At 31.1% G+C, this 143,825-nt stretch overlaps 14 protein-coding genes across 21 annotated transcripts in view; 7 read left to right on the top strand and 7 right to left on the bottom strand.

Moving 5' to 3' along the window:
* Nucleotides 1–228: 228 nt before the first annotated feature.
* On the bottom strand, nucleotides 229–32,152 carry LOC139095511 (longitudinals lacking protein-like). 3 transcript variants are annotated; one of them, XM_070646884.1, is made up of 9 exons: nucleotides 32,077–32,152; nucleotides 31,621–31,902; nucleotides 24,960–25,259; nucleotides 24,603–24,875; nucleotides 24,373–24,532; nucleotides 23,919–24,281; nucleotides 23,780–23,851; nucleotides 379–1,178; nucleotides 229–288 (listed from the first exon to the last, which is right to left on the bottom strand). In XM_070646884.1, exons 3-9 carry the CDS (start codon nucleotides 25,131–25,133, stop codon nucleotides 244–246), a joined length of 1,887 nt encoding a protein of 628 aa, XP_070502985.1. In that variant the 5' UTR covers nucleotides 25,134–25,259; nucleotides 31,621–31,902; nucleotides 32,077–32,152; the 3' UTR covers nucleotides 229–243. The 3 variants fall into 3 exon arrangements, with proteins under 3 accessions (XP_070502985.1, XP_070502982.1, XP_070502984.1); XM_070646881.1 differs by lacking the exons at nucleotides 229–288; nucleotides 379–1,178; nucleotides 32,077–32,152 and adding exons at nucleotides 9,319–9,954; nucleotides 10,141–10,922; nucleotides 11,537–11,722 and having other exon boundaries at nucleotides 31,621–31,885; XM_070646883.1 differs by lacking the exons at nucleotides 229–288; nucleotides 379–1,178; nucleotides 32,077–32,152 and adding exons at nucleotides 9,322–9,954; nucleotides 10,141–10,922 and having other exon boundaries at nucleotides 31,621–31,877.
* LOC139095542 (longitudinals lacking protein, isoforms J/P/Q/S/Z-like) lies at nucleotides 6,335–8,616 on the bottom strand. Its single transcript, XM_070646926.1, has 4 exons — nucleotides 8,602–8,616; nucleotides 7,886–8,088; nucleotides 7,699–7,809; nucleotides 6,335–7,623 (listed from the first exon to the last, which is right to left on the bottom strand). The coding sequence occupies exons 2-4, from the start codon at nucleotides 8,069–8,071 to the stop codon at nucleotides 7,405–7,407; spliced, it is 516 nt and encodes a 171-aa protein (XP_070503027.1). The 5' UTR covers nucleotides 8,072–8,088; nucleotides 8,602–8,616; the 3' UTR covers nucleotides 6,335–7,404.
* Nucleotides 32,153–32,285: 133 nt separating the features above from the next.
* MED7 (mediator complex subunit 7) lies at nucleotides 32,286–33,060 on the top strand. The gene is made up of 2 exons (XM_070646928.1): nucleotides 32,286–32,764; nucleotides 32,821–33,060. Exons 1-2 carry the CDS (start codon nucleotides 32,301–32,303, stop codon nucleotides 33,014–33,016), a joined length of 660 nt encoding a protein of 219 aa, XP_070503029.1. The 5' UTR covers nucleotides 32,286–32,300; the 3' UTR covers nucleotides 33,017–33,060.
* A 313-nt stretch (nucleotides 33,061–33,373) lies between these two features.
* On the top strand, nucleotides 33,374–47,806 carry Vps13B (vacuolar protein sorting 13B). 2 transcript variants are annotated; one of them, XM_070646850.1, is made up of 10 exons: nucleotides 33,374–33,534; nucleotides 33,632–36,929; nucleotides 37,041–37,076; nucleotides 37,285–37,892; nucleotides 37,951–41,394; nucleotides 44,194–44,415; nucleotides 44,475–46,227; nucleotides 46,315–46,883; nucleotides 46,938–47,339; nucleotides 47,402–47,806. In XM_070646850.1, exons 1-10 carry the CDS (start codon nucleotides 33,436–33,438, stop codon nucleotides 47,678–47,680), a joined length of 10,710 nt encoding a protein of 3,569 aa, XP_070502951.1. In that variant the 5' UTR covers nucleotides 33,374–33,435; the 3' UTR covers nucleotides 47,681–47,806. The 2 variants fall into 2 exon arrangements, with proteins under 2 accessions (XP_070502951.1, XP_070502952.1); XM_070646851.1 differs by lacking the exon at nucleotides 37,041–37,076.
* LOC139095535 (mitochondrial inner membrane protease ATP23 homolog) lies at nucleotides 47,767–48,907 on the bottom strand. The gene is made up of 3 exons (XM_070646920.1): nucleotides 48,747–48,907; nucleotides 48,073–48,609; nucleotides 47,767–48,016 (listed from the first exon to the last, which is right to left on the bottom strand). Exons 1-3 carry the CDS (start codon nucleotides 48,846–48,848, stop codon nucleotides 47,867–47,869), a joined length of 789 nt encoding a protein of 262 aa, XP_070503021.1. The 5' UTR covers nucleotides 48,849–48,907; the 3' UTR covers nucleotides 47,767–47,866.
* A 49-nt stretch (nucleotides 48,908–48,956) lies between these two features.
* On the top strand, nucleotides 48,957–55,253 carry Nup98-96 (nuclear pore complex protein Nup98-96). The gene is made up of 5 exons (XM_070646855.1): nucleotides 48,957–49,395; nucleotides 49,454–50,756; nucleotides 50,823–52,261; nucleotides 52,489–54,563; nucleotides 54,690–55,253. Exons 1-5 carry the CDS (start codon nucleotides 49,176–49,178, stop codon nucleotides 55,008–55,010), a joined length of 5,358 nt encoding a protein of 1,785 aa, XP_070502956.1. The 5' UTR covers nucleotides 48,957–49,175; the 3' UTR covers nucleotides 55,011–55,253.
* Nucleotides 55,254–55,881: 628 nt separating this feature from the next.
* On the top strand, nucleotides 55,882–59,030 carry LOC139095528 (alpha-tocopherol transfer protein-like). Its single transcript, XM_070646912.1, has 5 exons — nucleotides 55,882–55,987; nucleotides 57,704–58,041; nucleotides 58,107–58,365; nucleotides 58,427–58,634; nucleotides 58,767–59,030. The coding sequence occupies exons 1-5, from the start codon at nucleotides 55,979–55,981 to the stop codon at nucleotides 58,973–58,975; spliced, it is 1,023 nt and encodes a 340-aa protein (XP_070503013.1). The 5' UTR covers nucleotides 55,882–55,978; the 3' UTR covers nucleotides 58,976–59,030.
* Nucleotides 59,031–59,201: 171 nt separating this feature from the next.
* Chro (chromodomain-containing protein chromator) lies at nucleotides 59,202–62,635 on the bottom strand. Its single transcript, XM_070646873.1, has 7 exons — nucleotides 62,500–62,635; nucleotides 62,308–62,363; nucleotides 62,109–62,239; nucleotides 61,863–62,042; nucleotides 61,572–61,804; nucleotides 59,732–61,509; nucleotides 59,202–59,505 (listed from the first exon to the last, which is right to left on the bottom strand). Exons 2-7 carry the CDS (start codon nucleotides 62,360–62,362, stop codon nucleotides 59,408–59,410), a joined length of 2,475 nt encoding a protein of 824 aa, XP_070502974.1. The 5' UTR covers nucleotide 62,363; nucleotides 62,500–62,635; the 3' UTR covers nucleotides 59,202–59,407.
* An 88-nt stretch (nucleotides 62,636–62,723) lies between these two features.
* Yif1 (Yip1d-interacting factor 1) lies at nucleotides 62,724–64,216 on the bottom strand. The gene is made up of 4 exons (XM_070646909.1): nucleotides 64,068–64,216; nucleotides 63,382–63,975; nucleotides 63,056–63,318; nucleotides 62,724–62,996 (listed from the first exon to the last, which is right to left on the bottom strand). Exons 1-4 carry the CDS (start codon nucleotides 64,093–64,095, stop codon nucleotides 62,802–62,804), a joined length of 1,080 nt encoding a protein of 359 aa, XP_070503010.1. The 5' UTR covers nucleotides 64,096–64,216; the 3' UTR covers nucleotides 62,724–62,801.
* A 262-nt stretch (nucleotides 64,217–64,478) lies between these two features.
* On the top strand, nucleotides 64,479–66,586 carry LOC139095523 (protein abrupt-like). 2 transcript variants are annotated; one of them, XM_070646900.1, is made up of 5 exons: nucleotides 64,479–64,655; nucleotides 64,990–65,657; nucleotides 65,719–65,787; nucleotides 65,869–66,004; nucleotides 66,077–66,586. In XM_070646900.1, exons 1-5 carry the CDS (start codon nucleotides 64,600–64,602, stop codon nucleotides 66,342–66,344), a joined length of 1,197 nt encoding a protein of 398 aa, XP_070503001.1. In that variant the 5' UTR covers nucleotides 64,479–64,599; the 3' UTR covers nucleotides 66,345–66,586. The 2 variants fall into 2 exon arrangements, with proteins under 2 accessions (XP_070503001.1, XP_070503002.1); XM_070646901.1 differs by having other exon boundaries at nucleotides 65,869–66,001.
* Nucleotides 66,587–67,401: 815 nt separating this feature from the next.
* On the top strand, nucleotides 67,402–84,616 carry LOC139095544 (uncharacterized). Its single transcript, XM_070646929.1, has 24 exons — nucleotides 67,402–67,603; nucleotides 68,380–68,831; nucleotides 69,853–70,088; nucleotides 70,158–70,300; nucleotides 71,330–71,399; nucleotides 72,962–73,006; nucleotides 73,085–73,117; nucleotides 73,203–73,223; nucleotides 73,317–73,379; nucleotides 74,147–74,201; nucleotides 74,288–74,313; nucleotides 75,360–75,413; nucleotides 75,488–75,568; nucleotides 75,630–75,794; nucleotides 75,878–75,991; nucleotides 77,293–77,473; nucleotides 78,400–78,515; nucleotides 78,627–78,762; nucleotides 79,782–79,894; nucleotides 80,498–80,721; nucleotides 81,974–82,070; nucleotides 82,245–82,450; nucleotides 82,611–82,619; nucleotides 83,164–84,616. Exons 2-24 carry the CDS (start codon nucleotides 68,551–68,553, stop codon nucleotides 83,482–83,484), a joined length of 2,790 nt encoding a protein of 929 aa, XP_070503030.1. The 5' UTR covers nucleotides 67,402–67,603; nucleotides 68,380–68,550; the 3' UTR covers nucleotides 83,485–84,616.
* Nucleotides 83,567–85,528, bottom strand: LOC139095533 (leucine-rich repeat-containing protein 15-like). Of its 2 annotated transcripts, none has more exons than XM_070646918.1 (2): nucleotides 84,302–85,528; nucleotides 83,567–83,905 (listed from the first exon to the last, which is right to left on the bottom strand). In XM_070646918.1, exon 1 carries the CDS (start codon nucleotides 85,478–85,480, stop codon nucleotides 84,635–84,637), a length of 846 nt encoding a protein of 281 aa, XP_070503019.1. In that variant the 5' UTR covers nucleotides 85,481–85,528; the 3' UTR covers nucleotides 83,567–83,905; nucleotides 84,302–84,634. The 2 variants fall into 2 exon arrangements, with proteins under 2 accessions (XP_070503019.1, XP_070503018.1); XM_070646917.1 differs by having other exon boundaries at nucleotides 83,988–85,528.
* Nucleotides 85,529–130,687: 45,159 nt separating this feature from the next.
* On the top strand, nucleotides 130,688–139,241 carry rib (BTB/POZ domain-containing protein ribbon). Of its 3 annotated transcripts, none has more exons than XM_070646876.1 (4): nucleotides 130,688–130,775; nucleotides 135,454–136,811; nucleotides 136,879–137,207; nucleotides 137,276–139,241. In XM_070646876.1, the coding sequence occupies exons 2-4, from the start codon at nucleotides 135,603–135,605 to the stop codon at nucleotides 138,129–138,131; spliced, it is 2,394 nt and encodes a 797-aa protein (XP_070502977.1). In that variant the 5' UTR covers nucleotides 130,688–130,775; nucleotides 135,454–135,602; the 3' UTR covers nucleotides 138,132–139,241. The 3 variants fall into 3 exon arrangements, with proteins under 3 accessions (XP_070502977.1, XP_070502975.1, XP_070502976.1); XM_070646874.1 differs by lacking the exon at nucleotides 130,688–130,775 and adding an exon at nucleotides 132,202–132,989; XM_070646875.1 differs by lacking the exon at nucleotides 130,688–130,775 and adding an exon at nucleotides 133,679–135,374.
* Nucleotides 139,242–143,114: 3,873 nt separating this feature from the next.
* Nucleotides 143,115–143,825, bottom strand: part of LOC139095537 (metallo-beta-lactamase domain-containing protein 1) — a 1,105-nt gene continuing 394 nt past the window's right edge. The window contains exon 2 of the mRNA XM_070646922.1: nucleotides 143,115–143,752. Coding sequence (XP_070503023.1) covers nucleotides 143,228–143,752 — 525 coding nt within the window. The 3' untranslated portion in view covers nucleotides 143,115–143,227. The remainder of the gene's footprint in view (nucleotides 143,753–143,825) is intronic.

A 143,825-nucleotide genomic window follows, 5' to 3' on the forward strand; every position in this document is an offset into this window, starting at 1 on the left:
ATTAATTTTGTTAGTAAATCCAAAAAATCATTTAAAATCTTTAGATGTTTTCATCATTTCCTTGAACACCAAGCAAACATTCATCACTTGTTTGCAGTTCAGCTGGCGATGATGGCTTACAAAACTTTGAATTTAAATGACGTTTTAGATTTGAATGAATGTGTGTTTTATAGCCACAATTTCGTACGCAATGATACTTTGGTGGTACGCCTGTATAAGAAATAAAAAAGAGAAAAATTGTAACTAGGTAAAGAGAATATTAAAAGATTTTTTAATCCTACCGCATTCCTACATGGATGAAAAAGAAGCAGAAATAGAGAAAAAAGAGAAATAAATTAATGAATTTTGCAATTAAGCATGAGATCAAGTCATACATACATTTTTAATGTGCTGTTTAAGACTATTTCTCCATTTATAATTGCGTCCGCATGTTTTACAATACCACGGTTTGTCTTCATTGTCCTGATAAATTATATTCTCTTGCTTAAGGCTTTCAAGAAGTTCTTTTGTTGGCACAATTTTAGAGCTATTTCCAGTCGAATGTCTACGAGTATTTACTACATTTTGAGATATTTTCTTAATTATTAATTTACTGTCAGGAGATGTCGATAATGTTTGCAGATTGATAGTTTTTGTTGGACTTTGAATTTGAGTTAATTGTGGGAGATTTGTAGGCTTAGGTTGTATCGGAATTATTTTTTTCACAGCAACAGCTATGAGTTTTGGTTTTGTTTTATGAATTTGAGTCAATGGCGGTAATTGCATTATATGCTGCGTTACAACTGGCGGTTTTGGTTGAATTTGTTTAAATTTACGTCGTACAGGAGTTTTAGTATTTTCCTTTGTCGGATACATTGTTATTTTAGCGGTCGACTTTGCTGTATGCCACACAGGAATATCACGGACCTCATAATCTTCATCAAATTTCTCTTGCTTTATTTCAGTTAGTGGAGGCAATTCAATATCATCATCAATGCCATTATTTCCTGTCGAAACGGAACTATGCACTGAAGTATAGTCGATCCATGATTCCTGTTGCTGTTGTTGTGGCGTTTTAGCTTCCGGCAAAGTCGGTAATGCAATTTTAAAGTTATGTTGTGAATATTCACTGTTATTTTCAGGGAAATAAAAGTATTTGTCTAAATTAATTGTCGTGTTAGTATCGCAAGCACCATCACCTACGAAAAGAATTAAAAGGTTTTGTATACATTGATTAATCTTGTTAGTGACCACAAATTTTTACTCTAAAATCAAACTTTTTTTTTTTATTCTTTAGCTAAGTAAACAAAAAATTATGAAGGAAATAAAAAAAAACATCATCAAAAATAAAAATCAATAATTAGCAACAGCAAAAAGTTAATTAAATTAAGGAAGTAAAAAAATTATAAAGAATTATTGAGGAAGACTTGCGAAAATAGACAATTATTATCGTGGGTATATTAGCATTAGTCGGTTAGTTTGTGATTATTTTCTTTATTTCTAAACGATTAATATTGTTTAATTATTGTTAGTGCCATTAAATTTGGATTTTTTTTTATTAATTCTAAAAAAAAGTTTTTTTTTTATTAGTTCCTCTAACTATTCTGTACTTCACTATATCACGTCTGGAGACAATGTCGTCGGTGATGACATTTTCTTCAGTGCCTAAAAATACAAGAAAATAATTTCAATTAGTATGGTGAAGAAAACATGATTTAAAGTACAAACGTCTAAATACCTGTGAAATAGAAAAATAAGTAAAAAAGAGATTTAATGACAGGAACGACTTGACTAAATCAAATTATTAGGTCAGATAGTTTAATTTAGCTAAATCGTTCCAAATTTTTTTGTGTTTATGATTTCTTTACAAATGAACGATTTAATTTAAAATTATTACAAAATAACAAAATTTTTTACTTTATTGATTATTTTTTTTTTTTTGTAATATAAAAGATTTCTTGAAATATCATGTTTGTTGTTGCTTTTATCTCATTTCAACCTAGACACAATCAGTTACTAATTTTAAACAGTTTTACATGAATAAGGAATTTTACAGTTTTGTGAATGTATATCTCGTATATATTCTTTAATCTAGCTCAAAATGTCTTTTTTCAAGTTTTTTTTTATTTATTTATTTGTATTTTTTTTTTTTGCTTTTTATAAATGAAGGAAATAAATGCTTAACTAATAATTAGAAAGTATGAGTATTTTTCAAGTAGTTGTAAACTAATGTGCAATGTTTTGCGCTGTTGATTCCATGTTTTTTTTTTTAATTATTTGATCCCTTAATCCAATTACAAGGTTTATATCATTTTTTTTTTCAAATTCATCAGTAAAATATCAACATGAAAGGACTTTCCCATCACCCACATGGATTGTAATCAACCAAAATCTTAATTTCTATTGCTTTAATGGAAACTTCAAACTTTTTTCTGTTAATTTAAATTGAAATAAAAAAACAGGATTCACTTCTTACTTTCGGTCTGTTTTCAATGTCTTTTAATTAATTAAATCTACTTATAGTTTAAAAATAAACAAGAGATGTTTCACATGATTGAAGGATTTTTTATTTCTTTTGGGTTGATTCTTTGAAATGAGGATTGGAGGAATTTTTTGAAATTTAAAGAGATTTATGTTTGTGAAAAGTCAATTCCAATTTAATTAACTGTATAGATTTTAGCTGTTATTTAAATTTAAAATGAGAAAACTAAAGTTTTCAATTCAAATTTTAAAATTGGATTTCAAATTGAAATTCAAAGATTACTAAGAAGATTTTGAATCTGAGGATTAAAAGGAATGTTTAAATTTGAAATGTTATTTTTTGAGCTTTTTTCAGAAATTCTTCGGTTTTAATTAATTAATCTATTGTAAATTATGGGTGGTTTAGTGATGTATTCCTTAAGAATTTAAGAAATCTTTCTGAGTTATTGGTAAAATTTGAGAATTTTGAAATTTAAATTTTTAAGTTCTAAACTTAATTTTTTGAACTAAAAGTGCTCAATTACAGTTTCAAAGCTCAAACTCATTCTTATCAAGAATCAACCCCAAATAGGTATTTCAGATGGAAAGAAATCGAGTATTTTTTTTTAATTAGAATGTAACAAAGTCAAAGTGCAAAAATTTGTACTTTTATGCCAAAAATTTTTTCAATTTTTTTTTTCTTATAGAACGATCAAAAATTTAGAGCATATTATGGAATGTTGATTTTGTTTCTTGGATTTTTTGTTATCTTTTTTGGAAGACGAGAAAGAGGCAAAAAAAAATATTTTTCATGTGAAACTTAATAATTTTCTTTTCTATACACAATATTTAATAAAAAACTAAAGGCACAATATGTTTTTTTTTTCTTGTTTTGTCTTTTTTAAAATGAAATGATTTAATCGTGAAATGAAAATTTTCATTGAGGTATTTGTTGATAAAATGTTTTTTTAAAAATAAGAAAAGATGTTTCAAATCAATTTTTCAATTCATTTTTTCAATGCGGTAACAATTTCTCTTTTAAAAGCTTTTCTTTTTTTTACTCTAACTTGCGAAAATGCATTCAATTCACTGAGAAATCAATGTGTTCTTTTCTTAATACTCATTTCGTGTGAGCGCTGAGGATAGATTTAGAAAAAATTACAGGGAAATTTCCTTCTTTTTTTTCTGGTTCGCTTAAATCGTGTGTGAATCTGTTTTATGTGATTTCAGATGAGGTAGCTTCTATCATTTCTTAAACATAAAATTCTTCAAAAAATTTCTTTAGTAAAATGCTTTAATGCTTTCTAAAAAATTTATCCTTTCTTGTCTTTTTTTGTTATTTAAAAAAAATGTCTTTTTTATCTGTTTTTCAATCACTTTTGACTATTTTTTAATGTTAAATAGTTTTTTTTCATCAATTTTTTTTTGTGTAAGAAATTATTCGTCAACAAAATACTTAGTTACTAATTACGTTCATCATTTTACTTCTATTTTGCCATACGCATAATGAGTAAATTAAATATATATGTAAAAAATATAAAAAAAATTATTAAAAATATGATTCTTTAAAAGATTTTCTTGAAATGTAAATCTGGAATGATTCTTCATTTTCTTTTTTTCTTTTCATTATTTTCAAAATATATAAAAAAAAACATAAAGTAAATTTAAAAAAAAAACAAACATTTCTTCCATCCTTTTCTAATTTATAATGTGGAAGTATATGACACCTTTGCCGATTTGGCTTTCTTTTTTTTTCATTAATAATATATTTATAATCAAAACGATATATAATATGTGAATCAGGATCACTAAAATGGCATGGCTATTTTTAAAATTTTGAACTTTAATTCTAGGATTTGAATTTAAATTGAAATTAAATCTAATACCGAGTTTAAAGGTTTACCCGAGTGGACGAGTAAGATACGTTAGAACTAGCCATCAACTAGTCTTGCCGTTAACTAATTATAACGTAATTTTGTCCACTCGGGTTAGAGTTATTCAAAGTATTAAACCAAATATAGGAATTGAATTCTTAGAGATAAAATCTAAAATCAACATTGAATTTTGAAACCAAATTTAATTCCAAAATTCAAACTTTGAAACCAAATCCAGTTCCAAAATTCAAATTTTAAAACCAAATTCAGTTCCAAAATTCCAATTTCAAAACCAAATTCAGTTCCAAAATTCAAATAAAATCTCTTTATAAATTCAACTAATACCAAGATTAAATCTTGAGATTAGTCTAATCCCAGGATTAAAAAATTCAAAATCTCAAAAAGAACCCCAATTTAGCGATCCTGATTCTTAAAAATTTCGAAAGTTACAAAACAAAAAAACTTTATTTTTTTGATTCAATTCAATGGAAAGATGAAAGCTTCTTTTATATAAATTTAATAGTTGGAAAATGCTAACTCTTGACGCACAGTTAAATAAATAAAAATGATTTTCTATAGGATTTACAATAGAAGTAAGGAAAATTGAAAAGAAATGCTTATTTTCACACACATATCAGGGGATAAAGATTTTTTTTTTTTTTTCATTTCGTTAGAGCTTTTTTATCACATTTTTTTTTCTTTCATAATTAGCTTTTCAATCAGGAATTTGAGTTGTCGTAAAATTAAAAAAAATTCGATATAACATTTTCTCTTCTCATTTCAGTAATCATGTCCTAAATTGTTGCATTAAAGTCATTACATCCAGATGCTTGAACAATCTGATTTAGTGCTTCCTCTAATGCAATAATTTTACCATCACCGCTAACTTTAAAGAATTTCTCTTTATGCATACGTTCCATATGACGACCGATATGCATTTTCTGTTTTGCTCTATAGACACAATATGGACATTGAAATTGGGGTTCTTTACCGCATTCCCATTTTTGATGATTTCTCAATGAGGATTTTAATTTATACATACGACCACAATCCGGACATGCGAATCCACCTTCTTGCTGAGCATTTGATCCATTTCCACTATTATTTGATGAGTTATTTGCATTAGCACCGTTACTTGATGTATCACTTGGTGAACATATAACATCAGGTCGTGTTGGTTCCGTTTTCATTGTGCTCACACATAAATCACGTGGAAATACTAATGGATGTGCACCTTCACGTAATGTCGTAACTAATGGCATTGCTAATCTTTCGTTCCATTGTTCCCATGTAAGACCGGCAATTTTTGTGATACATAAACCTCCACCCTCGGCTGCTGGAATAAATGTTTATTTTTTTTTTCGGGTACGTCGATGGAAATTTTTGTGTTTGAGGGGGGTAACATAAATGAAAATAAAAGAAAAATAAACAAAATCATAAGTAACATAATTCAAATAAATCATAAAAAATATCTTAAATGTAGCAAACGAATAAGGATTAATAATAAGTAAGTTCACTTCTTTTGTACAAGCAAATCTGTTTTTTGATTCTTGGAATTTATCAAGCAAATAAATTTCATCACCACAATGCACCTTTGAATTGTTTTTTGGAAATGAAAATTGAGGACTTTAAGCTTCATTTTTCATTTTTCAGCCAATTTCACTGACATTATCTTCAAAATATATTGTAAGGACCATCACATATTCTAATTCTATTGTCTAACATAAATCTATAGATAATTTAAAGTTAAATGTCAATTGTGAAATCGGCTATAACAGGTTTGCTGTTTGTTATTTGTTAGGGATGTAGCTGGTTAAGTTATTGGACATTCAAATATTCAAAGCTTAACTAGATACATTCCTAATTGTTTTTTGTTAGTAATTCGAACTTAATATTATAAATAATAGTAATAATAAATAAATAAATAAATTGGATAGATATTGCAAGACCATAAACATTCTTACAATATTCTTAATAGATTTTTTACTACAATATTTACAAATAAAAAATCAAACACAAAATAAAAGAAATAAAGAGTTTGGAATTGTTATTTATTTTGTTTTTGTATTGTATATCAGCAGCAATTATCACTGGATGTCTTTTAGTGTAACACGATTGGTTTGTTTCTTCATTTTCTTTTTTTTATTATTAAAAACGATGATGAGTAAAGCTAACATGGTTTTTGTTCGTGGTATAACTTTTGTAATTTACAATATTCTTTCACTTTTTTATCTCACAAATCTCTCTCGCTATCGCAATGGAAAGTATAACTAAATTTTTAATATAAACCCCACATACCTGTACCAATATTTGAACTGTTTTTTTATATACCATAAATGACTATGAACCCAAAAAAGGGGGAATTTGACAAATAAAATGTATTTGGAATCATCGTACGTTAACGATACAAAAGAATTTTATGAAAAATATAAGTATCTATATATATATATTTATATCCCTATTATATTTTTAATTTAGGCACTCTTCATGCAGTTCATGTCCACAATACTCTTATAGAATATTTGACATGACTGCATATTTAACATTTACAATGCAAGACTAAACATGATTGCATTACTAAGGTTACAGGGTAGGTATCCAGGGAGGAGTTAATTCCTTAAAAACAGAGCCTAGTCACAATCCTCAATAGCTCTGCATCCCAAAAATAAAATATTGAACACAACCCCTCACTTAAAAATATTGTCCCAGAAACCCCCTGCACTAAGGTATATAAAGTATCTTTGTCCTAAATACATTTATCAGATATGACACTCATAAACACTATTTGCACATATTATTCATATAGATATCGTCACTAATTTTTTTAAACATTTTACATCACATGGTTGATGTCAACATAAAATTTTTGTCTTCTTGACTTTTCTCTTGTATATATCTATAATTCTACTCACAGATTATTTAGGTAAATTTTTCATTAAATTTAGATTGGAAATGTTTGACATTTGTACGACTAATTTGACTTATAAAATCCTAAATCAATTCAACTTTTCGTTTTACTTTTTTGTTTGCGGCTGTTATTTTTACTATTATTAAAGTTAAAATTTAAGACTTGCCAAATTGTATGAAAATTTCAATCACTTTTAAATGACATTATATTAGTTTTGTTGGAATCATTATTATCATTTGAATTTAAATTTAATATGTTATTAGCAGATGGAGAGATTAATGAATGTGTTTGAGTGAAAGAGGGATGAATTATTAGTTCTCTATTGTTGTTGCTGCTGCTAACAGCTGTAATTGAAACGCCATCTGATCCATGATAATCGATTGGCTGTTTCTTCTTTTGACTCTGTAAATAATAAATTGAATTTTTAACGTGAATATTAGTTATTAATTAATATCCATTTCGCACTCAATCATTTACATTGCATATTTCCATTTGATGACGAATTTTTTGATGGGAAGTCAAGTTATGTCGATATTTTGTCTTGAATTCACATTTATCGCAATGAAATTGAGGAGCGACTCCACATTCCTGAATATAACACAACAACAAAGAGAATTTTTTTTAAATAGTCACACGACATTTTTAAGGCTTTTCATTAAAGTACCTTCTTTTCGTGCCTTCTCCAACTATATTTTGTCTTGTAAAATTTACCACATTTTCTACATTTGTAGAAATTTGTTTTGGCTTTCTCGTCAAGACTTGGATATGAATATGAAAGGGATTGACGTGTTGCTGATCCTTGTTGTTGTTGTTGCTGCTGCTGTTGTTGTTGCATTAATTGAAGCATCATCAAGCGTGTTAATTGTTCTGAAAGACAAACAAAAGGACCAATTAATATGCGGAAATCAGACATAATTATTTCATAAAACTTAATTAATTACAGAGAGATAATCATAAAATTTTTCATGAAAAAAGCATTTGAAATGATAAAAAGTAAAAATTATTAGAAGTTGCTATTAAAAGCAAATGAAACCATATGGATGTGAAATTAATGTTATAACATAAAAAACACTTTGTTGAAGGTATAATATGTGATTATGTGCTATTTTATAGGATAGAGAATTATGAACTGTAAAAATTTGAGTAAAATCAATCATTTTTGGTCAAATATATAAAAAAATATTTTCTCATCTATTATTTTTTTGTTTTGTTTTTTTTTTTGATTCAACATTTGTTAATTTTTTTGTGCATAGCTTTTTTCAATATTGTAATATATTTTTTTTTGAAAGCTTCAATTCAGGAAGTGTATAAATTTTGATATTTATCACTATGCTTTTTGATTATGAAGCAAACTATTTTCAAGCATTCATATGAGCTTACTGTTATTTATCAAATCTATGAGAGAAAAAAAGGAAAGAAAAAAGTTATTAATGCATTAATTTAGGAATTGAAATATGTTCTAACTCACCTAGATGTGCATCTTAAAATCTTGTCCATTCCCATCCATCACATGATGTGGAGCTAAAATGAATAAGAACTACTTTAATATTATGTCACAATGTGTCTTAATTTCTAATTATTTAAAGTAACTCAAAAAATTTAATTTTTTTTTATCAATTTATTCAAATTCTATTTTTTAAATTTTTTTTCTCCATAATATCTTAAGATTTTGTTGTAGAATTTTTTTTTTCATTTTTTTCTCTCGTTCATTATAAAACTAAACATGAAATCTTATTATACTCTAAGTCTATAATGCTATTAAAATGAAAATTTTTTTGTTTTTCAATAAAGATGTTTAAAATTATTAATGTAAATTTTTTAAATGAATTTTGAATAAAGTTTCAATTAATGACAAACAATTTTTTTTTTTACTTTGGCCGAAGCTTAAATTACTTAGATGAAAAAAATAGGACATGAGAATATAGTCCATGCAAAATAATGAAAATAAGTTTTCATTCTTGTGTTTATAAAAAAACCAATTAAAATCTGGTTCTTATTAATCATCTTGTTATTAATCTCTAAATTTTCTTTCATAAAGTATTTTTTCTTTATACGTGAAGGATTAAGAATATCTTAAAATCTTTCATCATCTACAATCAAACGAGAATGAAAAGTGTAAGAAACTAAATAATTAATACAATATCGTATATGAAAAAAAAATTATAATCCTACAAATGCAAATGTTTTTTTGTTTCTTAAGCTTTTTTTTTCATCATTTTTTGTAATTTCCTGATACATTTTCTTCTTTTTTTTATCTCTTTTACGTACTTATATTCTTTTCTCAATCAGAAGCTGTTCACTTTAAAATATGATATTTTTTTTTTAAAATAAATTTGTAAGAAGACACATAAAGTTAATGTTAAAAAAAATTAAAGATGAAATTATCAATTAAACACACTCAAAAAGAGAAAGAAGAAAAAAAAAATGTTTGATTATACTTATGAAAAAAATTATCATTAATTGTTATTTTGTATGAAAAAAGAGCGTTTCTAAATTTTTGGCTTTAAAATAATGAAAAAAAAAAAAATCGTCGGGTTTTTGTTGTTGTTGGAAGAAAAATTTCAAAGCACAAAAATTTCCTTCTTAACGTGTATCATTAAGTGACTTCTTCGATCGTCTGGTTTCTAATGGTGGTCGATCTTGATGATGCTTGCGTATGTGAACGCCCAAATTTCCGCGTTGTTTTGCTTTGTAGTTGCAATATGGACATTGATGACTTGCTTCTTTTCCGCCCTGTTTAACCAAAAGTAAGTTCATTAGCAATTTAGTATTGAGATTTCGTGTCCTAACTACCAGGATTTTAGTCATAATCCAAATATTTAATTTTAATCCATGGGATTTAAGGAATTTTAATCAGATTTAACAAGTTCTTAAGTTTTAAAAATTAGAAAAATTAAAATTAAGCATTAAAAAACTCACACATTCGACATTCTCATGACGACGTAAAGTGGATTTCCATCGATATCGTTTACCACAATGTCTACATTCATATTGACGTCCTGCTTCTTCACCATCGCTTGCCATTGAATTGTCACTTGCAGTTGCATAATATTTCTTAATCTTTATACTTCCGGAAGCATCACCACCATTTTCTGTATCCTCTGATTTGTATGTGTCACTAAAGTGAATTTGAACATCTTCAGGCAATTCTATGTCGTCAATACCGTATTCTAAATCGTCAATAATCTCATTAGGAAAGTCATTACTTTGATTGCTTGTATTTGCTGCTGCTGATACTTCATATTCAGTTATTTGTTGATTACCACTTGTCGGTACAGCCTGAATAACAAATTGTTGAGTGTTTGAAGCTGGTATAATGATTGGCTTCGCAACAGGCTCAGCTGGCTTGACGGTTGTCACACTAATGTATTCTATTTTCTTTCCATCCGATAAAACTTGAGTGCGAACGGGATGAACAAGTGGCTGAGTTACTGGTTGTTGCTGAATAATTGGTTGTGATTGAGTTTGATTGTATTGTGTTGTCGATTGAATAATTATTGGATTCTTATGACGAGAGTATTTAATTCGCGGATGATTAGGCTTGACAATTTTCTTCTCAGTTTCTATTGGTGCTACAGGTGCAATTGTAGTTATAGTTTGTTGTTGAGATGATTCTGGCACTTTTTGAACAATTGATACATTTGCAGACTTTTCAATCTTTGATGTTACTTTAATTTGTGGACGTTTTACAGGAACCAATTCTAAATAATATCATCAAAAATAAAAAACGAAATGTTAATGACTACAATAAAAGAAATTACATGCACAACAAAATGATTATAGATTATGATTCATGACGCAAACAAATGTTTTTAGACTAGAAATAATTTTTTTTTGGCAAACATATTTCTTTCAATAATAAGCACAATGATATAAAGTTAAAAAAAAGGGTTAATAATTATAAATCAAGGCAAATTTTAAACAAAATGCAACGCAAATATCTACTACTCTCCAAACGTAAAATACTCATAAAATTTTGACTTCTTTTGGACTATTTCTGTGTTTTTTTTTTGACATAACTGATACAAAAGAAAAGTAAGATGGATATGTCATCTTGTTCCAATATAATAAACAAAAAATATATAAAAATATAACATATAAAGGAAAAAGTGAATTTGATGAAACACACAAAAATAAGAGCTTTTTTTATGTGCAATCATCGTCAATTTTCAACTATGTGGTGTTGGTGGTGTCGATTTTTTTTTTTTTTTATTATTATTATTGACTTTAAAACATGAACTTTTTTTGTGTGTGATAATGAATATGAATGGTATATAGTTTTTTTTTATCTGTTTTTTTAGGTATTTATCTTTACCGCATTCTTTCAAAACGATCTTCTCTGTTGGCTGTTTTTTCACGGGCAGCAAAAGGTACTTGTTGTTTTCAGCTTTTGTTATTTGGAAATTTTCACTTTCAAGTAAACAATCATTCATGTCATGATTTTGCTGTTGATCCTTTGATTGATCCTTTAATTTGAATCGAAATGCTTGCGATTTATTGCCTGCAAGGGATTAAAAAATAATAAGTCAATAAAATTAATTTCGTTTATATCTAAAGCATACTTCACTTAATTATCTAATTTTTGGTTTTTTTATAAGGAATAGTAATATGTATATGTATATTTCTCAAAATAATAGGAAAGATAAAAGATTCTTTTTTTGGATAGCATAATGATTAGTACAATAAATAGTAAAGGAAGGAAATAAAAAAATTATAGATACGTGTAGTAAATAAAAAGGATTAATATTTACACCAAAAAAATTTAATTCCAATTTTTAAAAAAGAAAAATAATAATAGTAAAATTATTCACATATTATAAATACCTATTAATCTTTTTCATATTTCTATCGTTTATAACTTAAGCCTAAAGTAATCAATTTCGCACAGCGAAATCCCAAAAGCAACGCATTATGTAAATTTTATTTTGAAAAAAATTATGCATACATATTATAAGTTAAGCTATTTATTATAAAATTAATAAATAAATATGGGTTTTTTCGGTACGATCAACTTTGAGGAATTTTGTTGGGAATTTGACAATTGACTAGATTAGTACAGACTTCGAAAAGCTCGAAATCGGCTCTAGTCGGCTATTCCATACAAATTCTGGATTGACTATGAGCTCAGGTCTGTTCTTCACTATTCAAACACTAATATTGCTGACAGTTAAGTTAATTTTTTTGAAACCAGAGCTTGAAGTCGACTCGGATTTTGGATTGAAAATTCGACTCGACTCCATACAATCGAGTAGACTTGGAGTTCTGTTGCAGTTGACATATAATCACATTCATTATAATTTCTAGAGCTTGAAGTCGTTTTGAACTTGACATGGAGTCAAGGAGACTTTTCTATACTTGTTAGGAGTCGAGTTGACTCAAATCGACTTTTCCATACAAATTCAAAGTTGACTTCGAGTTCTGGACAATTATGCACTTTTTAAAAACAAGTCTTGCATCTGACATAAAATCTCATACATCCTAACTTAAAATAGACTCATATTGCAGTCTTGCACACAATAAACAGTTTCCAAAAACTCGTCAAAGCTTGTCGTACGATGAATTTTAATTCCGACTATTTTAATCACACTTCATTTCAAATGTTTCTTCATTCCATTCTACATTTTTTTTTATATAATATCCATGAATCAGTGACTTGTGATCTTTATAAAAACAGCATCTATTCTTGATATGTTGATTTCGACATTTTCACAATTTTTGTGTGTTTTTACGTCAAACAGAGCCTCGTGAAATCTGTAATGTTAAAAAAGATTAGTTAGAATGAATATTTCTAAAAGAATCGGACATGACATTTTGATAAAAAATATTAATAAAAATTAACCTTTCATGGATATATCATAATTCACGCTAATCTGCAAGGAAAGAGCTTTAAAAATAATTTTTTTTTTCTTCATTTATTTTTTTTTATGAAAAATTTTTTTTCTTTCAATTATTTTTTGTTCCTTTTATTTGTGTGATAACGAAAATAATCATTTTGATAACATTTTAATTTCATTTTTTTTTTGTATGTTTCGTTATTACTTTTTTTTATCATCAACATTTTTCCTAACATGACTTTATATTAATTCTTTTTTTTTTTTTTTTGTTTCAAAGACTAGTCTAATTCATTTCATTTTTTTTGAGATTAAATGACAGAGAAAGGAGAAAGAGAGAAAGAAAATTAAAAATTAAAATAGATTTAACAGTTTGTCTAGTATCCAACAAATGAACTCTGATTGCTTGAATGTTTACGATTGATGTGAAACTTTAAGGATTCTTTTCTTGTATACGATTTCGCACAAAAATTACAATTAAATAATTTTTCTCTTCCACATTCCTGTTAAAAATCAAAAGAGGGGTGGGTCTTATGACAATTTTAATTATTTTATATATATTAAATTAATTTACCAAATTTAAATGTCGTGTTAATGATGAAAGTAATTTATATGTACGTCCACATCCATTTATGCAAGGATAAACTTTCATTGAATTTGGTGAATTGTCTGATTCTAATTCATTAATACCAGTTCGATGCTGAATTTTCTGATTTTCATATTTAACAAGAACACTTTTGGTCATTGCATGATTACCTTTAAATAAAATAAAAATTCCAATATTCAATCATGAAATAATGAACATTTTTTTCTTAATTTTGTGTTTGTTTGTTTTTTTGTTTCCATTTCCTTTTAAAAATTCAGCCCTTTCTCTCAAAAATTCTTCATTATCATGATAAATTATAATACTTTTAACTTTTTTTGTCATATTTCTTGTGTTTTACTTCTTTTATCATCAAATAAATATGTTTAATGCATGTAGTAAGTATAAATTGAACTTCAATGTTCACAAATGAGATCAAATGAAGCTTTTAAGGTTTTCATACAATATTAAACAGAATTGTCTGATTAGAGATTCCATTCTTCTTCACTTTAAAGGCTTCTTACTGCGTTTTTTTTGGCATTAAATATTAATGAAACATTTTACTGTATGAATCTTGTTGTGCTTTCGCAAGATCATTGATAGCTCTTTTTAGAGCTTTTAAAATTCAATAAAATTTTACGATAAGAACTGAGAATGGGTCTGATTTAGGATGCAAATGTGCTACTGGATACCAATTTGTTTGTATGTTATTTGACAAAACTTTAAAAAATTTTAAGAAGAAAAAAATACTAAAAAAGGAACAAAATTTTATCCGCAGGATTGATTTTGAAAAGCAGAAAATTAAATTAAAATATGAAAATATTCAAATTACCAAAGTTCAAAGAAACAAATTAAATTTAAATCCGACAGATTTAATTTAAATCGTGCGATTTAACTTAAGTCGAGAAAACTCAATCCATAGAATAACGCAGAGCTTGAAGCTGACTCGGATCTTGTATGAATCATATCAAATTCTAGTCAACTCCAATCTCTGGAATAACGCCTAAAAGTGTACCATAATAAGAACATTGACCTAAATTAACAATTTCCAGACCTTTAATCCCAACATTCTCACAAAAAAAAGGCATCAAATGACCAAAACAAAATTGATTTGAGCAAGCTTTTTGACCTCATTTATGAACCTTGAGGAAATTAAAGTTTTTATACATTTTTTCTCCTTCATTCTCTTCATCATTCAATTGTACAAATGATGATATTTTTTTTTCTATAATTAAGATTCATTTTTTGTTTTTTTTTTCTAATACACATTTTCATTTTTCAGTTTCTAATTCATTGTGATACAAAGAGAATAGCGGTAAATATATTTGAGAAGGAAAAAGAAACTAAAAAAGAGAAAACAAAATAAATAAAAAAAAATTTGTATCTAAAGTATATTTTGTAATTATATTTTTTTACTACTCTATTCATCATCATTCTATCATCATCGTCATCATCATTTAATCTAAATTCTCAATAATTTTTTTTTTTTATATTTTTTGTTTATTAAAATCACAATTTGTATTAATTACTTTTTCCCTCGGAAAGCTTTGAGCTAATTCCATTTAATTTTAATAATTTTTAGTTTTTCTTCGTCTATATAAAATATTTTTTTTTTCCTGTTTTATTCCTCATTTTTTTTTCATGTCTAACAAGAACTATAGATTAATATTTGTATTTTTTTTTTGTAATTTCTCATTTTCAATAAAATTATTAATTCATTAAGTTTTTCAACAATAAAGTCAACACAAGTCAACATCTAATTGATTTGTGCTTTTAAGCGTTTCTCAAAAAAAGTATTTTGTGCATACGAGTGATTCTAGATGCCTTTTAAGATGGGATCCTTGTGAGAAACCTTTTCCGCACATAAGGCATCGAAAATTCTTTTTACCACCACACTCATATCTTATTATTTTTGGTTTATAGATGGGAGGATTTAACAGAGAAAATGATAAGTACATTTAACAAATTATTTTTTGGCATTAAGTCATACACAATGAGGTATGTAGGTAGACACAATTATATTTATATTTTTTTTTTGATATGGAAATAAGAAATAGAAATAGAAAGAAAAGAAAGAAAGAAAAAGAGACAAAAGATTATATAAAAATATGATTAGCATAAAAAGGAGTCGTTCACAAATGACGTCCATAATGGAAATTTCCCCGTTCTATTAATCTATAGTAGTGACAGGCAACCATTGTTGTGACATGGCACAGACCTCAAAGTCGACTCGACTTCATCCAAAGTTTGAGTCGACTTTGAACTCTGACGACACAGATTGACCTAAGACAGTGATATGCAACCTTTGTTGTGACCACATCCAGATCTCGACGTCGATTCTGATTTTGTATGGAAATGTCGGCTCGACTTGATACAAAGTTCAAGCTTCAAACTCTGTTGCACACGGCATGTGGATTCATGACACATAGATCACTAGTGTGTCGCAACACAGATCACACTAGTGTGTCGCACACTAGTGTGTGCCACAACACAGGTTGCTCACATTAGTATGTCACAACACAGGTTTCTCACACTAGTGTGCCACAACACAAGTTGCTCAACATCACCACTGATCTATGAACTGTCACAACATTCTTATTCATAAACATTGAACGTCGTTTAGTGAACAACCCCCAAAATCTTGACTCAGGATTAATGTTTTTTTGTTTTTAAGCACATCTATTCTATTCTAGTTTCTGTTTTTTTGTTTCATAAAAATTCACCTTATGTGCCGTTGTAACGAGCTAGCATCTTTATAATGCTTTGAACAGTTTGATCGAGGGCACTCATATCTTCCATCAATATTAATAAATTTGGTAAGGTCAGAGAACTTTATATTGTGCCAAATGTCTTTATCATATGAGTAACCATCACAACACGAAAAAAAATCTGTAAAATATAAAGATAGGAGAACAGAGAGAAAAAAAACTTCACATTATGTGTGTGTATGTGAAATAGACTAGAAACAGCACAACATTCTAATATATTTTTTTTGTTTTTTTTTGGGCAATAAAATTGTTTTGACAAAAAAAAAGACGTTAATATCATATCTCTCTTTCTATTGAAGTGCAATTAATGTAATTAATTCATTTAAAAAATCGTATTTTTGTAAGTATGGTTTTTTTGTTCGTTTAGAGAAAAAAGTATGAAAAACTAAAAAAAAATTGATATTTTGCAATTAAAAGTAAAAAAAAAAAATGTTCGCTAAAATATAACAAAATTAAAAACATAGCACATTACTACTCAGCATAAAAGGATTGTTTTTAATGATAGTAATGACGGAATGGATGATGATGTTTATGATGATGAAAATGAGCACAAAAAAATAAGAATTTTTTTTGTTCCTTAAACAACATTTATAAAAATACTAATTACAATTTTTGTTTTTTAATTTATGTATAATGCATACATTGTGTATTAAAGTGATTTTTTAAATTGATGCAATGCAGAAATATGTTGCATTAACGAATCACGTCGTTTACTCAAGTGATTGCAGTAAGGACATTTAAATGACATTCGATTTGGATTTTCGGAACACTAAAGAAAAGAACAAAAATTAAGAAAAAAAAAAGTATAAGTAAATCAATCGCAAAAAATACAATTTTAAAAGTAAATTGTATATTGTTTTTTTTTTCATGTGTATTAACCTCATAACGAACGTGTCGCTTTAAACATGATAACTTGCTATATCGACGCAAACATAAAGCACAAACAAAATTCTTTTCTTTTGATTCGTTACAATCTAAAAATAAACAGAACATGGAAAAAAGTTGTATGTCAGAAAAAAGTTATTCCTTAATCTTCGTAAAAAAAAAATTTGAATTTTTTGTTGGATTCTTGCTTTTGTCAGCAAGAAGTTTTTGTTAAGTTACATTGAGATATATAAAAAGATTTTACATGTTGCAAAAACGTTTAGAGATGTAAAAAAAAAACAAAAATTATAATAATAGATAAATTAAGTTAAGAAAGCATTTGGTTTTAAGAAGAAACATATAGCATGTATTATTATTAATTTATCACGTGCGATCATCATATTCTCATTTATAAGTCACATACATTGACTTTTTCTTATTTCTCTTAATGTCCCAATTATTTCAATCATTAGAGCTTTTGCGAGATAATTAATTTAACTTATTGTAGGATGTATTTATATCACATTTTGAAAAAATTGGAATTTTAGGTTCGATGATAGAGGATAGAAATCAGATTCATTAATCGTAATAAGACTTTTTTTCTAGCAAAAACTGCAAATGAAATCTGTTGATAGAATAATTAATTTTGTTAATGCTACGCCACATTCAATGGATGTTTTCTTTTTTTGTGTGTGGAAATTAGCGAGTTTCAAAGACTGATGAAGTAAGGTTGTTTATGTTAAACATTTATGGTCTGTTACTCTTGAGTGAAATATCCTCGATCGAAAAGTAAATTGAATTTCTTGAATGACTAAGCAATGAAGTCAGGAATTAAATTTAAAAATTGAAAATTTCAACAAGATTAAATTTAAATAAATCCAACTGGATTTAATTTAATCCAGTGAGATTTAATTCGAATTTTGAGCTTTTTAGAACTTTTGGAGCAAAAAACCATTTAACCCAAAAGAAACAGACCTTTTAACATTACTGATAACATATAAGCTTAGACGTTTTTCTATATAAGACTCAGAAAGATATAATTAAAAGCTCTCTAAACAGAACCGCTGTTAAATTAGTAAAAGAGCTTTCAAATCATTGCATTTTTCGTTACTTCCACACAAAGCCATGCACACAATAATATAAATATAGTTAATTGAGATAAAAGAACTGATTAACATTGATATTATGTTATAAAAATAAGTTAACAGTTATGAGTTAAAAAAAACGTCTATGCCAATGTTATGACCAATTATTGACCGATGACCTTTGATTGATGGACTTAAATCTTTTAAATTCAAAGATTAAACAAAGAAACCGAATAAAATATCAATTTTAAAGGTGCACAAATATTTATTAGTATATATTTTTTTGGAAAAATATTTACATTCATATGTGAGGCTACAAAAGAAAGGAAATTAATGTTAATGTTAAAAAAAATTAGTAAAATTAATTAAATTAATAAAAGTAAAAAACTTAAGTCTAATTTTTGGTAAATGATCAAATTTGACTCCACAAATGAAAAGAAATACATATAAATAAATTAAGTTAAAATGGTCATAGTATGATGGATATGAATAATGAAAAAAGAAAAATAAATTAATTATCGTATAAAAAAAATCATATCTTAGAGACCAAGTGAGACTAAAAGGATAAGAGACAATTAAAACAAATCAATTTTAAAAAAAGTATGAATTTAAGAAAAAAAAAATTAAGAAGTTAATTAGAGACATTGTTGAGGGAATAATTTACAAATAAATTCTTTAAGTTTTGGAACGTTTGTTGTAATCCTAATTGTGCCATAGATACGTCCGTGTCATTTAACGGTGAATACTCCTGTCCAGACAATGGCGAAGGATAATTATTATCCTGTTTCATCATTAACGCTTCGACGGAGAATTTGTCGAAATTATTCATTAGTAAATTAGTCATTGTTAATTCTTTACTTTCTGAAGGTTCCTTTTTAACTGTCACTTTAGCATGTGCCGATTTAACCGTTGGCGGTGTTGGAGGTACAATTATTCCATGCTTTGAGCTCAAATGCCGTACAAGGTGATATTTTCGACGAAATTTCGATGGGCACATTTCACAGTGAAAGCGCGGAGGTATATTGACACATTCATCTTCATCGAAAAAGGAAAAATATATGTCGATATCAAATAAAAATGTTTTTATATCCAAATTCTCTAACTAAACACACTATATGGACAAAAATTTTTACTTTTTTTTTGTGGCTGTATCTCTTTAATTCATGTTACATCTCTTAATGGACATTTCATATTGTTGGCAATTAAAAAGGTTGAAAGATTAACGATTTGGGTAAGTGATAAATTTGATAGGCTGACCAATTAAGTACTAGACTGTGTTAGAGATCTAATCTTAATTTATAGATGATGTGTAATGAAATGTCCTTTGTGATTGAAATCAATTGTGGCTAAACTCAAGTATTGCATTTAAAACAGACCATTCGGTACCTTACATACTCAAATGTCCTCTAATCTCATGAAAAATCTATCTAGTCAGCCTCATTATTATTATTGCCAATTTACAGCATTTAAGTAAAAAATTTCTATCTCTTATAGATAAACTTTCGAAATCTAATCATTCGAATTACTCTGCTCACCTCTCATGTGCCTTTGTAAATGTCTACGACGCAAATAACTTTTACCACATACTGGACATGGAAAACGTTCTGTCGATGTGTTTTCGTCTTGCTTAATTTTTGCAAAAATTTCCGGTACACAGGTTAAATTTTCTTCGTTAGCTTTATGTTTTTTTTTATATCAATTTTAGCGAGGAGTTAATGTTTGTGTGTGTGTGTTTGGTTTTTTTTGTTAAGCATATTGTGAAGAGGTTAATGTGATTGCGCGAAGGTTAATTTGTAAACAAAACATATGAAAGAAAAAGAAAAATAAACATAATGTGAAAAATAACAGAATTGAAAAATAAATGAAAAATAAAATCACAAAATTAAGAAAAAAAAAATTACTTAAAAAAATATAACATTCAGAACTCAAATTTGCTACTTTTTGGAACTCAGAATTGAACTTAAAAAAAAAAATCTTCTACCAATATATGAAAAATTGTTCAAACTAAAAAAAGCGTGCATTAAAAGGATTTAAATGTGATTTTTAAGAGAAAGGATAAACATCGATTCTCTACCGAGCGACACAAGTAAAGAAGATTCTGCCATGGGAGCTATTAAGGCTCTGGTAAATCTCTTTTATTAATACCAAATGGAAGCTACCTCCGTTTGGGATCCATATGGCTAAAATAAATGGAAGCTGCCTCCGTATGGTGTCCTTATGGCTATCAAACTTAGGCGACTTCGATTTGCTGACTACGTTTAATGTCCATACGACTGCCAAACTTAAGCGACTTACATTTGATGTCCATATGGCTGCCAAATTTAGACTGCTTCCATTTGGTGCTAGTAAGAGGTATAGCAGAGCCTTTATAGTTCCATGACGGATCCTTCTTAATTTGCGTCGTTAACAACCTCAATAAAAGGTATTTTTCGTTTTCTTTCAAATATTAATAAAGCTTCATTAATGTGTGTGTAGTATGTATTTTTTTGCGTATTTAGGTTTCAGAGAAGAATGAAAACATGATTAAGCCAATAGAGCTTGATGATTCACAATAATTATGTGTATAATTTCCAAGACTATAAAAAATCGTCGACAGAATTGCAAAAAGATGCAATCACAGTAGTATATATAAAAGATGATCATTAAAACATCATAATAGGTAAGTATGAAAGAGTTCATTGCAACAAAGAATTGCAGAAAAAATATCTTACATTAAAAGGACATTGACCTTCACCTACGTACATGAAAATGTCTGTATTATATTTTTTCAATGTTTTTCAATCAATTTACATACATGAAAAAAAAGAATAAAGTTTGCATTGTGCGTTCCAGATTATTATTTTGTTGGTAAGGTAGGTAAGACACAGAGAATGACTATCATGGACGCAAACCCGAAAAAAATGAAAATTTTTTAGTTCTCTCTTTGCTCACAGTGTGTCGCTACATGCGGCTTAACGTAAACGAGACGGTGGCAATGTCACATTACAAATAAAAATACAACTTGAGCACTTTTAATACACTCACAAATTTCTGTTCCTTATTTTTTTTGTTCGTACACACCATTAAATTTCACTATACATTCTCCTTTATGCTAAAATTTTTCCTCTTCTTTTTTTTTCTTTTTTTTTGTGTTTCATTTTTCTCAATTTCTGTTTTAAGTCTTATTTTTCTTGGTTATACACCACTACTGTAATTCTCTTTTTTCATCTTCTCATATGTGTATGTATAGTTATACTATATTTAAAATTTGTACTTTTTTTTCCACGTTGGCCCTCTAAAATATCTCATATTATTATTCTTATTTTTTTTTCTTCTCTTTTTGAAATCATGTTTCACAATTACGCGTATTTCTTTTCATTATCACTTACACTTATTTTTAAAAAAATTACTACTTGATTATATATACTTTTTTTTTCATTCGCAGAGCTGAAAAAGGAAAAACTCTTAAATTTATATTCGAGATTTTTTTTTTGGTTTTTTGTTGAAAAATTTTAAACTTAAAAATATTGTAAATTTAACTTATTGTTCTAAAAATTTTGTTCTACTACATCCGATACAGAACGTAGTAGCTTTACATTACCTTATTATTTACCATTCTATAACTCATGTTTCTCTGTGATTGCTACCATGTGAATTACCTCATTACATATTCATTTTCATAAATATGTAACTACAAATTTACCATTCTAAATACCAAGAATTATACCATTCACATTGGTAGTCGTCACATTGATGATGATGGAAACTTTTTTTGACTTCTTCTTTTTTTTTAATTCAACACTTTAACAATAATAAAAAAACACTGATTTTGACTGATTTTTTTATGTATTCAATGATACATGTTATGTTGTTTTAAAAATGAAAATGTGATTATTAATTTTAATAATTTTTGTTGTCAAGAATGAAGGCCAACGTGTGCAAATATAACGTGGACTTTCTCACCCATTTCTAAGCATGGTTTTTCCTTCTTCTTATAAAAACAAGTTATTTTTTTTTAAATTTGGAGAAATTTTAAGCTATTATACACATCTTTTTCATGTACAAGCCGTTGCTGCTTTCATATATCGATTCCATTTCACAATAAGGAAAGGTTTTATTATGTATGAAAATAAAAAAAAAAGTTTCTTCAAAATGTGTCACTTTTCTTTCATAGCAAATTAATTTTTTTTTTTGCTTTGCTTACTTGCTTGCTTCTTTTTACGTACATAGCACAATATTTATATTAATGTGAATTTATGTACAAAATGCGAATGTTTTTGAACTCATTCACTTTTTAAATAGGTATTCATATATATAAATATAGTAAATATATTTCTTCGTTAATACAAGACGATGATGTTGAAAAAAGGAATTATTATGTTTTTAAAAAATATAAAAATTTTCTTTTTCCGCAAGTCATATTTAAAATTTTTTTTTTTTGTTGGGCTTATAGGAATTTTATAATATATGTTTTTCAACAAAAAAGATTTAAAAATATGGGCAAAAAAATATAAATTTTTTAAAAAGTATAAAATTTGAAGAAATAATAAAAAAAAAAAATCAACAGAAACCAAATCAAAAATGATAAAAATGCAAAAAGTATAAAATAGATACGCACTCAGAAAATCAAAAAAATTTATCTCATTTCTGAATCAAAAAAAATTTAGTTAATTACTTCTAAAAACAAAACTAAAGGTCAAAAACTACAAAAATATTAAAAATAAAATAATTTTCACAGATATTCTGTGTGCGTAATTATCACGATTTTTTGAAATATGAAATATGATTGTTATATCATCGATCAATAATAAATAAAATATTAATAATGCTTTTTATGCTACACAATCACCAAATGTTTTTTTTTTTTTGCAATATTAAACTAAACTAATATATGAAAAAAAAGGTTTCAAATGTTAAAATTAATTCATTGTCAAACATAAAAGTTTTGTCAAATGTTAATAAAAAAAAAACCATTCCAAATCAAAGTCTAACAGAAGCCTTAATGCAATACAGTTGATTTGAGTTTTTATCCCTAAACTATATATACACATTAATGCAGAATCCAATCAACATTCTCTAACTATTCAACTTATTGCAATAAGATTTCTGGCGCTTTGGCCATTTATTTTGCGAGAACAATGTATATTCATAAATTAGAACCTCAAATACCTCTATAAAAATGTTAATAAAAACGTGTGACTTGAATGTAAATTTATAATGAAATGTATACAAGTATATAAAGTACTAAAACTTATGCGTAGATTATGTTAAGATATATACTTTAGAAAAATGATATTGCTTTTGGAAAGTCAATCATTTAAGTAAAAAATAAATAAATAAAAATAAATATATGTACATGATATTATTGGAGTGTAATAAAGTAGAAAAATAAACTACACACTGTCCTCGCAGAAATAAATGTACCGATAAATGAAAAATTAGGCTTACCTTGTGCGTCTCTATGTTGTCCGCTTCCCTCCTGACTCTCCTGATTTCTTCCGTCCATTTGCCAGTGATATCCTATGTTAGACACAAAATAAAATTCTTAGTAAACTTGAACCTGGATATGACTTGTTTAAGAATGTACCTTGACTAGAGCCTTCGCCGCCATGACTGGGTCCTGCTTGGTCTAAATCTTCCATCATATCATCATCCATTGTCAAATCCTCAACATTTTCATCATCCTCATCATCATCATCGTATTCATTTTTAGGTTCAATCATTAACTCCGTATCCTGCTTATTATTGTCCGAATCATCCGTTGTTTGTTTTAAACGCTTTGTATTATGTGCATTATCTTCATCATGCTCCTGATTATTTCCGTCTTGTTCAGTCTTTTTATTGTTGGTAACGGACAAATTGTTTGTAGGTGCAGAGGTAGCGGAGGTTGATAATTGTTGTTGCTGATTATTAGAATGTGATGAGGAATTTGAGTGCTGGTCATGATTATCTATTAATTAGAGACATAAATCATCAGTTCAAGAAGTTCATTAAAAAAAGAAAATAAAATAATCATTTGATTATGGATGAATGACGCATACCTAATAAATTATTTGTTTCAGCCAAGCTCTTACGACGTTGATTTACTTTTTTGCGCTTACGTGTTGATGGTGAAACTGAACCTTCTCGAGAGCCTGACACTTCTGCATCAAAATCTGTTCTCAAAAGCGGTCTTTTGTTTTCTATGGTTAAGCCTGAAGCCTATTGTAATCAATTAAAAAATGATAATTAGTTAAATGTCAGTGGAACAATTTCGTGTCGATTTTATTACCTTTGGTGGTACAGGTATATGTTGTTTCACATCACTTTTATGTGCTTGAGATGGTGTATTAGTGGAATTATTATTTCCTCCTCCTCCTCCTCGGCTATCAGAGAGACCTTTGATTTGTAAAGATTCGGCTGCCTTAAGTAAAGCTGCCAACTGATCTTGAGAAATATTCACTTCTCCTCGATACATGTAATCCATCATGGCACGCAATTCTTGAAATTTAACATCCTTAAGGATGAAAATTGGATGCTTATCATACTGTTGTGATAATAAAGCCTGTAGTTGCAAAAAAATATAGAAAAAAAAATTGTCATAGAATAAAAACAAAACCTTCATAAATTGTATCAATGCACGACTTACAGCAAAATATGGACTACAGGCTGATAAGACGACTTTATGTGCTTTTAAAAATTTTCCTTCTGCTGCTAGTGTGCAGTCAACGAGTGTTCCATTTTCTAATAATGTATCAAACACTGATATTAGCGTACTCTGATGATTATTCCATCGGAGACAAAATTGTTGATCATCATCCATGGTTGATGATCTTTTATGGTCTTATTTTCTTTTGTATTGTATTCAATTAAACGGAAAAATTTTTTTTTTGTTGTTTTTCTGTGATAATTCAGCGTACTTTTATCTTCCTCACTTCTCAAGTTGATTCTGAAATTAAAAATACAGCAAACATAAAAGAATTATTAATTAATATGCAATACAATTATACACACTAAGTCTACTCCCATTTACTTTATGAAAAGAGTGAACAAAAAAAAAAAAAATACACAATAATTCGATTATAATCAAGTTTAAATTTATGCATAATGAATATGCTTTAATAATAATAATAAATATATGAAGAAAAAAAAAAATAACACACAAGAGTTAAATGCGCATTGTAGATGTGTGGATGATCACTTGCACAGTGCATTGTCTGCTAGTCATTATAAGATTGCGTCAAGGTCGATCAAAGAAAAATAATGGACATATTGTTAGCGTTGTCTTGAAAATCTGCATGCAAAAAATATATGTTGAATGTATTACTGGCAAGCTACCAAGAAATTTAATACGTCATATTACTGTGTTTAATTTTATATAAACTACATATGCATGAGGAGTTGCATAGTGTAACGACTACGACGACGACGACGACAAAAAAACTTAAATTTAGATACAATTGACGGCCGATAGTAAGTATAATAAGGAGAAATGGGAGATGATGATGAGTTTTCAAACATTTTTAATGAAGCATTTTATAAACAGCAGCAACAAATACACCGTAAATACTTTATTTTTACGCGCTACATTCGCGCAAATGGCAATGTAATCAATTTATAGAATTTATAATAAAAAAAAAGGTTCATAAGAAAATAAAAAAATCGCATATGCAAATCGCACAATCGAGTGCGCTGCTCAATACTTAAAATTGATTTGTTATACATTAATTTTCACACTTGAATATAATTTTAGATGCTTGTATGCTACGCGCGCAAAATTTGTTCGCTTATAACAATTTCTAGGATGAAGCTTTTGAAGGTGCAGTATGGCTTTTTTTTATTTTATTTATTTTTATCATCACATAAAATAAAAAAAAAAAATTAAATATCCAATAAACTTTAAAACGGAAAGAAAATTCAATCAATATGCACATAAATGAATTATACTTTACTCGGACATTGCCTGTGTAAAAAAATAAACGACATTTGCCATTAAGCCTGCCTTGTTGTGTTCAAGTACATGGAATTTTTCCATTTTTCACGACATTTTATGGAAACAATTTGTTTAAATTTTATTGCAACAACTGCATGTAGTATGTGACGTGTTGTATATTTTTTTTACTTCCAAGCTCCTTTCGTTCAACTCTCTTGATAATTATTAAGTTTTTTTTTAATATTTAGCCAACATAGCAGCAACAGTGAAAAATAAGAAGTATAATCTGTTTTTTGTTCCTATCCACCCACCTACACAATATGTATTAAAAACTCCAAATATGATTCTTGATCGTCGAACACACAAAAAAGACATGAACAAAACCAAAAACCCGAAACTTGTCTTATTCATTCTTATTTTTTTTTTTCGCGTTCCTTTACAAAACAAGTGTCTTTCATATGACTATGACTGTATTACATACACACGTCCAATCTCATAAATGAAATAAGATATTTCGATTTTTTTTTTTTGGGGATTTTAAATGGGAATCAATTTCGCAAATATGTGTAATGGTGTGTGCCGAGCGCCGATTTTTATTTCATTATGTGTATAAGTTTTTATATTATTTTGAATTGAATTGAAATAAAGTTTTTTGTGATGCCAGAGCTTTAATTAAGTTCATCGTGCTTAATAGTATTTATGTTAATCAACAAGCAATTTTAATTCGTTATTTTTTTTTTCTTTCCTTCACTCACGTCTGTTGTTTTTGTATTGTTAATTTGCACATTTTTCATTGCGTTGAGCAGAAGTGAGTATATCAGCTGTACAGTGAAATCCTGCCTACACACAGGCGATATTTAAAAATCATCATCATCATTTTTTATTAAAAGTTTCATGTGAGAATAAAAGAAAATATACGAAAACGTATAAAAAACCATAAAAATGCTCTCTGGCTTCACTTCATATACATGATGGCAATTTTTCTCTCAGTTTTAATACATTTTTTTTTTTGTTGTTTAAAGTGAAGGTTAAAACGAACAAAGTGTTTTTATGGTCAGGCTCAGTGATGATGATTATTATTTTTTATTATTGCTTATTGCATGTAGAGAAAAATCTTTATTGTATTTATAATATTTCGTACTTAAGTGGCAACAAAAAAAAAAAAATATGATTTTTCTGCCGAAAACTCTTTTCATCATCATACGCGCAACGTTGCTAATTTTTTGTTGTTGTTGTCGTTCCTATATATATATATTTTTTTTTTTATCAACATGACATTTCTTTTCACTATTTTGTGACGGGATCCATAGAAGAAATAACATTTACTCTCCGTCTCTTTTTCACATTTGAAGTTTCAAATTTTATTTTCCGAAGAAAGAAAGAAAAGAATGTAAATTTTTTTATTACTCTCTCAAGATCAGCATTTTTCACTTTGCACATTCAATTTTTTTTTTTTTTTTGGGCTTGGCACATTATATAGAGGAGATCGTATGAACTTTAATCACATAATAAAACCTAACAATTTATGAGACTATTAATGGTGAAATTTATGAAATTACAAGAATGCTTATATCTAAAAATAGCATTTAAAAAAAAAAGTTGTAATTTAATAAAAGGAGAATGCACAGAGAAGTTTTCATGTGGGATTTGACATTTAAAAAAGATTAAATAAATATCAACGGTCAGTTGAGATTCGAATAGTGTTATTTAGTACTAAAATGTTTCTAGGAAATTTTGAATTCTACAAAATCGTTATTTTGATTTTAAAAGATTAAATAAATTTTATGTTGAAAAATTAATTTAGTTTCTAGGAAAATTCAAATCTTACAAAAACGTTAAATTCTTAATTTGACATTTCAAGATTAAATAGATATTAACGATCAATTTAAATCCTATAAAATCACTATGTTCATTATAAGACATATTCAAATGTCATTTGATCATAAAGTTAACATTTTAGAACACATTAAGCATAAGAACCGAAAAAGGAAATACTAACAAAAAATTCTCAATGTCACTGCCACACAGCTCATTTTTTCGACAGCGTCCATGTAAAGTAGGAAAATGACATTCTCGAAAATATCAAAATGAAATAAGTTTCATCGCTATATATGATCATCAATTCAGTATAACATAGAATGAATAAATGTTACAGGTATAGGAGCTTACTTAACATACAACTTGTTTTTTTTTTTTGTTATGTGTAGGTAGTGAAAAGAGAAAAATTGTTCATTTACGAATCATATTTTAATCGCAAACAGTCGAAAAAAAAAATATTTTTTTTTTATTTGAAAGGAAGATGTGAAAAGCAAAGAGAAAAATTGTATGTATTGTGTATGGGTTACTTCAATTCAGTTTCGCTTCGGGGAACTTTAAGCATGTATGTGTAGCAGATTTTGAATTTTCAGAAAGAAACGACGCTTTTTTAAAGACTTTTTTTTTTCTTTTCTTTATTTTCATTTCATAAGCCTTCGACTTCTCTCAATTCTCGAAAATGCTTTCATTTTGTGCATCTTTAAGGATATGTATCAATTTTTTTTGAGAATTTGCATGCTTTTTTCGATGTATTTTTAAGTCAATGATGTATGGCAATTATAGAGGACATTTAATAAAGCTTCAATAATAATGCTCATAATTATCTAAGTCTGTATATTAATTTTTTACGACTCTTTACATTTTAAATGACCTACAATGTAGTGATGCTTATAATTTTTTTTTTTTGCTTTCAGCAATGTCGAAAAATCGTTTGAAGCCACTTGCAAAAACAGTTGATTTTTATATATATTTTTTGTGTGGAAAATCGGGTTTTAAATAGAAACAGCAATAAGCGAGAATGGGACAAATAGCTTTTCCCAAATATCATTTATGTTCAGTTTTTTGTATGCTACAATGTGTAATAACAACATTCTTCTTTTTTTTTTGTAAAATATCATAGAGCTACACACACACATCAATAATGATTATTTTAAGAAATGATGAGGTTTCGCATACTGAATAAGTACTTAAATACTCTTTTTTTGCTGCTTAATTCTTCCGTTTGATACTTCAACGGTTTTAGGACTCACTGAGTTATATTTGGGACCCCTTGTTGTAATAAAATATCGACAAAAAAAAGGAAAATTTAATATCGAAGGGGAAGCCTTTTGTGCTCACACACAAGCCTCATTTGACAAATGTCTAGAATTTAATAATAAAAAAAGGGGGAAAAACTCAAATGAATTGTATTTTTTGGAAATCCATACAGACATCGAGAGAAGCATAGCACTCCGGCAACTGCAATGGGATTCTGAATTGAAGATTAATTTATGTTAAAGAGGGAGGATATTATATATAGAAATAAAAATATAGGAATAGACACACGCACACCAGAACAAAAAAAAAACTATGCTTTTATATTCTATCCCTCATATTCATCATCGTCATCTCCCCATCATGTGCTGTGTGTTTTTTTTTTTTTTTTTTGAAAAATCTTTATACCCAGTTTTCATGTTCTTTGTTATGCTTTTCTTTCTCATCACTTTTTGTGCCGCTTTTTCGTTTATTCAACTAATATATGCATTTGGCTTTGTATTCGGCAGATGTTTTCATAAAAAAAAAGCATACTCCTATTTACAACTTTAAGAGCGAACAACTGGAACGTTCACAAATATTAAAAGAATAAAGAAGAAGTTAGTTTTCGAATGATTGGAGTTTCCTTTTTTTGTGAAGTTTGTTGTACACTTTCTATACACATTTTTTTTTTTTGTTTTTTGGATGGATGGATGGAAGGCAACCGAAGTTGTTGGATATACATGTTACAAAGGAAAAGAATTTATGTATGTGTTAGTGGATATTTCAGCTTCCTTTTTATATTTCCCATACACAAAATTTTCAATATCTGTAAATGAGTTTTACGAACAGACGAAACGAACGAGGCATAGAGATCGTCGTGTTTAATGTAGAAAATTTCCATCGGGGGATATTTTTTGATCAGAACTGTACACCTTTTCATATTTCCTTCCTTTAAATGCTTCGATCTCGATTACAAAAAGGAGAGTAGGAACAGAAAAAAAAAATCTTAAATATTTTACATTTTCGCTCATAAAAAAACTTGTTCGTTTTCAATGCATAGACATTGCATCTACGAATGTAATAATAAATTAACTTATGCACTTAGCAGTGAACTTGAACATTTTTCCGTACTCTTGGCTACTAGCATTATTATTATTATTAATTCAAAGTCAATGTTATTAAACATGTTTTTTATACAGCAACTATGTACGTACGTAAGGCTGTATTATATAGAAGGAATTCGTTTTTTGTGCAATAAATAAAAACAATGTACACATTTTTCATATTTCTAGTCAGTCTCCAATCATCATTGTCGTCGTAGGCCTTATTATATTTCGCAATGTTATATATACATATTATGTTCTTAGGTTTCAATTCTATTCTCATTTCCTCCTTCTTACAAATTTTTTGTATTTTTTTTGTTTGCCTGCATTTTCATCACGAAACGACTGTGCATGTTGTAAATAGTCGTACGAGCATAAATCCGCCAACATAAATTAATCATCATTTTTTATTGCTAATTGAAAGCATTATTTAAATCTTATGACAATTTTTACGTGCTTACGAGGCACTTTTCATGACGGTTGGTTGTATGTAAAAAAAATTTTATGTGCCTCTCTAACACGCGCGTTACTACCTTATGTATACTTATTATTTATTATGTCCGCTGCGTGTGTATTGGAAAATGGTGAGATCATATTTTTCTTAGAATGCTTTTTTCTTCTCTTTCCCTGTGCTTGCTGTGTTTGATCATCTTAGTAATATTATGAAGCAGGCAAGGCAAAAGGCAAGTAAGCAAGAAAAGAAAAGAAAAAAAAATAAATTCTCGCATATTCTTATTTTTATTTTTCTTTTCTACATTCATTTTTCATTCGTTGCTGCTTGTATTATTTGAGACGATAAGATTTTTTATGTCGAACGAAAAAAAAAAATTTTCCGACCGAAGCATAATATTGCTCGTAGGGATTTTTGTGTGTGAAAGTGAGTGGTTTATGTCAATACACGGTGGAAAAATGTCCAAATGTAGTAGTAGTAAAAATCGCCATTTGCTTTTTTCATTCGGACAATCGGGAAAAATTATTTTTCAAAATATCACTATATTAAATTAACTTAGTCAAGGTCCATACTATTATAATTATAATCCATCAACTATATACTTTATGCTTCAATATTTTTTATCGTATAATTTTCATTACTTTTCACGCAAAAAAACATTTTCATAATGACGCCCAACGAGGATAATTTTTATGTCGGGTTTTTGTTCACTCTTTTAGTTACATCACAATTTTTTTAATATCATTAACAATAACTTTAACTTATTACTCACCGTATTTAGCACAGTCTTCATTTAATATCACAAAACTAATACTTAATTTTCCGTAGTTTAAATTTATTTTTTCAAAATGGCGTCTTTTTATTCTGCGAGCACAAATTTTCACGTCTTAATTCTTTAAATGATTTTGCTGAACTGACTAAATATGCAGGCACGAACACTAACAACACTTTTAGTCTATATCATATATCCACACCGTCAGTTCCTGGACGTAAACAAACTTTCTCACTTATGTTTTTATGCTCTAATCTACCTGCTTTTTATTCTTATTATGATCTGTAATTAAAGTTGATAAAGAAAATATTTTTCAATTAATGAAAAGAATTTTTCTTGGAATTTTTTATGAAACAATAGAAAAAGTCACACGGTGTGAATAGATTTATGCTAAACTTTGAAATTCTCAATTGTTTACTATGATTTTTATGCTTTTTTATTAGTTAATGTATTTACCTTCAATTTCTATTGAATTTGGTTGCTATTAACACCATAAATCACGGTGAATTTAATTAAATTGACTTTTTATGTGCGAATATATTAATGCGGGAGATTGATAATATCGAAAAATCAATTAACCGACTTTTTTAAAATTCGGATATCTCGATTAACCGGTTTTAGAACAAAACAAAGTAAACAGTTCATTTTCAGCATAAAATTTGATAAAATTAATTTAAAATATGGCTAATCCTGAAGCCCAAGTGATCAGTTCTTATCCACTACCTCCAACACAGTACATTAAACTATATACAAATGAAAATGTGTCGAAAAATCTGGCACCGAAGCCACCGAATCATGAAAAGATTGAAAGTTATTCGATGTTTGGAAATACCTTCACTAATGATGATACAATAATCAGGCCACTAGAAAGTCAACAGATTAGACGCCTTTATCCACAGCATTTTGAACGAAAAAAGGAATTAAAGAAATTAAACCATTCATTATTTGTCAATTTTCTGGATCTACTGGATCTTTTAATCAACTCGCCCGACTCGTCACGAAGAACAGAAAAAATCGAAGATTTAACATTACTTTTTGTACACATTCATCATCTTTTAAATGAATATCGTCCACATCAAGCTAGAGAGACCCTTCGAGTCATGATGGAACTGCAAAAAAGACAGCGAATAGAAACTTCGAAACGGTATGTGACATACTTTTTTACTAAAATTCTTGTTCCTTAATATTTTCCTATTTTAGATTCAATTATCATCTTGAGAAAGTGAAGGATATAGTAAATAATGGCTTTTCAAATTTAATGCCATTTTTAAGTGGAACCAACTTTGAGAATGAAGTTGATAGTATGAATCTGTCATCGACCGAGAAGAATACAAACGACAATGTTGATCCAAACGATATTCTTATGTGCTCTGTTGCCGATAAAATATTAGTTTAAATGTATCATTACTTCCAGAGTGAATTCTATTAATTTAATTCAATTTATTAATGATTTTTTTAAATTTAAATAAAAATAATGTTAAGTTCTAAATTTAACGGAAATTCCGGTATTTGAATTTTTGATATCCTTGAATTTCAGGTTGATATTGCCCTGATCAGAGTTGGCAAGTGAGAAAATTTAATTTTAAATGAATAAATCTGTTTCAGGTAGAATTAAATAATAAAGAAAGCACCTGACTATCGACATTTTATTACCTATGATAATATAGACTTGTCATTTTTGTCGGAATTTACATCCTAAATTTATTACCATTTTACATAAAAATCTCAGGTAGCAACGCTGACTTTTTGTAAACAAAAAACATAGTCGGAAAATTGTGTCGTCGAAAAATTAAATTATGTGATTAATTCGTAAAAATGTTTAGTATAGAAAACTATATAAAGGAACTGATTATCAGTAAGGTTGAGAAATTTGTAAGGAATATCAATCCAGAGGAATTAAAGAGCCAATTTAAGGTAAAAATTGAAAATTACGTGAAAATTTAAATAATTTGCATGAAAAAGTTTGCCACGTTTAGACTTTTAATTATTTTATCTATTACCGTGCTTACAGGTATCACTATGGGAAGGCGACGTTGTGTTTCAAAATTTGGAACTAAAATTAGACGTACTAGACGAGGAATTGCAGATTCCGTTCACATTTATTTCCGGCTTTATTAAATTCCTAAAGATCCAAATTCCTTGGACGAAAATCGGAAATGAACCGATAACATTGACTATTAATGACTCAGAACTTGTTGTCAAACTTAAGGATTTATCAAACTACAGTCCTCCAACGCCCAAACCAAAGAATAAGGGAAATTCTCTTGAAGGCGATGACTCATCCAGTGGATATATCGCGAGTCTTATCGCTAAGATTGTAAATAACATATCAGTCATATGCAATAATATCAGTATAAAGTTCCTTGAAGACGATATTGTTTTTTCGATGAACATTCCACATTTGTCAGTTTATTCAGCAGACAGTAAATGGAGACGAGCGTTTACTGATGTCTCTTCAGCATCAAATGTAATTTTTAGGAAACTAATTAACATAATTGATTTGACAATATGTCTGGATAAGAGAAATTCACTGGGAAAAATTGAATATGTGCAGGAACCATTTCTTTATAAATGCAGTATGGAACTGCGAATATTTAGAAAATTTAATTCAACAAGTCCAGAAAAGAGTTCAATGATGAGAATTGACTTACAAACAAAGTCACTCAATATGAATGTTAGCTCCCAACAGTTAGCTATGCTTGTTCGTCTTACAGAATTATTTATGGCATTAAAATCTGGAAAGTTATTTGAACAAAATAAGGTCCAAGCAACAAGCTCTGCCACAAATGAGAATGCTGAAGAAAACGATGAGTCGTGGGTGTTATGGATGTGGAATAATATGGTGCCAACAATAATGTCAAATGAAGCACAAGGTGAAGACATAGAAGCAAATAGTAAAAAAATATTTGAATTTGGAATGTACATTGAAAATGCGCAGGTAGCTTTAAAATCACAGGAACTGGTTTCCGATCCCATCATTCCATCAGCCAAAAAGGCAATTCTAAAGCCTTTATTAGAAATTAATGTGAGAGAAATGTTTGTGATAACAATAATTTGCGGAAGTCGATATTTTAACGTGAAAGGTGGTATTAGTAATTTTGATGTTAAAGCCCTTGATAACTGTCCATGTAGTTCCAAAACTACAGAGTTGTATATAATGAAAGCTGAAAAGGAATTGACTGGATCATATTTAATTGACTCATATTTTGACAAAAGTCTTACAGCACAAAATAAATACAAAGAAATGTTCACCAACTATTTTGAGAAGAATAATGAGGAAAGTATGCTGTCAAAAGTCAGCATATCCTTCGATATCCTACATTCCGTTGAAATACCTGACGACCATTGTAGTTCAGATATTGGAAGTGATTTGGAATACAGCAACTTTTCTGAGAATTACATAATTAGAGTCTTTGGTGATAAAATCAATTTTTATGTCGGTGCTGACGCAATTCATAGAATCGAGAAGATTATTCAATATTATAATGAATGTGATTTTGCAACCTACGTTAAAGAAGACAAAATTCCAACTAAAAATCAATTAAGTCCAGCAACAGCAGATGATTATGAAGCATTAATTAATGAGACACCAATTAGGAATATTATTGTGAAAATGAAGAATAGCAAATTATATGTTAAGGAATGGGATCATGAGAAAGTTCAAAGAAATTTGAGGAAACTAGGAAGACAGCATAGCTTTAATGAAAATTCCAGCAGAACGTGTACTGAATTTGTTATGAAATTAGGAGACTTTACATTAAAGATTGAGAGTCCGCTTTACAGGAATCGTTTGGTCTATACAGCATGTCAGTTACCCGATAATATCCAAAATGAGCTGTTCCAGAAATGTTTCACAATAATTAAGACAAATGTTAAGAACATCGTGATCGATATGATGGAAAGTAATGCAAAGAAAATTTGTGAAATTTTGAAGTTTTCGTCCACATTTAAAAGTCTGATTTATCCAAGTTTATGGGAAGAATATGACATAAAGCAAAATTTATTTGAAATGGAGCTGAATGGATTGACATTTATGATGAATCCTGCTCAATTTTTAGTATTCTATAAAACAATTATCTCAATTGTCCAAAGAAATCCAACAAATAGTGAATTATCGTGTAGCTTAATGGAAAATTTTAATAATCCAGAACTAGTCGTCCTTCAACTTACATCAAGAATTTTACGATTTAAAATGTCTAAATTATCAAAAGTTTCGCTGTTCGAATTTACAATTTCTGATATGATTGGACTAGCTTGGAAGAAAGGTTCAAAGTCTATTGTAGTCAATATTCCTGACAGTAAGAACAAAATGCCATATTTTTCAACAAGAGAAAAGGAACCGAAGTCCGACGCAATACTTCATGTCTATCTTCAAATACCTAATAGTGAAGTGGCTGACCAAGAGTCATTGACAATATTCGTCCTTGAAACATCTGAAGGATCCATAAATCTTGATCCTTTATTAAGAGAGTTCCTGTCATTTAAGATTAAAGTAGATTCAGTCAAGGAAAAGGAATTTAAAAGGACATTAAGCTCATCCACAAAACCATTACTAACTGAATTATCGAATATTCAACAAAGTTCAGCTAGTTCAGAATATCAAGATACACTGTGTCCATCTGTACAGACAACGAAAGTAGACAAAAGCTTATCTAACTCATTTAAGGAGTTCCGAAAATACATAATAAATGCTCACATACGTCCAATAAGTGTGTACTATTCAACAACGATCCTTGAATCATTCAAGGCAAGTGATTCTATACGTGGAAATATACAATCAAGTGGATGTGATGCGGTTGTATTCAAGACACCGGTAATGACTTTCCATTCTGTGAAAAATAAAATGCTTTCAAAGTTTGTGTCTGATCACTTCCCAGTGAATCTGCCAAGTGTACTTTGGGGAAATGAAAAAAGCTTAACGTGGAATTTTGAGCTTAGTAATTTGAGTGTCTTTATTGTCAGTGACAGAAAAATGTTCCAAATTATCCAGAATGCAGCCATGAAAGTATCTGTAGCTGATGAGAGTCAATTGGAGGATGTAGAGCTATACAGTGGAAACGTACTAATTGAAATATTTCCTATATTAATCACATTCCATACTAGTAAAATAGAATTTATAAATTCAGCCATTAAGGAAATCAGTAACTTTGCCATATTTGGATCTAATGGAAATTTCGACGATAAGGCACAAGAAAGTATTAATTATGTTGAGGAATCAACTCCAAGTGCTTTGGATATTAAGGATTTTCTTGGATTACAAACTGGGTCTACAATCACTAAAACATCGCTTCCTGATTGTACTGTAAAAAGTGAGTTGAATCTTTTTATGTAGTTACGGACTGCATTTCTCACTAATTTATATTAATTTGAAGTTTTAAGTCTAGAATTTATTTTAATTTACTAATTTATTTGCACCGTAGAATTAATTTCATTTCGTGATAAAATTACTAACAAACGTGAGTTTTAGTTTATTAATTCCTGCTTGCAAACATGCTTAATTTTGAATAATTTATATGCTTTGTTCTAATTTTTTGGAATTTCAATCTTGGGATTAAATAAGATTTTAAATCCTCAGATTAATTTTAATCCTAAGATTTAATTTAATCAAAATTCTTTCTTACTTAATTTTCATCCCTTCCGGTAATTTATTTTCATCCCAATTAGAGTCCAAGACCAACATCAACTTCTACATCCAGTCGATATGCTCAAAAGTATGTTTAACTTTGATTGCTGATGATGTGAAAATCCCGAAAAAGTTTGTCTTGGAAATTGACGAAACTTTATTCAGCATGCATCAACAAGAATTCTTCCAACTGAAGTGCAAGATTACGTCCATTTCTGGAAATCATTTTCATCAAATTGAAGGCACAAATGATTGGATTAAAAATCTGAATCTTGGATTTAATATTCAATCAGAACAGAATATATCGGATACAGTTAGTCGATTCCTCGATGTAACTTTAACAAAAGCTGAAACTATAAATGTTCATTCAAAATGGAATGTGGAACTGAAAAAGAATTCACAGCTGATTCTGAGTAATGTGTCTGAAATTAATGTGATCCTTCAGTCTTTTGATGTCATCATATCCGATGAAATTTCTGACTTTTTGCCATTAATGAAAATGGTTCAAGGAAAGCCACAAAAGAATCAAAAGACATTTATGCAGTATGCAGGTTCAGATTTGCCGCTGTTCCATTTAAATTGTAATGGATTTCGAATTTTCCTGCCAAATCTTGTGAAGGAATCAAATCCAAATGTGCTGATATTAAAGGTAATGACTTTTATGATGACTAGCTTACTTGAAATTAATATCTTATTATTCATGACAGGTCCACAACATTCAATTATCACCAAATGCTGTAAATAACTTAATCCGTTCACAAATAATTCGTCCTGATATAGTAAATAAGGCATCAAATTTAGGGATTTTGGATCTAGTAGGATCAAAAATTGAAGATCGACAGTATCAGTTACTAATCAAAGGTTGTTCATTAAACTCGTCAAATTGGAATGATATTACAGACATAATATGTGAAAAGAATGTAGAAAATTATGACAATCCAGCCACAATTTGGAATAATTTTGAGAATGGACCTTCATTTCCAAACTTTAAGTGCAATACAATATTTAAGGATTCATCATTTTCGTTCATTTATGCACCATGTATAAAGTTTAAGGAAGTAGTTGTCGCTGGTGCTGCCATTGAAATCAACTGTATTGAAAATATGAACATAATTACTTCCTTAGATCAAGTCATTCTATTTGTGGATTTGGGTGAAAAATTCAAGGAAATTGGAAATTCATTATCAAAATCTGACATTAAATCAGAGGAACTGACTAAACCAAATAAACCAGAAGTAGTTAAAGTAAGGAAGAGCAAGCGTTACATGGAGAAAAAGTCAAATGACGATTCTGGTGTAGCTTCAACAATGTCAAATTCATATCTTCATAAATCTAGACGACTGCTGAACAGGAAAGTCTCGACTATCACGAATGAAAGCTCTGATAATGTTCCTTTTGAGTTTACATTCACAAGCAGCAAGTTTAACTTTAACTTTTCTGTGGACAATAAAAATTATTACTTTTTACTGGATACGCCAAATTTGTATATCACACAAAATGGAAATGACAAGACGTTCAATGTGTCGTTACATGACTTGAAAATTGATAATGAAGCTACAAGTATATTCTTTACTCGTCATGGAAATGTTGATCCAATTTCTGGCATCGCCAACTCCTTGCTGAGGATTAAAGTGCAGGAAAAGTCATTAAGGAACTCTGAACTATCATTTGAAGTTGGACGATCGATTTGTGTCAAAATTAAGCCTGATATAATTTCTGAAATTTTAAATTTAATGGAAACATTGAAGGGAAATGGAACTGCCGTCAAGAATGTCCCTAAAAACAATAAAATTTACACGAAAGTGAGGAAATTTGACTCCATAAAGTCACTAATGAACAACTTCAAAATTATTAATCTTAAGACTGATCAAATTGTATTTGATATTGCATCTGATGATGCATTCCAAGTCACATTCGGTGTACAGAACATGAAAGGAAAGCTCAAGTTGTTTGATAGACCTGAAAAGCTTGAAAGTAATTTTGAAATAAATCATGTGACAGCAAAATGTGGAAATTCTGTCTTCATTCATCCACTAAGTATTGAGACAAAATTGAAAATTACACAGGAATATTGGAAGAAGGATCCTTTAGTGTATTTGAATGTCATGTTCAATTATGTCAAATTCGATGTCTGGCCAAACTTGATTGATCGACTTTTGGCGTTTGGTAATACAATGGGAAATATTATGAATGTCCATAAAAATGAGGAAATTGAGGACATCAAAGAGACAACAACAGAATCCACAGAAGTGAATCGTGAAAAGATCCAGTTGCATCCAGAATTTTACAAACTCAATGATTCAGAAGCTGTTGAGCATTTTTCAGACGATTTAAGAAGTGGCATCTACACATTTGTTGAAGTTGTGACTCCATTTCAAGAATTGCCACTTCCATATCAAATTCACTATCAAGAGACAGGGATTATATGCTGGCGATATCCATTGCCAAGAGCTTTACATAAAATTAAAATATTTCCAGCACCTCTACAGACCAGCAATCAAATTAGAATCGATTCTAAAATTGAGTATTATTCACAACTCAAGTCACAATTTGAGGAACTGATTTCATTAAGTCTGAATGAAAATGAAACGAGAATTTTGGATGTTCAGCAGAATGTCATGTTTGCTGAAGTTTGGAGGATTAAATTTAAAGTTAATATCAAGCGTGATTCGGATGATGAAGAAGATTATGACGGGGAAATAGAAAGTGAACTGAATTATCTCCAAATGCATCCAAAAGTGCTGTTAGCTTGCTTGAGAATAGATTCATATTATAAATCAAGTGCAGTTCCAACAATTAATTCTTTAGTGAAAGTTCTTAAAGTGGAAGTAAACTTACTGCATCAAGATGTTAATGAGTCTACATCTCAAAAGTATGAAACAGTCCAAGTCTGTGCTGAATCAATTCAAGTTTTAGGACAGCATTATGATGAGAATTTCGATAACTTTGTAATTGAAGGAGCTTTATCCACAGATGTTAAAGACTTTGGATGTAAGAATGTGATTCCGTTTGTTAAAAAATTTTATGTGAAAGCTTCTCTGGACCGGAATCAGTCAGACATAAATTTGAATTTAATCACTAGCAAAATTAAAGTTGCATATTCACCAGCAATTGGACATTCGTTGCTGTCTAATTATTATTTATGGAAGAACCAAAGCTCAATATCAGAATATGTTAAGTACACAATTTGCAACAATACAGCAAATGCAATTAAAGTCAACCAGCATGAAGTGGATGAGATTATTTGTGTCCTGCCTAAATCATCTAAGTCCTATCACTTTTTTACGGATAAAATAAGTCAAACTCTTCAAATTGCTGCATGTATTCAGAATGAGACATGGAGTGAACAGACTGAAGCTTTTAATGTGAATTATGAAGGAACTCAGTACATAAAGTGTGCTGATCAATACTTTATTATTACAGTTAAAGCTATATCCAATTATCAACGTAAAATTATAATTGATGGACAGATTAATGTAAGGAACATGACTAAAGAACAGTTTATTATTCAATATAAGAGATATGACAAGGATATTGACAATACAGACAAGTGTGAAATTCAGGAAGTGGAACTAGATGATCATGGAAGTCGATCATTCTTTGGAGCATGTGAATATGATTCACAACAAACTATGCGTCTGCATTTAAGGAAATGCGACAAGAGAATCTTCTCTGGAGAGATTCCTTTACGTGAAATTGTGGCTAACAATAAACCTTGGCTGGTTAAAGTTCCTGTTAATTCCAATAACAAATTCATCTGTTACTGGGTACGGATAATTCGACAGCTAGTCCAAGATGATATTTGTCGTGTGCTGATCCTTATTTGTCCTGCATTTATCGCAAGATCTCTATTTCCATGTGACATAGTTTTGACTGAAGATGGCACAAAGGATGAATATGAGATTAAAGGTTGTGGTCAATTGACAGAGTTTGAAATGAAAGGAACACACGAAAATGAACATCGTTTGCTATTTCCTGAAAACTACTTGCAACAAGACAAGGTTTCACCAGCGTTCGTCACTTTATCATACAATTTAGTGAACAAGAACACATTCTTCAAAATTCCTGACGAGTATTCAGACATTCCTAAGGCTATTGAGAAGCTTGAAGAGAGTAAAGAATTCCATTGGCCATGTACCAAGGATGAAGAGGTGAGTAATAGTTTTATTGTCATTTATTTGAATATATATGATATAAAGTAGGAGATAGAGCTGTTTTCTTGGATGTCTCTGACTTGATCTGATAACGAATGCTTTAAAATTTTAACGGTTTCTGTAAAATTTGAATTTTTAGTACTAAAATATGGTTTTTAGAAATCTAAATTTCCGTTAAATTAGGATGAAGAGTATTGCTGCCTGTGCAGCTATTCTGTCTAGTCGTTCACATCCTAAAGATCATGACAATTATTCTTAGTAATCTCTTTAACAGCTCTTTGTATTTAATATTATTATAGTTCAGTTTTGTTGGATAAATTAAAGTGCTGAATCATTTCAAACAGTTGCTGATTGATCATGCTCACTACACTTTCTAAGCTGACGATTTTATCTTGATTTTGCTTCAGCACATTCATTAAATCTTCATCAGTAATATCGCTGCATCGGTCAGAAATTTCAAGCCTTATTTCGGCGACTTCCTTAAAGCTTTGTACAGCTTGCTTATCAATGCAGATATTCTTGTTGAAATATGCTGTTCTGAGCTTCTTTAGCGGTGTCAATAACTTCGATCCAATATGCATGAGGCGATTATTATAAAACGAGACATATTCTAGTTCCAAATTATCAAGAAACACGTCTGATTGCAAATTCTCTAAATGATTGCTGTACAGATACAAAAATCTCAATTTTCCAAAATCCTTCATATCTTCGCGTTCCAAATATTTCAATTCATTCATTCCAGCATGTATGGCTTCGATGTTCTTGAAATAATCGGTAAATCCTCTTGGAAAATATTCCATTTTTTGATGAATTATATAAAGCTGATAAACTTCATTGTTCCTATCTTCTGTATGTGATTTTTCGTCTGTCGGAGTTAATTTGGTTATGTTACGATCAGCTTGATTTGTCGTCAAATGTAGCACTGTACATGTATACACAACTTTCATGTCATCAAATAACAATTCATTGTCAAAAAAGCATTCAATTTCGACACAATTTGATAACTTTACAGCCACAACTAAGGCTAAAATCGCATTTAAAAGAAATTTCATATTATTTTTTATCACTACTTTTGGAATTGGAATTGTGTCACTTAAATGTTCTCGTGATACTAAATGAGAGAGAATAAACGCAAAAAAATGTTGGAAGATCTCGTATTATTAATCGAGGGAATTAAGCGCATTTCTGCCCAGCGATCAGTTTCAATTTTTTGGAAAATAAACGGTCTAATTTTATTTGAAAATTAACGGTCTAAAAAAATTCAAATATTTGACGAAAGAAAAATGAGGTATTGCATCAAATCCAAGGTCTTAACGATGTCTGGTTGCTGAGATCTCACGCCTGATCCATCCAGCCAGCAGATCAAAGTGAAGTTATAAGCTTCATTATCTTCATAAATGCGCTAAAAATGAGATTAACTATTTATGCTTAATCAAATTTTATTAAAGTACATTCTCATCATACAAAATGATAGTTTGTGATAAGAGAGTGAGAATTTATATATCATGATATTTAAAGTAGAGAATGTAGTTTTTGTATCATTACTTCCTCATAGTTTGTGAATTAGAGAATATATTTTGATTCGATTGATCACATTTTTCGCAATGTGATCTTATAACGGATAATTTTGAATTTCAACGGTATTTGTAAATTTGAATTTTTAGGGTTCAAATGTTCTGAAGTACTAGATTGGAAATTCAAATTCAAATTATCCGTTAAATGTTTTAATTCAAAATAAATGTTTAAGAACAATGATTATTAGTCGAACCATGCTATATATACATTCGTTAACAATTGCATAATTATTCTCATAATTTTAATCTTCTCATATTATGTAAATAACACAATTTTGGATATTCTCTTATCAGAAAATACTTAAAATGTTTGTTAGAATGATTTAGTTAATTTTGAGAATTGTACTTAAAACCACGACCAAAAATGAATTTACTTAGGCTTTTGGCATTTATATCTATGTTAGTTTATGTGAATTGCATATTAATAGACTGCAAATTTGTTGATGAAATTATCCATAATTGGGGTGTTCGATATTCATGTAAAGTTAAAAAGTTCGATACTAAGGAAGATAATAAGATAGTTCAAGGGATATCTGGGAGTCATCACAATGAATCTATGAGCAATGCCAATATCACTCAATTTTTAGCAAAAGGATTAAAAATCGAGCAAGTAAATAAGTTCGACATTTCTGTCAGTTCCATACTTAAATTCATTTATTCCCAAAAATCTAGTTTCCATTTGGATTGGGCAAAAACTTTATCAATTTGGAAGTACTACGCATTACATCCTGTGACCTAAAAACTGTTCACAAAAATCAACTAAAAGATTTAAGTAAAATTAAGTATCTCGACTTGTTAGGCAACAGAATTGAAAAACTTGAGTCCAATGTGTTTGAGTACACACCAAACTTACTGGAAATTATGCTTAATAATAATAAAATTAAGTTTGTTGGCTTGGACATTTTGACACCGCTAAAAAGACTCAAAAGTGTTAATTTTGGTGGAAATTTATGTATCGTTGGCAGTGCTAGAAATACTGAAGAATTTGACCAATTAAGGAATGACATTAAGCTTAAGTGCAGCGATATCAGCATGTATGACTTGATGCTGAAAATGGATATACTCGAGAACAAAATTGAAAGAGCTTTGCAGATCATGCAAAAGTTCCAAAAGAAATTCGAATAACAGCACTAATTTCCATACCTTTCATATATATTCAGAACATACCTTAATATTGCTATATCCGTAAATTGCCATACTTAATTTTTAATTCATTATTTAGCATCAAATTGAAAGGAAATTCGCCATGAACAAGACCATCACAACATTATATGAATTATCATCACATGAACTAGACGGTTTATGCTGTTCCTTAATGCTAACTCTTATTCCATCGTGTATCTTCATCAATTCTTCTGGAATAAAGATCAGAATCATCAATTGTATTACTAATGAGGAATGCAGCATAGAGTCAAATTATGTGACAATTCCATTCTATATTGAAGTAAGTATAGCTTTACATCCATAATGAGAACTGATAGTAACTTAATTTGTCTAAAACAGGAAAACTTCATGATCAGCTTGTACTTAAATGACGAATGGATCAAAAGTGCTCCAATATTTTTAAATGACAGCACGAAAAAGAAGCATTCAAATAGCTATGACATACCAACAGAAGGAAGTACAGTAGTAAATATTCATTATGGAGGTGATACAACTCAATTATTATTGACATCGAAGTCTAAAGGAAAGCGAAGAATTGTGTACATTAGTACCATTCTTACTGTATCCAACTATTCATCCTATGAACTTGGAGTGATTCCGTTCTGTGTCGATAACAACGAAAAGATTGATTATTGGAAGAAGAATGAGTTCCCGACAAAGAGATATGTTAAATTACATAAAAATGAAAAGGACACAACGCACAAAATGGGAAATCCAGTATCAATTTATTCAAATATCGCGAAAAATAAAGGAAATAGGAAGCATGGAACAATTTACACGTCGTTCATAATGATATGCAATGCATTAGAAGAAGGAGAATTTTCATGTCCTATTAAGATTCAGCAGACATTGAGGAAATGCATAAACATCCATTATGAAGGACAAAGTCAATCGATATGCATATCCATATTGAAGCACGACGAGCAGTATTTTGTATCAATTTTTAATGACACGAAACCAATGTTAAGTATTATTAATAATACAGACTTTAATCTGTATGTAGCACAAACTGATCTTAAGCATCAATCATCAAAGCATATTTTACCACATCGAGAAATTGCTGATGACCGATTTACTTGGTATCAAGTAGTCAATTCCAAACAAAATGTATTTTATTCACCTCCAATTTTTAATGAATTCTTCCCAGAAATTATGAGTCATGATTATGGCTTAATATTTGCATGTGTTTGTGGAGATGAATTAATTCGATGGTCAATACCTGTTAAAATTGATGAAACGAAGAAAATTATCATTAATGTTCCTATGTTTGGTGATTTAAAGCTATTGGTGGATATGAAGAAAATAACATCAGAAGTGTCAATTAATTACATTGATTCCGATGAAATCACGACTGAAAATTCATTTGACAACCTACAGCTAATGACGTTTAATGACAGTATAACCAGCAACAACTATAAAACATACAGCATATCAAGAAGAAAGAATCAGTCAAAGATTCTGAATCTAAATATGTATTTTGAAGGCGTGAATTTGATGATATCTAAGGATGACGTCGATAAGAGACTTGACTTGATGTCATTAAGTGTCGATGATATTCTGGTCAACTACTCGAAAAGTTCAAGGAAGCTTAAAGTTAATTTCTCTAAAATTCAAATAGACAACGAGCTGTTCCCGACTGGAAATTTCGATTTTCCTGTACTGCTGTGCAATAAGGAGATGCCAAAAACACAAACAGACAGACTAAATCTTCCAAGTTTATCAACATGGGATGTTTATGACATTATTATGAAGCATCAGACAACTGAAAAGTTTTCAATCAATATTGATTTTTATGAATCAGATAAGCATGTTAAGAATGTCTTGATCAACTTACTTCCAATAAGGATATACATTGAAGATGGCTTTATTCATACTGTTTTGGAATTAGCTGACGAATGTGTTCCTAACAATTTTGTATATGAGAAGGAGAAGGCGTCTCCAAAGATTACACTTGCTGATAATCTTGTATTGGTTCCTAAAATGATTGTCAATCAATCGCTGCAACTATCCGAGCCAATAAGACTCCATTCATTCAAATTAGAGGCTGTTCATGTTTTGCTGTCGGTACACACCTGTAAACATCTCTATATAGGTAAGCTATACTAAACTTTAGTTTTTAATCCTTCGGATTTAACTTTAATCCTACCGATTTAATTACATTCCTGTCTTACCATTCCAGCTCTGGATCACAGTCCACTAGACTTCTCAGCATATGAAAAACTAAACATTTACACAATTCCAATGAAATTTGGCAGTAACTTTGGAATGCATTACATCTCATCAGCAATATTTGGTGCTGGATGGGTTGTTGGATCTTTGGAAATCTTAGGCAGTCCAAGTGGCTTAGCTAGGTCATTTACAAGTGGATTTAAAGATTTTGTGTCGATGCCAATTCAAGGAATATTCAAAGGTCCATTTGGATTCTTTGTTGGCTTAACTCAAGGATCAGTGTCGCTTTTTAGAAATGTAACAACAGGAACATTGAATAGTGTTACTAAACTTGCAAATTCTGTGGCAAGAAATCTGGACAATTTGACTTTGGACAATGAACACATTTATTTGAAAACTGATACTTTGAGACGGTCGCGTCCTCAAGGTTTTGCTGATGGCTTACAACTAGGACTGACTGGTTTTGGAATAAATATTTTAGGAGCTATTGGTGGGTTATCAAGGCATCCTCTTCAGGCTAAAAATATGGTTGACGTATTTACCGGTGTCGGTAAAGGATTAATTGGAGTAATTACAAAGGTATGCTTCTTGATTCCTTTAAATTTCATATTACTGATCATTATCTATTTTTAGCCCATTTCTGGAATAGCTGAGTTAGTTGCCTTTATGGGCAGCGGAGTTCTTCAGAGTGTTGGATATAATATACTTCCAAATCCTTTAAATCAAGATATTAGACATGACTTTTCAGTGCCAAATGCTGAGAAAATTATCAGCACACAATTACCACAGTATGCATCAGATCCAATCGTACTAACATGTAGAGCAACTTATGTGGACAAGAATGATCTAAAATATGCATTTCTGATTCTGAACACTAAGTCTTTGACTATTGTTGACTTAGAAAAGGATTCAGTACTTGACGTCCATTTATTGGAGAATATTTCACCAATTTCACACAAGGCACAGTCATCGCCAGACAATTTATTCGTATTTAAATTAAAGAAGAAGGAAGTAGCTGAAGCTGATAATATTGAGGTATAGTTTGAAATGAGATCAAGCATAAAGTATGTCAATAAATATTATTTTGTGTATTACAGAAGTATCACGTGTCAAAACGGACGGTTCTTTACATCAAACAGCTTTCAAATCAGCACTTTGCAGAAAATCTATCCTCATTCAATGAAGACAATGACGACGATAGTGACGGAATGAATGAAATTGAGAATCAATTGAACAATGTCAGGAACGACGGAAAAATTTCATTTTATGTAGACCAAGCTACAGGAAAATATCTTCAAAATTACATTTCCTTAATTAAGCATCAAATTTCTTCTAAAGAAAATTCCTTTCCATTATTTGAGGACCTAAAATTATAAATAATCGATGTATGATATATAGTATGTATGTATTTAGTGAAAAAAGGGTATTTTAAACATTTTTGTAGTGCAAGTCATTCAAACTATTTAATAAATTTATTAAAATTTCATTTATTTATTAATCTACACGATGATCAATGTAATCTACATTACTGTTTATGCTATGGTAACGTCTAGCCATGAAACTCATACATCGTATCCATAATAAGGCGCTTCTAAGTAGGCTCTATGCATGTCTGTGGAATTTCTTCGAATTCTTCTGCCAATTGGCTCTAAATCGTTGTAGCATTTTGGAAATACTCGTTCTATCGACGCTAGTGCTTCCTCAGCAGTAACCTAAAGTATTAAAATTTAAATTAATCCAGAGATTTAAATTTAATCCTAATCCATACCTTTCGAACAGCTAGTACAGAGCAAAGTGCCTTAGTTTTCACACAATTCTGATGAGCCTTTTTTATTCTAAAGATTGAAGCATCACCTTGAATCATGGCTGACATAAAAGAACAATGTGTTAAATTAGCAGCTCTGATTTCTGTACATGCTAGATGATCAATGTTCTTAAAATCCAAATCATTATTACAATAATCAAACATGTGAATCATCTCATGAGACAGAACGCCTTGAACTAATCCTTCATTTTTGGCTACATTTTGGCAAACGACGATCTGATTAAGCATAGGATCATAACCACCGGACACTGAGTAATCGCATGCTTCACATGATATATGTCTTCTAATATCAATAGCACATCCAGAGGACTTCAGTGCACCCATCATGAGTTTTACCATCGGGGATTTGTTTATACATTTCCATACATTCTGCTCACACTTGAATTTATCTATGCTTTCGGTTCCTTCTTTTCCCATAAATATGTTCTTCAAGGTTGTTTTGTACGTTTCGTTCCTCCTTTCAGGATATAAGTCATAGCCCTAGAATTAAAATGTATGAGAGATAAATTAATATGGAACCGGCGTTAGATTCCACATGTAATGCTATATATTCATAACTTGATGAGTTTATGTTGAATAATATGCAGCATAAAAAAAATGTGAATTAAATATCTTACCCATTTCTTATCTTCCTTAATTTGTTCATCTCTATTAAAGTTTTTAATATTTTCATCGCTGACTTTTGAAAAGTCTGGTGCACTGGTTTTAGTCTCTGTCATTTTAATCTACTTTAATTAATCACTTTTTCATAATCATGAATTTCATACAAAAAGGTAAATATTTCTGTACTAAAATTTTAGTACAGATTTGATGCGAAATTCATTTGAAAAAATTTCATAACAAAATTAATATTTCGCTCGATTAGATGATATTTAGTTATTCCTAATAGTTGTTTAATTAATAAATAAAAAGTGCTAGTGATAAAGAAGTCATTTAACTTCCAGATATTTCAATAATTAATGATTTTAACGTGAAAATTGACAAAAACCAAATAGTAAATTCAGTAGTGAGGTTAAAATTGAAGGGAAAAAAGTAATTAATTAAAAATGTTTGGAGCACAAAAGAATACTTTCGGTCAAACGACTTCAGGAAGTTTTTTTGGCCAAAGTGCATTCGCTAAGCCGACAAATACTTTTGGAAATAATACTTTCGGTCAACAGAATCAAACAGTTTTCGGCGCACAGCCATCTACAGGCGTTGGAGTTGGCGGAGGTCTATTTGGAGCTACACAGCAACCGACTCCTGCCCCACAATCATCATTCGGTGGTAAGATTAATAATATTATGTATGTTAAGCAATGTAATGAGAATTAAAATTAAAACAGGATTCGGACAACAAACTTCAATTTTTGGACAAACAAGCACAACTGGAAGTACTTCATTATTTGGCGCTCAACAACCTTCCACATTTGGAGCACCTAAGCAAATGTTTGGACAGCCTCAACAAGCAGCTCCATCACTTTTTGGACAACCCCAACAGCAGCAGCAACAAACATCTTTGTTTGGACAAACCAGTCAGCCTTCAACTGGATTATTTAGTTCCAGTACTCCATCAGCATTTCAACCAGCTGGAGCACAACAAACTGGAACGGCTATTGCAAAATTTCAGCCTCAACAAGAAACTGATACATTATTAAAAGGACAAACTACATCATATGTACAGACTAAGCAACAATGTATAACATTTATGAAGGAATATGCTGAAAAGTCATTAGAAGAATTGCGATTTGAAGATTATGCTGCTAATCGAAAAGGTCCGCAAGCTGGAAATACTCCAGGACTTTTTGGAGGACAACAAACTAATAGTGTGTTCGGTGTAGCTCAAACGTCTACACCTTCTGGATTTGGTTTTGGACAGCAACAGCAGCAACAACAACAACCCCAAGCGCAGCCATTATTTGGTTCCAATCAAATGAGTACTCCAACATCTGCGTTTGGACAGACAACTAATAATACAGCTTTTTCAAATAATTTGTTTGGAAAGCCTTTAGGTCAAACCCCAGCTACAACAGCTTCAACTTTTGGAGGATTTGGAACGAATACAGCAAGCACATTTGGAGTAGCAAAACCAATGTTCGGACAGCCCGCTCCAACTTCAGCCCCAAATCTTTTTGGTCAACCTTCGACAAGCACTTTTGGAAGTACTTCATTCGGTCAGCCAACAACATCATTATTTGGTACTACTGCTACTCCAGCATGGAATTCTACAGCACCAACATCTACAGCTACCAATACATTATTTGGTGCTAATGCTGCAAAACCGTTTGGAGCTTCGACTTTCGGAACTACTACTTCGACTTTTGGTACGCAGCCTCAAACATCAACATCTTCTGGTTTTCCATTTGCGCAACAAAATACAAGCAGTATATTTGCTCAAAAACCAGCACAAAGCAATTTCTTTGGAGCACCGGCACAACAGACAACAGCTACAAATGTTACATTCGGTCAAAATCCAACTGCTGGAGGCTCATTATTTGGAACTACATCTCAGCCAAGCGGGGGTTTATTTGGGTCTAGTCAACCTTCTAATACTAATACAGGCGGATTATTCGGTACTACTACGACTAATGCATTCGGATCTAATTTAGGAATGCCTTTCGGATCCCAGCAACCATCACTTTTCAACAGGTACTTTCGTTAATAATTTGAATTTAAATAAGTCGTTAAAAATAATTTTATTTTCTTTATGTCTAGTTCACAAACAACAATGCAACCCCAGCAACAAGGAACTGAAATTCATCAAAAGATTATTGCACTGACTAGCAATCCTTATGGAGATAGTGAACTGTTTAAAGGCTTAAAGCAAAGCTCTATCTCAGATGATGCATTGAAAGCTACAAATCCAATTGCCCAAAAAGCTTTATTGGAATCAAGCAACAATTTTAAAATTTCACCAAATACATCAGCATCAAAGATCCGAGTTAAGCCAGTTACAACTGTAATCACAAAGAAGAGCTTATTTGATGGATTAGAGGAATATGATGCATCCTTAGAAGAAAGTTTTACAGTCAAGACAAATCCAAAGCGTTTAATTATTAAGCCACGATCATCAATTGTTCCTGATTTGAATAGAACAAATGAAGGAAGTATAATTAGACCAAGAGAAAGTACAAGCAAGATTGTCGAGAAGGAAAACAGCATGCCAACAGAAATTTTCCAGAATCAAATTCCAATTACTCAATATAATGACAATATTGATCAAGATACTGATCGTCGTGTATCATGGCTTAAAACAGCTCCACAAACTATTCGTTCTCGTCCAAATTTGAGGGAAATTTCAGCAGACACTACAATGAATCAATTAATACAGTCATCAGGCAAGGATAATGAAGCAACACCGCCTGCAAAACTTGATTCCTCAACAATGAATGCATCAATATTGAACGAGTCTTTCCATTCAAATGAAGATTTCCAGAATGAAAATGATGCATCGATTATTGGTGGTAATTTCGAACCACATCCAACAGGAATTGTCTTAAGACGTGCTGGATATTACACAATTCCATCATTAGATGAATTAATTGAATACATAGATGAAAATGGACAATGTAAAGTCCCCAATTTCACAATTGGACGTCGTGGATATGGAAATGTCTATTTTGATGAGGAAATTGATGTAGCTGGAATGAATCTTGATGAAATTTGTCACTTCCGTAACAAAGAAATAATTTTGTATCAAGATGACGATAATAAGCCACCAGTTGGTGAAGGATTGAATAGAAAGGCACAAGTTACATTAGATCAAATTTGGCCACATGACAAGAACACGCATGAGCCAATTAAAGATCCAGGTCGTCTTGAAGCAATGGACTATGAAGGCAAAATGAGAAGAATTTGTGAAAAGCGAAAGACTAAATTTTTGGAATATCGTCCAGAAACTGGATCTTGTGTCTTTAAAGTTGATCATTTCTCAAAATATACTTTAGATGATTCTGACGAAGAAGGTGAACCACGTGTTGATCCAAAGAAAGCACGTATAACTCCTTTAACAAATGTTCCAGCTGGAACTAAAGTTTTAATTCCTGAAAAAGAAAAGTCCACAGAAATTCAACAGGAAACTCCATTAAGAATGAAGCAACAAGAGCCAACATTTATTCTTGGGCCACATTTGGGACAAAAAGGATTTCAATCTAGTAAGATATTTGCATGAATTTAATTAATGCTGTTTTAGTGCATTTTTGCAATATTTTTTAGAATTAACGAACTTTCCGAATTTAAATCATTATTGACGTTGGATTAAATATTATTCAAATTTAAAAAATCCGTTAAAAAGTTGAATTAAATAAATCAGTTTATATTTTGTAAAAATGCACTATTATTATTAATTTCATTTACTCATTCCTTTATTTTCCCATCACAGGCTTCAGTATGAATTTTGAGGATAACTTTAGTCAAGAACCAACAAGTCCATCCATCAAATTAGCCAAAGAAATGCAAACTGATACACATAAATTGCAATTAATGAAAGCTTCCTTTTTTGTCGAGGATGATTATGATGCGCAATCAATTATGAGCGATGCAACGGAAGGACGAGAAAGTCCAGATCAAATGGTTCCATCAACATTGATTCAAAAAAGTGCTTTTGCATCGACTGGATTTTTGCTGTCAAAGCCTTCAAAGGCATTTGATGAAGAAATTGTCATGTCTGGTTCTGAATATTCGGATCATGCTGAAAAGACTGTAGAACCAAGACGTCAAGAGCTTATTAAAACGGATATTCTTAAATCGGTTGGACCAAAGTCACAACCACTGATTATTCGTCCAAGAGTCATGCTTTTTGATATTAGTGACATAAACTTGCCATCAAAGGAGTCACTCCTTAAAGATGTTATCGATAAAAAGAACAACACAGTTCCGTTCTTTAATGGTAGAAGATTTAAAGTCTGCTGGACACACAACAATGAATTCACGACATTAAGTTCCAGTTCATCAAATTCAATTTTTCAAGGACGTCCCCAAAATGACTTTTCTAAAGCAGTCATTAAAAGGGCACAGATCAAATCAATGTTCCACAATACAAATGAAAATTTCAAAAAATCAACAATTGAGCATTTAAAGATCCAGTTAAAACATAACAAAAGAATTAATGACTATCGAGAATCATGCGGAGGAACTACGGCATTAAGAGAACATTTTGAAATGTCACAAAAACTGGCCAAAGAAAATGCAGATGATAAGAACATTTTCGACTTTACAGTTTGGTCATTAATGGAATCACTATGGGGACATGTTGAGGATATAAATATGGAGGCACAAGACCATACGAGTATTATGGTTAGAAGAGATCTGTTGTCATCATGGTGTGAAAATGTTGTCACCGACAATGATGCTCTTAAGTCTAATCAAGATTATTTGGATCGTTTAATTAATTTAATAATGTGCCATAAAGTAAATGATGCATGTGACTTGGCATTTGAGAATAATGATATAAATTTAAGCATGTTGATTGCTCAAGCTAGTGGAAGTATATCATGTAAACAATTGATCCAACATCAGTTATCGTGTTGGCGTCAAGTTGAAGCTGACGAATTTATTGATGAGCGTCGATTGAAGATTCTCATGATTATTGCTGGAATTCCAGCCATGGAAGGTCCAAATAATACGACATTGAATGTCTTTGAGGATTACAACTGGTTGAAATGTTTAGCACTACAATTATGGTACATTTCATCATGTGTCTCATCAGTTACTGATTCAATTCTGGCATATGAACAAAATTCATTGAATGAGGATGCAAATGTTGCATTGCCAGTTCCTTCATACTGTAAACCTGAAGATTCAATGAATTGTAAATTTTATGACATTCGATTCCATTTAATGAAATTGTATAGTCAAAGAAGTCATTCATTGGAAGTCCTCCTGAATCCAGCAAATTATAGTAAGGACTTGATGGACTATCGCTTGTCATTCTTCGTACTGCAGATCTTAGAGACTCTTGGATATCATCACATAAGCGAATCGTGTCGTCTTAAAATTCTTACGTCATTTGCTGATCAACTTGAAACAAATGGTCTGTGGGAATGGTCAATATTTGTTATGCTGCATATTTCTGAACAAAATTACAGGGAAAAGGCCATTCATCAGCTGCTGTATCGTTATATTAAAATTGATGATGAACTTAACAGTGAATATTCAGCAAAAGAAAAATTCATATTGGAAGATTTGGGAATATCTGAAAAATGGATATTCTGGGCAAAATCAATTCGTGCACGGTCACTAAATAATCATCAAGTTGAACTTAAATATTTGCTTAAAGCAAAACAATGGTCGCAGGCTCACGATGTTTTAATGAAACATATTGCACCAGATCTATTTATTAATGATCAAATCGATTATCTGAAGTCACTTCTTAAACAGTTTGAGAATACCACAGAAATTCAACATTGGAAGGTTCAAGGACAAATTTTACTCAACTTCATTGAACTGAACGAAAGTGTAAGTATTTTTAACGTATTTTTTGAATTTGAATTTTTGAACTTCGTCAAGTTTAAAATTTTGAAATTCGTAAAATTTTGAATTTTATTTTTAAATGAATTTTAATTAATTTTTCTTCTCCCACAGTTCACATCACTTAATAATGCCGTCAACATCAACGAAGATCAGTTCCTCCAACAACTTAGCCCATTATTATCAGACTTATGCTCTAGTATAAAATTATTCCCATGTCCTACGCCAAAACATCGTCTATGTCAATGTGAAATAGCAAAGCAATTGGCATTCATAATTAGAAACTTTTATGCAACATCCAATGCTTACGGTAATCAAGCATTTTCGATGATAAGGACAGCACTAGAGAAATTGCCACTTCCGCAAGAATTTGCACAACAAGAACTTAAACACGTGTTAACGACATTCTTGATGGAAAGATTAACAACAAATTAAATATTAAAAAAATCAACAGATCCTAACTCTTATTACTTATTATTAATTATCATTACACAAAAAATAGATATTAATTAATTTTGTTCATTTTTCAAAAGAAAAGAAAAAAAAAGTTTGCAAAGCGCTTATTGTTTCCATAATGTTTCTGTTCGACATACAATTATAATCTATTAGCGTTAATTAAAAAAAATTTTCTTATGATTTAAACAATTTATTTTTTTGAATAAAGTCATATCGACAAGATTTAAATGTTTTAAATGTTAATCCACAGATAGACGAGTGTTCTTGTAATTTACAGGGATTTATGACGCAATAGTTACAACAAATAACATTCAATGACGAACATGTTTCTTTCTAAGGGAATTTACAACAGTGCACAGAATAAACAGTGTCTGTTAAACATTTTCGGACAGTGGATCGCTTTCTCGTCATTGTGGCTGCTTATGAGACACAACTTTTTGTAACAATAATTTCTTTTTCAGGTATTTTAAAACGTTTAATTAAGCATGCATTAAATGCCGGAAAACGTGTACTAAAACCTTATAAATGTTAACTTGAAATTGTAAGGTTTTGAAGCATCTGTAAGAAATTTATAAGGTTTTAATAACTACAATAATTGCATTTATGTGGTTTTGTTCAAATTTTACATTCAAAAATTACATTTGTAATGTTTTGAAATTTAAATCTTAAGAAACCGTTAATTTTGTAGATTTTAATGCTCACATAATTCCCAATATTAACATTTTCAAACACCAACACGCAGCACAACGGTTAACAAAAACTGGAAACAGCATAACAAGAAAATAAAAAAAAGATGCTGATACACAGGGGAAAATGTGAAAAATGGACCAGTGAGTTTAGTATTGTTTCGGTTGCCGTGAAATAAAGTCGTTCCAATAAAAAATTTAAAACCAGCTTCACAGCTCTCAGTTTCATTAAAATTGTAGATTTACTCATCTTCCACGAAAATGCCAACAGTAAGTGCAGTGATAATTATGACATATAATGGATAATAAAGAGATTTAAAGCCTTTTTGCACGATTCTTAATTCATGCGAATTTAAAGCTGTTTAACACGTGATCAACAGAAATTTTTCAATTCACAGCAATTAATTAACATAAATTTTTAAACTGTCTGTAATTTGCGTACCCAAGAAGAAGACACTCGAATGTGATTGTAATCATTTTAAAGCTGTTTCCTGAAATTTAATCAAAGATTTTGCAATGAAAGTGTTTTTAATTAATTAATTAATTATGGAGCTTTTGTAATCCGAGAGGTGAAATTGTAGTGTTGCAAAAAAGTGTTAAAAACATGACTTTAATTAATAATCATTAAAATTCGAATTGTAGAAAGTTTCGTTAAAATTAAAACTTCAAAAATACGCTGAAGTTCAAAATTTTAAATTCAAATTCAAATTAAAAAGTCCGTTAAAATTCAAATTTTTAAATTTCCGTTAAATTTTTTAAACTTCAAATCTAATTCAACTTTGATAAAGTCAAGGTTGACGGAAGTGTCATTGAACCTACTAAGGTATATAGATGCTTTTAAAGTTCATGAGATTAATGTCTTCAGATAAGATCTTCAAAACATTCAAGTCTGCGGAACTAAAAGATGTTAATTTATTTGTCAAATTCAGCTTTGTCTCTTAATTTACGTTTATTTAAAGTGAATCAGGAAATTCTAGTGCATTGATCAGATGCTAAATAAGCAGTAATACTTGATTTTCGGCTTATACGTCAGCCAATGAACCATAATAAGAAATTTATTGAGATAAACATGCACAAAAGTCCCCGAAACAAACCAGTTTTAACAAATTTGACAGTTGTCATGTCCAGTATCATCCGCAAAAAAAGTCAATGCACACTTCTGTGTGCTAAATTAGCATAATTCAAATGATGTTGCGGACCGAGAATAACAAATAGCTTAGATCACTCGAATACAGCAATAAAATTATAGACATAATATCTATGCTGTTGTGTGACAAGTGACTGGACGTCTACGAAAACAATAAGCCTGCTCTAATTAAATATTCAACATTTGATGTAATAACTCAGTTTCATGGTTTATATACTTTTGTTGTAATTTAATAATGCGTAACTTGTTTTAGTTCTCGGTGGCCCTTTTCGAGATTTGTTACATACCTTTAAATGACTTTAAGTCTGCGTCGTGACAAAAAATTAGGTTTATGGGTTGGATTTGATTTCAATGTCATTATCATTTGAAAGAAGTAATGGATCAAAATGTTGGATATTGTAGAAAGTTTTTAAGTTTTATATACGTAAATGTATGATGTTATGGATCAATTGACGTCATTCATGTTCAATTAATTAAATTCATGCATTCTTAAAAATTCAACGGTCAACACAAATTCAAATTTTGAAACCATACAAATGTTGTCGACTATCAAAACATTTATAAGGTTTTCAAAATTAAATTTTTAAGAATTCATAATTTTAATCAATTCAACAAGTCTAAATAACACGCAAGTCATTTATTTTGATCTTATAACACCATAAAAACTAGATACAAAAGGTTAAAAGAAATTCAGACTAGTTTCTACTGAAATATCAAAGATCCAGTCAAAATGAAAAGTAAAATCTACAAAAACAAATCAAATTATGCCTAAAATCCAATATACGCAGCATGAACATACGCAATTGCATAATTTCCTTTCATTTTTTAATTTGATGTAGCAACACAAAAAAAATTTGACACCGATTGACGAATATAAATTTGAGCTGTCAAAAGAGTTGGAGGAAATGGCAAGAGAGGAACTGAGAGAAACGGAAGAAATGCGTAAACATGCGATTCAAGCTCTTCGTGACTTTATTTGGAAGAATGATAAAATAATATCAACAAGAGTAGATGCAAAGTTCCTTTTACGATACCTTCGATTCCGTAAATTCAGCGTTCCGATGGCTGAGGAAGCAATTGAGCGATTGCTAGCATTAAAAGTAGGATCTTATGGGAATCATTGGATGAATAATTTAAGTATAGAGAAACCATCGGTACTTAAATTGCTTGAAGCCGGGTATGTCAATTGATCCGTAAAATGTCAATGTGAATTTAATGTCAAGTCACTATAATTAATTCCAGGTTTATATTCATATTACCTCAGCGTGACTACATGGGAAGATTGATCATATTTTATAGACCAGGCGTCTCAAATCCAAAAAGTCCAACTGTTGGATATGACATCCTAATATTAACTACAATGGTTTATGAATATCTGCTGGAAGATGAAGAGAATCAGATTCGAGGTGTTGTACATATTGGCGATGCCAAAAATATCAAAATGTCACATTTTACAGTCTTTTCGCCTCAATTTATGTGCCGAGTTGGAAAGAACACTGAGGTAATTATTTTAAATTAAGACATGTTGTCATGATGTTAATAAGTATCTGATTACAATCCAGAAAACCCTTCCAATGAGACACAAGGCATTCCACATAGTCAACGTCCACAGATCAATTAATTTTATAAGTGATTTAATTTTAAATCGCATGAGTGAGAAGCTAAGGAAACGCGTCCACTTCTATCCAAGTTTTGATGAATTTAAAGCAATTGATCAAGCAATGTTACCGAAGGAATATGGAGGAACAGTTCCAATGTCCAAAATGATTGGTATGATTTGTAAGAACCGATAAAAATATTCAAATTTTTATCAGCATGTGATTTTTGAATTTTAACGGTTTTTAACGGATTTACATAAATTTTTTGAAAATTAATTGCTGTAAAAATTTCTACAAAAAACAGATGATATGAAGCAGAGATTAATGAGGAACCATCAAAATGCTCAACTTTATAATCAAATGAGAGCAAATCCGGAGCAATATCCACGTGCTGTTTTGGAAGGATCTGTAAAGTCTCTCCAATATTCGCTTAATTCAACTGAAATATTTGAGAAATTTAATGATGACATTTATGGATTACAAGGAAGCTTCAGGAAATTGGAAATAGATTAAACATGATAATTCATAACTATTTATTATCATTTTCATTAGTTTATAAGGTCTTATGTATAACAAAAAAATTTAAATTTTACTTAATTAATCTTTTCTCTTTTTTATGCATTTTTTTATAAGAAAAATAAATCTTTTTAAAAATTATTATATCAAATATTGTGAATTAATTAATTAAAAAAATTTCAATTAATTTCTTTACTTTTATTATGTTTCATGTATTTTTTTAAAGTTTTTTATTACATTTTCCGAGAAATTTTATCAATAGTTCTTCATATTTTCTCTTACTTAATATGAAATAATAAAAGGATATTTAAAAACTAAAGTCTAGTTGAAAGAAAAAAGTGATTTGAAAATAGAAAAAAAATGTCCAGAAAAAAATCCTTAATCATAAAGCCATATATAGGTGTGTTTGGATGTTGTAAATAAATTTTACTACTGTTGTAGATTTAATGATTGAAATTGCTCTGATGATAATTCTGTGACCATAAGATTGCCGTCAGGAAGCATCAACACGACCTTTCTTGTTCCACCTTTAAAAGAAAAATAATTCAAATTAGTTCAAATTTTTTAAAAATTTAACGGAAAAATCAAATTTGAATTCGCCATAAAGTTCAAAATTTTAACGAAAACTTCTAATTTGAATCAGAAAATTCAAAAATTTTAACGAAAAATTCAAATTTGAAGATTTAACCTTAGGATTAAAAATAAATCCAACGATTTAACTAATCCCGAGATCAAAATCACATTCAAGCTTACCAGGTGATGGCTCATCAGCTTGTACGATTTCAGCAGTAATTTGCCCGTCTTGAGAATCTCCGCTTTCAACAGCTACGGATAATGGTTGAGTTGTGGCTTCTTCACTAGCCGATGTCTGTGATCCTTCATCGCCTTCCTTTACAAAGAATTGTTCATCATGCTGTTCAGTCGCCTCTGTCTCTTCGGCATTTGCACCCTCTTCTGTCACATCCGCTGTTTGAATCCCTGGAACATTAGCTAATAAATCTTGATCAGCAGACAAAAGTACGCAAGTCTGTTCTCCCTCAGCATTTGTGGACACTAAAATTGTTTCACCCTTTGCATTCTTTCCAGCAACTTGATACATAGTTCCATCTTCGCCAGTAATAAAGATTGGAGTTCCATCTTCATTCGTTAATATCTGTGTGATTTGATGCTGATCTGCATCACCTTCTTGCTCCTCACCTTGTTCTGTTTCACCTTCAGCTTGACCTAAAACTTTTCCAGTTATTGGACATAATGTGAGCGGTAGCGGTGGACTTTCAGATTCAGTTTCAATCGGTGGTAAATCTTTTGGGAATGGATCTTGAATTCCATCGTCATCTTCTTCCTCTACAGCTACTTTTTTCACAATTCTTTGAGTTACTGGACCTGATTTACGGACAACTTGTGTTGCTGGTCTACGAACAACTGGCGTCGGTGTTTGTTGCTGTTTAGGTAGAACTTGAGTTCTTTGTGGTTGTTGCTGTGCTTGAGGAGTAACTGGAGATTGACTTTTATTCATTGGCGATCGTTGAATGATCTTTTGAGCTAAAGCTTTTTGTTGACTCTGAACTGATTGAACTGTCCTTACGACAGTTCCTGTATTTGCTTTCTGTGCATTTGGAGTGACACCGGGCGATGCTTTTGGAACAACTCGCGTAACAACTGGTGATTTTGTTGCTGCTGGAACTGAATTGGCTGCAACTTGTCCTACACGAACAATTCCACTTTGAATTTGATCTTTTTTCTCAACAATTCGAACTTGTCCCTCACCTGGCTTTTTAGTTGTGACTGTTGGCGATGGAACTGCCTTCTTGAAAACTCCACTCATTTGTTTCTGTCCAGCCATAACGACATCTGGAGATTTTGAGCCAATAACTTTTCGTACAACAGTTGCACCAATTTGCATGTCTTGTCCAGTCGTTTTGACAACACGAACATTACCATTTTGACCTGCAATATCGGTCTTAATCTTCTTAACTGATGTCTGTCCAAGTTGTTGTGCCATTTTCTTTTTCTCCCAACTTGATTCGAGCTCATAATCCTCGTCATCAACATCATCACCATCAATTTCCTCATCAAATTCATCTTCTTCCTCCAATTTCCTCTTTCCTGTTGATGCTTCTGATGCATCATCATGATGCTTATTTCCGCCTGTCCATTGTTTTACTTGATTAATTGCCTTTTGCTTTGATGAACGTTCTGGACGATTTGGCGTTGATATTACGGGAGTTGAAGTTGATATTGGAGTCGATGGAGCAGTTGTAACAACTACTTGTTGAGTCGGTTGCTGTTGAGTTAATTGAGATTTTGCACGCATTTCTTTTTGTTTTGCTAAGAGAACTTCAAAATTATCAATGAGATCCTTGCATGTGTCCAAATGTGATGCTGGTTCCCATGTTTGAGGCTTTGACTCCCACTTGACTAAATATTCATTCTCACGTTTACGTGGATTCATCCTCTTTGCCATAATTTTATCGATTGATGCTTTCTCAATTACACCGGAAACTGGATCTGTTCTGTTTATCAATCGTTGTCTATATAGATAAAACGAAATTAGTGACTGTAAAAAATGTTGTGGGTAGTATAAGGAACTTACGTCTTTGGTGATATAACAATTTTCTCTTGAACGGAGCCATCATCTGCACGACGAATGACTTTTTGCTCAGTAACAATAACGTTTGGACTAGATCTAGCAGGCGTAACTGCGGCTGGCAAAACACGCTTGACAACCTGACTAACAGGTGATGGACGTGCATTCATGAGTGGCTTCTCAGGCGTCAATGTTTTTGTTATTTTTACAGGAGTTTCCTGTAAAGTTCCATTTCCAAACTGGATAATAGAAAAATTCGTTAATTAAGGATAATTTTCGAATAAAGGAAGTAGGTACCTTCTCAAAAGATTGAATAGTCCCACCGGCAACAAGCCAAGACTGTCGAATGCTCTCGTCCAACGACATCCATTGCTCATATAACTTCCAGGGCTGATCTTCATTTGAATTTTCTTGATTCTGATGGAATTGTGTTTGCTTCCATAGAAGATATGCCCACATTTTGGGTCTAGTTTCCCTCTAGAAAATTTTTGGAGAGTTATGATTAAGAGTATAAACAAATCAAAACATTAAGGAAGTACATACACAATCATTGAAAGCAGAAGTTCTTTTACAGTTATTAGCTTTATGCTGCTTAAAGAGGTCAATAAAATGAAAGACATTATGACACTTTCCACAAACGAGGATGTCTGATTGAGCCATTTCCTTTTGTGCTTCTGTAAATTAGATATAATTACTTGGCGTTAGTTTGATATGTTATTTATGTTAGCATCATTTGACTTACTTGCTATTAAATCAGGATTCTTGCCAATTTCTGACGGTTCAATCTTTTTCATCATGCTACAAGCAAACAATTAATATAATATAATTTAATATTTTCTAGCAATTTTGATTTATATTTGAAAATTTTCGTTAAGCGTCTATTTCGTACGCGCGTAAACTGTTTATTTCTCTTTCTCTTATTTCTATATTATACCTCTCTCTATTTTCACTGTAAATGTTGTATCGCGATCCTTAAGATATAAATTATGCTATAATAGATTATGTTTATCAATAATTAATAAACTTTTTAATGTTTTTTACAAAAAATCTCTGAAATTAAATATGAGAAATTGCTGTACTAAAAATGGCGAATAACTACGTAGTTTTGAAATTTTTTTGACCGTTATTTTTAACCAGCATAAAATGAGCATGAATTCATTGTTTATTAAAATAATCATATGTTATTTAACTTTATTTTAATTTATTTGAAAGCTACAAAATAGTACCAAATCTCAATCATTTTAAATGCTTCGTTAACATGAATGGTAGGAAGAATTGTAGGATTGCGAACATAAATAGGAAATACAATTTTCTTTTTCGTCCCAAAGTATGATCGAAGCTTTGCGGCTGTTGACTATATGGATCATAGTTTGGTGCTTGCGCGGCACTTGAAACAGGCTCAGACAAAACTTTTGCTTTTAATGTTCGTAACTGTAAGAATTAAAAGGATATTTCAATGATTGCTATGATTAAATTAATTAATTATTTACCAAAAAGAAAGCTAATGTAGATCCGCAGTAAATTAAGGCAATCCAATAACCGGTCGTCGAAAATAAAATAGTAGCACATAAAATAGCAACAATACTTGCATACTTATAGCCAGAAAATGCAACCAGATCTAATGTTCTCAAAGTCGTTTGGATATTTGTGACATAAAGTGTGATTGTATAAATAATTAATTCAAATATGTTGTAAGCCAATGCACTAGATGCTTGAATTCCTAATTGTTCCGGCGAAAATCTATCCTGTAAACCTGTAAATGCATAAATTTGCTATTAATTCTATGTAAAGCCATAAAAAGGAATGAGTCACTTGCCTAAAATGAAACCAGCGAGTACAATGTAAGTGATATAGCCCATCGTCGGGATGTAAAGATCCGGTGAGTTCAAGTCATATCGTGGCTGAACTGCAGTCTCTTGATCGAACTTTAGAGACCAATCTTTCTGGGCAAATGGAAAGAATAAGAGCCTTAACTTATTCATCACATATTTATTGTCAACCGCAAAATAATATTTGAGTTTAGTGACGGACACATATTTCTCTAGTTCCTTATTAACTAGCTCTTTTCCTTGATCAGCTAATTTTTGACCATACTGCAAGGCCATATCCTGCATAATTGGTTGCTGAAACATGTTAAAGCCTATCTGATTTGGATTAATTTGAGGCTGATTTGGATCATATGGCGATGATGCATATTGTGGATTATAATTGGGTGCTTGCGGTGATTGCATGTAATTCGATGGGCTTGTATTCGGTGTATAGTAATTATTAGGCGATTGAACCGTTGGATTATTATCATAATTTGCTGATAAATTTGGTGCTGGAATAGGATTATATGGTGCTGGTTGTTGAGCTACTCCACCTAATGCATTGACATCACTCACTCGTTTCGCCTTCTTGGCTGGTCCAGCTTAATTGATAATTGTGGATGAAAAAAAAATTCGTCAGATTTTACATTTTTCTTGTGCAATTAATTTGCAAGTGTTTTTGTGAGGAACTTACAACTTCTTGATGTCGGATTGTAACTCATTCTGTACAATATCACTGAAACTACTTGTGAGAGCCTAAATTCCTTGTAAAATGTCCTGTATTATGCTTATTTTAAGGATGAAATTTTTTTGATGATTTGGTCAAACAAGTAGGTAAGTCATCACTAGACATCCTCGTCTGGAGCACTAAGCGCATCTCGATACTTCCTTCTTAAATAAATTTTAGAGTTTGTACGGTGTTGCGCATGGGATGAAATGCTTGACATGCAGCTGAACGGCTCATTAATTGTGCAAACTGAAGATAAATGCTATGACAGTCGGACAAAATAAAAACAAAGACAAAGTGCACATTAAAAAATTTGCTAAAAATAAAAATAAATTCGTATTTTAATGCCCCAGTTTTTAGTACGACTTTAGTACAGTCACAAGAAGTGCTGAAGTTCAAAAATCGCTTAAAAAAGTAATAATAGAAGAAAAATCGAAAAAATTAAATTAAGCTCAATTTAATTATTTAATCGGAAAGTTTAGGTATCATAGTAATAGCTATGGCAGGTAGCGAGCTATTTTACTTGAAATGGAACAATTTCACAAAGAATGTTAGGTAAAAATGACACTAATGAGATATCAATTAAATTTTAGTACTGCTAATGATTTGTATGTAGGCACAAAAAAATATCCATTAAAAACATCAAATTAGCCACGAAGAAGGCTTCATGAAATGATTGTACCTCATGAAAATTCGCTACGAGTTATGCAATGCATTTGTGTGCCTTGCAAATGACGCCGTCCGCAATCATTTTGAGTCATTAACTTTTTTTTCTGTTCATTCTGTGATTAATGTCCTTTTATTTATTATGTGTATGAAAGTTTATTATTTTTTGTTGAAATCTTATCAGTGAAATTATCTAATTATTATATGAATAATTCTTTTTTAGGCGAATGAGAGATGAAGAAGACTTGGTTGACATTACATTTGCTTGTGAAGGAAAGAAATTGGGTGCTCATAAGCTGGTTTTATACAGTTGCTCACCGTACTTTAAAGAATTATTGAAAGATAACAAATCGTCACATCCAATATTTTTCTTTCATGACATCTCCTTTGATATATTGAAGGCTATACTTGAGTACATGTATTTAGGGGAAGTACATATAACGAATGAAAATTTAAAGGACTTTATACGAGTAGCGGAAGCACTACAAATTCGTGGACTTAGTAAAGATACAGCCACAACAGAAGAGGATGAAGAATTTATACGAAAACGAGCAAGTGAAGAGCATCATTTACAGTCATATACACACGGCAAGAAACTTAAAATCATGAATGAGGCATTAACTGCTGCACTTAATGATGATGATGATATGGAAAATGATGATATGCAATCAATTCGCGCTCAACAGCAACAACATAATACGAGGAAAGAGAATGCACATAATGTTCAACCAAAAACAGAATCACTTGAGTTCTTGGAGGACGTACAGAATATACAGGCACAACAAGCAATGGTCAAACAACCTCAGAATATTACTTACATGAGTATGGATAGTTTTTCCGCAAAGGCTAATACTGTAAACCCAACACATCAACAGCAACATGGACAGTCTCGTGAGTTTTGTGCTTTATGTTGTTTCAAATTATTTTTAATTGAGTACGGTGTGTTTTTCAGAATTCATTCAGGCTGGCACAAGTCAATCACATCATCAACAGCCAGCACATCCTGTGGAATACAAATCAGGTATGTTATTAATCCTGAGATTAAAATGTGGATTTAATTTTAATCCTGAGATTTAAATTAAATTCTTTGAATATTCAACAGAGGACGAAATATGGGTTGAGAAGGCAATAGACATTGCATCAAATTCAGGCCAACAATCAGACGACACATCACCGAAAAGCACGAAAAGTTCAAAAAATAATGCTGCATATAAAGCCAACTGCTTAACTCCGAGGTTGTTGTTTGCATTTATCTCTATTAATTCCATAAGTACATGTAAATATTCATCATATCCTTTTATACTCAACAGATCATGTCCTGTATGTGCACGAGTCTATTCAAACGTTTCAAATCTACGACAACATATGAGGCTAATCCATAATCCACAAGCCGTAGTCTGTCCAATATGTCAAAAACACTTTAATAGCGATTTGTATCTTAAGAGGCATTATGCATCAATTCATTCATTAAATACATCAAATGCATCGGAAACTGATGAGAAGCCAAGTACAAATCCAGCAAATAATACCGGAAGTACCAATTGGAGTTATAATGACCCATCAATTCTTCAACAATAAGGATATAAATTATACATATTAAAATACCTCCAAATGTTTTGCCATTTAAGATTTTTTGTAGTATATTAGAGAATATTCGTTTTTTAATTAATACATTATTTAAAGAGTATTCTTATCCATCGTAACTACTTAGCAATGAGTAACAAAGGATGAAAAAAAAAAACATATTTAAGATTATGATGTAGTTGTTTGTTTTAATAAGAGAACGATAAAAAAATAGAGAGTAAATAATTATAAATGAAGCTGTGGATGTTGAGTATTTAATTCTTACTTTTTAGGAGGAGATTGAAGTTCAAAATTACCGGACAAATAGATTTCAAAATTTAAAGTTCAAAAAATATTTAAAATTTGAACTGAAGAAAATATTCAAAATTTGAACTTCAGAAAATATTCAAATTTAGATGTTCAAAAAAATATTCAAAATTTGAACTTCAGAAGAACTTAAAAATTCTAATGTTAGAAGATCGTTAAAATTCAAATTTCAAAAAACCGTTAAATATCGAATTCTTATTTGAACGTTAAAAATTGCTATCGTAACACAGCTTTGTTATTAAGGAACCATTCATCGATTCTATGGAAAAGGATAATATTAGGGATAAGCAGCTCAACCGTAATCATCCCTTTCATTAATAAATATTTTTGCCACCCGGAAAATTGTTGTGGTCATCAAAATCTTCAAAGACATCTTATCGGCTATCGATGTTATTTCCTGTAAGTCTCCCAATCTTTCTATAATCAAAATTCACCCATAAGAATATTTGTTGTTAAAGATCAAAGGCATCCGATTATTGTCAATTGCAAAAGCATGGCATTGTCAGGATATTCAAAATTACCACAGATAATAAGGGGATGGAAACACTTGAACATATACGCAGGACATACTCTCGGCAGAAAATTTCACTCTCTTGTCTGAATGATATCAACAGGTTGCATGTTTATCAACAAAACTCGTGACTTTTCTTTACTTTTCTCTCTCGAATTTTCTCGGAGTAAAATTCATGAGATAAAGGAACAAAAATATTAATGCATGAGTTAGTCGAGTATCGTATTTCAAACGGAAAGGACGAAAAAATTATTTTAGCGAAAGATTTTTCATGAAATAATAGTGAGACATGAAGGAATTCACAGGAAATTAACAGTTCAGAACAGAAAGCACGTGCTGGATAAAAAAAATGCACAGATTCGAAAAAGTGAGGATAAATATGTGATTCGGAAGTGTGTACTGAATGTGAATAAACATAGAATTGAAATAAATTATGGTAAACACCATGAACAAATAGAAATATTTACATAAGATCCATGCAACATTAATATCGTCATTACGATTTTGTGGATTACAACTTTTTTTTTTATCATTCGGATTTTTTGTGGAAATAATTTGTTTGCTTATTTACTTGAAAGCTTTTATCTGGAAGCTTGACCGATTAATTTTTTATGGATTTACATTTTTTATTTTGTGAATTTTTAAATTTTAACGACTTTTTGAGTTTTGAAATATGTTTGATTTTTGAAGTTCAAAATTTTTAAATTTTTCAAGTTCAAAATTGAACGAATATTTGAAATTCAAAATTTAACGAATTTTTGAATTTCAAAATCTAACAGATCTTGAGGTTCAAAATTCGATGAACTTTCAAATTCAAAAATTTAACCAACTTTAAAGTTCAAAATTCAATAAACTTCAATTTTTTGAATTTTTCGAGTAACTTTTGCATAATTTTTAAACATAAAAGAACGTTAAATTTATTATCATTTAAAAAAGAAAGTACCTGTCATAAAAGCATACAAAAACAGCGTTAATCCACTCATCAGTTAATTCTATAACTTTTTAACAGTCCACTGAATTAATTGAATTGCAAAAAAATCGGATGTAATAATTTTTCAGACGTAAAAAGCATAACAACTGATGATGTTGAGTTAATATCCACAGATTATGCTTAAAACATAAATTTCTCAACATTTACAAAAATAAAAAATCTTTTTTTTTGTGTTTCTCTTCCTTTCTGAAATTAATAACTTTGCGGCTTGTGCTTAAAAGGAAGGCATGAAAAAAATAAATTGCGTACAATAAAAAAAAGTGAACCAAAAAATTGTGCAAAATAAAAAAATGGAAATGAAATGTAAAATTTGTGATAATTATCAGCATAAAGGAACAAATGAAAAATAATAATTTTAATTCAGCTTTTGTTGGCAAATAATCGGTAGAAAGATGAAATTGCCAACGGATAAAATTAATAAATCAGAATTGTACATGCATGCAGCGATTAAGTGCAATGAATGTTGTGACTTGAAAGCAAAATTTTCGATAAGAAACATTAATTTACTGTTTGGTGCATTGTATATGATTATTTTTATCACATCATATTACACAATTAATTATGTACATTATGTTATTGATCAAAAGAGCTTTGAGTTTCAATCTAATTGTGAGAAAATCATCAACAAAGAGATTATCAGGAATCGGATTATGATAAAAAATTATCAGAATGGGTGAGTCCAAAATTTTCAATTATCTATGGCTTGATAGCTGGATTATGAATTATATTATCATGCATAATTAACCAACTTACCCCGTTTCTATTTTCACTTGGAAAAATCCACATTAAAAAATCATTAGTCATTGAATCTTTTGAAATATTTTTTGTTGATGTAAATATTACAAAAAAGTGCTGTAAGCGAAATTACTTTCATCTATAGAAAGAATTTGAATTGAAAGTTTGTGGAATGTTCAAGTCACTATTAGCTTTAAAACCTTTTTTTAAGTATCTTAAGAATTCAGCGAAGATTATTTGAATTTAAAATGTAAACAAAATTTGAATTTTTACGCGAAAAAGCCTTCTTAGATTAGATAAGAAATTCTTTAATAATTCCTAATTAAACAGTTAATAGTCATCCTTAGATACTTCCAAGAAGTAACAATATTTTGGATATTTAATATTCCTTCCTAATTTTAGTCCTTTAGAACACTTTTTTCTCGCTAACGTTCATTTGAGATTTGAATAATATTTATCATACATAGTTCAAAACCCCTTTTAATACAATATTTAGTCTGTATTTGAATTTCGATGAATAAACATCAATTGTGAACAAATAAATCCATTTAAAAGTCACTTATAGAACTACAATTATCACAATTCACAACTTACTTCGCAGTTCAATTGAGATCCATGGCCATCACAATAACAAGACAATAGATTAAAAAATTACAAAAAATTATGAATTCATAAAAAAATCTTCAATTTTCCAAGGTAAACATCCGTAAATTAATCCATTTTCCAAGTTGAAATAGCTCTGTTGAGAGTTAAGGATCCATTCATTCTAAATTCCTTCATATTCTTCATTGAACAAAGCTTGAAAAAGAATGTAAATATCTCTCAAATGGATGTGAAAAACATTTCAAAAAAGCAAACTGTGCGTAAGCAATTAATCATTGATTATAACAAAATTTTGATGACAAATGCAGAAAAGAATGTCTAAACAAATGAAAATGAATTTATTTGAAAATTTACAGACATTACGAAACAAAGCTGCCTTCAGATTTTTATAATCGTAACAATAATCAACAACAGAATGTACAAAATGAGAGGAAAAACATGAAAATTCATGATACAATTGCCCATAACAATTATTTAAATGACCATTCGCAAAATTTATATCCACAAAAGCGATTAAAACGTGATGCTGATAATTTATTCAAGGATAATGATCTATTTTCGAATTATGATAATAATGACAACCAAAATGATGGTAAGCATTTACATCAGACGCGTTAATTGAATTGTTCAGTAATACCACCCATCAAAATTAATATTTCAGAGCCTGTAGTTGAAGCTGAATTTTTCGATCCAAAATATCGAGGTGAATTGGAACTGCGTGATGCTGAGATGGTGCGAAAAACTGGAAAAGCGTCTGCGAATGGTGATGAATGGGTCTGGCTGACTCAATATTGTAGAATACCGGTACATATATACTGTCAAAGTTCTTCTTTTATGAAATATAACATTACTCAAAGCATTCCATATGATAAGTTATTCATTCAGAAAAAAAAACTCATTTTAAAATGACTTCGTTGCTATAACTCATGCATGATTACTTACTATCTCAGTGGTGCTTAGACTGTTTTGGAGTAAATAGCTTGAAGAACCAATAAATTTGCTGATAAAAACTCTTTTTTGGAAAGTGAAATTTTCTCAAAAAACTGACAAAAAGCTTAAATCCTTAGCTTTAATTTTTGACAACGAATCTTAGAATTTTGAATGAAACTAAGCTTTTTGATTAAGATTTTGAACTTTTTGACTGAAATGTCGACGTTTTCAAAAAAAGTTTTTTGACCAAAAAATAGAGCTTTTGACCGAATCATGGAGCTTTTTGAACAAAAACGTAGTTTTAATGATGAAACCCTGAGTTTTTTAAACGATTTTTAAATGAAAAAGTAGCTTTTGAAAACTTTTTGACCCAAACAGCTTTTTGAATAAATATTTAAAAGAAAGCTTTTTGAATAAAAGCTCAAATTTTTTGAAAGAAATATTAAAATGCTTTTTAAGATTAAAATTCTGAACAAATTTGCACAAGCTCATCACGTCCCAAAGTTCAAGAACTCCTGACAATCTTACTAGTCTTACATGTTTATATATGTAAGAGCATCATGAAAGTTATTATTTGTGTGTTTTGCTTCTTCTTTTAATAATCATACTGCATCACATCATATTTATTTCAATATCTTTTTATAGAAATTTTTATCTTTCATTTACTTTAGCTTTTTTTTTTTTATCATGACATAAAAGAAATGTTTATTTTGTTCCTCACATGCACTACATGAAGCTTTTAATGCACTTCCATGAGGAGAAGATGGGAAATAAAATAGATTTCAATTTTCCCTTGACATAACGCTCGTTGACTTAATGCTTTATATTCATAAATTTTTCCTTTTTATATTCATTAAATTTAATTGTGAGTAAAATTTAATAAATTTTGTCCATTATGTTCAGTATCAGGCAATTACTGGATATTGTAAGGAAGCTAAGAACTACTGTCCTCCTGGTCTGCAGGGTCCGCCAGGTAACTTTTTGTTTTTGGAGCATAAAATTGATTTCATGTGAATTTCCAATTATATGTTATATCCACTTCAGAGTTTATTGATGCTTGAATTGTGGCTTAGACTCGAGTCAAGCATAAAATGTTTTATAACTAATAACTAGAACAGCTTGAATGCAAACAAGTTGTTCGTCTTCAAACAAAAATCATAAAATGCATGCTTTGTTTATATTGCTAGCTGGTCAAATTTATGACAATAATCATAGCTAGTCATGTGAAATTTACTCAACTCTTTAAAGACGTTTGCAGATTAATGTAAATTCAGAACGGCGATTCGATGGCAATTAAGCTTTATTTTCATTCAATAAAATTGATTCCAACTACTCAAAAATCAATTGAAGCTGAAATTATGGCTCATTAAAGTGAATTAAAATTTAACGGCTTTTTAAAATTTAAATGATTTTTTTTTCAACTGAACAATCGTTTTTTTTTAATGAACGTTCAATTGAAAAATTCATTTTTGTAAACAAAAGCCGAAAAAAATTGCAATTATTAAAGAGTTTTAAATCAATACATTCAATTTTATTGACTTTATTCTCATTCATTTAACATTTCTGAAGTCAATTAATTGCCCGAAACACAATAAAATTGCCGCAAGTTATTCATATTTAAAATAAATCTATATCTGCAACTTTGCCGAAAATGAGAAAAAAAAAATCATTTATTTTACTAAGTCAGTGGTGGGCAAGTTTTGTTGTGGTGTGGCACAGCTTGGTGGTAAGTCGAGACCTGAACTATGCAAAGTATAGGGTTCTGAGTGGCGCATATGAAGAAGGCTTTGCTAAAACTCTTTTACTAATATCAAATGGAAGTCGCCTCCGTTTGGCAACCTATATGGACGTCATTTGGCCTCCATTGTTCCATTTGGTATTAGTAAAAGAGGTTTAGCAGAGCCTTAAGAACTCCTTTGTTGGAGCCTTTTCCATTTGTGTCGCTCGAAGGTTCATGACATTTTTAGAAAATTTTAACGACTCACTAGTGTGCCGCGGCCAGTTTTGCAAAACAGTCATCTGTGATAGGCAAAAAACCATACAATTTCTTGAAAATTTGTATGGTTTTGTAAGAAACCATACAAATTATCAAGAATTTGTAAGGTTTTGCCTGTCACAGGTGCCGCGACACACAGTTTGCCCACCACTGCACCAAATACATCATAAAACTCAAATATCCAGCTTCAATCATGTCTCAACATCAGAACTTTATAGTTTAAATATGAATAACTATAGTAAAATTGCTTAGCTACATTGTCAATTCCTTCAAATTGATCCATAAAATGCCCCCAAGTGAATGATTAAAAATTCCCATGTTAAACTCGCATCGAAACTTTACACTTTGCTGTCATTCATGCACACAGTATAGAATAAGTGCTCACATTCCATTCAGTTTTTCTTTTCAAACTTTTCAATACCAAAAAACTTGAATAAAAACGAGAGAAATTCACATGAAGCTTTTTATAGCCTTGAGAATATCTTAAGAATAACTTGAACATATTCTTGACTTTATACTCAAATATGCATCCGATAAAGGACGAGAAGGAAAACCCGGAACACGTGGACCAAAAGGAGAAATTGGTATGTGAACTGCATTAGACGTCATTAAACTTTTTTTGATAACTTTTTCCTGCATTTGACTGCATTTGACATGTATAGGATTTCCTGGAAATCCTGGCTTAGATGGACGAGGTATGAACAGTACAAATTGTTATTTATTTTTTGAAAAATTAATTTATATCCACTTTTGTGCTATTAATGTTTCCATTTCCCCAAGATGGAATAAATGGAGAACCGGGTAAGTAATAAAGAAAATTTTCTCAAAATCTTTATGAGGAATCGCAACATAAAAAATGCTTTCATTTTACATAAAATCATTACTATTTAATAGGTCTCGATGGAATTCCGGGCCGTGCTGGAGCAGATGGCGTGGATGGATTTCCTGGAAAAGATGGTAAGAAACATGAAGAAGATTCCATAACAGTGTTGGAATTGGATTACAGTAATGGGTTGTCAACGGTATATCGTTGGGAGCAGAGTTGGCAAGACTTTGAAAGACTTGACTCCAAAAGTCCAAAAAGACGCCTATACTGTTTAGGAATCCGGACTCCACTGTCGAGTCACCTCTAATGCAATCCGGACTCCAGTGGAAGCGACTCCACCTTCAAGTCCTGCCCACTCTGATTGGGAGTTCAGTAGTAAGAAGGATACAGAAAATACATAATTTATATATGTCACTTTGTCATATAGTCGAATAACCCGCCACAACCCCCGATAGCTCAGTGGTAGGAGCATGCGACCAGCAAATCGAAGGACGTAGATTCGAGTCTCACTCGGGATTCGTTATACAGAATTATCTTTTATGTCAGATCAACAATCAATGTTGTCCAAACTGTGCCTTGAATCGTATGCCTTGTGCGGTTCCTGTCGAGGCTTACCACCTTGGTGTGCTTACTTACTTACTTTACTGATTGTACAGTTCAATTGTGATCCATGACCACCTCAGATGGCGCATATAGCTGGCTCTATCGTTGGCTTCCGTCTGTCAGTTGCCAATACCAAGTGCAAGTGTTCGACCAGCGAAGTAAGTAAGTAACAATACTGTCTCTTTCGACAGCTTCCAACCAAGGAATGCCATAGCTGCTAAAAAAGTTTGGACAACACTGTTCTCAATATTCAAATTAACAATCTTTATTTACCTTTTGTTTCATATGTGTTTAGGTAAGGACGGCATACCCGGATTAGATGGAAAGAATGGAGCACAAGGACCTCCAGGGTATGAATATCTAAAAAAGTATCACATTATATCCAATTCCTAAACATTTTCATTTATTGTTTACTTTTTTCAAAAAAAAAAAAAAGTTTGCCCGGTCCGCAAGGTATGAGAGGTACGTACCGTCAAAGCATGACTTGAATAATTCAAAGAAAATTAAAAACTTCTCAAAGTGGGGAAAAGAGAAGAAGAAGCAAAAAAAGTAGCAAAAATTCGCAGTCCCTCTTCAAAATTGATTGACATTCAAATTAAGATAGAATTTACACACAAAAAGGTGCCATGTTAAGTCTAAAAAAATGTTTAAATTTTTTGGAGATACTTCAGTAAATCTAAAGCCTTTAAGAAATTTTTGCATTGTTCGAGTTTAGAGTCATTTGCCAAGCCAATAAAATTCCATTAATAATAATGAATAGTTCATATCAAAGCTTATCTCATCAGATGGATTACATTCCAACATCTATGTACAAAGAATTTATGGAGTGCCTGTAAAGTTAAATGAGAAAATTTTGATTGTTTGTCAGTTTGAGTTCCTAATACTATGAATCCAATTAGAAATTTGAAATTTTTAAAACCGTTAAAATTTTGAATTTTTGAAAACCGTTAAAAAATTTGAATTTTTATGAACCGTTAAATATTTGATTGATTTTAAAATCCGTTTAAAGTTTAAAATTTTGTAAACCATAAAAATTCAAATTTTTGAAACCCGTTAGATTTTTTGATAACATTGAAAATTTGAATTTTTGAAAACCGTTAAGATTTTAGAATTCTTGAAAGTCGTTAAAAATTCAAATTTTAAAAAATCGTTGAAATTTGTGAAACCGTTAACATTTTGAATTTTTGAAAATCGTTAAAAATTCAAATTTTTGAAAACCGTTAAAAATTCAATTGAATTTTTCCAATATAAATCCTACCAAATTTAACGAGTCAATGCACTAGACAGAAGATTATTATCATCTAAAATTCTCGCATAAATAAGACTGTTTATTTTTGAGTCTATATCAAGTCTATATACATTTAGTCCAATTGTTTTAATCTTCTTATGAGTATGAAGCAGAAGCAGTTGTTGTTTTTCATGTTAGTTGTAATTTGTGCCAAAACAAGCCTCTCTAATACGAAAATATTATTATTCTTATTGCTTTATTCGTTGCGTATCCATAAAAGGCATGAAAGGAGAAAAAGGATCAAGGGGTAGGACTGGCAAGCCTGGCAAAGATGGTAATAAATTGACTATTTACGTAAAAAAAAATGTAAACAAGATGCTGTAATCAAGACATTTTGTGCTTTTTTAGGAGTTCCGGGTATAAATACATGGAAAGTTAAGGTTAATGGAACATATTCAGATGAATTGTTGGTTCCACCTTCCATTGCAAGTATGTATATAATAAATTACCTAGTAATTGCTATCAAACAGCTTTAAATTTTGATCAACAGCCGCTGAATATAATTCAAATAAGCCTCGCTCTATTGTCGTACGTGAAGGTGAACATCTGAGACTCCGTTGTGCGGCAAACGGGTATCCACCACCGAATGTCGAGTGGGTTCGTCAAGACGAACGAGCAATATCTTTTGGTGCATGGGAGTTGAGTTCCGTATCAGGTAAAAAGGATATGAAAACATTTTTACGATCTTTTTTTTTTATGTTTATGAAAAATATTTTCATGTCTTTTCATCATAATTAGGACATACATTAAACATAACAAAAGTTAATCGTGTTCATATGGGATTATATAAATGTATTGCTGACAATGGTATACCGCCGACTGCAAATCAGACATATCAGGTTGAGGTTTACTGTAAGTTAATTTATAAATCTTGTAAGGAATTTTATTACTTTTTTTTGGGAATTTGTTGTTGTTGTTATTGAATTCTAAAGAGGAAATGATACACGACATGATGAAAAAAAAGGGACATTTTAAGTACGTGGATGAATAATGAATTTTTCAATGAGTACTCGATGGTTTTTTTTTGGACAAATTTAAAATGTAAATTTTACTTCTAAACTTTTTTTTCATTTCTGTAAGTTTTTATATCCTTAATTTAGTCATTCGCTTGGTAATGAAGTTTGATTTTAAATGTTTTGTGGCAGAGTTGGTTGACTTGAAGAGCAGAATCATAGCTACAAGCAGTTTTTCTTACCTGGATCTCAGAACATCCAAGTAAATCTGTGAATGAAGATCTTCTGAGGCTGATTCTCAATAGGCAACTGCAGATAGATTAACAGTATGGCAATCAATGGCTGCATGCGTGATAAATCGCTCGTATGCTGTCTTTCGTTATAACGTTCATTTGAGATTTGAATAATATTTATTGTACATAGTTGAAGACCCCTTTTCATACAAAAGCTCAGTTTGTTTTAGGAATTCAAAACAATAAAGAGCCAAACGGTAAGATTTCCGGAAGTCTTGGTCACGGCAAATTCTCGAGACCGGAACCTAGAATAACCGGGAAGTCTCGGAAAATTCCGGAAACCGAGACTGAGACCGAGATTACTCGAAAATTTCCGGTCTCGGGCTCATAATCGCAAAATCTTATCAAGCACTAACGAATAAACCAACCAGAAGAATTGGAGGATCACCTGTGTGCCGCGATACATCAATGTATCCTGCCAAAAAATTCTTCAAAATGCCATGAACCTTGTGCGGTTTTGGTCGAGACTTATCACCAAGCTGTACCGCAAAACACAAAAGGTTGCTTTCCTCTAGAACAACCATTCAAAAAGTCTACATACAGCCTTACCAATGTTCATTCCATGCACCTTCAACTCTTCATCTAAATCAACTCTGACCTTAACTCCGGTTTACAAGATAAATCTTTGATTCCCTAAATTAAAACCATTTAATTAGATGTAGGGTGAAAAAAAAATTGTTCAAATACGAGGTAAGCTTTGCTTTCCCTCAATTTAATCCTTTCTGTGACAAATTCGTTTACCTGATGCAGAAGAAAATGGTTAAAGCAAACAAAACTATTCACACATATAGAATCAAAAAGAAGTAGGGAGACAAAATAAATAAAAACTTTTTTATTTGAAGGGTCATTAATTCCGTTCTTACCATTCATACCTAAATGTTTTCTATATCTTCTTTTTTCTCAATAGTTGCACCATTAATTCAAATTAGGAGCCAAACAATTTATGTTGAAAATGATTCAACAGCAACTTTAGAGTGCGAGGTTGAAGCATTTCCAGATCCATTTAGATATTGGGAGAAGCTACCGGAGAATAAACTTTTGGAACAAAATGATGGAAAATACTTTATTGAGACAGTTCACACTGACAGGTAAAGCCGTATATTAATTTTATCAGAGATAGAGTTTTTGGGTATAAAGGAGTGTATTCAGGGGAGGGAGGGATGTCTTGGTATCTGTTCCATTGTCAATTTCTTGAACATAATTGAATTTATGATCATTTAGCTTAGATGTCTAGGGCAGGATACTCAATCGCATTGATTTCTAAGTCATTATACCAAAGGTAACCCTCTTAAAGAAGATACCCTGCTATATATGATCATCTACCTGCCTAAGGGTAATATCGAGCATTGTGCAGTCCATATCATATTGACAACATTCTATGAAATGATTGAGAGATCAGCTGCTGAAGAGAATCGAACCCGCATCCTCACAAAAGAGAGTGTTCCAGATATACGGTCTAACCACTCGGCCACAGAGGTTTCATGTTATCCCTGGCAGATACACCTACATATGTTTCCATACCCCAAATTCCATTTGACTTCAACAACACACCGATTAACCTAATTCAGGATGGTATAGCAGATTGCAATATTTTTTCGTCTTCGGCGGAAACTAAACTTTATTCTATCTAACTTGCCTCGGGTAGGATGGAGTATCATGAGTACGCTCTACATCTAACCCAATGTGGGACAATCTGTATGCCGCGGCAGACTAATGTGCTGCAATTTGTTTTAGAAATGCTTGAGAAATGCCATAAATTGCATCACATGTGCGGTTTCGATCGTGGATTGCCACCAAGATGTGCCGCGTCACATAAAAGGTTGCCTACCCCCGTTCTAACCCCTAAATACATTCCTTCACACTACTCACCTTTATAATATACGTGTGGATACAAATCCCCACTAAAATAAAAATTCAGTGATTTTTATATTGAAAACAATGAAGCAATTGGTTATATATGATATATAAAAAAAAGAGTAAGCACTCTTGATTGTTTGCCATTTATTTCCTGTAGATATAAATCTATAATGAGATTGAATATCACAAAAATACGCTCGCATGATTATGGTGAATATCGCTGTGTCAGTAAAAATGAGATGGGAATAGCAAGAGCTGTGTTCCAAGTACAGGGTAGATAATAACTTTTTTTTACACTTACTTATCGTACACAATTTGTTTTTTTGCAATATTAACGAGATGGAGAAAGTGCGACGTCATGATATATGCCTCTATTGATTTCAGAACGTTATTCGTACATGATACCAAGCAGCTCATCGGATGATACACCACCTATTATGTTTGGTGCTCGACCACCACTTAAGGAATCATTTGAAGATTTATGTCCACCACAAATTTGTCCTGACTGTACGGACGTTAAGTGAGTATATAATTAATTCGTTTGTTTTCGGTGGATTCTGCTTGTTTTGTGATGTGTGGGTAACTCTTGAGATTATCGGATATACTGATGACTCTCGGGATTGGGTAGAGATTATCATTTAATCTGATATTGACCCGGAAAATTTGTTGTGAAAATTAAAAATATTGTTTTTTTCCGACAAGTGCTGTGTCTCGTTATGAGTGGTGAAATTTGATTATCTTTGTGAATATGCTATGAAAGGCAGTAATCGATTTTGAAACAAAGGATGGTAATCGATTGTTGATTGGATTAAGTTTTAATCTGGCGGATTAATTTTAAATCCGATGGGTTAATTTCAATTTTCAAATTTTACAGATTAAATTATATAATTGGCAGGTGGAAGTCGGCGATAGAACCAGCTTTAGGTGGCATCTGAGTTAGGCCATGAATTACAGTTGTTATATACGGCACTTGAAGTAAGTAAGTAATTCTTATTTACTGCCTGCACAGATCAATTGCAATCCATGGTCTCCCTTAGACACCTCCTAAAGCTGGTTCTATTGCTGTCTTCCATCTGCCAATTAACGATTCCAATCTGTAGCTTCTCTCCATGAGATCTTAAACCATGCGGATTAAAATTTAAATCCATCGGATTAATTCTTAAACCCAGCAGTCTCAACTTCCACCCTTGACTTCACATATATTAATTTGGACCGATGCCAGATGAAAAAGGCCAAACATTTCAACAAATTGCAATCATATGCAAACATTCACCCACACCATAAAATCTACAGCACAGTAATCAGCATGTCCGAAAAACATCCCAAAGAATTAATTTGACTAAATTTTCATTGAATTTCCTAATCTTTATTTCACCATAAATTTACGGGGAGTTTAACCTGAAGAGTTATCCATAACAAAACAGAACAGAATATATGTGCGAAATTGTTACAATTCAACAAGCATCCTCACCATCTATAAAACAAGAAAAAAAAGAAAGGAATTAACAAGAAAAAAAATACTGAAACTTTCATTTATAGAGAAACAAAATGTAGGGATACATCTGTATCATTGAACGATCTTTTCGGTGGTAATTTGGAACTTAAACCGAGCGGAAACAAAACTTATATGGGATTGCCAAGTCGTACGTTAGGTAAATTTTTGTGAAGCTTTAATTCCTTTTCTGTTTTTACTTTAACACAGACTTGCGTCATTTCATTTCGAAAAAAATCGAAATTACTTCGAAAATATTCGAAATTGAATGCGAAAATTCAAAAAATATTTTACCGTTGATATGAATGTACAGTTCTTTTCATGAAATTCCATGAATCTAAGACTCAAATTATCATTGATATCATTGCTCATTTGAAAGAAAACAGTTACATGCATCAGAATTTGAATAAATATTGATATTTTGTTTGTAACGTATTTTTTGAATTTAAAAATTTTCAAGGGTCATTTATTTTTTGAAAGTATAGTTTTTATCCCCGTTTTTTTTTTTCATTCAAATAATAACGATCAATATTTGAAATGGCGCTAGTCTGCTTTAACAGCATAAGCATGTAAATGCAGAACTGACATTTATCATAATTTTATATTTTATCGCAACATTTTGTAAAATTTTCATTACATTTAGTAAATTTTCTATTTATGCCTCATTACCCCTTATGCCCAAAAAAACCACATTTTTTGTGTGACTCTCATGTAATGTCCGTACGAAACAATAAACGATGAATTATATCTATCCATTCTGTAGAATGTGTATTGTATGCTGTCGGAAAGCCAGTTTATATTAAATATACAGAACAAAATTATGGCTCATGGCTAAAGGACTCGGCTGCAAAGAATGACGTACAAACCGAAAAGATTTGGTCAACGCGAGAGAATGATGATTTTCAGTTATTTGAATATGCAAATAAAGTTGAGGCCTACCGGAACAATGTACCATCAAAAGTATATCAGCTTCAATTTCCATTTAAGGTAATTCAATTATGGTTTATGTTGAATATTCTATTTTTCGATATAAAACAATATAAAAGAGCTATGTTTAGAATGTTTGGATTGTATAATTGTATTGTTTATTGCCATTTTATACTCTATTGTTGGCCTCCTCTCCGAACAAGTTCTGATAACTTTTTTTTGAAGAGTTTATTCGAGTTTTCCTAAACAAAAAAAGTTTGTCCAACGATAGAAATTTCCCAATTTAATTCTGGTCATGCTTGATTTTTCTACGAATCGATTTTCATTTTTATGTGCCGAAAGTTTGTTTAGAAAAGCAGATGATGTTGAGTCGGCAACTAGAAAGTTTAGATTCAGAAAAATTAAGGCCGATTTACCTAAAAGTTTAAAGATTTTCTCAGTCTTCTGTATTTGAATTCTTAGAAAATGAGATTTGAGAGAAATATGTAGAAAATTACTTGGAATTTAATTTAGCATTCAGAATCTTTGGTTTTTCTTAAAGCTAAGTCACTTAATTGATGATTCTTTATATTCTCGTTATAATACCTCTGGTAATGAATGATATTTACTTAAATTAATTCACTTAAACTGTCTAAAACTTAGAAAAATTTACTATTAGAAAAATATTGTATATTTTGCACATTTTATGTAAACAGAAGGGGAAAAAACTACTTTCGTCAAACTTAACGAAAGATTGTATCAAAGAAAATTCAAATTTAAAAAAGTCGTTAATTGAAAATTGATTGATTTTTGGCCAATTTTGGAAATTATTGGCAAATTGTTTATGAAAAGTGAGAGAATTAGAGTCAGATTTGAGACAGAGTTGATATTTACTGTTTAAAATATGATTCTATACAATTTAAAGATCAATAAATCCTTTAAACTCTCGACAATCAAACCTTCAACGATAAACTCATAAAAGTCATTTAAAGTTGCCGTTGCTCGCAGTTTAGTAACCCCTGACATAAGCTGCATCACACCAAAACCCCAAAAGATTATCAAACACACATTCCGAAACTTTAAACCAATGTAAAAGAATTTAAATGCTTTAAAAAAATTCCTCAAATTCTCAGAAAACTTTTCACCCCAAAAAAAGCATTCAGAACAACAAAAAAAAAAGTTTAAAACCATTTTACATATCCTGTCTGTCTCATCCCGCAAATAAAATATTCTACAATCCAATAACAAGACAAGAAAAAAATTTAAATTATTTCAACCTTTTGTCTTCATTCATGATTCACATTTTTTTTTATCTATTTTGTGTTGTTTACAGGGCAATGCACATGTGATATACAATGGATATTTTTACTATTTCCGACGAGATGAGCCAAAGATTGTGAAATACGATTTAACGATGGATAAACAAGCAGGTGGATATTACCAACAATATTTTATTAATAATATTAATAGATGAGATTTTCCTTATGTTGGGATTTATGTCAATTTATTTTGGTTCTGCCTTACTTCTTTTTTTTGGTTCGGGTAAAAAGTTGATGCGATACATTAATTCATGTATATCCTTACCTATCCATATGTTTACATAGGCATGAAGGAGTTAGATTTTGCGACATCAAATAATACCAACTATTTATATACAACTGACTACAATCTAGTTGATTTTAATGTAGATGAGAATGGATTATGGGTAATCTATTCAACAGCAGATTCAAACAATACGATTGTTTCGATGCTAAATCCTATAACACTCGAAGCGTTGTATAGTCTTAATATCAGTATTAATCATCACAAGGTAAAGCTATATAAAAAAAACTTTTTTTTTGTTCATACTATTCATAGGAGTCAACATAAGATAAAAATCGATTTTTTGTTCTGTGTTTGCTTCCTTTCATTTTCTTCTACATTCTATGCTGCACTTACTTTTTTCATCACTTTTACGGTCCCGTATACAGGTTGGCGAGGTACGTAGCTTAAAGCAATTTACGTTGTTTTGTCCAGAGTTGTAAAACTGGCATTTGGCATAGGCAAAAACCGTACAAATTTTTCTTAAAAAACCATACAAATTATTAAGAAATTGTACGGTTTTGTTGCAAAACAAGCACTTTTTACAGGGATAACCGTACAATTTCTCTTACAAAACCATACAAATTATCAAGAAATTGTACGGTTTTGTTGAGAAACAGCACTTGTCACAGGGAAAACCGTACAATTCCTAAATAATTTGTATTGTTTTCTTACTAAACCATACAAACTGTACGGTTTTGCCCTTCAATTGCTGTTTTTGTCACATATAAAAACCGTACAATTTCTTGACATTTTGTATGGTTTTGTAAGAAAAATTGAAAATTGTACGGTTTTTGCCTATGTCAGATGCCATTTCTGCAACTCTGCTTTGTTTTGTCTTCACCTTCTTGTTTTGTTAGTTGCCGTGATGCAATCTATTTAACAAGGATGTGATGTGAAGCAGTAAAAAAGAGTAAATTATTTTGTATGCTATTTTTACAGATGTTTATAACATGTGGAGTTTTATACGCAATTGATTCAGCAACGGATAAAAATACAAAAATACGTTTTGCACTGGATTTATACACATTGAAGCTACTCGACGTAACATTAAGTTTCACAAATCCATTTAAAAAAACAACAACGCTCGGTTACAATCATAAAAATAAAGAATTGTATGCGTTAGACAAAGGAAATCAACTACTATATCCGATACGATATCATGAGATGAATCATACGACAAGTCGTAGCGATGAATCTGTAAATACACATCAACAAGCGAATTATGATATGAACTCTTACAATCGAGGAAATTTGAATTAGTGTTGTAGATATTTACGTCCTATTATAAGCATCATCTTGTTTAATATTCGCAAATGCTTTCATATATCAAAGTCATTAACCATTTAAGTCTCACAATTCTTTTATTATTTAGTTCTTTTTTATTCAGCATAAATTTATTAAATTTTAAATTGCGTAAATTATTACAAAAAAGTGAATGACAGAGTTGGTGTGATGGGTGGTAAAGGGGTGAGCGACATCTGAGCAACATGATGCAGTGGCAGAACATCTTGATGCTGTTGTTGTCAACATGGTGATTTAGTGGTGTCCTGGCAACTAAATTGTACTGCTTGGAGAAGTTGAGGGTTCAGTATAATATCATCCAGGGGTTGGGCATTCTAATGCAGTGGTAGGCAACGTTCCTTGTGACATCACAATCCTTGGTGGTAAGCCACGACTGAAACTGCATAAGATATGTAGTTCATGTCATTTGGTGGGATCTTAGTGTTTTCGTAAGCACACTAATGCATTGGTGGGCAACCTACCTTGTGTCATGGAACATTTTGGTGGAAAGACATGACAGTAACTGCATATGGTAGTTAGTGCTGTTGTGGGCAACCTGTGTGCCCTGGCATTGGGTAACCGTATGCCCTGTTCGATTTCTGTCGAGGCTTATCATCTAGATGTGCCGTGACACAAAAGCTTGCAAACAACTGCATAAGTGTGCCGCGACACACAAGTTGTCTAACATTATATTAGAGTGCCGCGACAAACAAGTTACTCAACACTTTATTAGTGTGCCGCGACACATAGGTTGTCCACCACTGCATTAGTGTACCGAGGCTCACATGTTGCTCACCACTGTCCTAATGTTATATGAATTTACGTATCTAGTGCAATATTGTTCTGTCAACATTCTTTTTGTGACGCACTTGAAGGTTATATCGTCACACTGATGTGGCGCGATGCGAAGATTGAGAGCAACATGTCGAATCCTTGCAATAAGCTTCCCAAATGGATATTCTCCACCCAAACACCAACTCTGTTCAACAAAATGTAATCTTGTAGTTTGTAGTGACTGTATGTATGTATATAGTATATAGAAATTTTACAAAACTGATGGTAGATTTAATAATAAAAAAAAAGTATTGAGAGGAATATGCAGAACCGACACGAACGAAATTATAAAGTTTTATTCTTTAGCTGGATACTTTTCGAAGCAACTTTTCAGATCTCTATTAATTTTTTCTTGAAAATCATCCTCGTCAATTCTGACATCAATGTCATTGCATTCGTTGCCATGTAACTCAATATTGAATAAGTTATCCATGTTACTGAATGCTTGTGGATGTATTGCCTTTAATTTATTATCATAAAGTAAAATTTCACGAAGTTGACGATTTGACTGAAATAATTCCAAATCAATTGATTGAAGTTGATTACCAGACAGTGATAAAATTTGTAAACTGATGAGTGGACTAAATGTATTCATATGAATTGCTGCAATTTTATTATCCGACAAGTATAAATCTTCTAAATGGCTGAGGTTGATGAACGTTTTCGGATCAATTGTACTGATTTGATTCTTACGGAAACTCAATATCAGTAAGCCTTTCGTATATTCGAATGTATTGGCATCAAACTTTGGTATTTGATTGTTATTTGCAAGTATAACTTTTAATTCGGTCGCATGCGGTAATTCAGGAAATGTCCTCAATCCAACACCATTTACACTCAAATATTCCAAATTGGGAAATTTACGGAACACTTGATTTGGAATGTGGGATATATTTGATGATATAAATTCAACAAATTTTACACCCAAATCTCGTCTTCCTTTTGATGGATGTGTACCAGTTATTGTGAATTTTTCATCTTTATGTAAAATTGCATTTTTTATCTTGCATGAGTAAACATTACCCAACATTGAATTTGATTCATTTATGAATTCACATTTTCCTTCTCGTCCTGGAACATGACCACAATTCACGACATAACAGCCAACTGTTACAATTATAAAAATAAACTTTAAAGCCATTTTTTGTGTGTGTGCCTTATTTGCCTTATGAATGTTGAGACAATACTGAACTGCTTGTTCTCGACTTTTTTTCGTTAAAACAACAGTTTTTGACGGAATTAAAGTAATTTTCCTATTAAAGTCAGTTAAATCTCATGTATTTTTCGCATCTCGTTATCCAATGTCTATTCTATATATACATAAAGGTTTATTTTTAAAACAGAATAAGTATTTTAAGATAATAACAAGATACAATTTACGAGAATTTCTCATTTGAATGATTTAATATGATTCTGTTGTTTTTATATTTTCCCACCCGTATTTAGCGCGATTTTTGAATAAAATGAAAACTTTCCACACTTTGTCCGTCTGTCTGCCGCAAGGTTTTTCCTCCAGTTTAAACTTTTTGATGCAGTATTTTGTGTTTCAGCTTACTGAGACGACTGCCGAAATACCAAATTGATTGGTGCCCCGGAAGGTTAATTAAATTAACTTTTTTCAAAAATCATTTTCTAATTAATTTCAAATTTAAGCTTAATAATTTTCTTACGTTTTACGTACGTATTTTATACGTAGCCCTTCAAAAGATGACGAGATCTCAGCAACCAGACATCGTAGAGAGCTCTGGTTTAAAGCATTAGCTCCGTGCCATCAAGTTACTGGTTTATCGATTGATTGTGTAGCTTAAAAAACGATTAAATGCTTTAATTAATGATTTTTATGTTAAATATGAAAAAAAAAACACGTGGTTTTCACCCTTTGAAATTTTGAATTTTCTTCGACCGTTTATTTTCAAAATAATTTTAACTGTTGATTTTCAATAATTTTTCATACAAAATTTAAGTGCTTTTAGTTGTTTGAAATTTTGAATTTTTTCTGACCGTTAATTTTCAAAATAAATTTAACCGTTATTTTTCATACAATTTTCAGCTCATTTTCAAATGCTTACTTATTTGAATTTTACTTTTTACCAACCAAATTCTGATCCTTTGTCAAAAAATGCGCTTAAGTCACTCAATCAATTACACGAGGACTTTTAACATTTCTTTATGATTTATTCATGCGTTATTTTTACAAAATATGATCTTCATAAGTCGTAAGTCATGAGAAAATTGAGAAAAATTTTTCTTCTTTTTTGGATGCTCTGAAAGTTCGATAAACTTAAAAGATATTATTTTTTAGTGCCGAACGTAAAAAAATATATCATAAAGTACATGTGAATTTATAATACCATAAGCTATAAATGGGTGTGCATGTAGTTATTGTGAATTTTTGTGGAAGGTAGAGGTTTCCTTAAAAATATGAAAGCTGGATTGGAGAAGCTTAATTCTAGCCAAATGTTAAGTATATATTATTTCGAGATATTTCCTGATACAGCACTTAGAGGCATGTATCAAAAATGCCTATTTAAATAATCCACCCTGTAGGAAAACAATAAGTAAGGTCAAGAACCGATCAGGTGCATAGACAATGTTAGTATTATGGCGACATTAAACTCAGCCCACATTCATGCATTCGAATGTTTCTGAGATTATCATGAACAAAGAAAGAAACATAAGGTTAGGTCGTTTAGTCAGAATTTGGAATTTGGACGTTCGCAAATGATGTCTGAGATTTTTGAGAATGTCCTTTTAATACCCAAAAGACACAAATGAAGAAAGATTCGACAATGAGCTTCAAAAGCTACGCCAATGCTCTTTTATTAGAACCAATTAAGATGCTTTATGTCAGTAATTTGGATGTCACGTCACAGTAGCCTTCTTCATTTGTGTTGCTCGAATTTGAGGTATCACACACATACAGAGTGGGACTCGAACCCACGTCTTACAATTTCCGGTCGCATGCTTTACCACTGAGCTATCGCGGGTTACGGTTAGAATATGCGGCAAAGGGCCATATATAAATTTAACATTTTCTGTATCCACTTACTGCTGCATTCCCAATGACAAATAATTGAAAAGCCAACAAAGATATCCAATTTAACAGTTTTACTTGCTAGGACAATGAATTGGCCGGAGTTATCGAAAGATAGAGCTGTCTACAGATGTTTACCCCGTGCGCCCCAGCCAAGAAGTAAGTAAGTAAGTTAGTAATCACCAGGAGAAACCCTAGGTTGCCTTATTAATGACAAGACGTAACAGGCGTCCTGATGACTTCGATCCATTTTTAAGGGATATCTTTTTTAAAAAAGTCAAATTCATAGTAAAATATTAACAACTAACAGCTCCCGGGCATCATAAGAAGGGATTAAAAATGTTTTTTAAAACATTAAAACCGAGTAAAAATCAATCAAACCAAAAAAGATCACAAGATGCTATGGATACCCATTAAATTCCGACCCAAAAACAAATAAGACACAAACATCATCATCATGACTAAAGCTAAGCCGCACATCCAGAAAACAATCTCAAAATCCTAGTATAATTTAATTTCACAAAGACTAGATATAATGTATATTAATTCTCACTAAACGTTTTTTTCGGTTGACATCATTTCAAATTTTAAATTGCAGACACGTGATAATACAGAACAGAAACAAGATAAAAAGACAATTTGATATTTAAAAGAAATAACTTGAGGCGCGATATTAAATTTATTTATTTTTTTTTTTTCATTCTCCGACATTCCAGAATGCCTGAAAAAATTTTATCTGAGATTGAATGTGTATGGCACATTCATGTTGGGCTTTATATTTATTTACATGCTAAATTATATTACAGATTTACAAAAAAAAAAATGGATAATTTGTGTGAGATTGCACAACTTTTTTAGACATTTATGTGCAATCTGATTATACTTAGTATGGAAATTTATAATAATGAGATTGAGTGGCTGGATATTAGAGTATTCTAGTGCTTTGGCACTTTTACAAATTAATTGCTGATGTAGCTATCAAAGAATTGTGATTACACACAGCTTTTCAAGCTTTTTTGCGATTTTGTGCATTACAACTGCAATATACATGTCACATGTTGTGCTAGGCAAACGAAAAATCTAGAAAAACATGATTCGGATGCTGTTAGGAGCTGGTTATCTCGGTTTGATGTGAGGCAATCATTGGATCTAGCACTTGATACAGTGAGTTTCAATTTTTGCTTCATGACATACTACAGTGATTGACGACCAGTAGTGCCACGACACATTAATGTGGTTTCAATCATGACTTAAAACCAGAGTGTTCCATCTGTACACACAAAAACCTTACAATTTCGTGATAACTTGTACGGGTTTTCCTGTCACTAGCCTATGCCAAGCCAGAGACCTGAGTTCCGTGCAAGAAAAAATTGTCATCACTGCACGTGCGTAGCATATACTAAAAGCTACTTGAATCAGAAAAGTGATGAAAGAATGTACTTAGATGACCGAGCCAGCAACAGAGTCAGATGGAAAGCAGGCTGTTGTAATTTAAAATGTTCATGACACGGCACGGCGACGGCTACTTCTTTGCCATCATATAAAATGAGATTAATGCTGCTCTTCCCTCGGCTGATATGCTGCGAAATGAAAAGTTTGAAAAATGCTGACTTAATGGTCAGAGGGCAGCAGTCAAAGATGTATGTACGACTATTCATGACTTAACATTTATTTATTTCCTAGTAACTTTTAACAGGCAGTGCCTCGAGCGACACAAGGCTTTATTTGACGGCCTTTTAGAAGTACGGAGTTCTGGGTCCCTTTGACTCCTCCTACTTATCCACTCGGGAATGTAGGAGTCCTTGACAATCCATAAAAGAACAATCTTCCATATCCAATACGGCAATTTAATTACAGCATGTGCTTTTTTAAGAGCTTTTTCATGCACCAATCGTGAATATTTAATTTAAATCTAAAAATTAAATTATATATTCCAACTTCCTCATCGTAATTGATGTTTGGTCCTAAAGATTTAAGATTTAATTACATGACATAAGGCACGGGGCATCACGTAGAAAGCAATTACTTTTTTTTAAAGTAATTATGCCCTAAGATTTAAAATTTTTAATTAATGATCTCCTTCTGGGAACCGCAGTTTATTTATAAATAAGCTTGAAATTTAATTGAACCTTCCCACATGATTTAACGGTTATTTTAGATTCAAGTGCTGGATCTTTGAAGTATTTGATGAATTGCAAATTAAATTCTCACTCTAATTAGGCACAACATCAGCAGCATGTGCAAAATGAGAATGTTTAATGGACTTATGCAGAATATGGAACATTTGCAGCATAAACTAATGGAAAAGCACTCGACAATAATGTTTTTTGAAAAATATGAATTTCCGCTTCTATTACTTCATACTTAATGCATGCCAATCGTATGTTCACTCAATCAAATGAAGAAAAAGATGAAAAATCAATAGCAATGCTCTATAACATATCTACAAGCGCATTTATGTTCATTTTCACTTTCAATTCCTCCTTTTTTTCATCAACAAACTTCTCTTTATTTTCTGTGAATGAATTTTTTTTCCAATTTCTCGTTTATCGAAGCAAAAATAACATTTATTTCAAGTTAAATGAAGAAGAAAGTTTGTATACTTCATCATATCATTCAAGTGTTTTGGGGGATCATTCAGTTGTGATGTTCAACAGTTGGATGTGAGCAGAAGTGCAAAATAGGTGTCTGTGACAGACAAAAACCGTACAAATTCTTGATAATTTGTACGGTTTTTGCCTGTCACAGGCACCAGTTTTGCAACTTTTGGAGGAAAAACCATACAAATTATCAAGAATTTGTACGGTTTTTGTATGTCACACCCACCTGTTTTCCAACTCTGGATGAGAGTACAGAGAGTCAGAGGGTACAGAGGGTACAAAAAAGTTGTTGAACGATCAGAGTCTGTAGGGAGGTCACAGAAAAGTTTTGAGACGGTTTGGAATGTCCAGGAAGGGCACAGAAAAGTTTTGGGACGTTTATAGTGTCCAGGAAGGGCACAGAAAAGTTTTGGGACGTTTATAGTGTCCAGGAAGGGCACAGAAAAGTTTTGGGATGTTTGGAGTATCCAGGAAGGACACAGAAAAGTCTTGAGACAGTTCGGAATGTAAAGAGAGGTCACAGAAAAATTTTGGGGTTCGAACCCGTGACTTCAAAATTCATTAATCAATTTTCATGCCCAACACCTTGCCATGTGAGCTATTAAGTCATTTTTACCAATTTATTCCCAACCGTCATTTGTCAATGACCCCATAATAGAATTCGGGTGTTGAACGATATAAGCAAAAAGGAGTATCAATGCAGTTAATATGGTTTACTTTCTTATTTTCAAATTATTTACTTTTGATGTTTTTCCGATGTACGAAAAAGCCATTCTTGGCTTTTATCGAAAAATTAATTTCCTCATTTTCTATCTGAAAAATTTTTAAGGTAAATATATGCGAGATATTTTCTATACCCTTGGGGTGATATTTTAAAAGCTGTTTTGATTCTCTGTGTGGTATTTTTTTACTATTTTCTGCTTCCTACACTTTTTTGACAAGCAAAGTTTTGAATTGCTTTTATCAAATGATTTTCTGATTTTGTAGTGTTTAATATTGAGTATTGGAAACTCTTTTTTGTTGATTAGGAAGAAAAGTATGGAGCTTTTGGATGAGTAAAGCGCATTTACAAAGGGGATTTTGGATCAAACACGTGGTTGACTAAGGTTTCCCGCCATTTTTTGGAATTGTATTGAGGACTAACTTCAGGAGAATCGGTAGGATTCTAGAACAGTGGTGGACAACCAGTGCAATGCGTCACACTAGGATAGAGCCAATTTTTTTTGGAAATGCCATGAGACTTATAATTTGTACGGTTTTGGTCGACGCTTGCGACCAATGTAATGAAAATTCTAACACAACATTATTTTGTTGAATTTGTGCTGTTGTCACTGGGCAGAACAATGGTGGACAACATGTAAGCCACCAGAAACGTTTGGATATCTCATGAATCGTATGACGTGTATGGTTTTGGTGGAGGCTTACCACCAAGGTGTGCCATGAAAAAAGAAAGTCTCATCACTGGACTAGATGGAATAAGGTTTAAATGTGCATTGTGCCACGCTCTTAAAAAACCCTCGGTAGCTCAGTGGTGGGAGCAGGCGAACGAAAATCGGATCTGACGTGGGTTCGAGTCCCATTTATTTTAAAAGAACCTTTTTTCACTAGAACCTTAGAGGTTTGAATCTAGGATTTAATTCAACCAGACTAGGATTCTAGGTTTCTAAGATCCAGGATATCCAGGATACTTTTAATTTTTAAACAGTCAAATCCACTTCCCAGTAGAATTAAACTCTTTATATGCACCTTATTGACTGCTGAAAATACCATTTTAAATTCTTTAACTCATGTCTATATCCCATCTATGTACAAAGACTCGGAATTGAACAAATTGGAAAGTAATTTCCCAAAAGCACTGCTGAAATACACATTTTCAGACAAAATCAAACAACGTGTTGATTTTACGAAAAACCTTCACTCAGAAAATGGAACAGAAATTTTCCTATTGCTTACTTTATAATACACAAAAAAAAATAAGGAATAAAGAATTAACAATAAACTCAACTTAATAAAACGACAAAAGGAAATGATATTGCTGATCTGTATCGAAATTGGGATTTTTTTTTTTTTCCAATTGTGCTGATGAAATTTGTTCTAGCTGTAAAATTCCAATTCAATTCTCCTCCTTCCTTTTGCGTCACTTGGTGTAATTTCATTATAAAATCTCTAATCTCACTTTAATTGTATTTAATACATTTTGATTTAAATTTTAGCTCGACTTTTATTTTTCCTTTCGTACTTCCTTCTTTTATTATTTTTGGACAGTGTTGTTGCCTGGGGGGAAATGACAAATCTTACTGAGAATAGCTTATCTTGTCGTTTTTCTGGATGGTAATATCTGATTTCTTGAAATATATATGATGCTTATAAATGCTTCTGGGAATTAAGCTAAGCTTTGATTACTGGGATGAGGTTGATAAGGAAATAAGCCATATTGCAATTAAGGACAGTCCTGAACTGATTCATGTCGAATAATAGGGACAGAGTATAACAGGTCATAGGTCCGACATGATACGATACACTGATTACACCTGATTATGACTGAGTGCTGCCTGTATCGTACAATGGTGCACCGGTGGTATGGTATAGGTCCGACACTGATACGATACAATGATCGATATTGGTATGACAAAGTGCTGCCTGTATCGTAACAATGGCGCACCGGTGGTACGGTATGGTACTGCGATGGCAAAGTATTGATGCACAGTGTTGAAACTTTTGAAGTTAAAGCTTGGTCAAAGCTCAAAAATCAATTTGCAAAGCAACTAAATCAAGTTAACTTCAAGTTTAACTTAGTTTAATCTAACAACACTGAATTTTTGTGTATTTTTTATTTTTATACTTCAAGAAATAAGCAAAATTTTATGTTTCAAAATATATAGGCATTGAAAATATTGTTATTTGTTATTATCGTAAGCAAAAGAGTGAAAAAAGGACGAAAAAAAAGGTTTTTTTTTTCGACAATTTTCTTTTCTTCCTTTTGTCTATAATGAAAGGATTAGAGTTAGTAAAAAGGAATGATTTATTTTTGATATGGGTAAATTGGTGCGATAATTCTAGGGCGGAAGGGTAAGTTACATTACAGGAATATGATTTTGAACTATAAAGTTTCATTATAAAATGTTAATCAAGTGAAAAATGGATTTTGAAGCTAATTTTCATCATCATTAAGGAATTCACTTACTATTTTCTAGTGATCAATCATGTTTGCCTTTTTTATCTCATCAATCTCTATCACTATGTCAATAATTTAATGCATAATTATGCTCTTCTCGTTTAACTTCTTTTTTATGCTTACTTAATGTGATGCTTCATACGTTTTTGTGTTGCTTCTTTACGTCTTGATATAATAGGATGTTACATTCTGTCGCAATTTATTTATGCTGTATCTTTGAATCTACAGGGTAATCAGTAATTTCATCAAAGAATGTCAATATTTTCTGATTACATATAATTCTTAGGTCTATTAGGCAAATGTTAAACAACATTAATTACACTGGATCTTAAAGATTAATCTACAATTTTTCTTCCGAATAAATGTGATGCTTCATACTGAGTTCAGTCTTGATATAATAGGATGTTAATTCTGTCGCAAATTTTGAGTTCAAAATACAGTTCAAAAATTTCAATTCTTTTTAGGCAAATGTCGTTAATTTGAAATGAATCTATTTTTCAAAATAAACGTTAAGTTTTGGAAGAAATTGCTTTCGAGTTCAAAAATTTCAAAAAAAATTGTTAACATTTGAATCTCGTGAAATCGTTAATTTTTGAATCTAAAAAGTCGTTAATTTTTGAATCTTTAAAAATGGTCAAATTTTGAACCGCAAAAAACCGTTACTTTTTAAATCTTAAAAAGTAACGTAAATCTTACCTCCAAAAAAATGAATTAATTTTTGAATCTCAAAAAGCGTTAATCTTGAATCTCAAAAAGCGCTTTTAAGCCTCTGAAAGCGAATTCATACAGTTCCAACATCTAATGTAAGAAAGTAATTGACAGAAAATTCACATTTCAGTCTATTCCCATAAAATGTGTACGTTGAAGAATGTAATGGGGGAAAAATCTAGACAAAAAAGTAATTTTCTCCTGTTTAGATCATTCACTCGTTCCGTCATGATCAAAAACCCCTTCCCCAAAATATAAAGAGTTTCATTTTACACACCAAATTATTTTTAAATCCCCAAAGAAAATATTTTTATGTATGGTGAATATAATAGCATATATTTTTACACCCATACACAACCACCATGAACATTATGTTGCACGTTTATTTATGAAAATCATTTTAACAAAGAAAGCCATAAAGGAATGAAAATTCAAATAAGGAGCAATAAAAAGTGAAAGTCAAATTTTTTTTTTAACATCTTCTGCCTTATCAAAACGATGAATTAAATTAAGGAATGATGTAGATAGAATTACAAGTTGAAGTAATGCGATTAATAATGTTTTGTTAGCTCGATACTCAGTTGGATTTAAGCATCACATATTCAATTTTATGTGGAATTTAAAGTATTTAATACTTTATCAGACTATATCAGACATTTTGGTCAGTTCTATTTTGAATTATTTGAATGCGGTTTACGGTGGAATAAGTTTCAATTGATTTTAGTGCTGTTGTAATTTGGATTGAATGGGAATTCTTGTGCATATGAGCAGAATTGGAGTTTTCTTCTGCTGTATTGTTGGTACAGGTATTGATTTGTATGCTGGATCATTATTACATGCATTTTAATACAGGATCCCGAGCAGTGAACCGTACTTGCCGTAAATAAAAGTCTAAATCAGTCTTCACAGTCCTATCAGGAGAACTTCACGTCTTACCGTTGATACCTCGAAGTAGCGGAGTCCCAGGCAAACATGTTGTGCTGTTCGGGTAATTGAAATCCATCATTGTTAAGGTAAAACCATTATCGTAACCAATTTTCGACTTAAATCTTCTTCAACAGTATTTATGCACGATGTTTCGTCATGATGAATGCATTTATAATATCCTCGTCATGATGTGTCGCTGTATACATGTCGAAATTTGGTTTTTTGCATTTCAAAATTAATCCAGAAGCTCCTAGAAATAGAAATAAATGAATCATATCAAAACATTCGTAATCATAGCTATTAGAATCATTAAAAGTCCAACAAGAGAAATACCCAAATGAACTAATTATAGAAATGAAGCTTCATTTTCAAATGAACAGCATTAAAAATATAGAAACGAGCTTAAAATCAACATGAAATGTAAATTTGCCTGCAGTTAAAAGTTTATAACTTCAATTTGAAGAAATTTAATTAATTTACAATCATAGTTGGCATTACTTTATGATTTTTGAAAGTTTTATGAGTTTTTGTTGAAAAAATATTATTTAAATTGATTTAAAAACTTTGTGAGATGTTCTGGTGATGTGTAGTTACAACGTGATCATGGTGAGTCAGTATATGGTGATTAATATTGTAAAGTTTCACATTTTATCACAAAAAAACTAAATTTATTTTTCAATTTGTTTACTAATTCAACTTACACTTCAAAAAAATACTGATGTGTAAATTTTTACATATCAATTTGAATTTGTGAAATACGTTAAAATTCAATTTTTGGAATTTAAAGGTAAAATAGATCTACAAGGGTGGTTTTGTAATTTTACCAGCTCCAGACATCACATATAGATAATCCCCTCAACTAATCTCATGTTGTGTATATTGAATGTCACTTACAAGCTTAAATCTAAATACAATACATCCATCAATTCAGTATTATTGTTGAAATACAATTTAATATTGCATAAGTTTGCACATAACATACATTGATGCAGGTACACGATGTCATCCATTCATAATTTAATATCATCAGAAATTGTTAGACATTATGCGAGCATAGATAACATTCGGAATGGTAAAAAGCTTGTTATAAGTGCGCTACAAAGAGCAAAGAGAATCTATTAAAAGGAAATATATGGTAGATTCTGGTAGATTTTATATATATCAATGTGTGAGATTAAAAAAAATTAAAATGCTTCCTCATATTCCTTCGATAAGATGTGCGTCTAGCTACAGCTATGCTATATACCAGAGTTGAAAAACAGGCATCTGGGACAGGTAAAAACCGTACAAATTTTTGATGATTTGTATGGTTTTTCTTACAAAACCTAACAAATTATCAAGAATTTGTACGGTTTTAGCGTTCCAGAGTTGCAAAACAGGCATTTGTTACAGGAAAAAACCATTCAAATTCTTCTTACAAAACCATACAAATTATCAAACATTTGTACGGTTTTTGATTTTTTCTCTTGCAAAACCATACAAATTACCAATAAGTTGTACAGTTTTAGTGTTGTTTCTTACAAAACCATATAAATGTTCAAGAATTTGTATGGTTTTTGCGTGTTACAGTTGCCTGTTTTGCAACACTGCTTTATACTTATTTCAAAGCATAATAATAATATAATTTTTGAATTATAACATCGACGGGATGGAGTAAATTTTCAAGCATTTCTCAACGGAATCTCCCCTTACAGCACAATTTTTATTTGTTGCCACAGCTAAATAAAATATTCATTCAGTGTATTTCATATATTTTTCACTTCTCGTTCGTACTTTCTCGCAAAAAAAAAAAAATTGTAAGTTTTCTACCAAACACATACACAGCATGCTGTACATAGTGAGGGAATATTAAGATACGATGAATCAGAAAATGGGTGAAAAAAGCTAGATGATTCAAAATAAATGAGGTAATTTTTGAGATCTTATTAATTGATAGCAGTAGATTTAATGGAAGACGTGGGATCAGGGAAGCATATTGGAATTGAAATAAGTACTCGAATCTATTGACTTTTCCTTATTCTTCTCGTTCATTTTCTTAGTTATTCTATTCTTATCCAAAACCATATACACTTTATAACATTTTAAAAAGGAAAATTGTGGGAAAAAGATGGAAAATTCAATTTATCATAGGGTTGAAAAATTCTCATTTCGCTAGTGTAGCTGAACATCAGGAATGAAAATGATTAAATCAAATTGCACGCTTGTCTGTTCTTTTCACGTCTTTGATTCTTTGACTTTTTCATCTTTAAATTATGTAGGAATTTTAACGACTTTTTTAAATTTGAAAAATTTAACGGTTTTTTGTAATTTGAAAATTTAACGAAGTTTTAAGTTTCAAATTCATTTTAAAATTTTTTTTAAAATTTTGAAAATTTAAAACTTTAAAATTTAAAAATTCAAAGTTTCAAAATTTTAAAATTAAAAATTTAAAAAAAATTAAAATTTAAAATTTGATAAAACTTGGAAAATTTTAAAATTTGAAACTTTAAAACTTAAAAAATTTTTGAATGAATTTTAAAATTTGAAAATTTAACGGTTTTTTCAAATTTGAAAAAAAAATTCAAACATAAGAAGAAATGCTTAAAAATTTTTTCAATATTTCGATACAAAATTCAATTCAATAAATTCCATCAATGCCAGACTAGCTTTAAAGCACTGACTTCCAACACTAATTCTTAAATCTAAAGCAGCATCTAAAAGGATTGAAAATTTGTTTTCGACGATGAGCAAGGTGCAAAAATATTTTCTATATATGCACATCCAATACTCCATCCACAAACACACTCAAGAATTCCTTTTTTTTTATTCTGGTGACTTTACCGACAGTCAATAGATCTTTACATTCAATTTCAAGTGAGGGAGAGAGATTAAATTTTTTTAAACATAAAATTGATTCGTCTGGTTTTGAAAACACTTCTCATCATCACCTCCTATTCATCCATCGAACTGCATACATCGATTTGACTTTAAATTTGTCTGTTTGTGACATATGCAAGTCATTTAATTTCCAGCCACTTTTACAATGTTGAAAATGAATTTAAATGCTTGTGAATAAATTAAATAGAAAATTTAATTATCGTATAATCCGTCTATTATTTAGGATTATTCAGTCTCGAAATATCGATTTTCAGTTTGTGTAGGTTTGTTTTAGAGGTTGTTTTTGATGAACAAATTTGTGATAGGTATGTTTTAGAGGTTGGCTGTATACTCTGTCATTTTGACATTTTGACATTGCTTTACTATTTAGCGTATACTTTATACTATTCAATAGTCGTATACTCTATACTTTTGTGTATACTCTATACTATTTAGCGTATACTTTATACTACTCTTTACTAATTAGTGTATACTCTATACTATTTAGCGTATACTCTATACTATTTAGCGTATACTCTATACTATTTAGCGTATAGTCTATACAATTTACCGTATACTGTAAACTATTTAGCGTATACTGAATACTATTTTGCGTATACTCTATACTTTTTAGCGTATACTCCATACTACTTAGCGTAAACTCTATACTATTTAGCGTATACTCTATACTGTTTTGCGTATGCTCTATACTACTTGGCGTATATTCTATACTATTTAGCGTATACTCTATGCTATTTAGCGTATACTATGTATTTAGATGCATTGGTAGGGTATATGCCGTAAACTATATGCAAAAAGCCGTATAAATGACAGGAAAAAGCATAGAATTCAAAAAGAACACATAGATGCGCTTATCCAGCTCAACCCTTATCTTCACACCATCGCCAGTTAATATACAACACACGTAACAAAAAGAAGAAGCCTTTAATGTGTCGCTTAAATAGAAAAGCTGTGAAAATTCACCTGAAGTCTCCTTCTTGCTTCTCATTCGATCATAAAAATGTAAATTATTTTTTTCTTCTCACCTTTCCCATGACTCCTCACATGAATATTCATGGAATATTAGCGCAAACACAAAACTCTCACAAATTAATTCCGGATGAAAAGTATTTGCATGCATAAGTTATAACCGCAACTTGTTGAATTTCATACAAAAATTTTTCTCCATTTCGTGTGGCATTTTGACAGTGATTTCTTCAGGGTTATCTTTTTTTTCATCCTGTAAACTCATAGTTTTCCGGTTTTTGGTTGAAACAATCTCCTTTAATTTAATTAAAAATTAATTTACACTTTACGCCTCAGTTGCTGCATTGTTACAATCTTTTTTTTATATCATGTAAGCAAACAAAACATTGTTTTTAGCGCATTTTTTTAATGCTATTGTCCGTCTGTCCACTTGTCCGTTAGTCCGTCTGTCTGTCAAACCGTCAGTCTGTCCGTCAGTCTGTCCGTCAGTCTGTCCGTCAATTTGTCTGTCCGTCCGTCTGTCCGTCAGTCTGTCCGTCAGTCTGTCCGTCAGTCTGTCCGTCAGTCTGTCCGTCAGTCTGTCCGTCAGTCTGTCCGTCAGTCTGTCCGTCAGTCTGTCCGTCAGTCTGTCCGTCAGTCTGTCCGTCCGTGTCCGTCAGTCCGTCAATCCGTGTATTTGTCCGTCTGTAGTCTTTTCGGCTTTTGTACAGGGAAAATGCGCTACCGTCGGCTACGAGTGACCACGTCAATACTAGTTTTTTTCTTTCGTCTGATTGCAAAATTTTTTATGTACTTTTGTGTCTATGCAAAGTTGAAACACTGAAAAGCTCTCTGAGTTGGAAAGGCTTATGATAAAAATATTACAATAGACGTGTGGTCAAATGTTATTTTTCGGTTGAATCATTAAAAATTATTATATATTCATTCATTTGTTAAAATAAATGTTGGCTGATGTGGTCAATCAAATGTGACTTGATTTGCTCATTTGTACATAGCAATTAAAATAATTAACTATAAATAAATATTTTTGTTAAAGGTATTTGAATTTATGTTGTGGAAGTGATTTAATGTTAATTGGTATAGACTTTGTCCAGAGTTGGTGATAGTCAGAGGCCAAAGCTCAAATAGGTTTGTCATAGTTTTCTTAGAATCGATTGAAATGTGTATGAAATGTTATACTTCACAAGAGTTGGCAGAATTAAAATTCAACGCAAATTTGAATCGGTTTTTAACGATCCAGATCAAATTCAAGTTGGTTTAAGACCTCTAATATTCACAAAATCCATCTTAACAACTCTGAAAAGCAATTTTGTCCGTTAAAAACCCTTTCAAAAAAGCACAAAATTTAAATCTTTGTTTACATTTTGAAATTTATTTGATTTTTTCAAAATTTAGAATTTCTAGACATAATTGCTTGTCATATTATCGATCTTATGTTAGTATACAGCTCATAGTTGTGAATTCAGCATGTTATTAGCTTGTAAAATGTTCAAAAAGTATTAAAATTTACAATTTTTCTAAAAGGAATCAAACTTGTTCTAAATTGAACTAAATTCAAATTTGTACTAAATCAAGAAAACCGTTACAAGTTGAGAGTTCTATGAATTCACAACTCAAAAGAGTAAAAATCTAAATTTCTTGCCAATTTTAAAATTACAATTTTTAAGAATTTCATCAATATTAAGATGCCCTTCAAAACATCCTCCACAACCAACAACGCCTACCATGTTTGTAAACAAATCGTGTAAATTAAAATGAATCATTTTACATTTTGTTAAGTTGATTTTACAATGATTTGTTTAATAAAGTTTTTGAAATTCATTTGTTGAATTTACTTAGCCAAAAGGTAGGATGGAAAACTTATTTCATATTTTAGTTCTAGAAAGTTTATTCCGAGGAAATTACAAAAACCTGAAGAAACGAGAATCCGACAGTAAGAAAAATTGTTTTCTACTTCTGCTGGTAAAATGTGAAAAGTTGTGTTGATGGCAAATTTTTATTCATAATAATTTGAGACTGTGAAGTTATAATTTAGTGGAGAGTTAGAAAGTTAAGATTAAGAAGGGAAAAGTCAATCGCAAAATTGGAATCAAAATCAATCATAAGTAAATAAAATTGAATTTTTTTTCGAAATTTCGAAATTCGGAGTTCAAAAGTTTCGAAAATTTCGGAATTTAAGTTCGAAAGTTTCGAAATCAAAAGTTCGAAAATTTCGAAATTTAAGTTCGAAAATTTCGAAATTGTTTTCGAAAATAAGAAAAAAAAAATCGTTATAAGGCAATTATAACGGTAATTTTGTTTTCAAAATGTTCAACTGTTATTTTTTGTTTAAATTTGAAAAAATACGTTTTTTTTTTTAAATTATTACGAATTTTTGGATGAGATTTTAAGCTGTAAGTCTAGCTTCGATTATTGAGAACGATTTTGACAACGGATTATTAAGTGATTAGCTCCAATTCAACCCCATCCCCTCATCGACAGAACAGTTTCCTTCGTTCCATAACCTAAAATTCTTTTCGATTGTTTCGATTATACCTGGAAATTAAGAAATGACAGTCTTTCCATATCCCAGGTCATTTGAAACACAAGAATGATGATTTTCGGAATTGAAACTTGACAAGCACATCCAAATGTTAAACCTACTGAGAATTGACGACGTTAACATCAATGTTAAAAGAAAATTTTCCTTTTTTCTGAGTATTTCTGAAGTTTTATCGAGTTTTTGTAATTATCCATAAATTTTGATACACAGATGAAACTTCACGTATTCCAACAAGTTCATGTGTCATAAATCACATTCCAAAGTCACATCTAAATTACATTAGAGATAAAAATTGGTGAAACATAGTCAAATGCAATAAAATAATTCTCATAAATAATGTATTATTATCAGACTTTTACAACTCCATATTGAGATATGTCTAATGTCATATGTAATAAAAAAAAATTGGCAGTTTCTCATTCCACTGCTTTAGGCTGAAAACATACAATTGATATATTTATTACAGTAAAATATTTTTTTTTTTGTTGGAAAATTTTCTGTAATAAAACAATGCGAAATTCATATCACGTCTTGATATTCCTTAATTTTTATGACTTTTACTGTATCCGATTTAGTTTGTGACTTAAGAAAGTTAATCGAAATGGGGATGAGGAGGCGAATTATTGAAAGTGAAAGTTTTTTTGTCTGTTTTGTATGCAACAAATACCAATGTTGAATATCTTACATGGTGATAAGTAGTACGTAATCTGTTGTGATAGTTTGAATGGTGTTTGGTGCTGAACTAGCCTTTATATTTGATAAGGAGATGGTTTTTTAGGAATGGGACAAATTTCCTTCATTGAGGCTTCTGTTTGTGCTTTTGAACTGATCAATTAATAGGAATTGAACAAGATACAATGTTGAAAGGAATTTTGAGGTTAAATTTTACATCCTTGAACAAAATTCTTCAATTTTCTAGAACTTTTCGAGACAAAAATCGCATTTTGACATCTAACGGTTTTTTCAAATTGAAATTTTAAACGTTTTTCCAATATTTGCTTATTGAAGTTCAAAATTTATCAATTTTTGTAATGATTTTTGAAATTCAAATTTTGAATTTTTTTCGAACTTTAAAAATCAAATTTTTTCATCTAACGGTTTTTGGGAAGTCAAATTTCAACTTTTTGAACATTTGATAATTGAAGTTCAAAAATTTGAACTTGAGAATCAAATTTTTTTATCTAACGGTTTTTGGAAAGTCAAATTTTGAACTTTTTGGAACATTTGTTAATTAAAGTTCAAAATTTGAACTTTCAAAATACGTGTTTTTGTTGATGAAACCAAAAAAGCATTAATTTTTGTATTTAGACATTCGTTTTGAGTTTTTAAAAGATTTTGATGTCAATAAGACAATTCTACTGAGCTATTACAACAAATTCAAGCTCTCTACAATGTCTAGTTAATAAGTTTTACTATGTTCAAACATGCAGCGTACTTCAGTTTGCCAATTTACCATATTCATCCAACCAGCTAACAATTCAAACCACATTCTCTGACTAACACACATCAAAACATCCCCAATAGTCATAATTACACTTTCCACATTGTCAAAATGTGTCAAAGCATCTAAAATGAAAGCGAATTCTAAAATCAAATAGACACAGTGAAATATCTACTCATTCACCAAATATTATTTCAAGTTGAATCTAAACATTCCATTTATCAAGCTTAAAAATTTTATTTGAGCCTATAAAACATACATTCAGTCTCATGTTGACAAGATAGAAATCCATTAAAAATTGTGAATGAGGGAGGAATTTAAGGCAAAACTATAAAGTCTGTAAAACGTGTTAATAATACATTTGAACGAGTTGATGTTCAACGAGTGTTGAGGGATTTGCAAACAAGTACAAAAGACCATTAATCTTTTTCAAATGGCATCTAATTTTTGCAATTTAATAAAAAATTGTTGTAACGGTTATGAAAAATTTGAATTGTCAATTTTGAAGATGGCGTTAGTGTCAACTTGACTTGATGTTTGGTTCATGCAAGTTGACTTTAAATGTGATGTTGTAGATTATAGTTGGGGTTGAATAAATGAATTAGTTTGAGTGATAATCATTTAATGAAATGGAAATTTTTGAATGGGTTTAATGAAATTAATTTGTGAATTTATAGGAAATTTATTGATAATATGTAGAATAATGGATGGTATTGGAGAATTATTATGCATTTATATGGTATCATCATGTGAATTTTAAATATTAGAATAAATTTATTTTCAATTAATTTTTATAATTTTAAAAATTTTAAATTTATCAATTTTAAAGAATTTTTAAGGTCTTTTTTAAATTTTTAAAGTTGAGTTAATTAAACTAAATTCAAATTTGGAACAAAGTCTCTGTAATCACACTCGTGGGACATTCCAAAATTATTAGTTTTTTTTGCAATTCTTTTGGGGAACAATACATTAGCTTTTCAAAATCAGCTTATTTTAAAATAAAAATTTACGTTACGAAGAAAAGTAAAAGTAACGGTCAAAAAAAATTTGAAAAAAAAAATTAACGGTCGTTTTTGTTATAAGCCACACGCTGTGATTGAAAAATTTGGTCTCAAAGCCATTGAATCACACTCGTAGACATTCAAAATTATATCGATTTTTAATTGCAATTTCTTTTTGGGGAGGAGAAGCTCAAATAGTCGAGGAAAGATTCGAACCCACGTCCTTTCGGATTACATGTTTAATGCTCTTACCAGGGCTGTTACCTATTGAGCTACTGGGGGGTTGTTTGGAAGTGTGGCAAAATGCACACTTAAACCCTTACTTAAACCATCTTTTTCTCTATGACGTCAAAGAAGATATGGAACTACTTACATATCTTATATCCACATCTATTCCCAATAGCTTAACTGACAAATTACCAATAAAAAATACAATTCAAAGCAAAATTCCCGATAATTTAGATATCATTCAATAATTCTACACTCCAAAAAAACCCACAACAAAATTTTCTTCTCCTTATCGGAAATCTCACTTCCAATAAGACACAATAAAATCCTTGAGAAACAAGTTCTTTTCAATAAAAACATTACCAGTGCGTGATGTCTGATAGCAAAATAAACAAAATGAATTAATTACTTATTTATTATATGAAGCATAAATAGAACAACAAATTGATTGAATCCTACAAATGTCCTGTATAAATTGCTTTTATTCCATTATTTTTGGACATTCGCTATACAAAAAATTTTTTTCGGCCATACGCGCAATCATCAATTTTTATTTTCAGGTGCCTTTATAAAATAACCAAAAAGTGATGTGCGTGTATTGTGCAAGGAGGAGTTAGATTTAAACGAACATCGAAAATTTTGCCTCATTATTTATTAATTTAGACAGAATGTACAAAATCGAACTTTTTTTTTCGGACGGGCTTTGATGATTGGCACGATAAAATGCAATAGATATATAAACACTAATTTTTATCAATTTTTTTTCTTTCGTTATTGTATTTTGTCCATTTAACTGTCATATGCTGTTCATATCTGAGTAGAAATTGATAAAAATTGAATTTATTGCTGATTGAGGTTAATAGCATGAAATTTTGATGTGTAATTGCTGAAATGCCACTTTTTTTCGTTACACAGCTGAGATTTTTGTGTTAGTGACTATTTATAAAGTTCTACCCTCAAAAATTCTTTATCGAACTATCTAATTTATTAATTATAAGTACGATGCCTATTAATACACCTCAATTTCCAAAGAAAATTGACTTAATTTACAAAATCTATGCTTTTATTTAGAGCTAAATTTAGAAATAGATCGAAATTCAATAAGTAATCATTCAAATTTGATTTGAACATCAGAATTTGATTCACAATTTGAAATTTCTTTGTTTACATTCTTACTTGGAGTTTTTGACTGTAAATTTTAGCTTGAATTGATGGATTTTAGCATGCTAAATTGTTTTAAACTACTTAATAGACATGAGCAAAGACTTTTTGACTAAAATTCATGCTCAAATCAGTTTATTTAATCTAAAAACAGCAAATCTTTGAAATTAAACATTCAAAATTGTTAGTAAACAAACAAATATTTGAAAAAATTGAAGCAAAATTCAAATATATTCAATAACGATTATTGCCTTTCAATACAGTCACTAAATACACAGAATAATAGAAAGCAATAATTACATGATCAATTCCAATCTCCTCTAATGTACAAATAAAATGGAAATTGTCTCTCACTAATTTATATCCTCAAAATTTCCTTTCTCTTAAATCAACAAAAACTATCAAAAAATAAAAGACTTGTCATGAAATATTTGCTAAGAGGAAGGAAGAGTTTCCTGCTAATAAAGAAAGGGAAACCATAAAAACAGGGAGTGAATATAAGTGAGGGTGGATGGACTGTAAAACGCGCAGTAAAAGAAGCATGAAGGAGAAGAAAAAAAATGAAATTCGACATAAAATATTAATGAAGGACATACATGTACACATGTCAAAAATGGTCAAAAAAATAAAAGTTTTGCTATTTCGTGTTTATCAAGCAATTGTGGACTCGATGCATGAATTATTTATTTTCCCTAATTTTAACCAAAAAAACGCACAAGCTAAGCAAAATGGAAGTAAATTTATATTTAATGTAAAATTTTCTTTCCTCTACATTTGTATTTGTGCATGTTTGTGGCTGTTTCTGTGACTCAATTACGCGCGTCGTTCCTCGCATAGCGAAAATAAAGAGCAAAGCAAAATTTGGCAAAAAACAAAACTGACCTGCCGCAAATTTCTTTGCTGATTCTTGTATCAACATGCTATTTTGTATGTATGAAGTCACGCTTCCAGTCGCTCACACATTTTCGTAAAAATTGCACAAATCAACGACTGGAAGAGCACGAAAAGAAGGAACAAGAAGAAGAAATCTTTGTTCAGCGAATTAAAATTCATCGTGTTGGTAAATTCGCGAGATCGCGATGGACGGCAGACCATTCAGACACATCTATTGGCTGGAGTTGATGCTTCTTCTTATTCTGTTGGAATTTGAGTATGAATTGAATTAAAATGATGCAAATTATTGTTTTATTAGAGAATAACGGCTTTAAAATATTTGAATTTTATTGAGATTGTGTGACTTTCTCATGGAATTTCATCATTGACAAAGATTGCTTAGATCGTAAACAATAAATCAACAAAAAAGGTAAAAATTGGTAAAAAAAATTGAAAAATTCAGCAAATTAACACATAAATTCTCAAAAGTAAGTCATAAAAGTAAGTCAGATCCATAAATATTTCGCAACATAATACCAGGAAGACGAAAATAAAGTTTAAACTTCTTTAATGAACACGCAACAAAATAAAATCATAAAAAACATACATTGCAGCCGAAAAAAAAGAAGATCATTCTTAAAAAAACTTTTTAATCTTTGCCTACACCAACATTTTTTATCGTGCTCATGGCTCATCTTCTTATTATTCTTGATGCCTTTAGCTCACAAACGTGTGAAATCTATTCATTTATAAAGAATTTCTCAAGCGATAATTTTTTCAACATTTCTTTTAATCTTTTTTTTTTCTACATTTCTAAATACAGAATTGATAAGACAATCTTGGTGATATGAAGCTCGAATTTCATGTGATAACGCATCTATCTCCAAAAAAAAACACCATTTTCATTCGTCTCAGTTAAAGAATAAAAATCTGATGAATAAAAAACGCTTAAAAAGTCAAATTAATCACAAGGAATAGAATGGAAAAAAGGGCAACATAACACAAACATCTAAACTGATTTCGTAAACAAAAAAAAGAGTCTTTTTAGTCACAGCGAGGAAGCATTAAAATTTTTATTTTTATGTTATTTTTTTGTGCATTCAATTCTGGTTTCATAAGAATAAGACAAAATTCATGAAAGAAAACATAGAGAATAAGATAGACGTGTCGGGCACTACTGCGAGGTTTAAAAAAAAACATTCAAAATGTGGGTCGTTACCCTTCGTGAATTCACGGTCATTTCAAAGTCACAGACACAAGTATTAAGAAGGAGAAAAAAACGCACAAAAAAAAAAGTTCTTGATGAATATTTTTAGTTCTGCGCGATCTATGCAAGCTGTGTTGCCTGTGTAGCATGAACAATATATAAATATAGTCAATGAATGCGGCAACACAACACTGCATATACGCACCCACACATGCATTTGATGATATTTTAGATTCTTACACATTCAGGATGTTCAGACTGTCGATGTTCTTGTTGTTGTTGATATTTCAGTATGCTCAACATAAATATTGTATTTATATTAAGTTTTTATGCGTTTGCAGTTGCATCTCCAAACGTGCACATACATTCTATGTTATGTTCTCCCCGAGAACGCGTTCATTTGTATTGGATATGTGCGTTGCGTAATTTATGTCATTGTATTGGTGAATAATAGCTGAACATGCGAGAAATTCACAAAAGCAACAACTTCTTTCTTTCTTTATTCATGTGGGTGAGCGTTCTATGATAATTTTGATGATGAAGCTTCTTTGTCTCAGTCATTAAATGCCATTTTCTAATTCCAAAGGTTACTTTATTATGCAAAAAAGTTTAAATCCCATGCAAAATATGCAAATTTCATTAAAAAATTCGTTACATATTTAATTAGAGCAGAACTTTTTAATTTTTAAATCGACAACAGTCACAATTGCACAATTGCAGATCCAAATCACGAATCATGCAAATAATATTCAGCACTAAGAATGGAATTTAACAGTTTTTATGCAAAACATGCAGCATAAATTATGTTAAGACTGTTACATAATTCTTAATCAGATGGTTCTTAATGCAAAGACCCAGCTGCTTCCAAAAAGGAAAGTTTAAGGAAGGGACAAGACACATTATTTTACATGCCAAGATTCCTGTTGCTGGCAAAAAACATTTGCATATCAATTTTACTGTTGCTGCATTTTCAACCCATCCGAAAAGTATTTTGTCATCAACAGAGTGACTGAGACTGTTCCTTTAAATATCTTGCAATTATTATTATTTTTAAGGTATTGTCAGTAATGAGATTCATAGGAAGAATCGTTTCGATTCCCTCTTGCATGCCAAATGCCTCACACATACATACATGTATGGATATCCTTAAGTAATATTTAACGATAGTTCCTCATTTGCATATTCAAATCACATTCATTTGCATTCTCAAGACTGCTGATGCAAAATCAAAATTTAATAAAAAGGAAAGGAATCGAGAGAAATTTTCTCACGCAAAAACCCTTTTTTTGTGCATAAAAATATTCATGCTTGATCCCTTTTCGATCACCTTTATTGTCAATTTAGATACAGGAAATTATTGGTGCTGCATCTGATTATGTAAATTTTTCACAAACAATTGCAAGACATAAAAGGATGAAAAGTTGCACTAATTCAGCTCCAGCATCAATGATCATCATTACAGTCATTCATAGACATAGTCATTAAATGAAAAGGAAAGGAAAAGACAGTCAGGCTATGAGTTATGTAAATATATGTAAGGATTCACTCCGTAATGACAAAACAGATGTGTTGAACTTGATTTTCCTTTTCATTTGGGATTTTTGATTAAAATACACGATTTTTTACAGCCAGACAAACACATTGAGAGGCATGGCATGGATGTTAGATGCGTGGGAACATAAATAATCATGAAAAAGGAAAGGAATGGAATGAAATAACTTTTTGATTCGCGACATTAAGAACGAAATCGTCTTATGAGATATAAAGGAACAGAAAATAATGGAAAGGATTCGTGAGAAAAAGTATAAAGTCATTCTGCAGATGATGATGATGCACATGTTGCATTTTATATATTATTATGTTATTATTGCTATTGTTATTACATATATGAAGGATATAACAATGTAAAAAGGATTCAGACGAGATGAACCAATCGAAATTTGTTGCAGCATAAAGTATGAAAATTTGCTGAGGGGTTGAAGATGATTGAGACTCGATAGGGGATGATTACTAACCAATTGCATCGATTTCTTGTCATTTCCTTGACTTTTAATGAGGAACTTAATTTAATTAAACATTTTTAATCCACGACTATCGCTTATGTGACATCAATTTTAATGTGTTCAGGTTGCACAAGAAGAATAACAAAGTTAAAATAATGTAGAAGAAGAAGAAGAAGAGGAAAAGGAATCAGACAGTACAGCATAAATGATGAAGAAGAAGAAGCAGTAAAGTGAAAAAATCTACCTGTTTCAATTTTATTCATCTCCAGTCTCACTTTTGATATCAAAAAGTCCTTTTTTTTCTCCCCTTCAGCATTCCTTCGCATGCATTTATCTCGTCTGTATTGTTCATGAGATGGATTTATGTTTATTACAATCGAACAAGTCAAACGAGTTAGGTCTCCGCTGACTTGACCGCCATTCATGTACATTTTAACCTTCATTTCACTTTGTTGGATGTCTTAGATTGCTTTTGTTGATGAAAAGGATGAAAAGATGCACCAGCATAGATTGTTTATCTTGTTATTGCATGAATGCATTAACCCTTTCTCTTTTATTCCTCATTTCTTGCCTTTTTCTATTTAAATTTTTCATCTTTCCACTTCAATTCCTCGATTCCTCGACTATGCTTAATGCCATTCGCAGACAGGCTGATGTAACAAAGGAATCAAAATTTCTTCCCACACATGCAATGAATAGTGTAAAAAATTTATTTATTTAATCGTATAAGCAGCATATTCAGCCTCAATTCAGTCAATAGAATTGAATAAAAAGGATCCTTTTTGATATCAATTTTATTCGCGATCACTTTGTATTAGTAAGGAACATTTTTCTCTTCATTGTCAGCATAAAAATAACAATAATAAGAGCATTGAGGAATGGATATAAAAAAAGCAGGTAGAATGCGAGGGAATAGCACAAAAACATCCTCAAGCATGTCTGCAATATGCGAGCAAGTCCTTTTTACTATTCTCATGTTGTTATTTCGTAAATTTATACGAAAAGTCACAAAATTATACGCTAGACTGAAAAAGGCAAAAAGTGTACATTTCCCTTCTTTTTTTTTAATGATGCATCCCTCAGTTGTTTATTTTTATATCAAATATGTGAGCAAAAAAAAACTACAAAAAATTCTGTTAGGTCTATTTTTTGGGTGTTGTGTAGATAAGCATCACCGTTTTTTGTTGAAAAAAAAATGAAAATGGAAACGAACAGCGTCATTGGATTGACTTTGCAATAAAATGTGTGGTTGCGTATGTATTTGTTGAGGGAAACCGGATATCATGCAGAAAGCATTTTTTGTGCTATAATTTCATTAAAAGGTGCACATTTTTCATGACTAGCATGACTAGCTGGACATTTGAGAATTTTTTTTGGCTAATTGCATTTTGAGACCGTCAAAAGCTGATGTTAATGCTTCTAATTCCATTTATAAATATTGGCTTGAATGATTTAATGTGAGACTGACCGTAATCTTGAATCGATTCTTTGTCGATATTTTTTTTCTACCTGAACTGTTTATGCTGCTACTGTTTTTTCAATTAACATAACTTTTAAGGTGCTAATGAGAGGAATAGCTGCTTTCTATTCTTTAAGCTTATAACGGAGTTAAGAATATTACAATAACGTATTTTAAATATTTGAATTTTATTGATATTGTGTAACTTTCTCACGGAAATTCATTAGTGACAGAGGTCTAATAAGCACATGGAGATGATACATATGCTAAGGTTTAAGAACTTCAATTAGCAAATGGGCAATTGTGAGACGAAGTGGCTCGGTGGCGAAATGGTTTAGTACTCTGGTAACTAAATTATTGCAATACCGATCCTGAGGTCATGGGTTCGAGACTGGGTAGGAGCAATATTTTCTTGTACTTTTTCGAATTATATGTAATGTCGACAGAAAGACAGTATTGTATTTGGAATTGGAAATTTGCAAGGTGAAGCCACCAATAAGGCCAGTTTCAGGCGCAGCATCTGAATGGAGCCATCGATGACAATTTATCTGTAAGGCCAGCAAACTAAGTTAGCAAGTTTGTAGTGTTAATACGGCTCATATCCTTCTATGTAGGCTTCAGGCAGTAATGTCATCAAAATAGAGGTCAGGAACTCACTCTTAACTGAAGGGTCTATTGAGTGCAAAGGTCTGACTTCACCCTGATTCGTTAAACAATTATTAGTCGTGAATCTCTCTAATTGCAGCTCTGAATCTCAATGAGTTGATCTGATCACCCAAAAGTTTCCTTTAAGATCTACCAGTAAATACAGCATTGTACAACTCAAAAGACCACGAAATTACAGACTTCACCACACAATTAACTCTTGAATAAAATATAAATTACCATAAATACAAGCCTTAATCACAATCAACTTAAAAATCTCTTTGTCAACAACTGCATTCAATAGAAATATTTTTGCATTACCCTCTTCTTTTTTGCAACTATGCATGCACCCCTCTGTATACGTAAATAAAGAGATCTCACCTTGCACTTTGCAAAAAAAAAAAATCACAATAAACATAATGCTGTATAATTTTAATGCAGATTTGCTGAATAAAGGGAAGCAGTAAACAATAAAAAGGAACAATGAAAAATCATTTAAAACCTAAAGTGACAAAATGTGTATAGTACACAAAAGTGTACCTGTTGCCTGTCAGACAAGGATTATTATTTCTTTTGTTATTGATCCCCCTTTGTTTGCTTCATGAGATCTTTGATTCTTCTTTCCTTTAAAAATAGTAAAATAGAGAACTAATGTGCAATTTTGGGTTTTCTTTATGAATAGGACAGTAAACATGCATGCTCTCTATGTTGTGCTGTATTGTTCACCAATTATAAGTTTTTTTTTTCGCAAGGAAATTGCAATTCGGATGCTGGTGACAGATTAATTATGATATGGGACGCATGCAGTTCTGCAGTTAGAATGCTGGTAATCAGAATCCAATTTTCAATAGTCAATGTATTGATTCTGAGAGTGCAATGAGAGAAATTCTCACGTCATGCAGTTTCTGGACCATAAAATTCAATTGAAGATGAATAATGTTAAGTGGTTTAACTGCAATATTTGGGAGTTGGAATTGCTGATATTCTGCAAAATTGCAGGCTGATCGACAATTGAGTCATGTGACTATAGTCCCGCTTGCTATAGAATTAATGAATTTTAATCGTGATTGATGCTTTTTATTCAGTAGATTGTGCAATTTTGCGAATTGAGTAGATTACTTTATTTACTTGCTTGCTGTAACTATGCTCTTTTGTGGAGCTTAGGTTACAACAGATTGCTGCTTTCCATCTGACTCTGTTACCTAATTTGTACAATTTCTCTGTCTTACCTCTGTATTACTAAGGTTCTAGAGAAAAATGCACATTTTCACAACTTGAGCCGAGTGAGATTCGAACCACGTCCTTTAGACTTGCATATCAAGTACTCTTACCTACTGAGCTACCAAGGACTATTTAGGATCGTGACAAATTGCAAATATAAGCCTATTTTTCCATAAAGTGCTAATTGTATAGCTTTAATTGTTGTAAATGACCAAGCTTCAAATCCAACAGTTCATAGACACAAACATAAACATCAATATTCAATTTTCAAGTCATTTGCATTAAAATTTCCCAAAAACTATCAAGTTTTGTTCAAAAAAATCATAATTCAGCATGCATAACATCCAACCAACGCATTGCAACGCTGTCCATCGACTTAAGAACTTTACAGTTATACTAAAATTCGTATTTTTATTAACATAGTCTTTCCCATTATGATTAGGAGGATTAAAAAACTTTTATAGAAGCATAAACGTCATCAAAATATTAATGAAGAAAAACCTTCCAGAAAAATAGAAAAACAGAATTGATTAAAATTTACACAGCGTAACAGTTGAATACACAATTTTGTAAAAATTTTATAAGTAGATTCCGTACACGAATATTCAGAAAAATTTTCACCATAATTTAATGTTTTGCCTACAACATATTGTTTAAATTATAAGCAGTACTACTTGTATTTCGTTCAAGGCATATTGATTACTTACAAAACCTCAATATGAGAAGCTTGATTGTGAAAGCAAAAAAAAAATTCATTTCCTATCCAAAACTGTATGTTTCCCATTCATATTTGCATTAAGCTTGCAAGCCAGCATATGAAAAAATAAAAATCCATTTCTTTTCTGTCTACAGCACATTAAAATCAAAATGAATTGATAGATACGGTCAATAATGATTTTTTATGGAGCTTCTAAAGAAAGTTTTTTGGTAAATTACACTCTGAACTTATTTTGGCTGCTCTTAAAAAATGCGCATGCATAGTGAAAGGCAATCAATTTAATATTTTCATATCTTCGTCTTTCTCCATTTCTCATTCTATTCATTCAGTCAGTCCAAAAAAAAAGCATAAAATATAGTAAGTAAGTGCCACAACAGCAAAGTCTATAAACGTCATTTATAATGCGAGAAGAATGTAGGTCCATCAAGAAATGAACACACGCAATATGCACAAAAACATATCTTTCTTCTTTCCCTTTACAATCAGTTTTTTTTTTCGCTGTTGTTGCGGCTTGCTGACGCTACTAACTAGCAATCTGAGTGGGATGAATGCACAAATGATGTGAACCAGAATTTGATATTTTGATAATTTATGATTTGCCGCTTGCTGAAGTGATCTAGATCACTTTATTGATGATATTGCTGTCTCTAGGATGGAATGCGATGCATTAAGCTTAACTTAAATTCTAGTTCCTTTGATTTTAGAATGGATAATGCCTTTAATGTCGATAGAGACAGCATTGCATTTGGTATTGGCAATTGGCAGGCGGAAGCCGGCGATAGAACCAGTTATAGGCGACATCTGAGGGAGGCCATGGATCACAGTTGATCTGTACGGCCAGCGAAGTAAGTAAGTAATGCCTTTAATGAGTTTCGAACCCGGGATCGCAGAATCTGTGTAATTTTGATGAGTTTCGAACCCAAAATTATTGAGTTGATGTTGCGATGGTAATGTATTGACGCTCTTAACTGCACTAGACTAATATACAACTGAGTAACTGGAAACTAGATTTGGAATAGTCTCGAATTCTACATGGAGTCGAGTCAGAGTCTTTCATACAATATCAATTATCCGAGTCGACTTCGAGGAGTCGAAAGCTACAGGGGTTGGTATCTAAACCCTCATTTTTTCCTGTCTGGGTAGGTAGGACAATCCAAGTATACGCCACCTAGACTAGCCTGAATCCTACGCTACACTATCCCACTCTATCCTCGCTATCTAAGTTAATTAGGACTGGGGTAAAGGGAGGATAGGTAGTGAAAGAGTTCAAGGATTTCCAGAGTAGAGGAGAGTACTCCAGGTATGGTAGGGTAGACTATCCCGGTTATGATAGAATAAGTTAACCCAAGCAGTGTAAGAAACAGCCTCCAGATCTATATCCATCAAATAAATTAGACATCATAAGTCAATGATCCCTAATACCTTCACCCATTTATACATGCTCATGTTGATAAATTGATGAGGAAAAATTTCACAAATGAAAAGACATAGGCAAGCAAATCTGTGTGAGATCAAGTACTGCTAATAAGCAAACAGAGTGATGTGATGTGATGAAAAAAACGAATAGAAAGAAAGAAAAAAAATGGAATGGAATAAACCGTTGCAAGCGAAGGGCCTTCGCATGAGAGATAGAGATAAAATGTGCAAGAAAAGTAGGTCGCATACGTAAAAAAAAAAAACAAAAATGAAAAGTTTTTTATGTCAACTTGATATTCGGCACATGAGAAACTTAAAAATAAATAAATTTAGTTTAGGCAAGATAGACAGCGAAAGAGAAATAAAAAGAGAAACTTAAAGGGCACCCAAAAAATGAAATGAAATGCCTTTGCCATATTTTTATTGCTTCTTAAATTTACACACGAAATTAACACACAGGCAAGCTCATTTTGCGCCATTTTTTTTTATTTCGACTGACTTTATTTGATCAAATGCTGTGTTATGTCGCTAAGACGAAGTAAGTATTAAAAGTACTTTATTTGTATCCATATAAATGATGTTTGTACGTTTTTCATAATTATTAATTAAACAATCAAATGCTTCGTTCATCAGCCTCACACACAGAAATTTAATTGCTTTTCCCGCACTAAATTTTTACAGTCAAATTACAATTTCTCAACACTAGAAGTGTGAGTCAGTCTATGCAATATCTTTTAATAATCGTAATTTTTATGATATCAGTTTGACAACCAGCATAATTACAGCATGATGCATTCATGACCATCATAATTAATTGAACATTGCATGCATTCAACATCCAAAAGACTTGAAGAAAGTAAATTTCTCCAATTTAATAAATTGCACTAAATATAAATGATATTAATTTATTGTGTAAATCAACTTTAAATACCCGCGTGATAAGCAATTTTAGTTAGTTTGATTAACACGAGGAATCATTTTATATATTTGGATGTAATTTAATGATTTTATATGCTGAATCAGCCCTAGTTTTTTAGAGTATTTCCTGCATTCTTTTTGAGTTTTATTCACAATTAGTATTATAGTAAAATTCGTAATCATGTCAAATTTATAGCTATTAATGTCTAGTGATATAAGTCCAAGAATTCAAATTCAGTTTGATGTATTAATCTAATCACTAAGCTATCATCCCGAGGAGACAATAATACATTATATCTAATTGATGACAAGCTAATGTACAGTTGATGTTATCCAATCAAACATGTTAAGAATTGAAATTTAGCATAAAGAAAATTAACGGAAATAACGAATTCAAAAAATAACGGAAATTCAAAATTTAAATTGAAGATCAAACCAAAGTTCAAAGTTTGAACTACGTAAGTTTTGGCGCGAAGTTTAAGTAAAAAACGTGGAGTTTTAGGGAGAAATATTCATTCTTTTTTGAACTCTCAAAGAGGAAACATCTAAAGGAAAAAATAAAGGCCAAATCTAAAGGAAAATATCACAGGAATGGTTGAAAGATTAAATCTAAAAGCAAAAGATAAAAATTACTTTTCAATACTAAATTAGAAAGTTAAAGGAGTCCTTTCAAATGCTTAAAGTCTGTTTCAGTATTCGGACAATTTCCACGTGGTCAATCTTATAGATTCCATCATAAAATTTCAAAATTCGTTCAATTCTGCGAACATCAATATTATGACTAGTCATTTGTACAAACTAGGTGATCAAGCCAGTAACGTTGTCAGGTGGACACAGTTTTGTTGAAGCTTAAGCTTCACATATGAACATGATTACAGTAAGTAATTTAGTAAATTAGGAAATATTTAGCAAATAATCCCTCTAAATGCACCACCATCCATTCCACTCATACCAATCAAAACTTGAAATTCGACGCTATAATTGCTCGTCATTAACAAGCTTCATATTGATCCTCCATATCTATCTACAACAAGAATTTATGTCGATTCGAACAAGAATTAATTGAAACTGCAAAAAAAATAAGAAATATAGCCTTACATCCTGTATAATTCTGTATTCGCTATCTAAAAGAATATCTAAATCGTCCCTTAACTGTGCTATAAATGTCAGCATGGATGCTTTTTTTTTTGATATCGTGTGAAATTTTAGATTTCTACTTTTGAACAAAAAAAGATTTTGCAATTTTTTTGTATCCATTCTTTTTTTGGTCCCTTTTTTGTGTTCCTTGCACAACAACAACAATAAAAATATATTTTCAAGTCCTTAATGGATGATACAAGACATAAAAAGAGAATAAATATGATCCCAAAATTTTGATAAAAAGGTAAAGTCCGAAATTAATTTTGTGATTTTTTTTTTCTGTTGTAGTCGAATTTGAGACAGTCCTTTTTTTGCTATGCATACACCTGAATCAAAGAATGGATACAGAAAAAGGCAAAAAAAAATTTTTGATTCCTTTTTGATATCAAACATAAAAATTTAAGTTAACAAAAGAGGGAAGCCATAAATTCAATTCAATTCCTTTTCAAATTCATGATGATCATAGTCCATGACCTAACGTTGATTCTGTGACTTTTCGTATAAATTTACGAAATAACAACATGAGAATAGTAAAAAGGACTTGCTCGCATATTGCAGACATGCTTGAGGATGTTTTTGTGCTATTCCCTCGCATTCTACCTGCTTTTTTTATATCCATTTCTCAATGCTCTTATTATTGTTATTTTAGTGCTGACAATGAAGAGAAAAATGTTCCTTACTAATACAAAGTGATCGCGAATAAAATTGATATCAAAAAGGATCCTTTTTTTTCAATTCTATTGACTGAATTGAGGCTGAATGTGCTGCTTATACGATTAAATAAATAAATTTTTTACACTATTCATTGCATGTGTGGGAAGAAATTTTGATTCCTTTGTTACATCAGCCTGTCTGCGAATGGAATTAAGCATAGTCGAGGAATCGAGGAATTGAAGTGGAAAGATGAAAAATTTAAATAGAAAAAAGGCAAGAAATGAGGAATAAAAAGAGAAAGGGTTAATGCATTCATGCAATAACAAGATAAACAATCTATGCTGGTGCATCTTTTCATCCTTTTCATCAACAAAAGCAATCTAAGACATCCAACAAAGTGAAATGAAGGTTAAAATGTACATGAATGGCGGTCAAGTCAGCGGAGACCTAACTCGTTTGACTTGTTCGATTGTAATAAACATAAATCCATCTCATGAACAATACAGACGAGATAAATGCATGCGAAGGAATGCTGAAGGGGAGAAAAAAAAGGACTTTTTGATATCAAAAGTGAGACTGGAGATGAATAAAATTGAAACAGGTAGATTTTTTCACTTTACTGCTTCTTCTTCTTCATCATTTATGCTGTACTGTCTGATTCCTTTTCCCTCTTCTTCTTCTTCTTGTTCTTCATTATTTTAACTTTGTTATTCTTCTTGTGCAACCTGAACACATTAAAATTGATGTCACATAAGCGATAGTCGTGGATTAAAAATATTTAATTAAATTAAGTTCCTCATTAAAAGTCAAGGAAATGACAAGAAATCGATGCAATTGGTTAGTAATCATCCCCTATCGATGCTCAATCAATTTCAACCCCTCAGCAAATTTTCATACTTTATGCTGCAACAAATTTCGATTGGTTCATCTCGTCTGAATCCTTTTTACATTGTTATATCCTTCATATATGTAATAACAATAGCAATAATAACATAATAATATATAAAATGCAACATGTGCATCATCATCATCTGCAGAATGACTTTATACTTTTTCTCACGAATCCTTTTCATTATTTTCTGTTCCTTTATATCTCATAAGACGATTTCGTTCTTAATGTCGCGAATCAAAAAGTTATTTCATTCCATTCCTTTCCTTTTTTATGATTATTTATGTTCCCACGCATCTAACATCCATGCCATGTCTCTCAATGTGTTTGTCTGGCTGTAAAAAATCGTGTATTTTAATCAAAAATCCCAAATGAAAAGGAAAATCAAGTTCAACACATCTGTTTTGTCATTACCGAGTGAATCCTTACATATATTTACATAACTCATAGCCTGACTGTCTTTTCCTTTCCTTTTCATTTAATGACTATGTCTATGAATGACTGTAATGATGATTATTGATGCTGGAGCTGAATCAGTGCAACTTTTCATCCTTTTATGTCTTGCAATTGTTTGTGAAAAATTTACATAATCAGATGCAGCACCAATAATTTCCTGTATCTAAATTGACAATAAAGGTGATCGAAAAGGGATCAAGCATGAATATTTTTATGCACAAAAAAGGGTTTTTGCGTGAGAAAATTTCTCTCGATTCCTTTCCTTTTTATTAAATTTTGATTTTGCATCAGCAGTCTTGAGAATGCAAATGAATGTGATTTGAATATGCAAATGAGGAACTATCGTTAAATATTACTTAAGGATATCCATACATGTATGTATGTGTGAGGCATTTGGCATGCAAGAGGGAATCGAAACGATTCTTCCTATGAATCTCATTACTGACAATACCTTAAAAATAATAATAATTGCAAGATATTTAAAGGAACAGTCTCAGTCACTCTGTTGATGACAAAATACTTTTCGGATGGGTTGAAAATGCAGCAACAGTAAAATTGATATGCAAATGTTTTTTGCCAGCAACAGGAATCTTGGCATGTAAAATAATGTGTCTTGTCCCTTCCTTAAACTTTCCTTTTTGGAAGCAGCTGGGTCTTTGCATTAAGAACCATCTGATTAAGAATTATGTAACAGTCTTAACATAATTTATGCTGCATGTTTTGCATAAAAACTGTTAAATTCCATTCTTAGTGCTGAATATTATTTGCATGATTCGTGATTTGGATCTGCAATTGTGCAATTGTGTCTGTTGTCGATTTAAAAATTAAAAAGTTCAGCTCTAATTAAATATCTAACGAATTTTTTAATGAAATTTGCATATTTTGCATGGGATTTAAACTATTTTGCATGATAAAGTAACCTTTGGAATTAGAAAATGGCATTTAATGACTGAGACAAAGAAGCTTCATCATCAAAATTATCATAGAACGCTCACCCACATGAATAAAGAAAGAAAGAAGTTGTTGCTTTTGTGAATTTCTCGCATGTTCAGCTATTATTCACCAATACAATGACATAAATTACGCAACGCACATATCCAATACAAATGAACGCGTTCTCGGGGAGAACATAACATAGAATGTATGTGCACGTTTGGAGATGCAACTGCAAACGCATAAAAACTTAATATAAATACAATATTTATGTTGAGCATACTGAAATATCAACAACAACAAGAACATCGACAGTCTGAACATCCTGAATGTGTAAGAATCTAAAATATCATCAAATGCATGTGTGGGTGCGTATATGCAGTGTTGTGTTGCCACATCCATCGACTATATTTATATGTTGTTCATGCTACACAGGCAACACAGCTTGCATAGATCGCGCAGAACTAAAAATATTCATCAAGAACTTTTTTTTTTGTGCGTTTTTTTTCTCCTTCTTAATATTTGTGTCTGTGACTTTGAAATGACCGTGAATTCACGAAGGGTAACGACCCACATTTTAAATGTTTTTTTTTTTAAACCTCGCAGTAGTGCCCGACACGTCTATCTTATTCTCTATGTTTTCTTTCATGAATTTTTGTCTTATTCTTATTATTAATCACAGTTGCCTTTTTGATTTTGAAGGTTCTTAAAGAAATATACATCCACAGAGATGCGTAGACATATATTAGATATTTTATGCTTCCTCCGTGCAACTTTTTTTAAAGCCTCTTTTGTTTATGTACAGCATAACATTTTCATGATGCTTACTTTTTGGATTCCTCTACAGATTTTTTGTGGATTAATTTTTTTTTTATTTACTTTTTTTCGTCGTTCTTCTTTGTGCCATAAATTGTAAAATAGACAACAAAAAAGAGCCAAATCTGATTGGAAATACACTTGTCGACTAACAAAAAAAATTATAAATTGGATATAGAATGAGATTTAATTTGTTATTTAATGAAATAAGAATTAGAAGCCATTCAGGAACGAAAATGACTTTTGACGAGATGCATCTAAGATGTACTTTGTTGGTATAGGTAAAGAACGCGTTATTTTTATGTTTGAAAATTGAAGATTTAGAATGAAGAAAATGACATGCAGCATTAGAATAAGAAGACTCAACGATTTCAGCCAATGGATGTGTCTTTCGTCCATCGCGATCTCGCGAATTTACCAACACGATGAATTTTAATTCGCTGAAAAAGATTTCTTCTTCTTGTTCCTTCTTTTCGTGCTCTTCCAGTCGTTGATTTGTGCAATTATTATGGCAATGTGTGAGCGACTGGAAGCGTGACTTTATACATTCAAAAAGCATGTAGATACAAGAATCAGCAATGAAATTTGCGGCAGGTCAGTTTTGTTTTTTGCCAAATTTTGCTTTGCTCTTTATTTTCGCTATGCGAGGAACGACGCGCGTAATTGAGTCACAGAAACAGCCACAAAACATGCACAAATACAAACGAAGAGGAAAGAAAATTTTACATTAAATATAAATTTACTTCCATTTTGCTTGGCTTGTGCGTTTTTTTGGTTAAAATTAGGGAAAATAAATAATTCATGCATCGAGTCCACAATTGCTTGATAAACACGAAATAGCAAAACTTTTATATTTTTGACCATTTTTGACATGTGTCCATGTATGTCCTTCATTAATATTTTATGTCGAATTTCATTTTTTCTTCTCCTTCATGCTTCTTTTTAGAAATGCGCGTTTTACAGTCCATCCACCCTTATGTTTGCTTTAATTGTTGGTGGATTTGTTATAGAGACGATTTTAGACTTTGCAATTATCGTTTAGAGGTGGAAATTGGATCTATAACATTGCGCGACATTCATATTGAGTTTGAAACTCAATGCTGGTACTGAATAATCTAAGTCTTGACTGTATATCAAAACTGTCAATTTCCTAACAACTTGTTGCGATTGGGAATCGAACTCACGACTCACGAGTTCCAGTCGAATGCTCTTACCACTAAGCTATCTGGGTTGTTTTTTAAGTGCTGGATAAAATGTCAAATTAAACCTTAATTTGATCTTAAGGTTTCTAGACAGTGGATAGATCTTCACTTTAGATGCGGATTTGGCTTTACTTGGAAACTCAAACAGACATAGTAGACCACATGTTTTGTGTAAATTTGACATGTAGTCAATGTTGCCATATATTTTGCGACATGCCTGAAGATTTTGGTGACATATGGTGTGTTATGGAACATGGTTTGAGGAGAACTGATATATATTAAGCTGAGCCATATGTACGTGAATATGCCAATGCAAAGATATGGCGTATTTAGACGATTTGGTGGTTGAATGGTTGACAATATTCAATGTTCTATATTGACAAGATGTAGGTTCGATTCCTATGTAGAATACCAAGAGTAAGAACAATAATAAAGAGGTCGTTAACTTACATTACTCATCAAGAATCTTAGTCCGGAAGACATAATGCGAAAAATGACAAAAAATTATATTCCAGGCCATCGTGATTCTGGCAACAGGTCAAACTCCAAACCTCAACCTAGAGTCAAGTCTGCCTAGGTTCGGATTTTTGATCATTTCTACATCTTAATCTTCATGGAAAGATGCTGTCGATAGAGATGGCAATGCGCTTGGTATCAGTAATTGGCAAGGAGTAGCTAACAATGAAGCCAGCTCTAAACACAAATAAAGGATCCAATGAGTCACAATTGATCCATTCTGGCAGTAAAGTAAGTAAGCAGAATGATTTCTAGGAAAGAATCAGACATGAATTCAAAAATTGCCAATCCATAATGTCCCACTGATAAGTCCAAGAAAACAACATAAAATTCAAAATAAAGCCATCAATTTAACATCAATGACTAATCATGAACGGTGAAAAATGGTCAAAAGCCATTAGTGACCATTTAATGGAAGCAAAATTATAATTCCATGCCTCAACGCTATAACCCACATTATCTCCCGGTCCACAAAAATTTGTTATTTTGTAGCTAAATTGATCACCCATCGAACTTCCCCCCACGACCAATTTGTAGATAAATTTTGGTTATTTCTATGACAAAAAAATGGACAAAACAAAACGAAAAAATTGATAAAAATTTTAGTATTCATACGTCTATTGCATTTTATCGTGCCAATCGTCGACTGTCCAAAAAAAAAATTCGATTTTTTTTTTGTATGTTCTCGAAATTAATAAATAATGAGGCAAAAATTTTCTCTTGTTCGATTAAATCTAACTCCTCCTTGCACAATACACGCACATCACTTTTCATATTCATAAAGACACCTGAAACTGTTGTGCGTATGACTGAAAAATTGACAAGCCAAAGTCTTTGACAATTTCATTTACTTATTTACTTAATACGGTTCAATTATGATTGTGACTCAATTCTTTTTTTGAGAAATGAGGCAGCCAGGCAATAACTACTTTGTTTTTCACATTCTATAAGTCATTGAAGCACATTTTTTTTTTTTTGGTTTGTCTTGATAACATTAGTACCTTTTGGCCTAAAAGTTGCTCTTTATCAAGCTTTACATGCTTCATGATAAATTTATGATTCGAGAGAGATTATCAGGAATGTTATAGTCGTAGATGTTGTTTTTTGTAAAATGAGGTCTTTTAGAATGCGGATTTTGTTCTGATTCTGATAAGTAGAACCCGAAAAATACAGCGAGTTCGGTTGCCACGTGTACGTCGCCTTATTGACGAAAAGATGCGAAATTGACTTAACAGCATCATGATGGTGGATGTCAGGATTCTGATGGGAATCGAACCCACATCCTCAATACAGACATGTTTACAGATGTCTGATCTGTTGCCTGAAAACTCAACCACAAAGGAATTTACTGTCGTGCTGGCTTACTCGCCTACTTAAGCCATGGTGGATAACAAGCTTCTGATTGGAATCGAACCCACTTCCTCACAAAAGAGAGGTTTACAGTTTTCTGACCTGTTGCTTGACAACTTGGCCACAAACGACTTTGCTGTGATACTGACATGTGCGCCTATTAATAGCTACATAACACAGATTCCACTCTACTTCAAAATTCACTTAGATCAAGCATAATCAAAGCAAAGTTTAGAACAAAACTTAAATGATCTATGTATATATATTACATAGTACTTGTTTTCTGCTGAAAACCCTGGAATGTGCAAAATTTAATTATGATTCAGTTTGTGATTATGGTGAGTCAGGCTGTTTATTTCTCAGTATCTTTGCAAATATGATAGACTTATTATCTTGTCTGACAGTTCAAATTCATAGGAAATTTGAGTATTTTAGTTATGATTAATAATAACTAGTCGATTAATGCAGTACTATGATTGGTTTAATTACACGCTTAGTCATAATTATGTCAATTTGAGGATTGCAATCACAAATTGTAGTCTGTGAAAATTTTAAAGGATCCTACTAACTTCGCTGGTCGTATTCATCAATTGTGATTCAAGGCTTCAAGTTTTAGATGACCAAAAGCTTTGCTATTGCTGGCTACCGTTTTCAAGTATCCAATAACATTTACAATAGTGTCTTGTTCCAATAGTTCTCTGGAGCTTAGCTGGAAAGCATACGAAGTAGAAATGGGAGAAAATCAGGCACCAGGCATTCGTGTCTCTGTCTCCAGACTAGATTTGATGAAAATCGATACCGAAAATCGTGTTCTTGCCACATTGCAAATTTGATGAAATCCTGACTCAGTTCACAATCGAGTCGGCCTTGGCCCTTATTTTTGACAATTTTCACGTCGTAGTCTATCCGGATATAACAGTAAGACAACCCATATTCACAGACAAACTGCCTACAAACTCCAGACATGCACTCCAATAAAGTGCTTAAAACTTATTTCCAATGATCTGAAAATAGTGATTGGAATTTTTCATTTCAATTTTTTACAGCCTTGTCACATGACTCAGTTCCAGAGATAAATCACCAAAACTGATAAGCTGTTTGCCAAAGCACCAAAATGAAACATACAGGCATATGTGTAAATACAAAAATTTGGCGGCTGCAAAGATAGAGATATTCGCAAAAAAACAAGTAATTCGAGTAGGAACAAATACACAAAAACAAAAAAAAAAACATAAAGTTCAGTTTGGAATATGAGAATGACACCAAAATGCACAAATTCTTATCGTTGACGAATACTAGAAAAAAATATAAAAAATTTCAAAAAAAAGAACTGAAAGATTAGAAGAAATATTTTTTCTTCTTGAAGCCACAAGGGGTCGTTCGGTTATTACGTAACGTGATTGTATTTAAATCTATGCGTCTTTAAGACCAGTGTGTGTCTCAGTCTTTAAGTCTATGCATCTCTAAATCCATGCGTCTTTAAGGCTATGCGTCTATAAGTCCATGCTTCTCCAAGTCCATGCGTCTTTAAGTCCATGCATCCTTAAGTACATGCGTTTTTAAGCCTATGCGACTCTAAGTCCATGCTTCCCCAAGTCCATGCGTCTTTAAGTCCATGCGTCTTTAAGTCTATGCGTCTTCAAGTCCATGCTTCTTTAAGTTCATGCGTCTTTAAGTCCATGCTTCTTTAAGTCTATGCTTCTTTAAGTCCATGCGTCTTTAAGTCAATGCGTCTTTTAGTCCGTGCGTCTTTCAATCCATGCGTCTTTAAGTCCATGCATCTTTAAGGCTATGCGTCTTTAAGTAAATGCATCCAATTTATAGTGTGGTCCAGTCCAAACCAATCCTTTGACGACATTACTTGCCAGTAGTTGACAAAGGGAGGCTGTGAGCCACTCCAACTTACAAATTCGCCGTGGGATGTGCCCTTAATGTACATCAAATTACGTAATAAGTGAACGACCCCCAAAGCTGCTTTTCATGTTATCAATCAACAAATATTTGCTTGTATTTACTACATATATTCAGTAGACGTAAAACCAATTTGTGATTTGTCAATTGCATCGAAAGCGGATGCTCAAAAAAGCCAAAAAAAAACTATTTTATTAATTCGATTAAAATCAAAAAAATAAGAACTGAAATTCTTTAGATATGAACAAATTTTATGCTGGTATTTGTCACGTTGGCACCCGAATAATATTAAAAAAAAAATGCATAAATATTAGACCTCTTATGTTGACAAAGCATTACGCATTTCTTCAAGTCTATTCCATATACATATATGTGTCGAATGAATTTGTAGATGTTTCGATCAGCAAACAAAGAAACATTTCCAAAATTGTAAATACTATGCTATTGCATTTCGTAAAACCGAAAAAAAAAATATATGAAAAAGTTGAATGAACTGAAGGCGAGTGAGTGAATGAATGACTTAAAAATGCTATAGCCAAAAAATTGTACATTGCTTATGTTCACCATATGAACAAAAAAAAAATGATTTAAAATTCAAATGGATTTATTTTTGCTGAAATTTGAATGAATCGGAGTTTAAAGACATGCGAATTAGAATTAATTAAAAAATATTTGCATTTAATTGACATTTGGAATTGGTAAAAGTGGCAAAAATTAATGAACTTTGCAGAATTTGAATAGATATTAGTTTTTGATTATTTTGGGTTGTAATGAACTCTAATAACAGAAACAATATTGATATAAGGCTTCAAGCACTTCTTTGTCTTGTGTCAAACCAGAATGGAATCTGGGTATTGACCCATTAATATGCGAATATGGCAATGCAAGAGTATGGCCTCTGTGGCCGAGTGGTTGGGTAGCTTGGAAACTTTGTGAATACGTGTGTTCGAATCCCACCAAAGACCAATCATTCAAAATCTTGCCAAAGAGTTTTGTCTATATGACGACAAGGATTCACACAAAGGCTCAGAACATTAAATTTAATGTTATATACAGGAATAAGTTCATTTTATCCGAACAGACAAAGGTATACGACAAGATGTACTTTCAAAATTAATCCCGTTCAATTATATTGATTGAGTATATTCATAAGCATCACTCTTATACGGGTGAGTATGCTCATTGTCAGCTAGAGTTAACTGAACCGTTGCGAATATCAAAATCAAGTTGAATTTGGGCTGAGTAGCAATATAGTTCGGAAATTTGACTAGGTTTTCACTGGAATCTATCCCGGGTCGTTAGGGTCAATTGGCTGACTCTCTAACTACTGCCCTAACTGCTCTAACTACTACTAATGCTGTTTTGTCCACATTTTAACTAGTAATTGTCTAGTTTTAATCCTTTTCATCCGTTTTTGAACACAATGACTTACAACTTTAGTAGTTTATCAAGGTGAAATTTTGGGGCTCGTCTAACAACAGCAGGCCTTCGCCTATATATGGCATAATAATCCAAATTCTATCCTACTTCTGCGCCACAGGACTTTTATAATATTCAATGCAACAGATGAGTGTTGTCCAAACTATGTGTTGTCAATTTTTTTTGTTAGTGTCTTACTACCAAGGTATGCCATGGCACTAGAAAGTGTGGACAGTACTGCAATATATTGATATCCTTGCAATAGGAAGCAAACCCATGCATTTAAAAGAAATAAATCAACAAATTTCAAGTTTTCCATCAACACTTTCGACAGCAACAACTCATTTCTCAACAGAAATCCAAATTTAGCATTGGCAGATTCTCTGACATAAAACATGACATTCAAAATTCCACACTATGAAAAGATCTCTGCTATAAAAACGAATTCACAAGAATCCACACTCCTTCGATCCTCAAAAATCATCAAATTTCAAAAATTGCACATCTCCAGCCTCCATAAGATCCTCATAGAAATCTTATAAGTTTTCCCATTCTTGTATAAATTGCAACAGACGAGTCCTGTCGGGTCATATTTCATTCCTACACAAAAGCATATACATATAGTTTATGGCACTGTTGAAAAGGAACAGAAAGAGAATTTTTGCACACATAAAAGAACCAGAAATAAAAGAAGTAATTATCTGAGCCCAGCATGTGATTTCTATTTTACAACAGTTGCAAAAAAGGATTTTATGGCCATGACAATAAAAAGTTGTAAGTAAAAAAAGGAAATATTTGGCATAAACAATAAAGACATTGAGATTTTTATGGAACCAAAACACAAAAAAATTGCATCTTTATGACCCAAAAAAAGGATTGCATAAAAATTTTCGCATAATCCTTTGAGCACTATTATGTATTTATTGTGTAAATTGCAATCCCTTTCGGTCATAACAACAAAAAAAATCCTTTTTTTTACCTCCTTCATACTGAACACACTTTATGTCTCAGAATTGTCTTAAAGACATGAAATTTTAGAATTTGTTCCTTCATATACACGCATAATACTTTTTTCTTACCCCCACCACATGTGTCTGGATGAAGCATTTTTTTTTTTTTTTAGCGTATCATTCCTTTTTAGCTTTTAAATGTATTATTTTTATTTTGTCGTATTGGCACACACGCTTCATCATTTTATAGCTATATACTTAGATGATAAACTAGTTTTTTTTTGTTTTGATTTGATGATTATTATTAGATTTTGTATTATGTTTTGAGCAAAATTAGGAAGAATTTTTCATGTGAAATGTGGAACTCTAATTTGTCACTAATTCCAATTTCTAATACTAATTCAATGGAAATCAATTAGTCAGGATTGCTGTTAATGTGTACTTTTTAACTTTCTTGGCGAAAGCGCACGGTGGCCCATTGCCGCATTTAGAATTCGTCGAAAGCTGGATCTGTCTTTAAATAACTTTTGTCAGTTTTTAATTCTCAGCACTTTTTGCATCGTTGCTCACACAGCAATCCCATGAGTTAATGTTTAAGTGTCGCTTATTGCGCTTAGGAGGGAGTAGGACCGGTTTTAAATGTTATTCAGTAGTGCTGCCCAAACTGAGTGCTGCTGCAGATTTTCAATTTTCTGGAAATGACATGAACTGTATACCTTGATGATTTCGACCAAGGCTCTACTATCTACTTATCTAGACATTTATGATTTTAATCTCGAGTAAATAATCAATAAAATTGGCAAGTTCCTAACGTATTCCTAAGTTTATTATCATATTTCACCATATCTGGTGAATCAATTCTGAATAAGCAGAATATTGGAAAACCACATTTCTATAATATAATGTACTACATATCAGAATAATGTACATATTTGCGGTTATTTAGTGAAATATTCAAAATAAATATGCACAAACTTATCTGACGTAGGAAAATGAGAATTTAAATTAAAGCGACAGATAAACTTGATGCATCTGTACATCTATAGTGTGATTCATGATCATTGGATGCAATTGGTTAGTTTGCTGTATTAATAGTAAGGACTCTAGCATCGTTTTTACATAATTAGTAAGGAATTTTGTAGGTATGTGATCCAAATTATAACAAATATCAATTTCAGACCAATAGAATAGAATATAATGTAGGATTTGCTTAAAGCAACGGCACTGCGATCGATGGATCTGTTGTACCATCCCAAATTCTCTATAAAATGTCAAATTTCAGACCAAGCTCTTCATAGATGTCCTGAGCATTTTTACTTGTCATATCGACAAAACTTCTAATATGTTAAGGATATAGGTCTGTGGTGGGAATCGAACTCACATACTCATTGAAGAATGATTCAGATATCCGGTAAGTTGTCTAACCACTCGGCCACAGAGGTCCTTTTCTAACATCTACCATGATTGGCTTATTTATCGTTCTATACTTCAGATTCCACTCGGTTTAGACACGACAGTTAGCCGAGTTGATTTTTATCCGTTAAAACTAATTGATGGCTAGTCATATCTAGTTGATGAATAGTTCTAACGAATTTTGATCCACTCGGGTTAGGAACATGATAAGACGCATGACACTAAGCCAATGTTACTTAACCTTTCCTTCATGACACGCTTAATTGTCGTCATCTCAAAGACATTGCGAAAAGTTTGGTCGCACTCTTATCATCTTCAGTTAGTCTAATTTTCAATTGGTTCTTTAGTTAGAATCCTAATCGTGATGTGCCAATGATCCTAATAAATTCCTAACAGAATTAAGCTGATTTATTGAATTGGTGCCAAAAATTGTCATCAAAATTTTGAAAATAATTTGTTCAAATTTAAAATTTCCAGTAAATTTTAGCATATAATCTCAACATATAAGGATCAGACCTTGAAATTCAAATTGCCAAAACGCTTCAAAACCCAAATCCCTTGCCTTTCAAACTCGTTTGTTCCCCATATATACTTTAATGCGTGAAAAAAGCATCTAGTGCATTTTTGGCTTTTTTATATTTTATTTTATTAAAAAATATATATAAAAAAAATATTTTTTAAAGCATTTCTGCATGTATTGGTAATATGGCATGGATCATCACATAACATTACGCATTATTTTTTTAAAAAAAGAAGCATAAAATAAATTTTTTTATATTTTACCAATACATGCGACACACAACATCGAGCAAATATGCTGATATGAGATTTTCCATCCCTTTCTGCTTATTACGTTTTTAAAGGCACGACGAAAAGAGAGAGCAAGAAGAAGAAGCAAAAAAAAAAAAAAATGCACAAACACAAGCAAAGTGCAACAAAACATAATGCAATATTAGCCATTTATCAGTTGGATCGCTTCGCTTTTCTTTCTCTACCCGATCGAATCATGACGTTGTATAAGTTCCTGTCTATGTATGTGTTAAAGTCTTCGCATCAGACGGTGAATTTTTTTTTTTTTATTTTCTCCTCTATGTTTTGTGAAATTTTTGTACAATGTCAGTTGTGCATCGAGATTTGTTGTTGTAAGTTCGTAAGACAGTGAACTCTTACAACATATATATTAAAAAAAAATCATAACTTTTTTATAAGGCATACATAGATGCAATGAAAAACGAATAAGAAGAAGACGAAATAAAATTAAAAAATTTTTTTTACCACAACAGACAAAAATCCACCAGCCTTTGGCACCATCGACCGATATACATAAAAAAAAAAAAATTTATACGCAGCCTTAACATAAATCCAAAATTGTACTACAGTACGCAATGAAAATCGAATGAGAGTGGAACTAAAAAAATATTTTTAAAAAACAATTAAAAAATTTGTGAAAATTATGTGAAGGAAGTGGAATCAAATTTAGCATAATGATGTGTAATTTAGTGCCTTTAATAATTAATAAACATTGTTAAAATTTAATTAAATTTAAAACATTTTTTGGAACAAAACAAAACAAAAAAAAATTGAGAATAATAAAAAAAAAGTGAGAAGTTGGATGCGAGCCTATATGTGGATTAGTTCGAGATATTAAGAGAATATAAAAAAAACAGGTAAGTTAAGGTGCATTAGTTAACAAATATAAAATACAAAGAAAAAATATTGCAGTTTACACCCCTCAAAGCATGTATAATGCGGGCATCTAATAATTGCTCCTTCCTAAATGTATTAAAATCTATTCCACGAAACCGGAAATTGCTCATTTTTTGTGCCGTTTTTACATTACAATTTATGCTTCTCTACACACAACCCCTCGGTGTTGATCCTCAATTATCTTATGAGAATTTCTCAAGTTGTTTGAATTCTTTGTCATTTTTGTGTGATTTCTAGTTAATTATTATGAATGGATTTTTTTCTCAGAATATGTGCCAAAAACTCATTTTTTGCTCCGTCTAGTGCAGTGGTGGACAACCTTTAATTATTTGCGGCATACCTTAGTAGTTAGCCTCGACCTAACCCCCTGCCCAGAACATACAGTTCATGACTATTCCCAAAATTCTCTTCGCGGCACACAGGTTGCCCCCCACTGCCTCTAATCTTAAAAAATTCTCTTTGCGAAATTCTCAATTTTTTTTTTTTTTCATCTTTTTGAGACTTATTGCAAAATCTGGAAAAGATTAGGAATTGAAATGCGATAATTTTTTTTTTTATTTTCTGTTATCTTGAAATTCAATGTGCAGCAGAGTGATTAAAAAATTGACAGTCATTCACTAAAAAGTATAGACTTACACCACATTGGATGGGGGTTATAAGTAAAAAATATTTGAGAGATTGTGGAAATTTCCGAGGCTTGATTAATTTTTGTGAATGAAAATGTCGAAGTTGAAGTTGGATTGGATGTGATGTGATGGGGAATTTCATAATGACGATGAGGTTTTACAAATCAGGTTTGGAGTTGGATTTTGCGAAGGTTTTGGGAGGTTTTAAATTTGAATTCAAAAAATTTGTCAAAAGTTCAAAATTAGTTTGACAAAAATTCTAAATTTTGGACAAAAATTCAAAAATTGACTAAGTAGGCTTTTTGCATTGTTCAAGTCAAAACAAAATAATTGGAAAGTTTATCGAATTTTTAAAATTGACAAAATTCAAAAATTTTTGACAAAAATTCAAAAAAAAAATGACGAAAATTCAAAAATTGCCAAAATATACTTCTTGCATAGTTTTAAAAAATAGCAATCATAGAAAATTCTAACATATTTTTTAAATTTGAATTTTTAACAAATTTCAAAAATTCAAAATTTTTGTCAAAATTTCAAAAGTTCAAAATTTTTGTCAAAAATTCAAAATTTGTTAAAAGTTTCAATTTTTCAACTAAGTTGGCATTTGCATTGTTTGAGTTTCTAACATATCTTTAAAGTTCAAATTTTCAATGAATTTCAAAAATTCAAATATTTTTTGACTGAATAGGCTTTTGCATTCTGTGCAAAAAATTGATGCGTTCAGTTTGAAAGTTGCGTCAAAACATTCAAAATAAGAAAAGAATCACAAAATATCATCAAAACTAAGTCCCAAATTACTCAGCATACACAGCATAGATAGTAAGAGTCAAAGTCCCAATTACATTGCAACATTGCATCATCATATTTTCGCTTCAAAGAACAGCCGAAATGTAGTAAATTTCGTAATAAAAAAAATTATTAAAATTCTAGTTTAAAAACATCCGATGTAATTTTGCTATCACGCACTAAAAGACCGTATGTAACGAAATGTGAAGGAAAAAAATAAAAAATAAAAAAAAAATTCTCACTTCTTCAAAATACAAAAAAAAAAAAGCTCTGCCTGCTCTCAGCGCGCGATAAACATATTTTTTTTAGTCAGTGTGTAAACAGCCACAGGGAAAAAAATTATGCGTAAAATGTTGATGTAAAATAGTGTGTTTTTAGTCGTTCAGTAGTTTTGTTGACTTGAAAAAAAACTCAGGAAATTTTTTTTTTATTTTATTTTTAAATGTTTTTTTTTGCAATCAGCAAAAGAAAGAAAGTTTAAAGTTCATTTCTAGCCCATAAGTGTGTTTTTTTGTTAATGGTAGTGATAAGATTATCGTGTATTGTTTTCGCAATTATTTAATAAAAAATTCGGTGCAAAAAAAAGAAAATATTTATTTAAAAAAAAAAAAATCTTCAGACATTTCTCGTTCTTTCTCAATTAATAATAATAAGCCGCAAAAAAGAGAGAAGAGAAAAAAAAAATTACAAATTTTTATCACTCGACAGTGTTTTCATATATTTCAATATCATGGATATGTATGGGATTTCTAATGAGCTGAGGTATGTGCGGTTACACAATTAATAGTTTTTGATAATGAAACAATATTTTTATTTTTTACAATGTTGAGGTTAAATATTTCACAAAAACACAAAATTTACACGAGATAAGAAAGAGAATTCGGCAAAAAAAAAAAAAAAAAAAAATTCAGCGATAATGTAACGACATAACCTAGAGTAAAATAATCACGCGAATGAGACAAAAACAAAATAATAACTTTTTTTTTTTCAATGAAAAAGATTAATACCGTCATATGAAGATTACACACAGGTGATATACGTATCAAACAACTTTTGAGAAGCAAAAAAAGTATTTTTTTTATTTGTTGTTTGTGAAGGGACTGTTTTGCGAAAATAAAATATAAGCGGCAGAGATGTAGGAAGAGATTTTGTTGTTGGAATTGAATTTCAGATGTTTTTCTCAGGCTGCTGACATTTCAATTTAAAATTCTCTTGCTTTTCAATATTAACGGTCAAAATGAAATTAAATTGTTTCAACGGTCAAAATAAATTCAAATTTGGTAATGGTCAAAATGAATTCAAAATTGTTTAAGCGTTCAAAATAAATTCAAATAATTTAACGGTCAAAATACATTCAAATTGATTTAACAGTCAAAATGAATTCAAAATTGTTTAAACGGTTCAAAAATTTTAACGATCAAAATAAAATTTAACGGTCAAAATATTTTTAAAATATTCAAATTGAACCTTCAACGGTCATTTTTCAAAATGTCACTACCCTGTGCTTCTCATTGAAAACATGATGTTTACGATCTAATTCTCAAAATTATGTCTATCTCTTCATCTGAGTCACAATCCACAAAGCACCCCCTAGCTCCACACCTGCCATCATCGCGAGACTTGGAAATAACATTTTTAGTTGTTTTTTTGATGACTCAAAATGAGCTCATTGGCGCAAAAAAAAAGGAAATAATAAAATATCTACAAGTTATTCCGTCTCATTGTAATCAATAAAAAAATTATTAATAATTTGCTCTGTGGCGCTTATATATGGCATTTATTTTGCGGATTCCGTTTTTCCACCTTTACAACCTCCCCCCATCCATTGCATGCCGAAGAGAGAATGAGAGAGAAATTTAGCACAACGCAAATCTAAGTCCATTGCATTGTCGTGACGGATTTTCATAATTTTTCCATTTTTTGCAATTAAACAGCACAACACAAAATGTTTCATATTCTAACAGTAATGAATATTAAATAATTGCATATTAAGTGCTGTATATGTCAAAATTCTACGCCACTGAACTAGAAAAAGCTTCTCATAAAATAATAAAGTACAATTTTCTGCGCGCCAAATGAAGAAGAATGGAGAAAAAAATAATAAAAAAAAATTGGCGATCGCGTGACTTTTCCATGCTCGCCAAAATACAAAAAAACGCGAAATGCTAGTATGAATGTGGGACGTGAGAGTGAGAGGAGGCAATAGAAAATGACTTTGGGGGTGTTGTGTATGGCGAGTAGGATGAGTTTTGCAATAGTTCGCGCACATTAGCAGAATGAGTCAATGAATTTTTCATGTTCTCCTTCGGATTGACAACAACAACAATAAAAAAGCTATAATAAGGGGTTGGTCGGTTATTATGTAACACGGTACATCGACATTCTGATCCCTTCATCCCTGTATGTGGCATGACTACTACCATAGATGGAATAATCACAAATTGAATCCCGCTCTTTCTAGAAGATCTTAGGAAGATCCTTATGATGATCGAGGCATCCACCAACCCCTTCCCCCGTTGCTCCCATCGGAGTATTACGTAATAAGTGAACGACCCCTAATGCCAATTTCTGTCCTCTAAATACACGTTACTTCGCAATAGTTTTGAAAAAGGATATCAAAAGTAGCTTTATCAGTGGTGGACAACATGTGTGTCTTGACACACATCTGTGGTATGCGTCGATTAAAACCTTACACCATATATGGTTCTTAGAATTTCCAAACATTTTTGACGGTGATCAGATTATTCTTCACACCTTAGTGACAAGTCTCAATTGAAACCGTATACAGCACAAGGTTCATGGCATTTCTGGCAGAATACTAGTGTGTCGCGGCATAAAGGTTGTCTTCCACACCTTGGTGATAATCCTCTATAGAAACCATACATGATATACGGTTCATAGCATTGCATTGCCACACTAATGTGGTATGGTGACAAGGTGAACCACTTTAGTGTGCCACATCACACAGGTTGTCCACCACTGCACAATATTATATTTTTTATAATGGCAAGAAATGCAAAACAAGGTGGACACGAACGAACATTGACTGACGACAAATTCTATATTTTTATTATTTTTGTTTTATGGCAAATACTCGACTCAACTTGACTCGTAGAGCTTAATAAATAATGGACGGAGGGAAAATTTGCAAGTTTTTCTTTTGTACTCGTTTAAATAATTTAAAAAATAATTAATTTTTATATTCTCTTTTTTTTTTCGTCTACAGGCAAACGACTTGTAATTGTGCAAAATTAATCGATAATTGAATAATAATCGCGATAGATTGGATGCGATAAGGGTAGCATAGCTATTGCTACAGCCAATAAAAAAACAATAAAAAGACAAAAAATTGAGTATAACAGAAACGGAAGTACAATGGGTAGTGGAAATGAGACAAAAAATGGTGCCACAAAAAGTGGCACTGGCGTATGGTCATCAGATGGACATGGCTATTGCCTTAGATGGAATAATCACAAATCGAATCTCGTTGAAATACTTGAAGCACTTATCAAAATGGAATGTTATGTTGATTGCACAATTTATGTTGATGATCGTGTGCAATTTAAAGCACATCGTGTTGTATTAGCTGCATGCTCACCATATTTTCAAGCAATATTACAAGATGCTCCACAAGATCATTGTAGTTTAATATTCCCAGGTGTTAAGGAATTTGAAATGAGGACACTTTTAGAGTACATATATGTTGGTGAAGTTAACCTAGCTGAATCACAGCTACCCAGAATAATCAAAATAGCAAAAATGCTTGAAGTTAAAGGACTTCTTGACATGGTTGATCTCACAAATAATATAAGTCAACAACAATTACAACAACAACAACAGCAACCTCTGCCAAGTCCACAAAATAATAGTAATCTCTTTAGAAGTGAACCAAATCAATTATCAGATCATAAACGTGATCAAATAGCATATCCACTTCATCCATTAACACACTCATCGCCAATTATAACAACATCAACAAAGATCTCATCAGCACAGAGCTCATCATCACCACCATACAATTATAAATCACCATACGCAGCAAGTATTTTCTCACAAAGTTCAAGTGGATCAATGGGTGCTGGTATGCCAAAGCAACAAGACATTATGGATGACGACAGGAATAGAAATTGGCCATCACCATTACCATTATCATTATCACGATCAGCACAATCAACACTCAGTTCTGTTTATGAGACTGGTTCCGATATGAATCCATTGAAACGTAAGAAATTATCATCAATAAGTTCAATGCTCATGACACGAGATACACCAATCTTACGTAATGTACTTGCTCAATCAAATGCCGCTGACTCATCAAATAATGCATTACAAATGATGGCAAATGCAAGTCCAACACGTGCTAGTAATAATGGAGATGGTGATGAGGGCAATGGCAATGGAAATGGCGATAACATGGATCACAATGACACAAATAATAATGAGAATAATGGTAATGGTAATAATTTGGATGATTCAAATGTTGGTAATGTAAGTGGCGGAAATGGATCAGTTTATGTGAGTTATGGCCGAAAGAGTGGTGCACGTAGTTATCACTCATCAAATGGAAGTGACAATTCCGAAAAGGTAAACATAATTTTTGTATTTTTTTTTTGACATTTTTTACTAAATTTTTGTCAATTTTTCCATCCAGAAATTCAAATATGAGGAACCGGCATCGCCATTCACTGACAAATCATTTGATGATGAATCAAACAGCGAACGACGTCCACGCGAATCACCACCAGAATTTTTAGGCGATATTCGACTTCCATCATATCTTCAACAACAACAACAATTCCAACAAGCACAATATCAGCAACATGGTCAAGGTAGTGGTGGTTCTGGTTCACAAAAACCGGAATGGAAGCGTTATAAACAATATACCAGAAATGATATTATGTCAGCAATTGAATGTGTTCGCAATGGAATGAGTGCACTTCAGGCAAGTCGCAAATTTGGTGTGCCATCGCGTACATTATAGTAAGTTCTTACACAAAACTAGTTCCATATGAAGCATATTAATTAATTTTTACCTTTCTAAACTCTAGTGATAAGGTGAAAAAGTTAGGAATTACAACTGGAACTCCACGCAATCGATCAACATCAAAACGTGAACCAGGTCCAAGTTCAAGCAGTGCTGCATTCCCATACGGTTCATTAAGTGGAGCTGCTGGTGCATTTGGTTTATATCCAAATCAAGACAATCAATTATCAACATCACAAGACTTTGATTCCGAAATGGAAGTTGAGAATATGAAGCATCACCGACCAAGTCCACATGCTAGCCTTCTTGATCCAATTTTCCTTCAAAAATTAGCAGCCGAAGCTCGTAGTGAGGATTTCCGTGGTGATGCATTACACGCAATGGCACTTGCAGCAGCAGCACATGCTCAATTTAATGGATTAGGATCAAGTTCACGTGGACATGATCCAACCACAGCCAGTGTATTATCAAAATTCATTAATCGTCATGATAATGATGAACGAGAAGAACGAGAACGAGATAGAGAGAGAGAACGTGAGAGAGAGAGGGAGAGAGATAGAGAGCGATATGAGCGTGAACGTGAAAGGAATCGATCGAATGGTGAACAATCATTAATAAAACGTGAACCTGCCGAAGAGATTGATGATGAAATGGAAGAAATTGATCGTGCTGAAAATTTATCAGTTTTAAGACGTGAATCTCCACCGCATATGTCACCACCGATACCACATACACCGCCATTTGAGAATCGCGGTGTTATTGTACCACCAATGAAGTATTCATCACCCAGATCCGAACCATCATCAACCACACCACCAAATGTTATGGATCAGCCATTAGCACTTGACACGAATGAATTAAAGCAAAAATTTGCTGAAACTGGTGTCGCATTGACTCCAACAACCAATTATGATGAGTAGGATGTCCTTTTAATGTCACATTCATCAGGGTTTTTTGTTCCTATAGATATATACAAGTCGTTCCTTTATTTTAAACCTTTTTTGTTTACTTTCTCTATCTAAAATCAAAATTTTTGATCCTTACTATCCTTGTGGACCAACTTGACAACGAATGAATATTAGTAAATAATTTTGAACACTCAACCGCATGCAACCAACTACCTCGTACTAATTAGATCATTAATTATATTTCTTTCTCATTCATTTTTTGCTATTTCTTATTCTACAAATATTAAGTTCAAAATACAAAAAATGTGTAACGATTCAGGTATAGATTAATATATACAACTTTAGTTTCAATTATATATATTTTTTTACTTATAATTTTATGATTATTTTTAAATTTAAAAACTGAAGAATTCAGTAAAGCTCGGGTAAACTTTGTAATTGTTTTCACCACCGTGTCTTAATATTATGGAATTATAATTAATAAGAACTGCATAAAAAAAAATACAATTTAATGAATTAGGATTAAAAATAGTACAATATCAAAATATAATGCGTTGTGTTGATTGTTGTCTTAAATGTGAAAGATGTTTTATGAAAAAGAAGTAAAAAATCACAAAATAGATTATATGAAATGTTAATGTTGTGATAATTTTAGTGCTAGTGCTACTAAGAATCACATAAATTGTTTTAAAATTCAAATTTTTGCACGCAATGAGAAATTTTTGATCCGTTTGATGAATATTTGAGGATCTTTTAAGGGAAAGTCACCTTTAGTTTGATTGCTGAAGAGATGCTGAATTGTGCTGAATATCGATGAAATGAAATTTTGTGTAAATTAAGCTATATTCAGCTCAATTCAGTTATATTCAGATTAATTAAATTGTATTTAAACTATATTCTGCTCAATTTATTTGAAATCAGCTACATTCAACTGTATTTAACTCTATTCAGCTGTTTGAAACTGAATTCAGCTGTATTTAACTTTATTCAGATATATTTTAATTCTATTTAGCTGTATTCAACTCAATTCAGCTAGATTCAACTATTATTCAGTTGTTGTCTCAATTGCTAGATTTATTTCAATATATTCAGCTGTATTTAGCTCTATTCAGCTCTTTTTAGCTCTATCTAGCTCTATTTAGCTCTATTCAGTCGAGTTTAACTCTATTTAGCTCTAGAATTCTAACTATTCTGCAAATCAGCTGCATTCAACTGAATTCAATTTGATTTAGTTCAATTCAGCGCAAATTATCTGTTTTTACCACAATTCAGCTAAGTAAATTTTTTCAATATTGCTAAATTTATCAAAAAATGTACTAAATTGCGCTGAATTGAACTAGATTTGTTCTAAATTGGTCTGAATTCTTAGAAATAATTTGAATTATTGCTCAATTCAGCTGAATATGTCAAAATTAATAGCTGAATTAAGCTAAATATGTCAATAATAGCTGAATTCAACTGAATATATCAAAATTTATTGAATTTATCAAAATTGTTAGCTGAATTGCATTCTTTCAATAGATCAACAGCTTTCATTGCAAACATCACAACCAAAAAACCAAAATTTTAAGAAATTTCTGAAGAATTATTAAAAAACAAAAAGTAAACAAATTAAAAGAAGTAAAACAAGTGTCTTACATGAAAGTGCTACAAAAGAAATCATTCAATCAATCAATTTTGGACTTAATTCTAAAAACAAACAAAACAAAACAAAAAATTTACTATTATTTTCTTAGATTTTAAGGATGAAATTATGAAAATGTAAATGCGTACTCGAACGTTAATCACAAAAACACAAAAAAAGGAAGAAAAAAAAACGTGAAAGATTCTTTTTTTGAAAAAATCAGGACTTTAAATTTATATATATTTTTTTTGTATTTATATTAATTTAACTTTTAAGGGGTGCAATAATTTTCACGTACAATTTATTTTTTATTTTTCTTTTCCTTTATATTCTTAATTTTTAATTATTTTATTTTTATTTTATCTATCAAAAAAAGTTTGAAAACGCGCATTTTTTTCTGAGCCATAGATTTTCTTTGGAACGAATAAGCCAACAATTATTCCGAATAATTTTGTGATGCACAATCAAAATAAAAAAAATTTCGAGATTCTAGCACAAATGTACATTCGGATGCCATAATAGAATTTCGCCATATAATAATAGTAATAATTTGCTGGAAAGCTTCTTTCCGGTCTCAAATTTTGTCGTTGATTAGTTTAATAGTTCAAATTTTTTTCCAATTTTTTTCTTTGCTAAACATTTCATTATTAAGTCGATTATGTTGGCACTGGGGGAGGTTTAATGCACTGGGGTAAATTTGAATATTATCCAGAGGGTTGACCTCATGTGCACCGGGGTAAATTTGATTAAAATCCAAAGGGTAGACCTCATATGCACTGGGGTAAATTTGAATATTATCCAGAGGGTTGACCTCATGTGCACCGGGGTAAATTCAATTATACCCCAAAGGATTACTCCCATGTGCCTACATATCGTCTCTAAATTTGACAACAGTATGCATTCATACAATTAGCAGAAGAAATAACAATTATTAAGCTTAATTTTTATTTACAAAGACTGAATACTATTTAGTAAGTTTTTAGCATGAATTCCGTTTTGTAATTCGTATTCGATCGCGTAACTGATAAGAATGATTAGGTCTTAATTATTAAACTCTAATTTTTTTATATTATAATTTTTTCAATTTTTTTTAATTCTTTTAACATATTTTTTTAAAAAAATCCTTTTTTTTTGTCTAAATTTAGAAATTTTCTGTTATTATTACGAAAATAAAAAAGAGACGGGGCAATAATGCAATAATTTTAATTTTTAAAAAAAATAATCTTTTATGCTCAGCTGTTATCTTTCATAATACGTATATCAAAATAAAATAAACACAATGCACTTACGAAAGAGAATGAAGAGAAAAAAAAACCAATTTATAATTAGATGAGAAATTAAATAAAAAAAAAAACATTGTGATTAAAATTTAAATGGATTTAATAAACTAAATGGACTGATAGAAACTACATATAAAAAAAACTTTTTCACATAAAATCTTAGTTTTAATCGAAAAGAGAGTAAAAAAAATTATAAATAAAATTAAATTATGTGGAAAAAATGAGCATAAAGTAGATAGAATTCAATGTGTCAGTTAAAGAAAAATATGTGGAAATAAAGCAAAGCGATTTTTGATGTAAAATATCTTGTCTTTTATTCATGATAAAAAAATTTAAAATTACAGGTTTTGATATAAATTTATTGATATTTATCAATATTAATACTTATATTCGCAAGAGAAGTATGATTTGGTTTGACTGTATAATAACGAATCTGGATCTGGAAGGATTTAAGGAATTAGGAGAAAATTGTTCAAATTTTGACAAAAAGGATAAAAATCTGCAAAACTACTTTATTATTCTAAGGAAAATCGAATTAATTGAAAATTTTCAAATTGAAATAATTTCTAAATACGTCATGAACACATGTCAAGGATATGATGATGCAAGGACTATACTTAGTATTGGTTTTTGGGTTCAAAATTCTCTTGATATTCTCCTTTTTGAAAAGTCATTAAATCTCTCATTATGCCACTGTGATAGACCCGAATAACACAAATCAGTTATTCGATCAAAAATCCCGACACCAGGCCGGACTAACTCTGGGCCGTTTTCAATTTAAGTCTGGCTTCATGTCAGAGTCACGCGAGCCTGGTGCTGAGTTTTGAGTCGATTAACCAATTCACATTGTGCCTTTTTCATTTGTGACTGGGAATAGTTGCTTTAAATGAATATACATATAGTATATGATTATAAACTCTGACCGATCAGGTTGAAGAAATGACATCCAAGTAGAATCGTTGATTTTATGACATTTTTATTTCATGTCCGGCAAGTTCCACAAATATTAAGTTTATAGATCAGATTGACTAATTGCAGCTGTTCATCTCGGAAAACCATTAAATCTCATAAATAAACCCAAGAAAACCAGTCATACAACATATTTATTCATGAGGTAAATTGATAAATCCCATATCTTAATCCTATTAATATAAAAATTCATATTCATGTAAAGTTTTGATATATTCTTTAGTATAATTACTTTGATAATGATAATATCCTGACATTGCAATACATTTCAAATAAAAACACATCATCACACTTACAACGTTTTTAGAACCATTAAATCCTGTATTTTTAGGTATGTCTTATATATTTATGATATTATTGGATTTGGTATAAATTTTATTTAAGAATGTAAAGTAAATTTTTGATTCAAAAATTTTAAGGTAAATTTCTAGGTATAAAGTCAAGAATGGCAAGAAAAACAACACTATGTCACTCGGTAAAGTCTAAAAGAGCATAAAACATGGAAGCTACTACAAGGTTCTAAGCCAGGGGGCGTATTAAGATGTAAGGGGGGAGTTGAAGAGTCAAAAAGTCAACTCGACTTCATACAAAATTCAAGTCGACTTCGAGCTCCGGTCACCACCACCTGCCCCACCTTAAACACCTTTATATATCAATATATAAAGAAGCGCATGGAACACAAATTTTGATTTAAAAAAATTGCAAATACAATATTTTAAATTGACCAATTGAATAGACAACAAAGGCAATTTATTTATTTAATTAAAAATTTAGCGTCTAACTACTTTCAGTTCAGGGTGATGAATTAATTCAAATTCATAATGATATTTGTCATGTCACATGAAAAATAATATCATAATATGTCAATAAGCACAGCATTGATTGCCCTGAGAATCTATTCAATCATATCATTTTATCGTTAAAAAATAATTAATTTAAAATTGACACCAAAACTCGTGTAAAAATACAAAAAAATTTGTATGCTAAGCAGAGTTGTCAAAAATGCACAGGCAAAAACCGTACAATTTCTTGATAATTTGTAAGGTTTTATATGAAGCAGGCAAAAACCGTACAATTTCGTGATAATTTGTACGGTTTTGCTAGAAAATCCATACAAATTATCAAGAATTTGTACGGTTTTTGCCTATGACAGGTGCCTGTTTTGCAACCCTGATGTCTAAGTCTTAACGAATGCAAAAAAACAATTGATAATATATTGATAAAAGTCATGAACTTTACGTTTGTAAGTCAAGTCGCAATTTTTCCCTCATTTCATCAGTCACTTTAAATTTCGGTCCATGTCCCGGAACAATAAAATCAGCAATTTCAGCAACCTTTAAACGATTTTGCCGTTGCATCTTTTCCATTTCAGTTCCGGCTTCAATCCACAATGAGTCATCAAAAATGTCTTCTTCCTTTTCAAATAAGTCACCAACAATAGCAATTGTTCCATTATTTTCAGCTGTTGTATTTTTAACAATCAACGAAACACAGGTCGATGTGTGACCGGGAGTAAACATCACTTCCACATTATTGTCAAGTATGTAAGGATTCTTCTCAAAGTCATGATAATAATATAAATGTCTAAATGATACACAAGATCCAAGAAAATGTGTAGCATTAAGGAACAAATTCATATTGCCACAATGGTCACTGTGTCCGTGTGTACAGACTAAAAAGTCAACATCTTCCGGTTGTACGTGATAGCTTTTTAATTGTTTAAGCAAAACATCTTTGTCCCATGCCGTCATCGTATCGACCTACATTGACAATGAAAAAATAAGTTCAATATTTGATTAGAATTAGATCGATGAGCTTTTCGTTTCTATAATT

The sequence above is a fragment of the Chironomus tepperi genome, unplaced genomic scaffold (assembly GCF_022539635.2).
Source record: "Chironomus tepperi strain 1889 unplaced genomic scaffold, CSIRO-AGI_Ctep_v1 contig_364, whole genome shotgun sequence".
Lineage (NCBI taxonomy): Eukaryota > Metazoa > Arthropoda > Insecta > Diptera > Chironomidae > Chironomus > Chironomus tepperi.

Coding starts and splice junctions, on each gene's coding strand:
- LOC139095542 (XM_070646926.1), bottom strand. CDS start 8,071: ATGATGCTTCAATTAATGCAACAACAACAGCAGCAGCAACAACAACAA. Junction 7,810..7,885: donor GGAGAAGGCACGAAAAGAAG/GTACTTTAATGA, acceptor TGTTATATTCAG/GAATGTGGAGTCGCTCCTCA. Junction 7,624..7,698: donor ATCAAATGGAAATATGCAAT/GTAAATGATTGA, acceptor TATTATTTACAG/AGTCAAAAGAAGAAACAGCC.
- LOC139095511 (XM_070646881.1), bottom strand. CDS start 25,133: ATGGATGATGATCAACAATTTTGTCTCCGATGGAATAATCATCAGAGT. Junction 24,876..24,959: donor CCTGTAGTCCATATTTTGCT/GTAAGTCGTGCA, acceptor TTGCAACTACAG/GCTTTATTATCACAACAGTA. Junction 11,723..23,779: donor ACAACATAGAGACGCACAAG/GTAAGCCTAATT, acceptor AATCCCTTGCAG/GCAATAAATCGCAAGCATTT.
- MED7 (XM_070646928.1), top strand. CDS start 32,301: ATGGCTAATCCTGAAGCCCAAGTGATCAGTTCTTATCCACTACCTCCA. Junction 32,765..32,820: donor CGAATAGAAACTTCGAAACG/GTATGTGACATA, acceptor TTCCTATTTTAG/ATTCAATTATCATCTTGAGA.
- Vps13B (XM_070646850.1), top strand. CDS start 33,436: ATGTTTAGTATAGAAAACTATATAAAGGAACTGATTATCAGTAAGGTT. Junction 37,893..37,950: donor CAAATGTGCTGATATTAAAG/GTAATGACTTTT, acceptor TATTCATGACAG/GTCCACAACATTCAATTATC. Junction 44,416..44,474: donor CAATTCCATTCTATATTGAA/GTAAGTATAGCT, acceptor TGTCTAAAACAG/GAAAACTTCATGATCAGCTT.
- LOC139095535 (XM_070646920.1), bottom strand. CDS start 48,848: ATGACAGAGACTAAAACCAGTGCACCAGACTTTTCAAAAGTCAGCGAT. Junction 48,610..48,746: donor TTAAGGAAGATAAGAAATGG/GTAAGATATTTA, acceptor TTTTAATTCTAG/GGCTATGACTTATATCCTGA. Junction 48,017..48,072: donor CTGTACTAGCTGTTCGAAAG/GTATGGATTAGG, acceptor TTAATACTTTAG/GTTACTGCTGAGGAAGCACT.
- Nup98-96 (XM_070646855.1), top strand. CDS start 49,176: ATGTTTGGAGCACAAAAGAATACTTTCGGTCAAACGACTTCAGGAAGT. Junction 50,757..50,822: donor CAACCATCACTTTTCAACAG/GTACTTTCGTTA, acceptor CTTTATGTCTAG/TTCACAAACAACAATGCAAC. Junction 54,564..54,689: donor TCATTGAACTGAACGAAAGT/GTAAGTATTTTT, acceptor CTTCTCCCACAG/TTCACATCACTTAATAATGC.
- LOC139095528 (XM_070646912.1), top strand. Junction 58,366..58,426: donor GAGTTGGAAAGAACACTGAG/GTAATTATTTTA, acceptor ATTACAATCCAG/AAAACCCTTCCAATGAGACA. Junction 58,635..58,766: donor TCCAATGTCCAAAATGATTG/GTATGATTTGTA, acceptor TACAAAAAACAG/ATGATATGAAGCAGAGATTA.
- Chro (XM_070646873.1), bottom strand. CDS start 62,362: ATGATGAAAAAGATTGAACCGTCAGAAATTGGCAAGAATCCTGATTTA. Junction 62,240..62,307: donor GAATCCTGATTTAATAGCAA/GTAAGTCAAATG, acceptor TCTAATTTACAG/AAGCACAAAAGGAAATGGCT. Junction 61,510..61,571: donor ATTGTTATATCACCAAAGAC/GTAAGTTCCTTA, acceptor TTATCTATATAG/ACAACGATTGATAAACAGAA.
- Yif1 (XM_070646909.1), bottom strand. CDS start 64,095: ATGAGTTACAATCCGACATCAAGAAGTT. Junction 63,976..64,067: donor CAATCCGACATCAAGAAGTT/GTAAGTTCCTCA, acceptor TTATCAATTAAG/CTGGACCAGCCAAGAAGGCG. Junction 63,319..63,381: donor ACTCGCTGGTTTCATTTTAG/GCAAGTGACTCA, acceptor ATGCATTTACAG/GTTTACAGGATAGATTTTCG.
- LOC139095523 (XM_070646900.1), top strand. CDS start 64,600: ATGGCAGGTAGCGAGCTATTTTACTTGAAATGGAACAATTTCACAAAG. Junction 65,658..65,718: donor ACAGCAACATGGACAGTCTC/GTGAGTTTTGTG, acceptor TGTGTTTTTCAG/AATTCATTCAGGCTGGCACA. Junction 66,005..66,076: donor AACTGCTTAACTCCGAGGTT/GTTGTTTGCATT, acceptor TATACTCAACAG/ATCATGTCCTGTATGTGCAC.
- LOC139095544 (XM_070646929.1), top strand. CDS start 68,551: ATGAAATTGCCAACGGATAAAATTAATAAATCAGAATTGTACATGCAT. Junction 71,400..72,961: donor TGGTCTGCAGGGTCCGCCAG/GTAACTTTTTGT, acceptor CATCCGATAAAG/GACGAGAAGGAAAACCCGGA. Junction 78,516..78,626: donor AGCTGTGTTCCAAGTACAGG/GTAGATAATAAC, acceptor TATTGATTTCAG/AACGTTATTCGTACATGATA.
- LOC139095533 (XM_070646918.1), bottom strand. CDS start 85,480: ATGGCTTTAAAGTTTATTTTTATAATTGTAACAGTTGGCTGTTATGTC.
- rib (XM_070646876.1), top strand. CDS start 135,603: ATGGGTAGTGGAAATGAGACAAAAAATGGTGCCACAAAAAGTGGCACT. Junction 136,812..136,878: donor GAAGTGACAATTCCGAAAAG/GTAAACATAATT, acceptor TTTTCCATCCAG/AAATTCAAATATGAGGAACC. Junction 137,208..137,275: donor GTGCCATCGCGTACATTATA/GTAAGTTCTTAC, acceptor TCTAAACTCTAG/TGATAAGGTGAAAAAGTTAG.